The sequence below is a fragment of the Cricetulus griseus genome, chromosome 6 (genome assembly GCF_003668045.3).
Source record: "Cricetulus griseus strain 17A/GY chromosome 6, alternate assembly CriGri-PICRH-1.0, whole genome shotgun sequence".
In the NCBI taxonomy this organism is placed as follows: Eukaryota; Metazoa; Chordata; class Mammalia; order Rodentia; family Cricetidae; genus Cricetulus; species Cricetulus griseus.
In genome coordinates this window covers 100,489,527-100,622,910 of record NC_048599.1, presented here as the reverse complement: position 1 = coordinate 100,622,910, position 133,384 = coordinate 100,489,527, and the positions used below count along the sequence as shown (strand labels likewise).

Here is a 133,384-nt window from a genome sequence, read left to right as displayed (position 1 = left end):
TGATAGACTTTTCCAGATGTTAGGGTGGGAAGAGAAAGCAAAGGAGAGGCATAGGAATGATGGAGAAGAGGAAGAATTTTTTGGGAAGGTTGAACACTTAGACCTTGGGACTAATGAAGGAAGGAAGTGCTAGTACAGGACAGAGTAGAAGTGAAGCTCAGGCAGGGATTGGGAATACAACAGCATGTGTCAGGCCTTGGATGGGAACCAGGATATTCACAGCCAGACATAGGGATCTGCTGTAGATAGCCATCAGATCACTGAGGTAAAGGATGTCAGAAGTACCAAAAAGAAACACAGCATGTCTACGTTTGCAAAAACACAGTTATGTTGGACTTTTGGGGATCTAGCAATAAACATCTAATTAAAAGCCAGTCAACAGAATAATAATAATAAGCCAAAAATAATATCTTAAAGTATGTTCTTTTGAATATTTATTTTATGTGTATGAATGCTTTCCCTGTGTGTATGTAAGTGTGTCCTGTGTGCCTGGTACCTGCAGAGGTCAGAAGAGGTAACCTAATCCTCTGCAACTGAATTACAGATGGTAGTAAGCTGTCATGTGGGTGCTGGGAATTGATCAGGATCCTCTGAAGAGTAGCAGGGCTCTTAACCTCTGCGCCATCTCTCCAGGCCCTTTAAAATATTTTCTTGCTGTTAAGTAAATTAGTATGGAAAACTTCAGCAGTGCTTGGAGAGATTTGCAATCCTTAATTTTTATTTTAATGTTTTTTATTTTCTTAGATTGTTTTATGTGTATGAGTGTTACATCAAGCCATTTCTCTAGCTCCAATTTAAAAGGTTTAATAAAACCACCGAAGTGTTTAAGACACTTAGATAAAGTATCCCAAGAATGAATGCTCACTACTATTTATGGTAGGAAGAAATAAAGGCTTGTCAATAATTAAATAGAAAACTTGTTGTGCAAACCCAGGGCTTGAACATGCTAGATAAGTACTCTGTTGAGCTCCAACTTTGGCCCCCAGTGTGCTGTTCTTGAAAGACACTGCCTCTTGGGCACACACACCCGCATCCTGTGACTCTGGACACTCACCAAGGCAGAGAGTGTCTCCTTTTCATTATAGGCAAGGATCTCTGCAGAGGCAACTGGAACTGAGACAAAGCTTTTTGCATATCTACCAGGTACAATCCCTCCTATTTTTTGGTAGGGATGGAAACCTCACAAACCATCAAAATGCAGATAACCCAGTATGTTGAACTAACTTGATACCACAAATGCTATTTGTACATAGACTCTGCACAGTCAAGTGCAGATAAGATGTCAGATATCCTCCATGATAGTTCATAGTTCTAAAGCTTTGCAGCTGGGCTGTTTCCATAGACTGTTGGCTCCTCTTTAATCTGATCACTGACACCTATGAGGAGATAGCATAAATCACATTCATTTCTTTTCTTGGCAGTTTTCTCTCAACTTCTTAATGTTATTTGGCTTCTCTACGTTTAACAATTTGAAGTAAAGTCTAATAGAATTAGGAATCAGAATTTATAAGTTAAATCTTTCAATGAGCCCAATCTCTTTTTTACCAGGATTATAAAATGTTTTAAAGTATATATATGAATATAAGAAATGAAAATGTTCCTTGTTCACTTTAAGACACAAAGCTATACTGAAAGAATATGAAGCTAATAATTTCAAAGCCAGGATTAATATATGCTCCTCTTGCATATGAGACAAGATATGCATTAATTTGACTAGGAAAGATTTCCTCATGCAAATCTAAGGACAGAGCATCTCCTCTTAGGTAAGCTGACATCTAAAATACATGACAGTGCTTCCTGTCTATGGGAAAGTGAGCTAAGAGGGCTGGTTGGCTAGTCAACAAATAGCTAACTAAAAATATAGTACTTGGGTTGACCTTTGAAGATTGTTAGGGCTTCCATAAAATAAAGGTTAAATGAAGGACTCTCAGTTAGAATGGCAGAGGCAGTATCAAGAGTATCTGGTGTGGGCATGTTGTTAGTTGCCCCATCAGATTGCCTTAATAGAAAGGATTATGATCAAAATTAGATAGACAGACAGATAATAATTAGATTGATAATAGATAGGAAATTGTGAATAAATACATGTATAAAAAGAAAAAGAAAAGGCAAGAGAATGATCTCCTTTCATCTATTGAATATGGAGAAATGAGTGAGGCATGGTCCTCAGGCTCATAGTTATCACAGTGTATGGGGAGAGGCATCAGCAACCTTACAAATGGTAGGCAGGTCAGTATTGTCTGCCTTTAAAACACTTTGAGCAAACACAAGAGCAAAGCCAGACATACAGCACCACAGAAACTTTGCACATCAACCAAGGTTGACAAGGGGTGCCCAAGAAGAAGGATCAGCTTATGCAAAGACCCTTAAACATTTTCCTGCAGAATTTATTCCTTTACCTATGTAATTATGAAAATGATAAGAAGAAAAATGTAAGTTAATCCCTTAGGTTTTTGTCATAGAATAATATTGCTGCGTCATCAAATCCTCAGATTTCCCTGAGGTAGGTATTATCTCCACTTAACAGGTGAAGGAGGAAACTGAGGCACAATAGGTTAGGCACTTGCCCAAGGTCACACAGCTAGAGGGTAGATTTCAGCTCAGGAAGGCTGGATCTATGCCCATGTTGTTAGCTGAAACATCACCATAGATACTTTAGTGGGTGAGGTGAAAGGACCGTGATGGATTGGTTCCACCAACATGACAGTTTGGAGAATATTTCCAACACCTCAAAGTCATTGGGAAGGTAGTCATCCTCAAGCATATGCTGTGTGTCCACGGTGTTGCCTGTGAGACACTACTGACTATTCCAGGGACTTCCCATTTCTATTTGGAAATTATGGTAGATGGCTGTCAGGTTGTTGGCTCAAAGCTTCTATTCTCTTAGAATGTTTTCCCTAAGCTCCTTGTTTCTCAACCATGTGCTCACAATAGGGACAGCTATGTTTATATAAGACCTCCTTGGTATCTGTGATTCACTGTAGTGAATCACTGTATCATTGAAATGGTAGTCGATGAATTTCATTGTTTTGCAATCTGGTAGGGTTGGTTGGCATCATTGGCTGTTTCCTCCACCACATAGGCAACACTGCCTATAGCTGTTGAGGAAAAAGCCAGAAAGCAGAGAGAAATGCAGTTGGAAACTGAGAGCATTTGAATATCTAGATCCTATTGTCCCTGAGTTCTAACATGCCTTTTCTTGAACTAAGGCATGTATGACAACCCTGTGGTCTTCCAAATAGTCTCTCTGTCTTAAACTAATTCAGATTCTTAGAGTAAAAAAAATGTTCTAACACAGACATAAAAGATTCATATGCATATAAAAATACTCAAAATAACCTTTATAAACAAAAATTGCTGTGCCACTGGATGGACAGATACATAGGTAAGCAGACAGACAGAATGATATATAGATAAGCAGATAAATAACTGACCAGGAAAATCTTTCATGAATGTGATTAGCAACTGAAAATTCAATTAATTATTCCAAACTTCATCTGAAGTTCTTAGGGCTGCCCTCTTCTCTGTTGCCAGGACTTTGGGGGTTAGGCGATTCTATCTACTAAAAACCATAGCATTTCCCTAACAGTTTCCTGAGTTTGTAGAAAATCTTGGAAAGATGCATTCTGAGTCCAAATAGTATAAAAGAAACTGATTGGTAACTAAACATAGCAGAGAGTCAAGCCCAGATGTGTGCTTTTTCCCTTCAAAGTCATCAGTGGACAGAAACATTCTTAATCTTCAGAGGCTGACACTTCTCAAAGCAATACCAGAACTCTATTTGCGGGTAGCCTTCCTAGATTACCACCTATTTCCCTGAATATTCCTAACAGGACCGAATTTTCACCATTGGAGATGAGTCTAAACTTTTGGAGTGAGCCAAATGTTGAGAGCCAAAGTTGTTGATTAAGGTGAGTAATTGAGCTTAGAAAACCACTTGGCATTAAAATAATTTTGAATATAAATATGAAGATAGATTTTTCTACTTCATTATTTATAAACTGCCTTTGACAGGTAGTTTTACTCAGTTATATACTGTTTAAATTTTATATATAGTTTAGCTACAAAGCAAAACTTCAGAATATTTGTGGGATTTAACTCATCTGTCTAACAGATTCATAAGTGAAAATAAGGATAGCTATTTTTCCTAAGCCTAAGGTCTAATAACATCAATACATACGCTGCCATATGCTTTTGTATATGTTATGTAAGCTTATTTTTCAAGTCAAAATTTGAGTTTTAACCTCAAAAACAATGAACTGTCATTTAGCCAGACAGTATTTTATTAGGAACAGGAGAGAACAATATACAGAGATTCTTTATTCTAATTGTAATTATTTGCTCTTTGATAAATAGAGCAGTTATAGCATTAATAATGTCCAGGGTTGTCTTTTAAAACATCTTTTTCATTTTCAAGGAATTCTTTCACCCACCCTGAGACCAACACACCTACTGGAGGACTAGTGCAGGCACTCTAGTGCTTCCAGAGAGTGCATGACAGAACACTTCCAAAACCTCTTTCCACGCGTTCTCTGGGAAGTCATTCAATATACAGGTTTCAAAGCAATCTCCCAAGTTCCTCAGAAAATACATATATCTGATTTGAAAAATCTCCTATCAGCAAGATTGGGCCAGCATTATCTTTACTGGTGATTTCTTAAATAAATAAATAAAAACCCCCAAAATCTTCTTAAAACATCGTTTCAGACACTACAGACAGAAATGTCACATGCATGGCACGGATGGCTGTTGCGCTTGCCCTGTTTCACTGTCTCGCATTCTGAGCAAACACAAAGGCTATTTTCCCCAAAGGGTTCAGAGGGCATACGATTTCATTTCTTCAGAAAATTGTTTCTCAGGATTTCAATCTTCTTAGCTGGAGATGACAAAACATAATATCAGAAACACTTATTCCTTTTATCTGCTAGATTTTCAAAGCATAAATAAAAGCTCAGCCTACATTTAAGACAGGTGAACTTAAACTTAGGAATAAACCATATATGTTGCAAAAAGAAATTTGATAATGTGAGAACATTTAATTGTAAAATGTTTAGGAGCATGATCGATGAAAAACACAAAATCCTTTTAAGACATTTTGAATTGTCAGTCTCATTTTACTCAAGCAGCATTTGATTTTTCTAAATCTTGGGGTTAATGAGACAAGTGACAAAAAATTAAATTGAACTTTTAGAAAAGGGGATTCAAATGAACACCATTTGGCTAAAGCTTCTCTTTTCTATTTCTGCATATGGTGGTGAGCACTATTTTGGTTTTCAACCTCATTGCACTCTTATTCATAAAGCATGGTATAAAAACTTTAAACCTCAAATGTTTTTAGAATAAAACAAACCATGCATCTATAAAAAGATGAGCATAATGGCTTTTTGTAACATGCCTGGTGCACTTCACAACTGGCCTTGCACAGCATTGGGTGAGCAATTCCCATTAACATTAATATGCTCTTAAGCTCCTACTGTTGTATCATTTAGGCAATAATTTGAGGATCAATTTAATTTCATGGGAATTTCACTATTCCAGGCTGACTTTGTGGCTTTGTCATACAAAGAATTTCAGTTCAGAGCACCTAAGATTTCACAGTGATTATATTTGCTGGAGTAACTGAACATGTCCACACTCACACATCTATTGCATACCTGTCACTAAACGTTTCATCATAGATGAAACCGGTTATGTAATAGGATTGCTTCTGAGGTATGATATCACCTGTCTCGTCTCAGCTTCCAGATAATTTGCAAAAATCATAACACTCTGTCATCTAGCAAACATAAGAGATACATATACCATGTTCCATTATGGTTGCCATCTTGCATTAGGGCACTGTCTTAGCAGGTCCATAATAATGCATTGATATATAATTTGGGGATGTTAACATAGTGTGTCACATGTAGGGTTTCCTTTAGACACTGGGTGTTTCAGGAAACTGTATCTGTGGTGAGGTGAAATAGCACTCACAGGGTGTATAATCACTCTGTGTTATTAGTTATGAAAAGCATCAGCAGACAGAGTAAGGGTCTTGATGGCCAGAGCAGTGTGCAGGAGAAAGGAATCAAAAACTAAGATTCTATTTCAGAATTCTTTTCAGTAGGTTTGGGCAACTAACCATATTCTTGGCAACAAGAATTACTTCTAATGGTTGCATGAAAGTTCTGAAAAGTTACCTTTCTATTCTTAGGCAGCATTTTACACATTCTCATTCTCCAGGGAAGGGAAGACTGAGGGATATGAGCATTACACTAAGACTCAAAGTTTTTGGAACATCTGGACTTTGAAGAAATGCATGGAAAAGATGTTTAAATATGTTTGTACCAAAAAGACAGCAATGCACATTCAAGGGGTCATGTGTGTTCTGATATAATAACAGTGGGTGGTGCTCTCAACTCTATAGGTCATCTAAAATAAAAACTCAAGGAAACCTCAGAATTAAACCACACCACAGAGAAAATGACTTTATGGGTATGTAAAGGACATTCCATGGAAAATACAGAATACACATTCTTTTTGATAGCATATGCACTGTCTCTAAAATAGACCTCATTCTAAATCACAAATCACTGCAACCATTGCTTATATTTTATCAGCTTATACTTCAATAAAACTAGAATCCATTAGCATTAAAACTACACAAATACATGAAGGCTGAACTATATATTCTCAAATGGTCAGTGGGTTACTGAAGAAATCATGGAGAAACTTAATGAGAATGAAAATGTAAGTTACCAGAACCTTTGAGACCCAGCTGAGAACAGCTAAAGCAGTTCTAAGAAAGGAGTGTATAATTACAAGTGCTTACATTAAGAAATCAGAAGGATCACAAAGAAATAGCCTAACACTGTGCTCAGGTATTCTAGAAAAAAAAAACACTAACAATCCTAATCTCAAAGCAGTAAATGGCTAGAATTAGATTTCAGAGTAGAAACTAATGTAATAAAGACAAAAATTGCATAGAATCAATCAAAGAATTGGTTCTACAATTTAATAAAATTAAAGATTAAAACAGGAGGCTTCATAGATTCCAGTAACATTCAGATAATCATTAGTGACCATTTTGAAAACTTACATTTGCATTTTTGCAACAGCAAGGAAATGAAACTAGCCTAAAGGTCCATCAACAGAGGAGTAGATAATGAAAATATTGTATTTTTGTATAGTCCAGTTTTATTTTTCTGTAAAGAAAAATGAAATAATGACATCTGTAAGACTATGGATAGACTATGTTAAATTAAATAAGCCAGACTCAGAAGATTAAGTCCCTGCATGTTCTCTCATACACAAAACCTAGACGTAGTTATTGTATGTGCATGCATGTATGTATTTATATTTGTGTGTTTTAAAACAGAGGGGGATCGTGTTCATGGAAGAAAAGAAATAGGGGAGAGAAAGAGAAGGTAATGGAATACTTGTGATATAAAAGCAGAACAGGACCTATCTGAGGGAAGGAGAACCAGCCAAAGTTGGGGTGGGGGCAGATGTAACAAGAGTTCTAATAGGTCTTAATAATAAAAGCCTGGAATCAGTAATATGGGAAATGCTGAGCGATCAGAGAGAAGAAGGAACAGTCAAAGCCATCTTTACCTCACTGGCTTCCCAGTAGAAAAGAGACCAAATTCCTGTTTCCTCCTGCCTATATCCCTTTTTCCACCTAGCCATCTCACTTCCTGTCTATCTATACAGACCTCCAGACCTCTATGGTTAGCTAGTGGCAAGCTCCACCCTTTGATCTTCACACAAGTTTTATTTGAACAAACAAGACATCACCACAGGCAGAGGAAAAGAAGTAGGGGCATTCTAGAATGGCATTTATTTATGAAAATTCCATCATAGAACACACACTTCATGTTTTTACCTAAGAAGTTAATTTTTAAAAATTTGAAGCCCACTAAAGTTACGAAAGTTTTAACAAGTTGTGAGGACATCCTATTAATCTCTAAACCTTAGGTTCTTTCTGGATGATTCTGTTTTTAGCTTGGCTTCCTAGGACAAGCCCTGAAGATACCCAGTCATAGCAGCCACAATAACATTCATCAAACAAACAAGATGAAGATTCTCCTGGGAGATATGTATGGCTCAAGAAATGCTTACATATATGGTATCACTTGACTTAACTAGGAAACTGAGTCAAAAATAGACCTCCCAAAGCTTAAGCATTTGTAATAAAAAAATATCAACAAAAAATAAACCCAGTAATATATTATCACAAAAGTCAACATCCTGATTTAAAAGATATTATAAAAATAATATTTATCTTGACAAAAAAAGAATACATTACCATAGTAAGAAGATAGGTAGGGATAGATTGTTTAAAGGGATAAAATGGAGCTGATTTGTAAAAACAAGGGGAAATGCCTGAATGGTACAGAAAAAAGTGCTTCTGAAATTAAGCACATGGCTACTTTTCTCTTAGTAGTAGTTTAGACCTGAATTCTGTGTTGTGAAACTTGCTGCGTTCCCCTATCGTTGATTTTAGATGAAATAATTGCCTGGGAAAATATCACGCATAACCAACAAATGCCTCCTGAATTGTATTAGGCCCTTTCTCCTATTTGCAGTTGTCTAAAAGCTAATTAGTACCATGGAAACATGGGATATACTTTACTAGAAAAGTTGTTGTCCAAATGTAGGTAAAGTATTTCTAGAAGACAGGAGATATTTAAGTGTCCTATGTGCATTCTTTTTTGACAATCTGAAGATATAAGCCTAAACAAAATAACCTCCAATATCCAACTAAAATAGCTTTTCTATTTTCGAAATGTTTCACTTTAGATGCTCTAATTCAACTTAATTTTTTACACTTGTTTCTATGCACACATGCATTCATGTACACACCACAGGCTATACGTGGAAGTCAGAGAACAATTTTAGAGAATTGCTTCTTTCTTTCTATCATGTGGCTCCCAGATATCAAACTCAGGTTTTGGGGGTTGGCAGATACCTTTACACTCAGGGTTTCAGGTTTGGTAGCAAATACCTCTGAGCCAACATGTCAGCTCTAATTTAATTTTGGGATGATGAGTAAATAAGCAATATAAGATATTATAGAAGACAATAAATTTGAATACTAATTGGTGACAGAATACTGCTTGTTACCTCCATTAAAAAGAACCATTCTCCATTTTAAAATTCCAATATAAACCATGGGAACATCCAAACAACTCAGACTATTACCAAAGCTATTAGTTGCTCTCCACAAACTAATGATAAGACCCTATTGTTGAAGATAACACCTATGTCTCAGTGAACACAGAGAAGTCAAGCTGGTGCCTTCACCCCTACCATGGTTTATGAGATAGGTACTTTGCATACTAGCAACCCTGCTATAAACTGTCCAGTCTTCAGTGGTGACCTGCCTGCAAAATACACTGTTGCATTGGTGGCACAAAAGCTGTGTAACCACTATCTAATTGGATTTAAGGTCCACTTCATGAGATGGAACCCAGGCCTGACACGATTTGGTTGGCCAAGAATCTGAGACTAGATAGGCCATAAACCTAGGGGAAAATCAAATATTGTTGTTCCTCTAAAGGAATGCAGCAATACTATGACTCCTAAAATATTCTGCTATACTTTACTCACAGATAGGTGTCTCACTCAGCCATCATTGGAGAAGCTTTCTTCTGCAGTAGATGGTGATTAATGCAGAAATTCACAACTAGAAAATATACACACAGAGAGAAACCCTGAAACACTCAGTCTTACTGGGGATTTTTCATCAAAGCCCTCCTCTCAAGACTCAAGGAACTTTGGAGTAGAGGAAGCAGAAAGATTCTAAGAGCTGTAGGGAATGATGAGACCAAGAAAACAAGTCCTCCAGACACAATGGGACTGATGAACACAGGAACTCAGAAACTGTGGCAGCATGCACATGGCCTGTACAGGTCTAAACCAGACAGGGTTCCAGCACTGAGATGGGGAAGTAGACACAAGCTCCCAGCCCTAACTCAAGCTATCTTCAACTAACAACTCCAAAAGGAAAACTTAGGTTCGCCAACAAAACCACACTAAAGGTAAGCCCCTTGCCAGAAGCAGATGGCCAACACAAAATGAACTCAAAGAATTTGGGGAGATTTTCTGTCTCATATTACTGTGTCTGGACATTTTTTTTAATCTTGCTGGTCTTTTGCTTATATATTATGGTTTTGAGTTGTGTGTGTGTGTGTGTGGTTTTTTCTCATGATCTTCCTTTCTTTATTCCTTTCTTTTATTAGATTGCCCATTGCATTTTATCCTAGTTTGTTTGTCTTTTTTACTTGCCTATTTGTTCTTTTAAGAAAAGGAAAAAGGAGGCATAAAGTTTACAGGATGGAGAGGCAGGGAGGATCTGGAATGAAATGAGGGAGGAAAAACTAACTGGACTATACTGTATGAAAATACTTGATTTTCAATTAAGATTAAAAAGAGAAATTCTGGCATAAGAGAAGGCATGGGAAACATGAAAAATGGCAATCAAGTCATCTATCAGTGATGCCCACATTTTGGGGAAACGTATCCAAGAGGATGTCTTCCTTTATAGTCCTTTAAAGATACACTTGTGAAAATAAACATTTTCTACCTTTTGGAGATTGTTCAGTTAATTCATGGCCAACAGGCTATGTTCTAATCCATTGCTTTGAACAAAAGGATGAATCTGCCCAAGGCTCTTTCTTTGGCTCTTCTTGATTTTAAGTAGTAGCCCAGGTAATCTATTTTATTCAACACAAAATAAAAGCAGTGGTTGACTTTCATAACTGCCTTTGTTCTACCTTGTTGGCCCCCTTTTGCCCTATTTGAATAGTACTGTGTCTCCCTCACATCCCATTCTTAATGAGGTTATTTACCTTGCATACCCAATGAGATTGTACCTTATATAATAAATTCTCTGCTCTGAGCTATGTCTGAGGGGGGCAGCCTAGTCAGCTATTAAAAGGTATAACCTTTTAACTGAGATTGGTCTTAAGGCTGGACACAACTTCTACACTGAATTTCCAATTACTTAAAGATGTCACTATAGCATACAGAGGTGTTTACATTTACATACACTAGTGGATGGGCCTTACAAATACACACTAACTACTAAATGACTTTTAAAAGCTCATTTGCTACCACATGTATAAATGCTCTTGCTTATGTATGTTAATGAAATACATGTGTGCTAATAATGCAAGCTGGGCATTAAAGAATAATCATTTTAATGCATTAGCATTGCTATCAATTATGTGTGCTAATGAAATGCATGCAACTACAATTCATTTGGACTCTAAATTTCCTTCCAGTCAGTAATTGTTTTTCTCCCTCCACCTAGCTGTATACCAGAAGCAGTAACATTGACTACCTTAATTTCAACTTATCACCACAGTGAGAAATAACAAGCTAAGAAATGTCCAAAAGTCTAGAGGCAAACAAAGGTAAGGAAACCTGGATAATCTACCATTTGACAATAAATTTAGCCCACCATCATTGATGGGATGGTAGTAGAGCCTGTTAGTAATTGAAAGGAAGTGGGGGGATGGGCTCAGTTACTTCGTTGAGTCCATACCATTTGAAGTTATTACTATTAAAAAGCACTTTAAATAAATACATTAAATAAAATTGCTTTAATTAAAAATCAATTTAATAAAACTTTTTCTTGAAATTCTTTCTCATCTTTTGTTCAATCTTTTTATTGACACAAAGTCTCACTCTGTAATCCAAGCTGACCTATAACTCACAATGAAGCCCAGGTTGACCTCAAACAAACTCAAGGCAATCTTACTTCATACTCAGATAATGAGACTAGAGGTGTGAGCCACCATGTCCTGGGACTTTTGTACAATTTTCCCCCCAGGGGAGAGTATGAACACAGTCCTCCCACTACCACAAATTATGTACCTGACTTTCCCACATTTGGAGAAATACAGGGGTCAGTATATATGGTGTACAGTGGATAAGCCTAGCCCTGGGAAAGCTACCATGGTGATCATGGCATCTCCCCTGTCATATAAGTATACTTTTGTATGTCTTACTTTCAGATTTTCATTAACTTGGTCAGTGTGCTTGATGATGCTTCACTAACCTAAAAATCACGTTTTCAGTGCTAACCAAGTATGGTGCTAGTCAAATCAAATAACTACATGGAAAAGAATGGAACTTGATCCTTATGTCTTACACTTCACAAAACTGAACTCCAAATGTATCAAGGACCTCAACATAAGACCTGAGGTCCTGAATCTAACAGAGGAAAAAGTAACGAATATGCCTTAGTTTATTGGCGCAGAAAGACTTTCTAGTCAGTACTCCAAAGCACAGGAAGTAACACCAACAGTTTAGAAGCTTGGGAGATGGCTCAGTGGTTAAGAGCACTGATTGCCCTTCCAGAGGACCTGGATTCATTCCCAACACCCACATAATAACTCACAACGATTTATAGCTTCAGTCCTAGAGGATTCAACACCTTCTTCTTGACAATTCTAGCACCAGGTACCAGGCATACAAATGGCACACAGACATGCATGCAGTCGAAACATCCATACACATAAATTTTTAAAAGACCCATCAGTAAATAAGACCTCATAAAACTAAAATGCTTTGTACAGCAAAGGACACAATCATTCAAGTGAAGAGGCAGCTTACAAAATGGGGGAAAAAATCTTTACCAGCTATCTAATAGAGAATATCTAGATTATACAAACTCAGAAAATTAAAACCAAAAAAACAACCCAATTCAAAAAATGGTTGCATGGAACTAATCAGAGAGTTATCAAAAGATGAAATACAAATGACTAAGAAACATTTGTTTAATGTTCAATATCCTAAGCCCTCAAGGAAATGTAAATTAAAACTACTTTGAGATTACCCCACTCAGAATAGATAAGATAAAAACAAAATGATGGCAAAAGCAAGTATGGGCATAAGGCAAGGGGAACATTTATTTATGGCTGGTGGGGGTGCAAACTGGCGCAGCCACTATGGAAATCAGTGTGAAGATTCCCAAAGAAGCTAAAAGTATATCTACCACATGGCCCAGCTATACCACTCTTGTTCATATACCCAAAAGACTCTATATTCTACTATAATGGTACTTTCCTATCTATGTCTACTGTTGCTCTAGTCATAATAGACTGGAAATGGAAACAGCCAAGATGTCCATCAACAAATGAATGAATAATGGAAGTGTTTTATATATGCACAATGGAATATTATTCAGATGTTAAGAAAATTAAATTTGCATATAAATTAATGAAGCTTGAAACAATCATCACAACTTGCTATTGGTGATTACTTTTCTCCTCCTACCAGAATAATGCAAAGTACCTTGAACACCATAAACACTCATCAGTCAGGAGGAGTGAAGCTACTACTTGGCTGCCAGCTGTTTCTCCATGTTTGATGACCTAAGTTTTGTCTTCAACAATAGGACCTTGCCATTAGTTTGGATTTAAACAGAAAAATATTGCATGTTTTCTCTGGTATATGGATGTTAGTTGGACAGCTAGTAAGGGAAGATAAGGGGATCTTCCAAGGAAGGAAAAATAGAATATAGTATTATAGAGAGAAAATAGGGGGAAAGGGATTAAATGGGGAAGAGATGGAAGAGCAAGGTAAAGGAAGAAATATGGGTAGAGACAACTAACACTAAAGGTCTTTTTAAAAGCCATATGGAAACCTACTATTGTAGAAGCTTCCTAAAGGAATTTACATACATGATAGATAGATAGATAGATAGATAGATAGATAGATAGATAGATAGATAGTCAGACAGATAAAGTAGGTTTACCCTGTAACAGTATGAGAATGCTTCTACTAGACATGATAGGCTAATATATTTAAAAAGTGCCAAGAACAGGTTATTTCTTTGAAGTTGTTGGCCACTGAGGTCCCATGGACCCCACCCTATATTACAGACTACTGTGCTATTGACAACTTCTGTAACTTGATGGTAAGACTTTATTGCTGAAGACACCATGTATTGAGTCACAGAGCATGGATATATCAAGCTGGTATTGACTACAAATAATTCATCCCTATTGGCTAACTTTGCACACTACCAAAGGAGAAAAAAATAATCATCAATCTTAGCTGTGAACCCTGGAAGCTACAATAATGTCTGGTCTGACAAGACAAGTGTAATAATAGAATGAACATCATGGAGTGACCACCACTTTCTTTTTTGCATATTTTTTATTTGAATTAGAAACAAGATTGTTTTACATGACAATCCCAGTTCCCTTCTCCCTCCCATCCTCCCATACCACCCCCCCCCCCATCAACTAAAACCCTACCTATCACATATCCTTTCTGCTCTCCCTGGATGGTGAGGCCTTCCATAGGGTGTCACCAGAGTCTATTGTATCCATGACCAACCACTTTCTAATTGGATTTCAGTCCCACTCTACAAGATGAAACCCATACCTGGGTACCATTGTCAGGCCAATAATCTATGGCTAGACAGGTCATAGAGTCTAAGGAAGAACCTACTATTATTATTTTACTAAATGGGCATAGTATTAAACCAAATCCTAAGGACTCATTATTATACCCATAGACTAATGCATATATCAATCCTAATCAGAGATGAACACAGAGACCCATAACTGGTCAAAGTGCAGAGAACAAGAGATTGCAGAATGCTCAATCCTAAATAGGATATTTATATCATACCCTCTCCTCCCAGGGCTCAAGTATCATTGTAAAAGACAGGGTGGAAAGACTATAAGAGCCAAGGTACTGAATAAATGCAAAAAACAGTGTCTTCTGAATACAATGGGGCAGGTATGTATATGAGCTCAGCAATTGTGATGCCATGCACAAGCCTGGTGCAAGCCCAAGCCAGACAAAATCCCTGCATGGAAAGGGAAAGTGGACACAATGTCCCACCTCTGGCAAAGTAGCTATTGGCAACTGATAGCTGTTGGAAAACAAAAGCCAGTTTTCTTTAAGAGTTTTGCCCTTGGTAAATCGATCACACTGCACTGGAAGGCTACACATCCAAGAATATATGGGCAGCACAAATTGGATTTGATGGAGGAAAAAAGGTCACAAAGTTTGGTGGGTTGGAAAGAGGGGAGAGTTGAGAAGAGCTGGAGGAGGGTGAATATAATCAAAAAACATTGTACAAAATTCTCAAAGAATAAAATAAAGAAAACAACAGCCCAAAAAGCAATTCTCTTGAGTCAAAATACTTTGGCTACAATTCGCAGGAAAGGAGTAATTAGAAGGAGAAAATCCTGCACATAAACCATCTTGTTCCTCTCCCCTGCAGAAGACCCAGGGAAATCTAGCCTACTTACTAATGCTTAGGATCTCATAGATTGTACCCGGACAACTCAAATATGTATTGACAACCTACCATCTTACAGGTATTGTAAACATAGCAGAGAACAAAACTTCAGATAATTCTGGCAACAAGTATTTTTTTCTGCTGGTGGAGAGATGATATAGCAAATATATATGTGTATATAATATAGTATATTAGACAAGGATAATATTGCTGCCAAATGCTGGTAATAATAGTGAAATTAGTTTTAATTGAATAAAGAAAGCAAGAAAGGGGAGTGAATGAATATTTTTAAAAGGATATGATCGGGTCAGAGACAGCAAGTTGTTATCTGAGTATCCAAGGTAAGTTTAAGGCAGAAAAAGGGGATACAGGAAGAGGACCACTACACAGGCATAAGGATGAGCTGTATAAGGCCTGGAAGCCATTGTGACGACAGGCTTCCACTATAAATACAAAGAGCAATGATAGGAGAGCAGGTGAGTGCCTATTACAACAGCCTAGATGAGAAATGAGAAGGCCTTGAATCTGAAAGAAAAGCTGAGCCCACAACTGGAGTCAGTAACCTTCTATGTCGCAAAAACATTTATATTATAACTTCTACTTCATAGCATTTAAATATTATAAAATGTAATTCATCAATAAGGATACAAATTAGTGGCTCCTGGGTGTTAAAATTTATCATACATTATATTTGTATGTGCATCATTTAAGGTTGCTGCATATCTACTTTGAAGATTGAGTCCATAGTCATGGCAAGCAAAGCCTCAAAGCTAAAAAAGAAAATGATTACAAGTTAATTTATACATAATGAAATTACACTGACACATCTTATAGTCTTATATTTGTGTATTATGAAGTGTGAATATTGTTACAACAAATAGAATGGTTTCTGAAGACATTTTTATTATTTCATACACACACACACACACACACACACACACACACACACACACACACCTTTACCACATGCATGTCTGGCACCCAAGAAACCAGAAGAGAGCAATGGGGCCCCTGTAACAGGGATTATCAGATGATTGTGAGCTGCAATGTAGATGCTGGGAATGAACCTGGGTTTTCTGTAATGGAGTGCTGTTAACAACTAAGCCATCTCTCTAGCTCTGCAGAATTTTTAGTAAGATGAATAAACACCTTTAAGTAAAGAGGTAATAATTATTTTGAATCAACAAGAACTGAGATCTGAAAGGAGTCATGATCTTATAACAGCTAAAGTACAAATTTTGTTTTTGTTCACTCACTTTTGTGGTGTTAAGGAAGGAATCCAGGACCTCATACACACACAGGCAAGAGCTTTTACATTGAGATACACCTTGTGCTGTATCTTTTTAATAGTATATATCATTGAAACAAAATACAGAAGAAGTCTCAATATAGGTTTATTGGAAGAGGTATTAAGCATTTGCAATTCTAGCTTTCAATCAGGAGTCTCTTTAGCTTCGTTTTACTTTACAAGTCTCATGTAATAGCTATCCTTAAGTGATTAAAGATACAATCCTCTTAGGTAAAAAAAAATTGAATCAAATAATTGATAAATAACTTTGTGGAATCTGCATTCTATGAAGCACAACATAAAACATTAAAATAAAATTTTAAACAAAGAGTTCCCTGGACTTCTGGAAAGGATGCCATTCCATGCAAAGGCTTATTGTCAGGTCCAGGAACTGCTCTTGGGAGTGTCAGCAGAAGCAGTTGAAAGAAGACAAGCCACTTCTCTTCCCAGAGTCTCACATTTGCCCATCTAAAACATCTGACAATAATCTGCTGCAATATGCATTTGGAGAAAGTATGCTTTTTACAACTATCACAGTGTAAGAATTACATATAAATAGGAATTATGAAAAGTGCATGTAAGTTCATAAAGAACTAAGGCAAAGGTTAATCCTTACCAAAAATTCAACAGAACACGCTAAATACTGAAGGTGAAAGTGCTGGGTGAGCACAGTCTAGAACATATGGGGAGAGGAACCAGGCACACAGGGTTTCCAGATCCACACATTAAATGAAGAAGGGCAAAGGTCTGACACCTGTTCCTCTAGGTAAAGCTCTGGGGTTGGAAGCTATGAGTAGCAGCCACCCATACCCTTTCTCCCCTAGCTTCCACTGTACCAAAACAAATACCTAGCAGACAAGAAAATCTAAACCTAAGATTTTTTTACCATTCTGGTGAAAAAATTTAAATCCCAATGAAGGTGAATACTGGGGCACAGTGCCTTGCCCCCCCAAAAAAAATCAGTTAAGCTGTGGAGAACTACTGTTTACTAAACACTGTGAAGACAGTTTGAATCTACCTAAGGAACACTGGATTCCCCCAGGGAATATCCAGTCTGTGCAAAAGTTGCATTATTTGTATAAACCAAACCAACAATGTGAACTCAGAACAAACATATTGATGAGACAATAAATGCGTAATTATTTTAATCCCTTAAGGGAGTATCCTATTGGAAAGGTATTTTGTTGTGTTGCGTGGGTGGCTGGCTGGTTGGCTGATTGGTTTTCTGGACAGTTTTCTACTATTTAGTCCATTTAGCCTTGGAACTTGAAGGGCACACAAGCCAGTTAAAGATGGCGCTGAGAGGAAGTTGGGAGGGCAAGTCCTGAGATGTTTACAAAAAAAGGATGATTGGTTGCCAAGATTGAACCAGATGAGGTCACTTCATGAATGGCTCATGTTCACTAGGTAAAGCATAGGGTGCCTAGGCACATGATACGCTGACCTTTTAAAACCATTGGCTGGCTGCCCCCCACCTGTGGTTTTTTGCTTTAAAAGATGCTTGCTGTGGGGCAACAAATGAGTTCCTGCTTGACTAGACTCCCTGCTGTGTCTGGGGATCCTGGGAAGCTGGGTAACTGGCAAGCAGCGCACTTACCCTTCCTTCGACCCAGCTCAGCCTACTGTGGTTGAACTAAGACCCTGAAGGAACTGTCCTGTAATCCAGACTGACCTGGAACTTGTGATCCACCTACTTTGGCCTCCCAAGTCCTGGGATTACAGGCATACAATATCATGCTTTGAAAGACAATTAATTAAATGACACAGAATCAAAGAGTGTAAATGCTTCAGAAATTCATTCAACATTAATAGAAATATAATTCATGCATTTGTAAATTTATGCACTGTGGTGATATATTGTTTATGATCTAATCAAGCAACTGGAGATCAAAATGCAAAGCTAGCTACAACCATAGAGACAAGTAGTGGTGGCACACACCTTTAATCCCCGGACTTGGGAGACCGAGGCAGACAGATCTCTATTAGTTCAAGGCCACAATGAGTTACATAAAACCTAGTCTGAGAGAGAAACAGCTTACACAAAGATGATCTCAGCACTTGGGATCACAGGCCTTTAATCCCAGAACTAGGGAGGTAGAGACAGGAGTGATATGGCTGGGCAGAGAGATGAATATAAGGCAGGAAGAGACAGGAACAGAGAGCAGTGCAGTATGTATTGTACTCTGAGGATCTATGAAGACAGGATCACCCATTTCAGTCTGAGGTAGAGGTAAGAGCTAGTGGCTGGCTGCCTTGCTTTTCTGATCTTCATCTTGAAGCTTGAACCCCAGTATCAAGAACTGATATTCTATTATTCATGTTACAATGCACAGAACAACTTCAATCATCTTTTGTGTTACTACAAACTAATTCCATTCTTGGTATCCTAGAATAATTATAGTAAACAAAGCAAGCAGAATAAATATTGTACTCCCTACTTGCTAAATAGAGAAGTCAGTAGGCAACAGAATACTCTTTTTCAGTTTCTTAATATCTGCAACAGAGCTTCAGAAAACTTGGTCAATAACTTCTATATATTCTTTACTTCTACAAATACTGAATAACATTGTTATTAATTATTGTTACAGCATATTTTAATCATTTTAAAGTACTTTAGGTAAAGTTTTAAAAATGTTAGTCAAAATCCAACCTTACCAAATGCTTCAGAGTGGATGATACAAGAAGCAGTGAGCAAATATGTGGAGAAATGGGAGGGAAAGAGGCGCAAAGTGGTGAAAGTGCTGTGGAGAGGCAGAATGAAGACACGATGGACATGAAGACCAGGCTGATGGAGTGCCCTCAACTGCCACAAAGGGCCATGTTTGGGTCTGCGGCCCTACGGCAGCCAGAATCTGTGTTGATGTCCCATGGCCCATGTTACCACCAAAGGCCAAGCAGGTATCTGTGGTCTGAGTTGCCACCTGAAGCCATGGTGACATCTGGGCCAGAGTGGCAGCAGAAGCCCATGTCAGGGTTTATGGACCTATCGAAGCTAGGGTCTGTGTTAATGTCTGTGGCCTGTGTTACCACCAAAGGCCATATGGATGCCATAGTCTGGACTGTCACCCAAAGTTACGTTGATGTCTGAGAGCTGTGCTGAACTGGCCGAGGCCTTGCTGGCCCTGGGAGAGCTGGCCCCGCCCCTCAATGGCTGTTGCAGCAGGAAAGCTGTTCCCAGTGGTATGGGTGAGGGAGAGCTGGCCCCAGAGGCCTGGGCACAGGAGAGATGGCAGCATTCCTTGCCAACCCTGGGAGAGCTGGACCCACCCCTTACCAGCCATTGCAGCAGGAGAGCTGGCCCCAGTGGGTGCTGGAGAGATGGTCTCACCCTTTGCCTGAGGGGCGCTTCCTGGAGGAAGTCCTGGCAGGCCAACCTAGCTACCACCAGTTTCACCTCTAGGGCTTTGAGTTAGCCCAACTCAACATCTACACCATCTGTGACCTGCTAAAGCACGTGAAGGGACCTGTCCCCCACGACTGGGACAACAACAGGAGGAGTCTCAGTGAGGGTTCAGTACTAATGGTGTACCAGAAGCTAGAGGCCTTGAACCAGACCAACAACTCATTGCATTGAATATTTGCAAAAAAAAATATTTTGTTGGGGCAAAAGGACTGTGTGACACACTACAGCTTCCAATACCACTATGATGAATGAATATGTGATGGAGAGGAGGGCAAGATGGACGAGCGAAGGTATTTTTTTAAGTCACTTTCATCATTTTTATTTATTTTTCATTTTCTTTTGGGAGGAGGCTACAAGGGTGGAGGGCAAACATGGAAGCCATGGAAAGTGAGTGTGATGGGGGGCGAGGGATGATGTAAAATTCCCAAAGAATCAATTTTTTTTTAATTAGGTTAAAAAAGAGTGGAGAATATATGAAATACTTACACAATGGATACCTAAGTTCAAACCTTGTCTCTTGCCTCTACCACTTACTGAATGACCTTACAAGATGTGGATAAAAACTGTCTATTCCAAAGAATCATTCTATGGCTCAAATAATACTGTGAATATAAAAGGTAGGATAAATATTAAATTATCAATAACAGTTCCACCCCATAGGAAACTAATACATCAAAATGCCTCCAACTACACTGTTATAGTCAGACATTTAAAACATGTAACTCTTAATAGCCCTACAAAACCTCACATATACTATAAATCTATCTGTATTTTAATCTCCTAAATAGTGAAATTAATTTTCAAACCTATTACAAATTGTCATAAATTCTCAATTCGTGAGGCTTGTATCATATTTTGTAGTAACTGTCCTTTGTTGCAGGAAAATTGTAAACCAAACTATACTAGCATGCATTACTACATACTTAGCATAATCACTTTTAAATTTATATACAAAGCCGATTGTAGGAAATTATTTGAACACACTTAAGAAATAGTCTCCTCAGTTGTAATATGTCCAAAGAAATATGTTAAGGGATCATGGCACCATGTTGAATATAATAAAATAAGTACTTATTAGAAGACAAAAGCTTTGATTCATTTCTCTTAATTAGAAGAATTAATGAGCTGTGCATATCTATATATATGCACATAAAAGCAGGCAGAGGAAATATGCAAATACGGGGAGAAGGACCCTAATAGTGCCAAACAAGCTGAGAGTGCTTTAAACTACTGGAAGCCATTTGAGCTCTGGTTCCTTCCTAATCCTTAACCCTGTATCGTTCAGAAAACATTCATTCCTCCTCTCCATTTTCTAGGTAACAGAAGTCTCTGGATTTTATTGCTCACATAAATTCTTTTTCTTTCCAGACTCTGGTTCTCTCCCACTTTTAAAGCTGAATTTAAGTCAACTCTTTCCCAAAAGACTTACACATATAAAAATGTTCTGAATTTGAAACTAAAAGTATTAACTAGGGTCTGGCAATCTTTCTGCAACAGGGATCTGCTATAGGCCATTGTTCTAGATTTTAAGTTTATTTTAAAATGGTAAATGTAGGTAGTCAGAAATAAACTATGAATAAGTAGTAAAAATTGATAGTCAACTTTAGAAAATTAAGGAGAAAAGAAAAAGAGTAATGCATATCTCACAGTTGAAATAGTCAAGTTCTGTTTATGTATACCCAACATCACACACACACACACACACACACACCTGAATTCTCATACATAAGATCAGACCATATATACTGTAACTTTGTATCCACTTTTCTCTTAATACCAAACAAGCATTCCTCACACCATTGTTTTAAAATTTTAAAAGATTTTAAAGGAATTAAAGACCCTCCCCCTTTCATTCTGATCATCTATTTTTTTCACTATACTAAATAATTCAAACTGAAAACAAAAATGCAGAAGAAATTAAGGGAGAGAAATTAAGGTAAGATCTGAGACTATGCATCCATGCTCTCAGCTATCTACATGGGAGGGGGAAACTCATTACCCTTGGCAGCTGCTCCAGGTCTGTAAAAAGCAAGTTAAAGGGCTGCAGTCTTTTCTTGGTGGCAGATGTCCACAAAGCCGCAGATGATAAGAAGTGGACAGTGATTGATTCTGGAGTTTGGTAACAGCAGTTCATGTGAAAATAGCTACAAAAAGCAAATTCTGGTCCTACCCAGAGAGTATCTTGCTTAGACCCAGTTTTGCTTTAAGAATATAGCTAATTATATAGCAGTATTAAATAATTTATAAAGTATACAAACTCAAAGGACTAAATATTAAAAAGAAAGCCCACAGGAGAGAAAACTTTGTGTTAAAAAGATAGAAAGCTAGCCAGGCAGTGGTGGCGCACGCCTTTAATCCCAGCACTTGGGAGTCAGAGGCAGGCCTCTGTGAGTTTGAGACTGCCCTGGTCTACAAGAACTAGTTCCAGGACAGGCTCCAAAGCTACACAGAGGAACCCTGTCTCGAAAACAGAGAGAGAGTGGGGAGGAGGGGGAGAGGGAGAAGGCTGTAAAATAGCTAAAAAAAATTATGGTGCTGGGAATAAAGTTCAGTGGTTGAGTGCTTACACTAGGCCCTTGGTTGATTCTCTAGAACTAAAGGGACAAGAACAAGATAGAGAAAAGTAGACATGAGTGAGGAGAACTTGCTGGGAGGGGAGAACTGGAAACTACTAAAGAATAAAATGGAATGGAATAAGTGGAGTGTACTGATTCCTCACAAAACTCCATCTTATTTTCAAAACTTAAAACTATGCCACATTTCAAGCCATTCTTCCATACAAAAGTGATCATTAATAAAGCTATCATGAGTCCAAAATCACACTGAATACACTTTTCCATTAGTTTTATCACTTAGTGTGGCTTCTGTCCATGAAGACAGTTTGAAGAATTCTCTAATGCCTGAAAAAAGATTCAATTTTTTTTACATCAGTCTAAACACTACTATAATGCTGAGTATTCAATTGGCAGTTAAGTATTCCCCATGGCACAACTGCCGCCCCCTTTGACTCCTGGTCTTCTTAGGAAATTAAATATGTGTTCTCTTTCAGTATCAATGTGTATACACATACAAAACTGTACAAAAGCATTCCCAGAGACCTCTGAACTCCTTCGATCTCTACTAACAATCTCTGTTTCAGAAAAGGAGGGATTTAAAGACAACTAGTAGAGTGGCAAACTGAGTCCCAGAACAATGAAGACTGAATGGAAAGTACAGAAAGAACTTGAACATTCTGGTTCACACTGCCCAATGCACATTTCATTTAGCATTTAGTTAAGTGAAGTCACCGTGTTTTCATCTCAGAATTTCATATGGTTGAACTGGGCTATCAGACAAAACAGAGGCTAGGCTCCCAGGCTCATTTCTATCCCCATGCCTGGGTCATAGATAGCATCATCAGAGAGAAAATGAATGACTAAATGAATACACTAGGACAAAAATCCTACAGATGGCAATATCTATATGCAGCACCGTGTTCTCACAAGAGTCCTCATTATCACTGTTCTCTCAGTTGACTACAAAAGAGTCCTTAGTATCACTGTTCTCTCAGTTGACTACTTGCATATGTACTTTAAAAAAATCATTTGGTAAAATCAGTTAGATTTGTGTCTTAAAACTTATTCCTAAAACACAAAATAGCTTTACATTAATCTGCCTGTTATCAGAGCAATAACTAACAATCTTTATTAATGAATAAGATCTTATGAAAAACCAAGTTTGTGTTGGAAATAAATGTATAAATTACAACTATTTCCAAAAATGCTAACCTTTACAAATTTCATAACTGGAACTTAAATGCATTTTTAATTTTTTTTGCAAAAATTGCATGGAAGATAGAAACCAAAGCACCATTCCAATATACTAAAGGTAATTGCTGCATCTACTGTTCATGTCATGTTGATGTATGACTATGTAGCAAAGGTCAACCTTCTGCACTCATACATTATCAAATTTGAAAGCACAATATTTGATTCTGACCAACCTTTAAACTGCCCACAATATGTGTGAAAAATAGATGGAGTTTTACCTTGGTTTAAAAAAAAAGAACCCATGTTTCGGAAGCAGAAAGGTCAGGAAGGCAGTGGCAGGGTTAGATGTCAGTACTATGAATCTCACAGTGTCTTAGCTTATCAGTGAGGTCTAGTACAATGATTACAAGCAAAAATTGCTATACTAATGAAGACAAAGACCTAAAAAATTAAATAGCGCAGGCCCTCTGACAGAGGGCAGTACCTGGTGGACAATAATGCAAAAATAAGGACATAAATCACTCTAGAGATAATAAAAACCCACAGTACACCCATCATTTGCATGCCTGTGGAAGGCACTGGTGAGAACACAAGTCTCAGCTGACATACCCTTCACTACTCATGCAGAGTGCAGCAGCCTGAAACTCAGTTTCCTGATCAGAAGACATTTCAGCGCTTCTCACACTTTTCTTCCAATTCCACATACACACAAAACCCTGCTGACATACAACTTAGTAGTCATGTGGCATCCTGGATTCAAAACTAGTGTTTTCTGGGTAGAAAAATTGGTCTTCAGAATCTACTGAAACCTGAATAGCTGCTAGTCTCTCCATCAGGACTAGGGGACAGTAGGAGCAGAAATGGAGAATAGCAGAACAAAAATCTCTGCTTTCAGTACACTATGATTAATATACTATGTACTTGGGATGGGAGCGCTGGTTCATGGCACATGTATGTGGAGGTCAGAGGACAACTTCCCGAGTCAGTTCTTTCCTTCCACCATGCCGGTCCTTGAACTCAAGTAGTCAGGCTTGGCAGCAAGTGCCTTTACCAACTGAGCAATTTTTGCCTGGCTATGGTTACTTTGCAATAAACTAGACTATAGGAGGTTGCTGTATTTTAGGGAAGAAAGGTCTTACAATTGGAAAAAAATCAAAAAAGGTCCTTGAAACCCAAAAGAAAAATGTGGTGAAAAATAACAGCAAGAATCCATCAAAACATTCAAGCAAAATAGGTCTCAAGAATATTAAATTTATTTCAATCTATATTCAGTTTTGATTACAAGACCCAATGCATTCTAATCTAAAAACCCATACACTATAGCTATGTGAACACATAGGTGAGAATAGAAGTTTATTCCAAATTTATTTTTTGAAAGACTGTATAAAGCAAACCACTATTAACTTATAAAATGTATCAACTCCTAGGAAGTAGGAAAAGCCTTTGGAATTCTTGCTATACACAGTAAGACATGAGTAGTCAGATTCATTTTTAGCAAACAGCTTATAGTTCATAAAACACACATTGGAATGTCTAAATTATACAAGCACAGAATCCATTTCCTTTTGCTCTGCTTTTCTTTGAGGCAAGTACCCAACTTTAAAATGTATATACTGGCCTATATATTGAAAAAGGAAATATTCTTAAATTATATTGCATACAAGAAGGTCTGTGAATCTAGGCCCCACGAGATCCAGGTATCAAAAAACAGCAACTTAAGAAAAGCCCTAAGCTAACATTAGTCATAGCATCAAATGGGTTAGAAATGGGTAAGTAAAAACCAATACAGAGCCTGATATGATGGTGCACAGGCTTTAATGAAAGCACTGTGGAGGCAGAGGCAGGTGGACCTCTGAGTTTAAGGCCAGTATGTTTGTGTGTGTGCTGGGAGGGGGGGGGAGTGTAAGGGCTGTTGAACCCAAATTAACTTACCTGCAATTTGTAAACCCAGCCCAAGTAGCAGCTCTTTTAAACAAGGGCCTTGCTTTCTCCACTTTCCCACACCACTGCACGTGTGCTTAGCTCAACTCCAGCTTAGCTCATTCATGTTACTGAGGCTCTCCTATGCCAGGCACCAGAACACAAACAATATATCCTAGCCTCTGATTAGTGCCTTGAGCAAGCACTCACTTTCTACTCCTAACTCCATGATTCATAGGAATTTCAGGCAGAAACAGCACATCAACCTCTTGTGTTGGCAAAAGCAAGTTCAGTACTTAGTAATCAGAATCTACCATCTGATTATATGTGTAGAAGATCTTGTGCTAAGTTCTGGTTTACTTTGGTTTGAGATCAAGAGGCGACAATAACGAAGAAACATGGTCTATCTCCAATATTCAATGAGAACTGACAAGCAGAAATAACAAGCAACCAGATGCTTCCTGCATAAATGGCACGTGAGATGCTACACAAGTATGAAAAACTGAAGAGCCTTGGCCTAATTCCTTCAGTTACCAAAGGACTACTCACAGGTGATGAAAAAAAAGCAGTTCCAGTCACCATTTTAAATCCTATTTTCAGTCCCATCAACCAGAGAGTTTTAGGAAATGAATTTAATCTCCATGTGACACTGTTCTCTCCTTGAAGTCACTGGGAGAACCCTAAGAGAATGCATGGGATAGTACCTAGAGCATAAGCCTGGCCAACAGGCGTATTACAAATATGTACACCAAATGTCCTGCCTGAAACACCCTTCAAAGCAAACTAAGAAATATTTATTTCCATGAAAATACATTTTTCCCAATTTTCCTAAATCAAATGCCAGAGATCTGGTAAAAGTCTTGAGTAGCTAAAAATTTGGCCTCTTTCACAGAATTCTGGACTGAGGGAAGCTTTAAGAAAACTTTTAATCTTCTCAGAGTACTTGCAACATTTATGAGTTTTGATGCCAAAGGAAAATGGGGGGAGGTGGCCAGCATACTCCTGAACCCACCTGTCAGTGATGGGACAACAGTCACAAGCAAACATGCCCAGCTTTTTTGCCAGACCAAACTCAGGTCCTCAAGCTTACAAAAAACACTTTCTCAGCTCCGACTTCAGCAATTCTGGTGAAGTCTTTTATTTTTACAATGATTTCATTTGTGTATAGGTGGGCATGCATGTGCCACAGCAGGCATGCAGAGGTCAGAGGACAGTCTGAGGAAGCTGATTCTGTCCTTCCACCATGTGGATACTGGAAATCAAACAGGTCATCAGGCTTGGCAGTAGGTGGCTACCTTTGCCTGCTGAGCCGTCACTCAGGCCCTAAAAAGGTTAAAGGTAACAACAGTAAAAAAATAAAACAAAAGTAGAAAATGCCAACTAGTTAAAATAAGCTGAGACAAACTGCTCACAGGTTGATGCAATTAAATAAGGTTTTAATTCTTCACTCAGTTTTTGTTTTCAAAGACATAAATTTTACATATTTATATAATTGTCTAAATTCAAAATATATTTATCTACTAACCAGTAGTATTAATACACTTAGAAATTTAATAAACTTGAAATACATCAAATTATAAAATTATTATGATCTAACAGGTCTCAATACACAACTGTTTCTACCCTGATTTATTATTACTTGGTATTTTTTGATGGTTCTTTAGTTGGTGAAATGTATCTAATGTCTTCTACATTGTTTATGCTATTGTCCTAGAGCAGAAAACAGCTGTCCTCCTGAATCCACCCTTCAACTGATACATACAAAACTTTAACAGGTTGTATGGTAATTAAGGTAAGTACTGTCAGGTGGAAACAAAAGTTGCTAAAGAAATTCTAAACTTACCAAGATTGAAACATTGAAAATTAATAGTTCAATAGAAATTGTCCTGCATTAAGTTAGATCTGACTTGGCTCAGACGCCCACTGTCCCTGACCTAAAACTGACAATCATTCTGCATTGCGGAACTCAGTGTATAGTATTTAATGGCAATCATTACATAGTAAAAATCACCACCACCACCACCCCCACACACAGCTACAGACTTGATTCTACTGTAAAGGTGAGTATGCACAATAAGTTCACCATGAAAAATGCATAGTTTAATCAACAATAAAATGTCTAACCTTGGGTTCCAAGTGGAGCTACTCCAATTCAGTAACTATATATTGAGTTCCTTGGTTATCTACATAAACAGGAGGTATTTCAGGAACAAGAGCTTACCCCAGGAGGCTAAGAGAACTCTGTATATATTCAGCACTAAAAAATAATAATCTGTGTATACTGAAAGCATGCATGTGGTGAAAGGGAGGTAGTAGGGACAGTAGTTGTAACAGAAAAAAAAAAAAAAAAAGATGTCAGAGGCAAGTAGGAAAACTGCCTCAGGCTTTGTGGGTCAGTACCCTAAGTTCAGATTGCCTCTCTCAAACAAACACAGCAATCATAGAAGACCGAAGCAAAGGTCTGAACTGTGCAGAACAGATAGGAAAGCAGCCACATGAAGACAGATAAACCAGTTTAAAAGGTCGATTTCCTAATGTAGGTGATGCAGGCATGCATTAAAAGGCAATTCCATGATGATGAAATGTAAGGCTTTTAGGAGCTGGAGAATACTTCAGGACCAGAGCTGTGCTTAACATGTATGAGGCTACAGACTAGAAAGAAAAAGTCATTTGTTTACATTCAGCTCTCCGATTTTCCATACACCGATGTAGAACTCAGAGAAAGCTGCTATTCTCTCTACATCTTATTTCTTTCCCATAACTCAAGATACAAAATCTTCACAGGACTGTCCTCCCTCACCAAAAAAAAAAAAAAAAAAAAACTAAAATTATATGTAAACACATATACACACAGCAGGCAGCATGGAACAATGCAAATTTATTATTAATATATCCTAAGTGAGCAGGGTGTTGGTGGCACATGCCTTTAATCCCAGGACTTGGGAGGCAGAAACAGGTGGATCTCTGAGTTTGAGGCCAGCCTGGTCTACAGAGCGAGTGCCAGGACAAGCTCCAAAGCTACACAGGGAAACCCTGATTCGAAAAACCATATATATATATATATGTCCATATATCAAGTGAGACAGAGAAATAAATGTAAAGTGTTTAGAGGACAGTAAGGCATGGTGGCTCACAAAATGATCCCAACACCCAAGAATCTGAGGCCACAAGCCACAAATAGTTGGGATGGACAGCTCGACTGCAGAGGGAAAGGAAGAGGGAATAGACTCTAAATTCTGGCTTGAATACTGGTGCTATTTGGTAAAATTAGAAACAAGTTTTAACACGTGTTCTTTTTAAAATATACTGATTTCACAATAAAATGGCAGTCCATGGTTAAATATGTAGCTTCAAAGAAAGAGAAACAGACCAAGCTAGAGGTATGACATTCATAGACAGACAGTAATTATTAAATCCCTGGGCATTGATGAGAGCTCCCAGAGAATGAATGTGAAGAGTGAAGAACTGACAATAGGTAAAAGCCAGGGAATACCAGCATTCAAAGAACATTGAAAACAGGAACCAAAGAAGATAATGGTAGTGTATGTCCAGAACCAAAAGGAGCAATGTGTCTCAAAGGAAAAAGAACACTCAGCCAAATCAACCTGCCAAGAAGGAGAACAAGTTAAGAACAGAGTATTCATTGGATTTGGCAAGTGAGTCACATGATAAATGAGTGGAGCACTGCTAGACAGACCCTCAACATACAGACAGAAGACTGCTGATGAGAAAACAAAACACCCTGCAGTAAGGACTCTGAGAAAGACAAAGTGACATGATACAGGGCGGACTACAAGGCAGAGGGGCAAGTTCAGACAGGGAGATGAGGGGGGATCTCTTCAGAAAAAATATGTAAGCTGACATGTAATGCAGAAAAGGACAAAGCATAGCCACAGAATTGAGAGGAGACTCATGTGGCTATAGAAGGATGTGGGTAGAAAAGACAGAGATAAGCTAAAGACTGTCTGTAGGTCACACTGGACATGGCCTGTTGGCCATTTGTGGATAGGGGTCACCACTCTGGCTAACAGCTTTCCCTCATTCACACTAGTCTTAATAATCAGAAACAGGGAGTCTGATTCTCTTCAGCCACTATCTTAATATCAGATAAGATTTTCTGTTTCAAAATACACAAATTATTTCTCTGTTGTTTTAGTTTCATTAACCTCATTTTAAGATTTGGATTTTTATTTTTAATTATGTGTACCTCTAGGGAAGAGAATGCACATGAGTTTAGTGTCTTAGGAGGCCAGAGAGAGGGCATCAAATCCACTGGACCAGGAGCAACAAGTGGAAGTGACATAGCCAAGGTAGGAGCTGAGAAGCAAGCCACTGCACTCTGTAAGAACATACTCACTCAATCACTGAGCCATATCTCTAGTATTTCTTTTTGGAGATATGTGTTATAATATCTGTTTGGTTTCATCATTAAACTCCTTTTCTCTGAGGTACTTTTCTTTGAGTACTGTACATCAGATGTTAAGAAGACGCAACAAGGTGTTATTAACACACACTTACAGCTAGTAAAGTTTAAAAACAAAAAATGTTAAATGAAGCTGCAGAGACAGCTTTAGTGGTTAAGGGCACTTCCTGCTCTTCCAGTCAAGTTTGATTCCCTAGCACCCATGTGGACACTCACAACCATCTGTAACTATCATTTCACGGGATCCAGTACCCTCTTCTGGCCTCTGCAGGCACCTGGCACACATGTGGTATACATACATATTCAAGTGAAAAATTCATATTCATAAAAATAAACACCTTTTATAAAAGGATTATATTCCATAGTTTCAGTTCTCCATTTCTTTTATCTATCACTTAAAGACATGTATATGACATTAATACAGAAAACTGTTTCTGTTCAGAGCAACTGAACTGAATGATCATGGTTTTTAAATTTCATTATCTGCCATAGACAGAATCTATGGGCCTTCCATATTTCACAAGGGTTTCAATAATAATAATTAATATAATAATAAATCCTACCATGTAACCTAGTATCTACTAATTATCCAGCAAGAAAGCTAGGCACATCATATAAATTATTTTTAATCATTCAAGTACCTATGGAAAACAGATATTATTCTCCCCATTTTATAGGTATGCAGAGAGGTTAGGTGAAATGCCCAAGATTACAAAGCTGACATTCAAGTCTAGTTCCACATGCTTGAATTTATGGGCACTAAACTAAAATGCCTTAAACTATTAACAAACTGGGTTCTTCAATATATGTCACATGAGATATTAAACCATAAACATAAACTTTCAAATTATAAAAAGAATATTTAATTTAAATGAATATTTACAACCAAAAGATTAGCCAGATACATTATGCTAACATGTCTCCCTTATAGCATAATAACTTCATTTCTAGTTGTTTCAATATTGGAAAAGACACATAAAAGAAAGCTAGAACAAATTATGATATTATATTTAAGAATAACTAGTCTATACCAAAAATCTTCCCACCTGATCCTTGGGATACATACTCAATCCAGTGAGTTTTATTAGCAGTTAACTGCCTACTCCAAAAACGTATTTGTCTCTCAAAGTTAAAAACTACAAGTGGCATAATGTGTTTCAAAATCCAAAAATGCTAACTTCTGATTAAAAACATTAAATTTCTTATTTCTCTGAATTTGAAAGTCTAATAAAAAACAAAAACATCATAATTTACTATGTATTTATCATACAGAGGACTCTCCTAACAAGATTTTTTTTCAGATAGCTAGTCATCCATCAAAACACTATGTGAAGAAAGTCTAGATATTTAACAAAGAAAAAACACTGCCAGGTCATCTTTATTTTCCTTAACAAAACAAGCACACAAAAAATTCATTTATATATCATCATTATTTTACAAATATAAATAATACCAAGAATTCAAGTACAGTCAAATGCAGATGCAGTTCCTATTTGTTAATATGTAAACATAAACTAACTATATACATCACGTGGCTTTGGCCCAGCTGCAAAACAAAAGACATCAAAAGAAACTCTGCACTTGACTGTTCAGTTGCATTCTTCTTGAGAATTCGTACCAATGCCTATGTAAATAAGGTTACAGCTTTCAGTATCACTTAATGTAAACACCTAAATAGATATTTCCTTCCCACTGGCAAATATCTCAGGAGTTAAAATTTAATGATGAAGTATTCAAAATCTTAATTATATTTCAATCCTTAAGCACTATTAAAGAAATTATTCCTAGCCAAAATTGTTCCTATGTCAAAATGGATATTATTTACAAGTTATAGATGTAGAAAACAAAAATGTTTCTTTTCTTTAAACTTTAGAATGCACAAAGTCTCTAACAGCTATGTGGGTCTCTGCACATTCACTGATACCACGTGCTTTTACTTTCAATGCCCAGTTGATGGGACTTGAACACACTGAACTTGCTAGGCAATTTGAATTTGAATAGCATTAAGCATATATCTAAAAAGTAATTTTTTTGAGTACCACACACAAAAAAAAAAGCAATAACTGACATCAACAAGACTACAAATAATCCAGTTGAAGGCACATGGGATTATTTACTATTGTGTCACCAAAGATTCTCCACTTGGTTCAAGATTAGAAACAGAGTCAGCTCTGAGAACTGTTGACTTGGCTTCGTCTGTTGATGCTTCCTCTTTCTCAGTCTCTTCTTGTTTCTCCTCTGGTTCCTCTGAACCAGATGTTTCTTCAATCACTTGGCTTGTCTGCTCTGTCACTGGTATTTTGTCATCTCTCTGCTCTGTACTATTATCAAGAACATCTTGTCCTTCTAAAGATTCTGTAAAGAGAAAGACATCAGACTTCAGGAATATCCATATGTCAAGACTGCTAAATAAGGCAAAATCAAAGATAAACAGACACACGTACTAAGAAACAGTAGAATTGTCTATTACCTTTTAAATCTTCTACAATAAGTTCTTAACTCTCTAGCATATCACTTAGGTATTAGTATAACTGACTAATTGGAGGAAATAAACCCATACTTTTATAATTTCATATACATTAAGCTTCTAAAGATACATCTGCAAGCTCAATGTTCAAAATTGAGCCCTGGCTCCAACAGGATGAGAATTTATAGTGCATTGAATTTTTTTTTTTTTTTTTGACAACTTGACACAAACAAGTCATCTGGAAAGAGGGAACTGAACTGAAGAACCACCTCCATCAGACTGGCCTGTGGGATTGGGGCATTTCTTGATTAATGATTGATATGTGAGGGACCCACCAGCCCACTGTGGACAGTACTACCCTTGGGCAGGTGACCTTGAGTTAAATTTTTAAAAAGCAAGTTGAGCAAGTCATGGGGAACAAGCCAGTAAGCAACACCCCTCTGCAGTACACACTTCAGTTCCTGCCTGGAGACTCTTGAGTTCCTGACCCAACATACCTCAGTGATGGACTGTGACCAGGGAGTTGGGAGTTATAAGGTGAATAAACCATTTCTTCCATGAAATTGTTTTAAGTGTTTTATCACAGCAATAGAAGACAATAAGACTCAAGAAAACAAAACAAAACAAAATGTATACTCTCCCCTGTTACTGAACAGAAAATTGTTTCCTTACACCTAAGCAAAACTGTAAGCAATGTATAAATGTATGCTTTTGTGTATATGCATATATGTACATGTATGTATATGTAGACAGGATTCTCCAGACCTTATATACATCTTTATTATTCAAGGATGAGAGAAGTCAAAATCCACCTTTCCAACTGTATGTCTTGTCTTTCTTTATCCCTATCCAAGCCCTCACTATTTAAATTTAGGAATTAGAATATGCTACATACTTTAGTGTGCTAGAACAAAGAAGAGGTCTTTTGCCTTCTGTCTATACACGAAAGTTTGTCCCTACATGAAAATTTACTCCCTTTGAATTCTAATTATTTTTTAGTTTTAATTTAAATCTCTTAATAACAAAAAGTTTATTAACTTTCTTAAACTCTTTAAATATTAAAGAATAAGGTGGGGAAGGGAGTGACAGAAGCAGCGAAAGCTTTGAGTCATCTAATCTTCAAGTCAAAGGCGAAAATCTAGCTTTAAGCATTTCCCTTTATTTCATAATAAACTTAATATTCTTGCTAGCAGAAAAGTAATTAAACCATATGAGATAAGCAAAAGACAAAATTTCCTATACTCATAAATGTTCTTTATGACAAACTACAAGTGTTATTGAAAAAAAAAATCTGGGGGAAGGCCAGCCTGCTTAAGGAAAGGTTCTAGTTAAATTCCTTGTAACATATAGCCAAATTTTCACAAATTAAATAGTTTGGCAAGAAAATTATGTGTATTATGTACACACTATTGTAGAAGTACCAGAAATCCATGGTTTTAGCATAATAGTTTTAATAAACACAAGCACACCTTTCGTCAGAACTTGGAAAATATTTTTAAAGTATTACCTCCTAAAACAGATATTCTGGACTCCCATCTACAGGATTAGTTTTACAACTACTTTCTCCTTTTATAGAATAAAAGATCCAGATTCCACAGTTGGGGGCATCCACATAATGGTGTCTTACTGTATGACAATCCAAACAGTAGAGATCACAAAAGCAGTGAGGAATGGCCATAAATCGTACTTGTGACACATGATTATGGAAATCCTGGTTTGTTATAATACAGAACTTAAATGGTATTGCCACACCACTTGAAATCTTAACGGAAACCCAGGAAAGAAAAGCACCACTCAGTTTTGTTAACCAAGCAGGGCAGAAAGGAAAAGTGAAACTCTATGTATACATACAAATCATTTCTGGTACAAAAGCAACCACGTTCTGCAGAAAACTTATGAGTTACTAACCATTTGTAATTCAACCCTCACAGAATTTATTCACAGGAGAATTTTAAGAGTCACAGTTTTCCACAACTCTCTGGCCATAAACCAGTATTTATTCAGCAATAACTTTGTCATTTGTCTAGTAAGCATTCTAAAACCAACCCATCAAGCCATATAAAATGAAAAACAAAAAGCTAATAACATAGGGCACAATCCACAAGCACCATGCTTAAGTGAACATAGGCACATACAATTGGCTAAATTCTAACACACTAACAGAGGGGTCAAGGTTCAAAGTTTATTATATTAAACTTTCATACTATAACTTTAAAAACCTTACCAAGTCAAAGACTATTTTAAAATTCTAGGTTTGTGTAAAAAGCTGATACAAAGAATAAAACTGGAAATTTTAAACATCTATAATACATGAATTCAAAGAAATACCATGTGTCTCAATACTTAGAAAATATGACATAGTTTCCAGTCAAAATTTCAGAAAATATATGAAAAACTAAAATCTTAATGAAATGGTAAGTAGGGACTGAAAATAACTGAAGTGCCTATTTATAAATACTTTTCTTGGGTTGATCTGTAGAAGAACAATCTTGATGGGAACAACACTAAAAAAGAAACAGGCATGTTACACACCTATTATGCAAATTAGTTAGCATTTGGTGTTGAGAAGTCAATTCCACCTTTCAGGAAACCCTACAAGATCTATAAGACCAGGCGCACAGTATTAACAAATTATGTAACAATTTGACATTTAAATACTAGAGCATTATAATAAGACCATGTATTATCTCCAAAGTACACATTTCTATGGGAGCATCATTTGCCTATTCTAATAAAAACAATAATTGGCTTTTTTTTTTGGTCTTGTTCAATGAAGCTTCAGTTTAAACTAGTTTGGCAATATAAAATACAGTTTAAAAGATGTTAGTATTTGACCATAAGATACCAAAAGAATAAGACTCAAAATAGTAACCTGAATGACCTAATTATATATGTAAGAAAAAAATCATCCAAATCAGGTTTGGCATATATAATGCAAAACAAACAAAATAGTATATCATAATGTGATAAAACAAAAATGATATATCAATCTGTCTTGTTCCTTATTCATATCCACCACCTTCCATTCCAATATACTAAGAAGGCAATGTTTTTTTACCAAATTATAGCAATTAGTAACTGACTGACTGTTTAGGCTAAGCCTCAGCTCAGCTAGACGACTCAAACTCAAAACAACATAACTGTATAATAAAAATACTATTCTTTAACCTACAAACACACACATGCAAAAAGATATAAGAGCCTTGACTCAGCTTTAGATTTTTATCCTAGCTCTCAAGAAAGAAAACTAAATAATCTAGTAAAACAATTTAATTTGTTTTAGCTTTAGTTTTAGAAGAAAACTTGGTCACTATGTATGTACACTATCCATATTCCTTCCCATCATTAAATTAAAATTGACAATTTCAGTCTTTAAGTCCAGAGGTTGTAAAATAGGCAATTTTGACTTCCTTAAGGTCAGTATATTTAAGGAACAAAAGCATGAATTTCATCCCAATTCATAAGAATGACTCAATAAATAATCCAATTAAATTATAATCAGTTTTTTAAAAAACAGTCAAAATTCAAAACATAGAATATTGTCTAGTTATTTATATTGATGAACAATTCAATTAAACAAATTAGGAGTTTCAATATGAAGCAATGACTTAAAACTAATCCATCAGGTGGAAGTATTTAGAAAAAGCAATCAGAAGATCAAATTATATCTAAATCAAAAGAAATTACAATAATATACTATTCAGAAAGTTCAACATAAAGGCTGAATCTTTGGTGAGCAGTCTGATACACAAGAGCCAATAAAATTTTCATTGTCAAATGGCAAAATTTCCTAGAGCATCATAAGAAAAACACTAAAAACAGAATTCTTTTTCATTCAATGTAACCCAATAAATAGTAACAATATTTTACATATAAGGAAAAAAAGGACAGATATTAGATTACCATATTTTATATTATATAAAGTTTACTTAACTATCATTATTGGATAGGAGCCATGAATTTTCATCATATCAAGTAAACAAAAGACAACTTTCAACTAAAGCAGTTACCTTGGCTTGAGACAAACATAACTAAATAATGGAAACAATATTTTTTCAAGCACAGTAGCAAAAGAAGGAACCACCAAACTCACACAAGAATGTGGAGCCCTCGTTGCTCTAATTAGTACATCTATGAATAGAATGCTAGATATAAAGGATTTTATTTATCATTATTATTAGTGTTGGGGTAGTGTATGTGCCACAGCACACATGTGAAAGCCAAAGGACAACACTGTGGAACAGGTCTCTCTTTCCACCATTATGCAGTCTCAAGAGATCAAACTTGGCTCATCAAACTTTCATGGCAAGTGCTTTGGCTCACTGAGTCATCTTGCTGACCAGAGTTTTGAGGGTAGGGGAAAAAAAAACCAATCAACCACTTTAAATGTCAGTTGGAAGAGTTGATTTTTTATGTATTTATATATTGTATATTTACACATTATCATTTACTCATAAAGGGAAATAAGGAATCTAAAAACAAATCCATTTTGGGCATGCCATATCTAGTTCAGTTTTAGAAATATAGCAATTAATATCCCTAGTTTCTTGTGCTTTTGTTATTGTCTGCTGTCAAAGTTTCTGGATGTATAATTCTTGAATGTAAAAATGTGCAGGGATTAACAGTAATTTCTTCTAGGTCTCTTTGGTGAAAATCTGACAAGATTTCAATGCTATTCTAAAAAGTGATGCAGAAATTTTAAAAACCTCACCCTAAATGCAAATTCTTCTAATATCTAAAATTTGAAATTTGCAGATAAAACTTAACTGCAAAAACCTGTGGCATAAACTGGGAGGAAAAATTCTTGGTTCTAGATTTATATAAATCCTTACTGATATTTGTTGGAAGAAAACTTCAGAAGGAAGTTATCTTTTTCAGTGTATTTGTAAATTCAATGACATACTCTATACAGTTCCTGCTCTCAAGAAGCTATTTCAATGTGCTTTAAAAATATAAAATGAAAACAAAATTCCTGTCCAGTCCTCAATTTTCTACAACACTGATGAATTTAGAAATCAGAACTTTAATCTCCCAGCTACATTGGCTACTGGCACAGAACAGGTGAAATTATACTGTCCAACTTAATTGCTCAATTTAACTAGTGTTTAAAATAAATGCAGCTCTCTTTGTTCATCAGAAACATTTGGCATCATTTGCGACAGGATCCAGCTTTGGACTGATAATTTTATTATTATAGTCTTGGAGAAAAGTTTCCATCTTCTGAAGAAACAAGAAGAAAAAAGGTGGTCGGCCACTCTGATGAATCCAAAGAGAAAGTATGAAAAATTGACTACTCCAAAAATGTCCTTAATAAAATGGAATTACTGCTTCAGCTTTTAGTACTAAGGAGTCATCAGACTCTGCCTCAAGTGTCGTCTTCACCTATTAACATTACCTTACTGGGGTTCACTTTGAGCCAGTTAGACTTCATTCCGGAGATTTCAGATAGAAAATGAGACATCTGAGGTATTGTTCCTCCTAGATTAGATGAGAAGGAAAGGTATAGCTGTGTGTTGTTTGCTAACTATCCATCTTGATCTTAGTAGAAGAAATAAAGAATAGGACCCATTATCAAGATTTATATTTTGTTGGATTTTTTTTTCTTTTCCCCTTTAAAAATAAATCAAATGAAAAATACTATTGGCTTTCAAGCATTCACTTTAGCTTTCATAAGCAAGGTTACTCATGGAAGGGACTTCAGTTTTTCCTCTAGGCATCTTCAGTATAAAATCCTTTATTCTCAGTTCCAAGAGGCCACAATGCCAAGGCAGATGGTTTGCATGTGTCAGCATGCAGCTCAGAGCATGACTTAAGCAAAAGAAAGAGGTTGATACTGTATGGAGTTGATGCTGCAGACTTGGAGACGAAGATGCATTCACTCAGCGTTGGAAGTACACAGGCTCAGTCATAGCTGTCTGTCTGTATTCATGTTCACTTTGATACTTGTTAGTAAGCCAAAAGCCAAGCCCAATTCCACACATATTTCAGGTTCATTCCTCAAGTATAAAAAAAGGAACCTTAAATCTCATACTAACCTTCTGATATCTAGAATATTCACTGCTTCATATAATCCAGCTAAAGCAATTTTAATACTTCTATGAAAAATAAATCAAATGTATATAAATAATTGCTACAAAATTTATGAACTTCTATAATGTTTTTATACACTAGGCAATAGTACCAAAATATTATGGTCTGTTTCATAATTTTGGCCATCTTCATAATTTAGAACTGAGAAAAAAAAAAACATGAGTGAATACTACTAACACAAAATACTTGACAGTTTTCAATTTTACCTTTTCCATTTTTTCATGAAACCTCCTTAAGAATTCCTAAGATAGCCGGGCGTTGGTGGCGCACACCTTTAATCCCAGCACTCGGGAGGCAGAGGCAGGCGGATCTCTGAGTTCGAGACCATCCTGATCTACAAGAGCTAGTTCCAGGACAGCCTCTAAAGCCACAGAGAAACCCTGTCTTGAAAAACCAAAAAAAAAAAAAAAAAAAAAAAAGAATTCCTAAGATATACTAACAAGAAATATTCTAAAACACAAGTTCTGATAAATCTTACTTCTATACAACTTCTATAAAATATGATTTTTTTTAATTAGGCAATGTTAAGCTCACGGACTTCTAATAAACTGTCCAAATGAAACACAGTGCTTTTAATATTAACCAAGTTGTCCAAAACATGCAAAGATGTCTTTCCAATTCATAAGTCTCCTGCTTTCTGGTCATTTCTACCAATCTGAGTGGTAGACACACACTTATTCTATCCACACATACTCTAAATATTTTGTCCTTAGAACAGTTGTTTCATAATTTCAGTGCTTCATTTAGACACATCAAAATGATTCCATGAGCACACCACAAGTCAAGTCCCTTGGACTTCTAAAGAGTTCATTCCATAAACAAAGCTTAGTCAACTGGTGGTAAATGCTATTGACCACAACATGATCTGCATTTGAAAACTAAAACACATCAATCACAGAAGAAGCCATCAGTGCAACAGCTGACATATGCATGCTGAAGAATTTGATAAATTAATCCATTGTCATAATTATAAGTATTATGCTCTTATTATTAGGCTACACACATTACCAAGACAAACATTTCAGTTAACATATTCATACCTTCACTGAACTGGCTCTCTGGTGAGGGTACACTTTCTGATGACATCGGACCGGCTGAACTTGAGCCTTCCACTGACTGCCTCTTTTCAAAACTAAACTCTGGAAGTCTCGGAGCTTGAGGTCTGGTTTTTCTTGCAGGATTTAAGAAAAAGCAGTAGGCACATCGAAAAGCTGCATAGATTTAAAAAAAAATAAAGAAAGAAAAAAAACAGCCAAATTTCAAGAACTAATCAGATAACTCACAAGATTACTTTTATAGTCAGACTTGTTATAAATTTATAACTTCTGAATGCGTAACCTATTATAATAGGTATGCTAATCAATATTAATTTTAGAGCATAATGCAAGATTACTATGAGAATTCAACTATTAATTTTAAAGTAGAAATGGTATAACAAGTTAAATAGTTTAACAGCAAAACTATAAAAATAGTAATTACTTAAATACTTGACTGAATTTGCATTTCTAGTCAATAGAATAATTACATATTTTAAAACCAGAATCTTGTCCAAGAAGATGTAACATGTTATATTTCTAAAGCATACTTTATCATGTGAGCATTTAATAATGGCCACATGTGAAAATAATTGGTGTGATCTTAAAAGTAGATGTGAATGCTTAAATTCCCACCCCCAGTAATTAAATCAGAATTTAATTACAGTAGGTGGGTGTGGGTAGCAGAACATCTGAGAACAGCTAACCTAGAGGCTGTGCATTATAAAAAGGAATTGAGTTAGCTTTTTTCCTTTGTTTTTAGTATTAAGTAAGGAGACAATGTTCCTGGTCAATATGTATAGACAGTACCTAAAATAAAATGATATTACATGGGAGTGGATGAGAATGATATATTTACAAGTAAAATATTCAAACATAATCATCCAAAAATCCTTACCAATATATTCAAATTCTTCCTTCAAAGCCATTCCATTGTGAGAAAAACACTGCTGACATATGAGAGCATACCTACACAGCAAAATAACACACTGGTTACAACTACAAATAAAGATCACCAGAGAGGCCACTCAGCCATTGTGACTTTTATCAAACACAGATGACTATGCCATAATAAACAAATGTTAGCAAATAATTAGAAACACTCCTTAAGCAAAAGCTGAAGTTTTAGCCAAAACCAAAATTTCAACCAGTTTGAAATATAATTTAAGAGTTGGGAGTGTAGCTCAGTGATATGATGCTTACTTAGCATGTGCAAGATCCTGAGTTCTTTCCCCAGCATCTAATAAATAAATATTTAAAAATAAACACAGGACATAAAGCATTTAAATGTGTACATGTATATAAATAAATGTGTATATAAGGGCATCTATACATATAGTTTATACATAATATTAAAAATAAACTAGGGTACAGCTGAATATATCCTAAGTTAACAAAAGCAAGTTTAGTAATCTAGGACTTGAGAAATGGCTCAGCAGTTAAGAGCATAACATATACTACTCTTCAAAGGACCTGATTTTGATTCCCAGCACCTACATCAGGCAGCCAGGGATTCATGCCTCTAGCTTCTGCATGTACCTACATTAACATACATAGACACACATACATATATACAACTTAAAAATAATAAAATATTTTTTTTAAGTTTAGCAACAAAACACCTAAGTTTCTCAATAATTTATTCCTGGGGATGGTAGCTTCCAAATTTGTGATTTGATAAGATTGAAAATGATGGAACCTTCTTAGAGATTCACAATAAATATTATAAAAAATAAAATTAAGAGAAATCCTGAGAAATCTTGCAGAAAATAAATATATTTAATTCTACATAATTAGGGCCAATAGTAAAAATTTATATGATGTTGTTCTTATAACTTTCTCATTATCAGTTACACTTAAACATTGTTCTCATTTTTCTGTTCTCTAATAAGAAGATATTCTTGGCTTAATCAAAGCATTCTGTTTTGAATAACATACAACTTACGTTAGCATTAAATTATGTTCCCTTTATGAAACTGATACCAACTAGTAGAGCTGTCAAACATGTTCTCTACTATTCCATGAGGTTTTTGAAAGCCCACACAATGACAAATGCTTTGAACATTATAGTTAGGACCAAGTAATATAATAATCTGAAAAACAGTAAGAGCTAAATAATGCAAATTGTTTTCATTACTATTGGAAGTATTTCCATCACCACCACCAACAGTGATAAACATTAAAAAATCCATTTCTCATTAACCTACCAGGTTTTTGCTATTTTTGCTTACTTCATGTTTAATAGTTTGAACAAAATAATTCAATTTCTCTAATATGATAGCAGAGCTAAAAAGTACAAATACAATCCACAAAGCATCACAAATATTCACTGGTGAATAATGTTTTTTCATGTCCCTTTATCTACAAGCCTTGCAAACATTACCTGTTCTGTGGACCATCACCAACTAAATATTCAACAATTCTATCCACAGCACCTCGTTCTCGGGGGAGAACGGGTCTTGCTAAAGGTGGACCTGGAGGATGAAGGCCTAGCAAATAAACAGAAACACATGAAATTTGTATGTATAAAATACTTACACAAGATTTAATTCAACTACCAAAGCGATTTAAGTGTGTTAGAACATTTAAAAGATTTTAACAAAATACTAACTCATAAATCTCTATACAGCATTAAATGTTTAATGAACCATACTATAAAAATCTACTACATATGTACAGAACCACCAACATAATTTGGTAGGATATGAAACTATATGGAGTTCTGTACACACTAATTTTTAAAATATCCTACTCCTAAAAGCCTATGGTAATAATTTAGAGACTTCCACTTTGGACTCAGTAACAGATCAAGGTTACCTTCCCCAAAGACTGTGAGAAATATATGAAGTGTATTAAGAATTAACAACATATTACTAAGCAATTACAGATTAAATTTCCCTTAGAAAACTGAAAACCAAGACAAACCCTGCAACTGCCCCAGCCTTTTGCTTACAGTTTCTAAGCAGAGGTAGGCGGCTAAACCTAGAGGAACTACAGCTGTCTCCCAGAGTTGAGAAGATAGCACTGGAACTCTGGGGAAACCAAAGAAGCTCAAAATCATATGATAGTGCCAAAGAAGAGAGATGATATGACGAAAAAAAATCACTTATGTGTTGTGAAATATTACTTTATGTAAAAATGGTTACATTTGTTTATGTTGTAGAATATTAATTTATTTAAAGGTGTGTTGCATTTGTTCATGCTGCATTTGTTTAACTAGGCAAAGACACATTACATTTGTTTATGCTGCATTTATTTAATTATGTAAAGATGTGTTGTTGCTTCACCTTGCCTGCCTAAGGTATCTGATTGGTCTAATAAAAAGCTGAATGGCCAATAGATAGGTAGTACAGGAATAGGAGGGCTCGTGGGCAGAAACAATAAGAGGAGGAATCTAGCCTGGGGGGGGGTGGGTGGGAGGAGAGAATGAGGGAAATGACCAGGGCCAACCAGGCAGTGCCAGACAGACAGACACAGAAGAAACAGGAAAGTAGGGCATACAGAATGAAAGAAAAGTAAAAAGCCGCGAGTCAAAACATAGATGAAGAGAAACAGGTTAATTTCAGTTTTAAAAGCTAACCAGAAACAAGCCTAAACTAAGGCAGAGCATTCATAACTAGTAAGTCTCCATGTCATGATTTGGGAGCTGGTTGGTGGCCCAAAAGAAAGCCTGCTACACTTGTGCATCTACAGAGGTCTCCCAAAATACTCAGCAGATTACTGACCAGCTGATGTTTCTAAAAAAAAACTACCTTGAAAGTAGAAAAGTCTCCTCCAAAAGATTAAAGGAAACAGTCTTCATACACAGTCAGAATGACTGCTTGTTTTTAAGAGCTAGAGTAGAAAATCTCAAACAAAAAGATTTAAAAAAGGAAGAGGAGGAGGAGGCTGAAAAAACATACCCAGTAATGTAAAATTTGCAATGTCTGGCATTCAAAACCTACTAGCCATGCAAACAAACAAAAATACAATGTGTAATGAAGAAAATATATTTCACATATGACTAAATTGATAGGTAAAAATACTAAAACATTTCCACATGTTTGAGAATCTAGTAAAGACATGAGAAAAAACAAGTACCAAAACTAAACTTCACAGATGAAGTCTACAAGTCGTCTTCTGACCTCCATACCCATGCACACAACCATGTGTACACACGCATAAATGAAGAAATGTTATAGTTCTTCCTTAAAGAACAGCCATGCCAGCCGGGGGTTGATGGCGCTCGCCTTTAATCCCAGCACTCGGGAGGCAGAGGCAGGCAGATCTCTGTGAGTTCGAGGCCAGTGTGGTCTCCAGAGTAAGTGCCAGGATAGGCTCCAAAGCTACACAGAGAAACCCTGTCTCAAAAAACAAAAAAACAACAAAAAAAAACAGCCATGCCAAGCATTTAAGTGCATCATAACAGAACTTCAAACACATAAAACAAAAGCTAATAGAAATTCAAGAAAAGCTAGACTTATTAAAATTAAAGTTGAAGGTCTTAACATTTTCCTACTAATAATTGTTTTTAAAAAATAAATCTACATATAATCAGAAAAACAAAGATGTGAACCACTACTACCAGCTTTACCCAACAGAAACAGTTACAAAGACATGGCATAATGGGTCATTAAACAAGTCTTAATACATTTAATCAGATCCAAACAGCACACAGTATTATCTGACTACAATAGAATGTGAATCAGCAACAGAAAACATCTTAAAACTCACCAAACGCTTAGGACTAATTAATATATCTCACTAATTCAGGATAAAAACCAAAATCAAGCAGACATTAGAAAATATTTAACTAAATTTAAAAAAAAGCAAACATGAAAATATATGTGTAGCAAATTAGTACTTAGGCAAACATTCTACCACTGAGCAACATCCCCAGTTTCCAAATTAGATTTTGAAAGCATTTATATCAACTTAACTTGCTGGAGTACTTTACTTTTATATATTTTAAAGTGAATGTATCCATAAAGCAATCTGGATACATAAAAGCTTCCTGCAACTTGGTAATAACTTGGTTAAATAACTTGGCAACTTTTAAAATAATACATCTTAATACTCATGTTGTCATGAGGAAGAGTAAATAATAAACATCTAAACCAATTATTATAGGAATACTGGGCATTTTTCAGTTTGGCAAATTATCAAGTACCTGCTGGTTATTAATTTTCAAACATATGGGAGCACTGTGGTAATACACATTAAATTGCTTCTCTCACAAATATGTTGGTATAAAAAATGAATTATTAATTTTCTCTATAATAGATTATTTAACTCATTCATTTTTTGGCAATGTACAATATAAACAGTATTTCCAAAGAAACTAACTAGAAAATTAGGCAAAACATGCTTTATTTACATGCACGTGAAATTTAAACTACAGTTGCTTATATAGCCCTATTCTATACAGTGTAATCCCTACAACTATGTAAGTGGCTAAATTCATGTGAGTCAAATACTCTCACTGGAAGTTCTTACATTAACAACCAAATCTTGTATTTACAAACTATGGGTATCTCAAATCACCTAGATAACAACTGAAAGATGGATTGTTTTCAATCCATTAAACTTTCTCAAATTCACAAGATAGATGACTTTTTATAATTTTACATACAATTGAGGTATTACTAAAATTATTTTACATACTAAGGTTTTAATTCATTCGATTTGTAGTCAGTTGCTTTAATTTGTAAATCAATAGTTTCTTAGTCTTCTAAAATCTTAGCTGCATTTTTATAGTAACACAAGCGAGAATCTACCATAAATAACATTGGGGCCTTTTTATTTACATAAATGCTCCAATTACCCACGTGATTAAAGTAGTATCTACTTTCAAAATCATTTCTCTCTTTATATAGTAGCAATTAGTCATGAAGTACTAAAGTACCCGAACTAGAATTAAATACCATAAATAAAATATAGTTTACTCTGATTTAATAATCTGACATGGAAATCTACATGAAAAATGTTATCTGCTAAAGCAGTGAATAGATTTCCATGCTATAGTCACACTTCCAAAAAAATACAAAGTAGCTGGCCATATGTTACACCCCTGAGTAAAATCTGCAGATCTATCACACACTTAATAGAACTTAAAAGGAAACTATCAGAAAATACTATAGTTCCATGATTTAGGAGAAAAAAAAAAATCTACTGCTCATATTTACAAAAGTAATATCAGGCACTACAATGCTTGAATGTTTTTCCTGAAATATGGTAATTGTATTGTCTTAGTGTCTATATGAGGAATTAGCAAAGAATATGAGTACTTGCTAAAGTGTTCTCCTCTTTCCCTACCATATATAAATCTGGAGCCATTCTAAGAATTGAATATAAAAAGATAATGCTACACTGTAGACTACAGAATGCTACAAAGTTTTATTGCCATTTAAACAAAGAAGCCATAACAGTTAAATGAGCTCAAGAAATAGGTTTTGGTATCACAAGGTGCCAGCTGTAAAGAGTTATAGCTAATTGAATATGGAACTCCTGCTTAATCAGATAACTGCTCTGCTATTTCCAAATGAAATGCCATTTCCATACTGTCTGAAAATGGCCCATTTTATTGGTAACCAGAGAAAACAATATAAACTGTAAATAACATTAAGTGCTCTGTTTACCCATTCCAGGCACTGAAGTAGCAGGGGATCCAAGACGCCTGGGTAAGGCTGGAGCAATAGTCCTCTCTGGAGGTCCCCCAGGAGCTGAGGCATCCTTTGATGGCCCAGGAGACACTGGAACTTTTGGAGGAGGGCCCTGATTAGAGCTTGCTGGTGCTGGGGAAAGGTTTCTTTGAGCTGCAGTTCGCTGACGAATCTCTGAGAATAATAAATATAATCTAGACTTAATGTCAACTATATCATATTAGCTACAACCATAAATGACGTTTACTAAAATTTTGTAGACCCAAAAGACACTATCTAACCACTTAATAATGAGAATTCTACATAACATCAAAACTAGAGAACTCTTTTTATGAATCCATAATTCAACTGTACATATTTATACAACAAAATTAGCCAGGTGGTGGTAGCACACACCTTTAATCCCAGCAGAGGCAGAAAGACATGTGGATCTCTATGAGTTCAAGGCCAGCCTGATCTACAAAGTGAGTTCCAGGACAGAAAGGACTGTTATGCAGAGAAACCTTGCTTGAAAAAACAAAAGCAAAACAAAACAACAACCAAAAAAGGAAAAAAAAAAAAGCCAACTTGATTTGTTTATTTACTGACATTTTAAAAGTTAATTCAATATAATAAAATCACTACCCAGGTATGGGTCACATCTTTTTATAATAACTCTCCCTATTATATAAAAAAAAAGGAAACAACAGAATTAGTGAAAATTTCAAACAGTAGATTTGCTTTTCAAGAATAAAAAAAATAATTTTAATATGGTAACAAATACATGTATATTCTGGAATAATAAAATAATTTAAGCAGTCATAAAAATGTTATTTAAAAACCATGCTTTGCTATTTAGGTACCTATTCCTTCATACTTTCTACATTTTCAAACCTATATTCTCTCTTACCTAAAGAATTATTTCATATCTGTTCTTCAAACCTCAACTATACCTCCCCCAGATATAAAAAAATAAGATAAGGCCAAGCATGGTGGTGTATGCCTATATTCCCAAAGGATGAATCAAGAGGATTACCCAGAGTTCAAAACCAGCCTAGGCTACAGTGTGAGACCTTATCTTAAAACAATCAAAAGACAATTCCAACTCCCCATCTGTATCTACCTTTGTCTCTAGAGCAGAACTGTCATCAACTCTTATCAAAAGCCAACCTTTCTACTTACAAACTAGATCACATCTCCTCTTGCCTATTCGTGGACAATATTCAACTGTCTTCTTTCTCTGTATTGTCATCACTCATTTCAATGTCTCCTCAGCAATTTCTCTTAGCACACAAACATGTTACTGTTTATTTGATGCAGTATGCTGGATTGTTTACTCAAAATGCTTCCCTCTCTCCAGCCACACATTTCTATACCATTTTACTCAAAGGAGTTGTTTCTTTCCATTGTCTATAACTTTCCCACTCCCACCCTTTATGATTATGCTTTTGCCCTATTCCTCTATCAAAATGTCCTTTTCAAAGTTACCAAGAACCTCAACATTGACATCTAAAATAAATGGCTAGTTTCCAACCCTAAACTTGACAGCAGTATTTATCACAAATGATCACTGCCTAGAAACATCCTCCTCACTTATGGTCTAGGCTCCAAACTCTCCTGGATTTTCTGCTTCAACACTAGATTAGGACTTAAAGAAAATCTTTTTCTTTTTCTTTTTCTTTTTTTTTTTTGGGGGGGGGGTCGAGACAGGGTTTCTCTGTGTAGCTTTGGAGCCTATCCTGGTACTCGGCTCTGGAGACCAGGCTGGCCTTGAACTCACAGAGATCCTCCTGCCTCTGCCTCCCAAGTCCTGGGATTAAAGGTGTGCCACCAACACCCAGCTAGGACTTCCTAGCAACTCTGCTTAGTAAAACTACAATCTGCCCTCCCTGTAGGCACTTCCTATTCATCATCTTTTATTTTACTCTACCTAATTCTAATTTATTGTCTTCTTTACAACTTGGAAAACAAAAAGACTTTGTTATTTTTGTTCATTATTGTATACCTAAAATCTCTTGTAGCAAACAGACACTCAGTAAACACTTGTTGAAAGAAAAGTGGGCATTAGTACATATGCTGGATCGTTTATATCAACTTAACACAAGTTTAGAGGAAGAAACCTTAATTGAGAAAATGCCTCCATACAATCAGGTTATGAGCAAACCTATATGGCATTTTCTTAATTGGTGATCAATGGAGGACCCAGACCCTTGTGGATGGTGTTACCCCTGGGATGGTGGTCCTGAGTTCTATAAAAAAGCAGTCTGAACAAGCCATGAGGGGCAAGCCAGAAATAGCACCCCTTCATGGCCTCTGCAACAACTCCTGCCTCCAGGTTCTGGCCCTGTTTGAGTTCCTCTCCTGAATTCCTTTGATGATAAATAGAGATGTGGAAGTGTAAGCCAAATAAAAATAAACCCTTTCCTCTCCAATGTACTTTTGGTCATGGTATTTCATCTTAACAATAGTAACCCTAAGACAGTACATTAGAATTAAGTATAGTCCTGAATTTCAAGATCTTGAAAATGAAAAAGTTTAGTCCTTGAAAAATTTAGTTCTGTATAACCAAAATCTTCAGAGAAATTTAATTTTTCAGTATTCCCAAATACTTACATTTCTATATAATATAGAGGGTACTCAGAAGTTTATACTGTGGCAAATTTCATTTTTTATTTCTGTACAAGTTTTATTGCTTTTTAATATAATGAGACAAAAATCTTTCCATCTTCTAGTCCATGATAATACAAGTATATAAGCAGCAAATGGTTCTATTCAATGTATATGTACACAGATCCCTACTTTATATGCTTATTCCTCCATATCAAATGATAGCCAATTATTTTTAAGATTAAGTACTCTAAAAATTCCTTATCAAAAATGTTAGGGAAACATGTTTCAAAGTCATCAAAAATAAAGAAAAATCCAAAAATCCATAAAGCAGTCTAAGAAAAAAAGACAACTAAACATAACATAGAACTCAAATGGTATCATAGAACATAAAAGGGAAAAGAACAGCCTTCAGTTAACAATATGTATATATCACATGGCTATAAACATGCCTTCTTGTTATGGCTAATAGGAGAAACTTGGTAAAAAAAAACAAACAGGAACTCTATACTGTCTGACTTTTGTCTACAAACCAAAGCTGTTCTTTAACAAAACAAAACAAAACAAAACAAAAAAACAAAAACAAAAAAAAACCTGAAATCTACTTGGAACTGAAAGAGAATGTCAGGGAAGATCGATTAATCATTCAGTAAGCATGATATTTCCCTTAACATAAACCCAAGGCAAATCAAACAATATTATCCTCAAAATGTGTAATCAGCCTAAGCACAGTAAATATTATTAACAACTCAAGTTACACAAAATAAAGGTATTTATTATACATGCATGGGGTTTTGCAGTTCAACAATTTGTAAGAGAGCTAGCAAAATAGACGCTCCAAATTAAAGTCCTGTTGGGCAGTAGATCTTTTCAGGGGCCATATATAAATGCAATATATGTATTTAGCACTTTACCTCTTTTTGTTAACCAAAAATAAGACTAGAAAGTAAGAGAAGTCAAGAGAGAAGAAAAGAGGAAAGGAAAAAAGAGGAGCAAGGGAGGAAAAAGCTAGTACGCAAATGCAGCAAAAACTAAACATTTCAAACTAACAGACCTCAGAACTACCACAAACATAAAATCAACAGCTATGTGACCTCACCTATAAAAACAACAGGAAGCTAGAAAGGCGGCACACACCTGCAATCCCAGCACTCAGGAGTCTGTGGCAGGAGGACTGCCACAGTTCCAGATTAATCTGGGCTACAGAGTGAAACCCTGTCTCCAGTAAACACACAAATATAGGAAACTAAAAGATACTGAAGAAGATTAAACATAATTAAAATGTAATTCTGAAAAGGTAGACTAAAATTGTAACATAATTTAGAATTCTTAATGTTAAGAAAAAAATCAAAACAGCAATTACATGCCAAATGAGTAAGATATCCTAGAAAGAAATATTTTTTTATTTAAAGTTTTGAGTTTATGAGGGAGATGGGACTGGGGAAATGGCTCAATCATAAAATGTTTGTCGTGCAAGTAGCAAGACCTGAGTTCAGTTCCCACAATCCAGAAAATGAAAGCCCAGACATGAATTTCCCCTAGTAATCCTAGTGCTGGGGAAACAGAGACAGGTAGTCTCTAGGTTGCTAGCCCAACAACTTAGCCTACTTGGAGAGCTACAGGGAAGTGAGAGACCTGCCTCAAAAGAAAAAAAAAAAAAAAGGGTAAACAACACCTGTAGTGACAGCATGAGGGTGTGTGTCGTCCCCCCCCCCATCCACATGCATTTGCATACACATGAACAAATAGCTGTGCATACAAGAGGACACACACATACACATACACACAGTTATAAATTTTTTTAGTTATAAATTTTTTAAAGTTAAAAAATGTTACCCTCATCTCTTTATTCTCCAAGGTATCTGCCTGTAAGTATTCATAGACTTTAAGTAAATGCCTTTATTAACTTCAGGGATAGGAATGTGCTCCTGTATGCCATGCTGCACATGTGGAGGTCAGAGGACATTTGCAGGAGTCAGTTCTCTCTTTCCAACATGTGTATCCTGGGGGTAGAACTCAGGCCATCACTCTTGGCAAGCAAATGCCTGTACCCACTGAGTCACCTTGCCTGCTCCTTAAATGCATTTTCTAAATGACTGATTACAATATAGCTAAATATTAATTCTCTCTAAGACTATCCAAAAGCAGTACAAGTATCCAAAGCAAATGAAATTAGTAGCAGCTTTTCTAGAATTATGATATGGTGTCAGAAGAAAAAACTATTTGGGTCTCAAAAGTTTCTAAGAAACGTTTAAATTCTTAAAATAAGTTACCAAATACTAAATACTAAAATACCTAGGAAAGTAACAGCCACAGCTTTCTGTAAAATACCACACTGAAAAACATATTTACTAGTGTTATTACTTATCCAAAGAATTTCTTACACATTGTTAAATGATTTCTACAGTCAAGCTATTAGCCATATCCATCATACCAGTTTTCCTATATGTGGAGAGAACACATAAAATCCATTCTTTGCAAATTTCAAGTAACCAACACTGCATTACCAACTAGTAAGTATATTGTACTTAGCTGTCTAGGTGTTATACTCATATATAACTAAAACTCTCTATTCTTTAACCAATATTTCCCTATTGCTCTCATCACCACTCTGTATCTGGAAACAATTTTACTCTCTGCTTCTATGAATTTAGTATATCTTAAGTAGTACCTCTTAAATGTATATACACAAAAATGTTTTACATATAACAAAACATTTTCTATGATTGCTAAACAAATGTTTAAACTATAGAAAAACTTAACACTGATTATATGAGAATTTCACTAGAAACATATATTTGTAATTTATTTCAATCATATGTGAACTTTTATTTTTACCAAAAAAGCAGTAAAAAAGAAACAAAGAAAAGAACAAGTTACTATTTCTCTAACCCAAAATCCTAGTTATAAAGATAGAGTGAATTCTTCCCACAAGGCAATACCAATTAGAAAACCTAAAAAAGTGACTCATTTAATCTTCACGGTCCTTGTAAATATTTATAAGATTTATAGGATTCTCTTCTCAAAGTTATAAATGGTATTTTAACTTTAAAACAAGCTTCAATCCTGCAAGGATGAGAGTTACAGTTTTCTATATTCTATATTCTTCAACATCACAAATCCTAAAAATTTATCAGATTCTAGTGAAAAATACAAAAATTAAAAACTAATGCAAACTCAAAATATCTTCACATTCCACTTCAGAAGATATTTTATATAATCATTTAAAATAACTTTTGGGGGCTGGTGAAGTGGCTCAATAGGTAAAGGCACTTACCCCATAAGCCTGAAAACCTGAGTTGAATCCCTGTAACCCACATAAAAGTGGAAGGACCAAGTCAACTCCACAGTTACCCTCTGACCTCTACATGTAATCCCTGACATACGCATCCCACCCCACACACACATCATACACACAATAACAAACTAAATTTAAATAATTCACAATAAAAATATAATTAATTGAGATTTTATAAAATAATGTAATGGTGATGATGGTATGGTAGGTAACACAACTCCAAAAATTTGTTGTTATAAAAAATTTTTCTTTCTATATATTTCTATATAAACTATGCAAAAAAATCATACATATATATTCAACTTTTTAAATTATTTTACTTTTTTATTAAGTAAATGTGTTATTTTAAAACAAACTTTAACCCTAACAAAAATCTTCATTCTCCAGAAGGAAATCATAAAAATGAAAAGATATTAACAACAGATATTCAAAAGATTATTATTTGCAAGGGAAAAAAGCTCTTAACATATAGGCAAAATTAATTAAATTTCAAGCTTCAACCCAATTATATATTTTAATCTCAATAAATATTCAATATTCAAACTTATCAACATATTCCCATAAAATAAAAACAAAATAAAATTATTGTTATTTACCCTATGTCATGTGTCAGATTACCAAGTACAAATTAACATAAAAGCATTGAACTTTTTTACACGCCACCAACACACACTTGTGAACTCACTTGTATAAATATGGATCTTTCCAACAGCAGCAGCAGTTTCTACAAAGTTATTTACCTTGTCCTGATTTTGCAGTTACAGCTGCTCCAGCAGATGGTGGTTCAAACTCCTGTCAATTACAATAAAGTTTAAATTATACAGTCCCTAATACAATGTATAAGTTGTAATGAAAAAACAGTAGTGTCACAGTTTTACCTTTGCTTTCTTTGAGTCTGGATCAAACCTTTCAAGAATTAACTTAGCTGTCTTGTAAGTTTCTTTTTCCATAACTTCTTCAAGCTACAAATAGAAATTTCCATAAATTGTTATATTTTGAAACATATACTACTTATTTTTATACATCTTATTCAAAAAGTATTAAACTATCAATCTTGGAATTAAGGAAAATAAAGTCATCCCTCTCCTATTTGTACTTATATTCAGCAAATGAAACTAAATAGAAAGATTACCTACAATCAAATAATTAAAATCCAAGCTTTTAAAATAGTTTCTACCCTCTAATACATTACTTGTATTTTAGCAGCTTTACTGCAAGGAAATACCAAATATCGCTAATTGTTTACATATAATGAGGAGAATAATTACATGCACCAACTTCAATAATGGAATGTGCAAAAATCTATCAGCCATCATTATTGGAAGTTATTAGACATGACAAGCAAATGACAGGCAATTCCTCAGATTTATTTCCTCATAGCACTTAATGCTATTAATTTAAGAAGGTCGTTAGCCAAGAGCTTTACAAAATAAAATCTCTGTGCCAATTAACTGCTGTCAACATCGATTTTAGATTATTTATTAGCAGAAGCAATTAGCTTGCTGCAAATGCAGTGAAAACTCACTAACTGGGAAAACAGCCATGGAATTTGCTCAAGTGACTCAAAAAGCTAATGTCCTCCCCCACCCCTCCTCTTTTCTTACTTAGATTCAAACAGCTTTAGAAGAAAAAAACCAAACACAGAATTTAAGCAAAATTTTTACTGAGATTTATGCTCACACTAGGGACTGTAATTAAAAAACTTCATTGCTATAGCACTTTATTTACAATGCTCTCAAGTCACTTTATAACCTAATACAGGGGTTCAATTTTAAAAGTAATCACTAGTAAAATATTACAGCAGAAAAAGTTGAAATGTAGTATAAGACAGTCGGTTATGACAAATAACTAATGTTCAACATAAAATGCTTTTGGAAAATATGAAACAGGGCCTTTTCCTTCTCAGTGACCAGTGACCACTTATATTCATTATATGTCATGTTGATTCCAGGGACACTTATTTTAAAAAGCAAAACAGACCACATTTACTTAAAGTATAGTTTTAAAAGAAATACACCAATAGATTCCCCATTAAATATTCAACATTTAGCAAGCTAAGTCCTTAGATGATTTATAATTCTCAATTTAGTAAAACTAAAATATTTTACTAATTATTTCAAAATTATAATAAATTCTCAAGCAAGTTCAATTTTATGATGTAAAATTCATTTTGTACTGAGGAAAAATTAGGAATGGAGGTAGAGAAAGAGTATCATGGAATACATCCCCAAATCAATGTCATCATGGAATAAATAATAACTTTTAGACCTGTTACACAATAGAACTCTTGGTGATGACAGAAATGCTCTATATTGGCACAATGGAAGTCACTAAGATGAATATGGTAAGTGAGAACACTTAAAATGTTGCTTTATGAACTACAAATTAAATTTACAGTTTTACTTCAGCATAAAAATGAAAATATAAATGGTCAATTTGGCAAGAAACTACTAATTTGGTCAGTATAACTACAGATGAAACCTACTTCTAGGTTTACAAAGATTGGTATATTAAGAAAATTAAACTAGTCTCAGAAAAACAGGTATCATATGTTTTCTCCTGTATGTGGTATTTAGATTTTATATACACACAAAACCATGTATACACACACAACATTCAGAAAAAGTGAAACTGTCTAAGGGAACAAAGGGGACTAATGGAATTGGGGAGAGCAGGGAGATATGAGAGGAGAATTTGTTCAATATCCAATACATGCTTGTATGATTGCCCTTATGTAAGATAATAAATGAATATATGCAGTGAAAGTTTTAAAAGATAAAAATGTTGAGCAAAAGGGTCAAGACCAGGCTAGAGAAACCTACAGAAACAGCTGACCTGAACAAGGGGTTGCTCATAAACCCCAGACTGATAGTTGGAAAACAGCATAGGACTGTTCCAGACCCCCTGAATGAGGATGTCAGTTTGGAGGCCTGGTTAATTAATGGGGCCTCTGGCAGTAGATCAGTATTTATCCCTAGTACAGGAATGGACTTTGGGAATCCATTCTACATAGAGGGATGCTCTCTCAGCCTAGACACACAGGGAAGGGTCTAGGCCCTGCTCCAAATGATATGACAGACTTTTAAGATCTCCCATGGAAGGCCTCACCCTCCCTAGGGACCAGAAAGAGGATGGGATGGGGGTTGGTGGGAGCAGGGGAGGAGAGGAGGGTGAGGGAACTGGGATTGACATGTAAATGAAGCTTGTTTCTAATTTAAATAAAAAAGGAAAAAAATTTCAAAAAGATTAGATACAACCATAATCTAGAGTCAAAGTGCTATTTCAACAAGTACAATTCGTAGTAGATCAGTCAGCCTTAAGTATTCATTTATATATCTATGTTTCATTTATCTTAAATAATTTGTAAAGCACTAATAGGTACAAACCCATTCACCTTTAAGTTTTGTTTTTGTTTTTGTCCCCCCCCTCCCAAGACAGGGTTTTTCTGTGTAGCTTTAGAGCCTGTCCTGGCACTCGCTCTGTAGACCAGGCTGGCCTTGAACTCAGAGATCCGCCTGCCTCTGCCTCCTGAGTGCTGGGATTAAAGGCATGTGCCACCAATGCCCAGCAAGTTTTTTAATTTTTACTTAAAATCATTTTCATATGATATGCACCCATCATAAAGTACTGTGCTACCACAGGCAAGTGATCAAGGGCCCAAACCTTTAAAGCCAGGAACCAAAGTAAACTGTCATCAGATTAAGTTGAATACCTCAGTTGTCACAGCAACAGAAAACTAATACAACTTATTAGACTCTAGACAAAGGTACATTAAACAGACCATATATACTTTAACACTTGATTAAATTTCATTTTATTAGTTTCTACATAACATCATACTGTCAGCAATCACCACCATTTCTACACTTTAATACTAAGAAAATGTGTGAAATCAGTAAGACAAACCTCAAGATCCACTCACACAGACTTCCACATGCCGACCTCTGAGCACCTCGGCCCTTTTTCTTACTCTCGTATTCTTCCCAAAACACCCAAAGCACCTAACTGGCCTCACAACAGGGATCCATGTGCTCACCATTGCTGGGGTAAACTAAAAGACACTGAAAGGTCGTATTCCCTCTTGTTTCAGTCTTTTCATGTTAAATTTGCCTCTTACAACTAATATTAATATTCTCCCTCTAACCCCCTACCCCCATCTGTCTCATGCTACTAAGGAAACATAAGAATTAACACAAGTATACATTTCCTCCATTTGGGGCTCTAATAAACAATCTGGGTACTCACCTTCATACCCTCTCTGCCTCATTTAGTTCTTCAACATGAATTATCTGCTTATTTCTCAGCTTCCAGTTAATGTAAGTTCTCAGAATCTCAAAACTCCACATACCTAACCAATTGTTTCCAGTGTACTATCATTAACTAAAAAAAATTCATAGTAATTTCAACATTAAAATACTGTCAAAAGTATTCCTTGGAGAGTCACTAAGGTATAATATATAAACACTAATTATCCAGTTCTTAACTTATTTATATAAATTAACTTTAAATAAAATTTAACTTACTATCTTTTTCTTCTGGGATTTTAAATCATCCAATGCTTCATCTAGAAAACAAGATTTAAATCAAAGCCAAATCAAGTATTAAGATGCTTAGATAGGAGACTCAATCATCATATATAATATACATGAAGCAAACACAAGATAATGTTCAGAATTTCTCTAAATTTATCACATATTGTAAAGATAAAAATTATCTTAATGTTAACCCATACATTTCATGTTCTGCCTATATTATACATTTCAAGATTCAGGAAAAATTTAAATGGACTTTACACAAACAAAATTTTTTAACAATTTATTTTTATTTTATGTGCATTGGTGTTTTGCCTGCATGTATATCTGTGTGAGGGTGTCAGATCCCCTGTAACTGGAATTATAGACAATTGTGAGCTGTCATGTGAGAATTGAATCTGGGTCCTCTGTAGAGCAGCCAGTGCTCCTAATTGCTAAGCCATCTCTCCAGCCCCTAGACAAAATTCTTACTGTTTGCAGAAACAACACTTTTACTTTGTTTTTAACATTCCACCCACATTAATTTATAAATACCAAATCTCCTTTTATATTTGTTTATAAGTATGTTACTTATGTTAAAAATAATTAACTTTTGAAAATCTTTATTATACCTGAGAAGAAATTTACAAAGGGACATCAGTAGCTTATCAAAATTAAAGTTTTCTAAAATTTGCATGCTTATTTAAGTTGACATAATGGAACATGAAGAATCATTTCAAAAGATATCCCTTAAGCCAGGCATGGTGGTGCACACTTTTAATCCCAGGGAGAGGCAGAGGCAGAAGCAGAAAGATTTCTGTGAGTTCAAGGCCAGCCTGGTCTACATAAGATTTCTAGGTGCCAGAGCTACACATTGAAACTCTGTCCCCAAAATAATCATTCTTAAAATAAAAATAAATAATTTTGGAAAAATAAAAGAGGGTTTGGAGAGCTGGCTCAGAGATTAAGGGTACTTAATTGCTCTTGCAGAGGACCCAGGTTCACTTCCCAGCACCCACATGATAGCTCACCACCATCCTTAATTCCAGTTCCAGGGGATCTGACACCCTCCTCCTAACCTCCACATGCATCAGGCACTCGTGATGCCCATACATACATGCAGGCAAAACACACATACACGCTAAATAAAACCTTAGCAAAACAGGAATCCCTTTACAAACATATTGTTCGCAGTTTTTCGGTAGAAATAATTAGTAAAAATAGGTAACTTCTACAAGTTGTTCCCTGACCTCCACATGACAGTGTGGCACAAATACACATACCATATGTCTGCACACAAACACAACAAATAAATAATGTAATTTTTTTAAGAAAAGACTAAATTTACGAGGGAATAATAATAGTACTATTTAACAATTATCAATACACATTTGATTTGTTAATCACAGGTTTAGTGTATTTAAGGACCTGGAGAGATGGCTCAGCAGTTGAACACTTGCTGCTCTTGCACAGGACTAGAGAGTTGGGTTCCAAACACCCATATCAGGCAACTCACAACCACTGTAACTCCAGTTCCAATGATCCAATGCCCTCTTCTAGTCTCCAGTACACCTGTACTACATACATGCAGCATATAAGCACACGCAGGCAGATACGTGTGTGTGTGTGTGTGTGTGTGTGTGTGTGTGTGTGTGTGTGTGTGTGTGTGTGTAAACTTTTTAAGTAAAAAAAGTATATTCAAATAGTGTTTGTCAAATATTAAGCATGTAATTATATTTAAACAGGATAGGATATGCCAAATAAATAGGATAAGGAAAAGTATGGGGGAAAAAAAAATCACAGGTGACTGAAAATAAGTGGTTATTTGGGCTAGACCACATATCCTAAACCAGACAGAAGTCAGGTCATACGCAAGGAGGCTACTTTAAAAGCCATCTATCTGTACAACCTTGTTTACATACTGAATCAAGCAAAATATTTTTAAAGCAAGTAGCACTTCTTAAACTACTGGAAATTTAATATTTTTATATTTTATATTACTATTTCTAAGTATGATAAATGCATTACATTCTTATTACTCTATTAAAAGATATACTTCAAAATAATATAAGCAGGCCGGGCGTTGGTGGCACACGCCTTTAATCCCAGCACTTGGGAGGCAGAGGCAGGCGGATCTCTGAGTTCCAGACCAGCCTGGTCTACAAGAGCTAGTTCCAGGACAGCATCCAAAGCCACAGAGAAACCCTGCCTCGGAAAAAAATAATAAAATAATATAAGCAGTGAAGGTGAAGGCAAAAATGAAATTAAGATAAACCATGAGTTGATTATAGGTTTACAAGAGATCAATATACTAAACTTTGTACAGTGGGGGAAAAAAAAAAAACAAGAAAAGGAAGTATACCATATGGAAAGTTAGTTTAAAATGAATATATTGAACACAGAGAAGTCAAACTGGTGCTTAGCTACAACCTTCACCGCTAGTGAAGACTAGTATTCATAGTACTAGAAGATACTCTACACACTACAGAGGAAAAAAGCAAACACCAACCCAGCTACAAACCCTGTGATCTACATGGTGACCTGTTTACATGACATGCTGGTGCAAGAATGGCACAAAAGTTATGGGAGTAACCGATTGCTCTATGCTTGGATTTAAGGCCCACTACACGGGAGAACTCATGCCTGACACTGCTTAGGTGGCCAAACACCTGAGACTAGACCTGCCCAGGACCTAGGAGAAAACCTGTGGGTCCCAACTCCTTTTGAGGTTAAGTAACCCTTTCACCAGGGTCACATATCAGATATCCTGCATATCAGATATTTACATTACAACTCATAACAGAAGCAAAATTACAGTTGTGAAGTAACAATAAAAATGATTTTATGGTTAGGGTTCACCACAAAGTAAGGAACAGTATTATGGGGTTGCAGCATGAGGAAGGTTGAGAACCACTGTGCTAAAGGAACATAACAATAAAATGGCTCTTAATGACATTCTGTCGTACCCATACATAGATCAATACCTCACTCAACCATCATGAGAGAAGCTTTCTCTTGTAGTAGATGGGAACTAACACAGAGATTCACAACTAGACAATAATTGGAGTGAGAGGCTTTGGAACACACAGTCCCAAAAGGGATGTCTTCATCAAACTCCTTCCCTCAGGGATCAGAGAGCTAAGAGGAAGAGGCAGTCGAAGACTGTAAGAGCCAACACCAAGGAAACTGTCTTCCAGACAGAACAGGATGGATGCATGTGTGAACTCAGAGAGACTTGCAGCAGCATGCACAAGGCTTGCACAGATTCAAGCCAGACATGGTTCCAGAGCTCCAAGGTAGAAGTGGATACAATCTCCCATTCCTAACCAAAAAGTTATCTCCAAATGACATCATCCTCTTGCAAAGGAAAAATTAGTTTTTTCCAATGGTGTTTCATTGGGCATGTTAACCACACTTAAGGGTTGGCCCCATGCCTTGTTGTATATTGCCAACACAAAATGAACTTAAAGGTATTTTTATAGGCTTTTTGTCTCATATTTGCTTTGTTTGGACATATTTTTTGGTCTTACTGTGTTTTTTGCTTATATATTATGATTTTTGATTTTGTGATTTTATGGGTTTTGTTTTTTCATGTATCTGAGTGTATATATGTGTGTGTTTCTTGTAATTTTTCTTTGTTTTTGCTTTTCCTACTCTGGCTGTTCTTTAATTGCCTATTTGTTTTCTAAAGAGAGAGAGAAAAGGGGTGTGGTGTTGGCTTAGTGTGGAAGTGGGAAGGATCTAGGAGAAGTTGAGGGAGGGAAAACAGTGATCAAAATATATTGTATGAAAAAAAGCTTTTCAATAAAGAAACGTATAACTGATTAAGATATTTTGTAAGACCTGAAAAATCTTTAAAACTTGCATATATATAAAACATACACAGAAGCTGATTTTTGGATTTTTATATTTCATTTGAAACACAGCTAAATGGCTGTGAGGTTGATGAGAATAATATAGTTAAAAGAAAAGTCAGAATGCTAGAGAAATGGCTCCATTAAAAGTACTGGCTACTCTTACAGAGGATCCAGATTCAATTCCTAGCACACACTCATAACCATCTTTAGCCAGGGGACCAATGACCTCTCCTGAACTCCACAGGTACCAGGTGGCACATACATGGTACAGACAAGCATGCAGGTAAAATACCCGTACACATTAAAACAATAAAATGAATAAAAAGAACAAGAATATATATGCTACATTTTACTCTGCACCAATGTTCCCCACAAAGGTTAATTTAATAAATACAATTTGCCTTTGTTTAAAAAAAAGTTGTGTAAAACAATTCTAAATAAGAAATGACACCTTAAAAATAGAAATTTCTTACATATATAAACTTTGTTATATTATACAGCAAACAATTCTGATACTTACCACACTATGATCTCATACACACTATGATCTCATAAACCATTTCATAACTAGCCTATAAAATATACAATAAGATGAGTTTGCTTATTTAATATATATTTATAAAAAATATTTGGAAAGTAAACTTACTATTTCTCTCTGTTCTCTTGGAAAAGAAGAAAATAAGCACAGTTCTTATGGCCCAGATTCTAGAGAGGAAGCAAAATTCAAAACAAAATCATCATTACAAGAGGTAAATCAGAATCCATAGAATCTAACTAAGGTTAGGAATGTCTCTCTACATATTGAAAATAAAAAAATATTATATTCTGTCAAGGAATACCAGAAGCTTGCCTGAGCTTTCAATAGAGTTCTCAACCAAAACTGCATGGGCCTTCTGAGGGTTCCCCTAGAATTATAAAACTGCCTTTATGAGTACATTTCTCTAGAGAGACCATTATTTTTGTCAACTTCTAAAGGGTCTATGAATCCCCCAAGACATTAAAAACAATATTATAGAATGCTTTTTTATTAATATTTATTTTATTTTTATTTATGTGTATATGTCTGTGTGTTTTTATGTGCATATGTGTGGTAATGCCCCATGGAGGCCAGAAAAAGGTCACCTGCAGCTGATTACAGTTGTACACATACTGACATAGATGCTGGGAACCAAACTCAAGAACAGCAAGGACAACACAAGCTTTAACCATTTGAGCCATCTCTCCAACCTCAAGATGCTTTCTAATAAGTATCAAGTCCGCAAACCTTTCTTATAAGTTACCTTGTGTTAACAAACAGCATCCAAACATGAGAATTATTATATAATCCATTGGAGAGATCTCTTTATTCTGTAGAAATGAGGGTAGGGGATTTACTTTCAAATAAATACTTCATTAAAAAAATTAAGATAAATAACTCCTTTTAAGATTTTATGGTAGCCAGGTGGCGGTGAGGCATATGCTTAATCCCAACACTCGGGAGGCAGAGGCAGGTGAATCTCAGAGAATTCAAGGCCAACCTGATCTACAGGGATAATTCCAAGACAGCCAAGGCTAGACAGAGAAACCCTGTCTCAAAAAGAACCAAATAAATAAATAAATAGATTCTATGTTAATAATTCTTTAGGCTTTGTATTACTATTATATCCAAAAATATTAAAAGAATTAAGAGAAACCCAAAAATAATCCTATCACAAGCTTGTCAAGGTCATCTCTTCAATTCAATATAAATATAGAAAACAAGAGGCCAGCCAGCTGGCTCTGTGGGTAAAAGTGCTGTGAAAACCTGACAACTCTAGTTCAATCCCCTGAACCCACATAACCAACTGTACTCCATAAATGTGCCATGACATGCATGAACACCCTCCCAAACACACACACACACAAACACACACACACACACACACAAAGAGTAAAAATTAGATGGATTATAATAAGCAATGAAATTGAATTACTAGTAATAAATATATTTCTCAAATTAAACAGGCCCAGACGGATTTACTAGTGAACTCTCCTTGACTTTTGAGAACCAACACCAATGCTTCTTAAACTACTCCATAAAATAGAAAGCCAGATAACACTACTTTTTATGAAGCCAGTATTATCTTGATACCAAAATCAGAAAAAAAAAAAATTATTGGTCAGTTTCCCTAAAGAACACAAAAATATAAAAATTCTCAACAAAATATTTGCAAATCAAGAAAACATCAAAAGGATCATCTACCATGTCAAGCTGGTTTTGTTCCAGAAATGTAGGGATGCTGCAACATACACAATAAAAAAAAAAAAGCATGATATTAATGGACTTCAAGACAGAAATCAATGATCATTTCAATAAATTCAAGAAAAGCTTTGGGTAAAATCTAAAACTCCTTCATGGAAAGCAGGGAGGGCTCTGAGGAAAGTAGGAATAGAAGGAATAATAACGCTCTATAAAACAAAGCTAGAGCCAACACCTAAATGGGGAAACAACATCCTAAATGGGGAAAACTCAAAGCATTACCTAAAATCAAGAGCAGGAAAGGGTGTCTAATATCTCTACTCTGATACAATAGAGTGCTGCTTAAGGTCAGCTACAGCACTAAGACAAGATAAGGAAATAAAAGGTTACAAATAGGGAAGGAAAAAGCCAAAGTATCCTTATTTGCAGGTGATAGAACTCTACACATAAAAGATCCTGAAGACACCACAAAAAAAGCTGGCAAACATTTTCAACAAAGAAGGATACAAAAACTAACATTTAATAATCAGTAGCCTCCCTGGGTACAAATAGTAACCATGCAGACAAAGAAATCAGGGAAACACCCCCATTCACAATTGCCTCAAGAAAAAATTAAAATGCTTTGGAATAACCTTAGCCAAGGATGTGCAAGAAGATCTCTACAACAAAAACTTTGTAAAACTGAAGAAATTCAAGAAGACAGAAGTTGGGAAGATATCCCCCAGATACATACTCATGAACTGGAAGAATAAAGATTGTAAAAATGACTTGTACTACTAAAAGCAATCTACAGATTCATTCAATGCAACCCTATTAAGAGAGATTGGTAATCTGTGAGGTTAAGATATCTTTTATTAGATAAACGCCAGCCAAACGCAAGCCAGAGCATGCCAGGGGCAGCAAGGCAGGGAGGCCAGAGAGAGGGGCTTCCCATGTGCCTTGTCTGTCCCTTTAAACCCTATCTCGCATCACTCTGACCTCACCTTGACCATGCCTTAATGGGCGTGGTCAGGCACACCTGTAGCCAGCTTCCAGCAGGCGTGGCTTACACTGTCCCCTACACAACCCCCAACAACATTACTCACAGGAGAGAGTGAGTTCACACCCGCTCACTAGAGGTATCATCATACCTAATTATAAGTTATACTCAGAGCTATAGTAATAAACATACTATGTTGCAGGATATTTGGTCATACTGTGAACCCTGAGATTGCATTATTTACAGAAAAATTCTGTTTGTAGATGTGGTGTGGCTCATCCCTAGCACACAGTTTTAATCCAAGAGTGCCTGTACCATGGTATTATTTCTACCTACATCTAAATTGTTCCACTCAATTCTGACTTGGGAGCCAGATGCTGAGGTAAAAGCCTGCTGTCTCAGAAAAACAGAGAAAGCACCCAGATGATCTTCTCCTCAGCCAGCATTCCAGAAAAAGATCTTTATCCTATGTGTTTTCAAACAAGACTCCTTAAACTGAACATCCCTCCCTTCTACTTTCTGCCTATCTATCCTTCCAGGACCATGTCTACCTACAGTCATGCTCTCCATCACAATAATGGACTGAACCTCTGAAACTGTAAGCAAGCCACCTCAACTAAATGTTTTCTTTATAAGAGTTGCCATGGCCACAGTGTCTATTCACAACAATAGAAGCCCTAACTAAGACAACGGGCTAGAATTAAATAAATAATTCTGAAGCGATGAAGTATATAATGACCAGTAAATATATGAAAAGTATTCAGCCTCACTATCTAAGAAAGAAAGGCAAATTAAAACTACACTGAGATTCCACTTCTCATCAGTCAGACTGAGTCATTCAGAAAACAACAAATGATAGGACCAGCATACAGATAACAGGGAACCCTTATATATGCTGCAGGTGGGAATGTGAGCTAATCCAGCCATGTAAATTACCGTGGAAGGTCTTGAAAGAAAATTAAAAATATATCTACCCTAAGACACAGATCTATCAAACAGAAGAACTGGGTAAACGGCTCAGGAACTACAGATGTAAGTATAACAAAAGAACACAAGAGATGGAAGAGAAAATCTCAGCTGTTGAAGACTCACTGGAGGAAATACAATCATCAGCCAAAGAAAATCTCAAGTCCAACAAATACCAAACACAAAATATCCAGGAAATATGGGACACCATGAAAAGTCCAAACCTAAGAACAATAGGTATAGAAGAAGGTGAAGAAATACAGCTCAAGGGTACAGAAAACATATTCAACAAAATCATACAAAAAAACTTCCCCAACCAAAAGAAGGATATGCCTATGAAAGTACAAGAAGCTTACAGAACACCAAATAGACTGGACCACAAAAAAAAGTCCCCTCGCCACATAATAATCAAAACAACAAACTTACAGAATACAGAAAAAATTATTAAGAACAGCAAAGGAAAAAGGCCAAGTAACATATAAAGGCAGACCTATCAGAATTACACCCAAATTCTCAATGGAAACTCTGAAAGCCAGAAGGTCCTGGATAGATGTTCTGAAAACGCTAAAGGAACATGGATGCCAGCCCAGACTACTATACTCAGCAAAGCTTTCAATTGTTATAGATGGTGAAAACAAGATATTCCATTGACAAAACCAGATTTAAACAATAATACATATCCACAAATCCAGCCCTACAGAAATTACTGGAAGGAAAACTCCAACCCAAGGAAGACAACTACACTCACAAAAACATAGGCAATAGATAATCCCACATTACCAAACACCAAAAGAAAAAAAGGGAGTAGACCCACACACAATACCAACAACAACAAATCCAAAACAAACAAGAATTAACAATCAATGGTCATTAATATCCCTCAATGTGAATGGTCTTAATTTGCCTATAAAAAGACACAGGCTAACAGAATGGACAGAAAGACAGAATCCATCCTTCTGCTGCTTATAAGAAACACACCTCAACTTCAAACACAGACATTACCTCAGAGTAAAGGGCTGGGAAAAGACTTTCCAATCAAATGGACCCAATAAACAAGCTGGTATAGCAATCCTAATATCTAACAAATTAGATTTCAAAATAAAACCAATCAAAAGAGATGAAGGTCATTTCATATTCATAACAGGAAAAGGCCATCAAGATGATGTCTCAATTCTGAACATCTATGCAACAAATATGAAAGCATCCACATTTGTAAAAAAAACATCACTAAAGCTCAAATCACACATAAAACCTAATACACTTATAGTGGGAGACTTCAACACTCCACTCTCATCACTAGAAAGGACCACCAGACAGAAACTTAACGAAAGAAACAAAGGAACTAACAGAAGTTATGACCCAATTGGGATAACAGACATCTACAGAACATTCCATCCAAACACAAAAGAATATACCTTCTTCTCTGCACCACATGGCAACCTTCTCTAAAATCGACCACATAGTTGGCAACATAGCAAACCTCCACAGATTAAAAACAAACATTGGAATAACCCCCTGTATCCTATCAGATCACCACGGTTTAAAGTTAGAATTCAACTACACCACAAACTGCAGAAACCCTACAAACTCGTGGAAATTGAACAATGTGTAATTACACCATTCCTAGGTCAAGGAAGAAATAAAAAAAGAAACTAAAGACTTCCTAGAATTCAACCATAATGAAGACACAACATACCCAAACTTACAGAACACTTTGAAAGCAGTACTAAGAGGAAAGTTCATAGCACTAGGTGCCCACATGAAGAAACTGGAGAATTAACAGCACAATTGAAAGATCTAGAACAAAAAAGAAGCAAACTCATCCAGGAGGAATAGATGCCAGGAAATAATCAAATTGACAGCTGAAATCAATAAAGTAGAAACAAAGAAAACAATACAAAGAATCAATGAAACAAAGAGTTGGTTCTTTGAGAAAATTAACATGATAGACAAAACTTTATCCAAACTAACCAAAAGACAGAGAGAGAACATGCTAATTAACAAAATCAGAAATGAAAAGGAGGGCATAAAAACGGACCATGAGGAAATCCAGAAAATCATCAGGTCATACTTTGAAATTCTGTACTCCACAAAATTGGAAAATTTAAAGGAAATAAAAATTTTTCTGGCTAGATATCATTTACCAAAAATTAAATCAAGAACAGATAAGCAATTGAAATAGTCCTATAACCCCCAATGAAATAGAAGCAGTCATAAAAAGTCTTCTAACGAAAAAAAAAAAAAAAAAAAAAAAAAAAAAAACCAAAGCCCAGGGCCAGATGGTTTCAGTGCAGAATTATACTAGAAATTCAAAGAAGAGCGAATACCAGTACTCCTCAAACTGCTCCACACAATAGAAGCAAAAGGGTCATTGCCAAACTGTTTTTACAAGGCTACAATTACCTTGGTAGCCAAGCCATACACAGATACAACTAAGAAAGAGAACTACAGACAAATATCCCTCATGAACATTGATGCAAAAATATTCAATAAAATACTGGCAAATCAAATCCAAGAACACATCATGCCAGGGATGCAGGGATGGTTCAACATATGAAAATCCACCAATGTAATCCACCATATAAACAAACTGAAAAAGAAAAAACACATGATCATTTCACTAGATGCTGAAAAGGCCTTTGACAAAATCCAACACCCCTTCATGATAAAGGTCTTGGAGAGATCAGGAATAACAGGAGCATACCTAAACATAATAAAAGCAATATACAATAAATCAACAGCCAACATCAAACTAAGAGAAACTCAACATGATTCCTCTAAAATCTGGAACAAGACAAGGCTGTCCACTCTCTCCATATCTCTTCAATATTACACTAGAAGCTCTAGCTAGAGCAATAAGACAACAAAAAAAGATCAAGGGGCTACAAATTGGAAAGGAAGAAGTCAAACTTTCACTATTTGCTGATGATATGATAGTTTACATCAGTGACACAGAAAAACTCTACCAGGGAACTACTACAGCTGATAAACACCTTCAGCAAAGTGGCAGGATACAAGATTAACGCAAAAAAAAAAATCAGTAGTCCTACCATATATAGACAACAAATGGGCTGAGAAAGAAAACAGAGAAACATCACCCTTTACAATACCCATAGACAACATAAAATATCTTGGGGTAACGCTAACCAAACAAATGAAAGACATGTATAGCAAGAACTTTGAGTCTTTAAAGAAAGAAATTTAAAACATACCAGAAAATGCTCTTGAATAGGTAGGATCAACATAGTAAAAAATGGCAATCTTGCCAAAAGCTATCTACAGATTTAATGCAATCCCCATCAAAATTCCAACACAATTCTTCACAGACCTTGAAAGAACAATACTCAACTTTATATTGAAAAACAAAAAAACCTAGGAGAGCCAAAACAACCCTGAACAATAAAGGAACTTCCAGAGGCATCTGCATCCCTGACTTAAAGCTCTCTTATAGAGCCATAGTTCTGAAAACAGCTTGGTATTGGGACAAAAATAGATAGATAGACCAATGGAATCTAACTGAAAACCCTGATATGGACCCACACACCTACAACTGATTTTTAACAAAGAAGCTAAAGTTATAAAATGGAAAAATGAAAGCATCTTCAACAAATGGTGCTGGCATAACTGGATGCTGACATGTAAAAGACTGCAGATAGATCCATATCTATAGCCATGCACAAAACAAGTCCAAATGGATCAAAGACCTCAACATAAATCCAGCCACACTGAACCTCTTAGAAGAGAAAGTGGGAAGTACCCTTGAATGAATTGGTACAAGAGACGGCTTCCTGATCATAACACCAGTAGCATAGACACTGAGATGGACAATGAATAAGTGGGACTACCTGAAACTGATAAGTGTCAGTATGGCAAAGGACACAGTCAATGAGACAAAACAGCAGACCACAGAATGGGAAAAGATCTTCACCAACCCCACATCCAACAGAGGGGTGATTTCAAAAACATACAATGAACTAAAGAAGCTAGCCACCAAAATACCAAACAATCCAATTAAACAGTGGGGTACAGAACTAAATAGACAATTCTCAATAGAGGAATCTAAAATGGCTGAAAGACACTTAAGAAAGTGCTCAACATCCTTAGCCATCAGGGAAATGCAAATCAAAACAACTTTGAGATTCCATCTTACACCGACCACAATGTCTAAAATCAAAAATACCAATGACAGTCCTTTGCCGGAGAGAATGTGAACAAAGAGGAACTCTCCTCCTTTGCTAGTGGGAGTGCAAATTTATGTATGACCACTTTGGAAATCAGTTTGGTGGTTTCTCAGGAAAATGGGAATCAATCTATCTCAAGATCCAGCAATTCCACTCTTGGAATGCACATATAAGGGACATATGTTCAACTATGTTCATAGCAGCGTTGTTTGTAATAGCCAAAACCCAGAAGCAACCTAGATGCCCCTCAACCAAAGAATGGATGGAGAAAATGTGGTACATTTACACAATGGAGTATTAGTGGGGGGGAGGGGAGTATACAATGAAATCTTGAAATTTGCAGGCAAATAGATGAAACTGGAAGAAAACATCCTGAGTGAGGTAACCCAGTCACAGAAACACAAGCTGAGTATGTACTCACTCGTACATGGATATTAGACATAGAGCAAAGAACTAACAGCCTGCAACCCACACCACCAGAGAAACTAGGGAACAAGGAGGACTCCAATAGAAGAACATGTGGTCCCCCAAAGAAGGGGACGGGACAAGAACCCCTGAGCAAATTGGGATCATGATGGGGAGAGAGGAGAGAGGTGGGAAGGGGAGAGAAGGAGAAGCGGAGGGGAGTAGAGAACAGGAGGGATCAGGAAGACTGAGACAGGGGAGGAATAGAGGAGGGCAAGAAAGGAGATGCCTTGATAGTGGAAGCCAGTATAGGTTTGGAGAGAGGTCTGGCACTGGAGAAATGTTCAGGGATCCACAGAGATGACCCCAACTAAGAATTCAGGCAGTGGTGAAGAAGCTGCCTTTGATGCCCTTCCCCTATAATGAGATTGATGACTATCTTGGTTGCCATTCCTAGAGCCTTCTTCCAGTAGCTGATAGAAGCAGAAAAAGACACCCACAGTAAAACACTGAGCCATACTCCTGGAATCCAGTTGTGGAGAAGGAGGAGGGATAAGCAAAGAAGCCAAGACCCTGCTGGAGAAACCTGCACAAACAGTTGACTTGACCTAGTGAGAGCACAGAGACCCTAGTCGTAAAGATGGGAAACCAGCATTGGACCCAACCAAGCCCTCTGAATGTGGGTGCCAGCTGGAAGGCCTGGGCAGCCTATGGGACCTCTAACAGTGGAGCCAGTGTTTATCCCTAGTGGACTTTAGGAGCCCATTCCCTATAGAGGGATACTATTGCAACCCAAATACACGAAAGAGGGCCTAGGCCCTCCCCCAAATGATGTGGTGGACTTTGATGCCCCTCACCCCTGTGGAAGACCTCACTATCCTTGGAGAGTTGGTGGAGGTGGGTTGGGGGGTTGGCGGGGAGCATGGGAGGATGGGAGGGCGAGGGAATGGGAGGATTGATATGTAAAATAAGATATCAATGTTTATTGTTACACTATTCACAACAACTAAATTGTAGAATCAATACCTAAATGGCCATCAATAGAGAAATTAATAAAATCTGGCATAGGTACACAATGGAATTTTTTCAGTCATAAAGAAGAACAAAGTATATGTAGTTTACAGGAAAATGAATGAAGGAGGAGATAATCATATTAATCAAATTAAGTCAGTCTCAAAAAGGCTAACGCCCTATTTCACTTACTTTATAGACATACATAAAACACCAGAACCCTATACAAATGTACACTCATGAAAATTAAAGCACAAAAAAAAAATACATTGTATCTGGATATAAATTTAGAATATAAGAAAGATACAGCACTGCTATTTGGGGAATTCATCTGCAAGGCAGTTTTCAGCAGCCCTGCCTCCTCATACTCACACCTTAAAACAGTCCTTTCATAGCCATGTGACAGAAGTGATAGCAAAGATAAAGTTAGACAGAGCTCAGAGCTGTTTTTTCTTTCTTGGATTACTTGCTCTGAAAGTCAATGAGCCTGTGGTAAACACTTAACAAAGGACTGAAGCTTGCTAACAATGTATAAGCTTGGAAGTAGATGAGAAAATTACCAAAAATTCATAAAACCATATCAGGTGTCATCATTGTATTTAGATTCAGAACCTACTTTGAAAGTGGAAAAACAACTAGCTCTGACATGATTTATGACTGTGGCAAGGAAAATGAATCCACATATAATCATAGGTTTATAAAATATGGCCTAAAAAAAAAAGAGAAAGATCCCAGCCAGGCAGTAGTAGAGCACACCTTTAATCCCACCACTCAGGAGGCAGAGGGAGAGAGATCTCTGTAAGTTCCAGGCCAGGCAGAGATACACAGAGTCTCAAAAAAAAAAAAAAAAAAAAAACAGAAAAGGCTGATATTAAAAATAAATTATCCAGAAATGTTGTATTTACAAGAGCATTGTTTCTATGAAAGGAGGGAGAAAAAAGATTCAGCCCTGTGAGAAAATGCAGTTGCCTAACTTCACTGGCTAGGAAAAAATACAAACACTTCACATAAAAGCCTAGTTATTAAGGAAAATTCCAGTCACAGTTGAACACAGTTAAAGACATTCCATTCATCCCAAACAAATCTCCCACAAATAATTGGCTAAAAATAAAGTAAACATAATATAAAGAAAGTCTTTTTTACTAAACTAAAAAATACATTATATTTCAAAACTAAAATTAACTTCTTTCTTATCAGCAAAGTGCACTAAACTTTAAACCAGAAATTCAAAAAGGGATTGACATACTGGATCATAAGATAAAATCTAATTCTTAACATAAACTAATCTTCAAACTGTTTTCTCATACTGAAAATTATGAACAGAGACATACCAGGGACAAATAAAATAAAAAGTATATACGTTGATAACACAAAAAGAAACACTAAAGTCACTTATCTTTTTAATCCACAAAAAGAAACACTAGAGAAATTCACTTATCTTTTTAATTTTATTACCACAAACTAGTTGTATAAGATAATGTGTTTCATTATAATGTTTCCTTACATATGTACATATTGTACATCTTTTAAAAGATCTATTAAAATAGTTTTTAAAGGTATGGCTCCTTTCTAAAAATTCACCCACCAGGCAGTATCCAAAAAAGATGGCTAATAAAGAAATGACTCTAGTTCCACAACATGGAACCGAGAGCTCTCTAAAGATGCCAAGATGCCTGTGTTTGATCTTTATCGCCGTTGGGTTGCTGGGAGCTTCCAGGTCCACACACCACCATTCAGGCAGAACCTCATGGGTTAAAGCTGAGACAAGCAGGGTCACGACAGTTTGCCAGACTTCTAACTAAACACAGGAAATATCCAGCAGCTAGGAAGCATGAAAAGTGTGTGGTGGTTTGAATAAGAATGGTCCCCATAGCTCAGATATTTGAATAGTTGGTCCCTAGTTGGTGGAACTGTCTGGAAGGGATTAGGAGGTGTCAGTATAGGTGGGTGAGCTGTGGGTTGTTTACTTTAAAATGAACCACCTAAGCAGGGCATTGGTGGCACCCTTTAATCCCAGCCCTCGGGAGGCCGAGGCAAGCGGATCTCTGTGAGTTTGAGGCCAGCCTGGTCTCCAGAGCATGTGCCAGAATAGGCTCCAAAGCTACACAGAGAAACCCTGTCTCGAAAAATCAAATAGATAGATAGATAGATAGATAAATAGATAGATAGATAGATAGATAGATAATAAAAATAAAATCAACCAACTAGAGCTCGATACAGTTCAGTTATAGACTATCTAGCATGCATGAGGTATTGGGTTTGATCTTAAGCACCACATAAAATTAAAGGAGCAGAGGACACGCATATACAACACACACACATACACACCAGCAGTCTTGATAGTCCAAGTCTTTAACGCAGTCACTCAGGAGACTAAAGTAGGAAAATCAAAAGTTCCAGGCCTTGTCCAGTCTACAGAGTAGCTTCAAGGCCAGCCTGAACAACTGAGCAAAATCCTGTCTCAAAATCAAAGCTCTAAAGGGTTTGAGCATGTAGCTCAGATACAATGATTGCCTATCACACAATCCCTAACACCACTAAAAACAACGAAAGTGTTAAATATGCCTGTTTGTCTATGTGTCTGTGTGTACAGCCAACTCACACAGACATGTAGAACACACCTGTATTTCCAGCACTCAGGAGGATTACCAGTTGGGAGGCTACCCTGGACTATATAATGAGATGACATTTCAAAGAAAACAGAAAAATCAATTCCAAAAGTAATGCATATCTGCAGAAATAAAAATTTCTAAGTATGACCAAACCTTCCCTCCCTGTGGTAAAGCCTAATGATGTCCATGAAACAAATGTTGTATTTTGATTGTAATTTAGTGGGACTAGTGGTTCAGTGATAAAATACTTGCCTAGTATGTGTGAAGCCCTGGGGGTTTGAGCCTTAGCACTGGGTGGAGGAAGGAAAGAGGGTTTAAACCTTATGCTGGGAATATACCCTGTCATAGAGCATTTGTTTAGTACTTATAAAGCCTTGGATTTGATCCTCAACACTAAAAAAGCAGTGTTTAAATTTCAAAAAGAATTGGAAAAAATATGAATACCGACTTAACATCTAAGTTCTAGAAAACATTATGGAATCTAAAGTTCATCTGTATTACATAACAATGTGAAGATGAAGTAAATTCTCAAAGCATCTTAAACGGAGCATCAATATTCTACCATCAAGGGCAATTTTGGAACAGCTAAGACTAGATTGTGAATGCCCTGTATTGATCCTTGACCTCTACAGTATAAGCTTCACCAAATATGTGAATAGAGATAACTATCACATTTTGGACATATAAGACAAATTTCTAAGTGGTCTAATTGATATAAAATGTGAAGAATAAAGCAATACATTTTATTGCTCTTTCTGCTTCCAATACTTGAAGTAAATCCTAGTCCAGCCCTCAGAACTGTTCCCCAAGAAAAAAAAGTCCAACTAAACTTAAGAAATGACTCACACTACAAAATAAAATACCTATGGTGATAAGTCTTTATTTACCACAACAACCACTTTCACACCTGCATTTTGCTTCATGCTGATCATCACTGACTGGAAAGAAATCTATTCTTTGTTAGATAACTTGGTCTGTGCTTCCCAAAGTAAAGAGTTCACTGAAATAGAAGCCACAACAGTAGAGAATGGGGTAACAAATGTGAATGAAACAAAGTGAGAAATGTTTCTGCAACTTATCAAATCAAAAAGTTGTCAAATCAAAAAGCACTAACTACACACAACAGTCAGAGGACACAATAACATGTAATATGTCATAGGCAGTCAAGATAGCTTAGTGGGCAAAGGCTCTTACAGCAGACCATTCAATCTCCAGGACTCACATGGAGAAGAGAACTACCACCCAATAAGTAGTCATTTGACCTAAACTCACATGCACAAACACACATGCACACATACAAATAAATAAATAAATAAATAAATAAATAAATAAATAAATAAATAAATAAATGGGACAATATGTAGACAGGTAGGTAGGTAGGTAGGTAGACAGACAGATATATAGATGTAGCTGTTCTAGTTTCCTTTCTGTGGCTGATAAAACACTAACCAAAAGCAACTGAAAACAGGAACTGCTTTATTTGGTTTATACATAACATGTCGCAATCCATCATTGAGGAAAGTCAGGGCAGGAACTCAAACAAGAACTTGAAGGTAGAAACCGTGGAGGAAAACTGTTTACTGGTTTGCTCCCAGGCTCACGATTAGCAGCTTTCTTACATAACACAGAACCATTGGCCTAAGGATGACATCCACACCCCACCACAGTAGGCTGGGCCTTCCTAATCAACTAGCGATCAGGATAATCCCCCACAGATATGTGCACAGGCCAATCTGATCTAGATAACCCTTCAAGTGAGACTTCCTTCTCCAATGACTCTAGGTTACATTAATTTGACACTTAGGTACACTTGAACATTTAATAAAGTTGTCTACCTTTAAAAATGATTCAGACTTAGAATATAGCTCAGTGGAAATTCACTGATGCACTGGGTTCCATCCCCAGTATCACCAAAATAATATTACTATAATTATTATTATAATAAAGTGATTTATTTGTCTTAAAAGTAATTGGTTATGATTTAGTAACAGATCCAGCAAAGCACAATTTGGGGCAGCAATTAGAATTAACAGAGTTCTCTATCAGGCATTTATAAATTACCTTATATAAACAGAAAATCAACTACTCTATAGAATTAAATGTCAAGTAAAAGTATTTTCCTAGTTTTACAAAAATATACTTTTAATCTTATTTTCTCCCTGCTTTTTTTATGAAAAATATAAAGAAACAATATAAAAGAGCTCACCATTATAAACTCATCTATTTTGGAATTTTTAAAAATCCAAAAGATTTCTAAAAGGGAAATAAATAAGCTAAGAGCAAGGCTGTCAGCACAGCTCAGAGGCAGGGCTCTAGCCTAGAACATGAGGAGGCCTCACAGCCAATGCCCAAAAAAATTAACAGCAGTGTTACATGTGAACTCAATTTCAGTTCTCGGATCTGAACACAGAAGTAAATGTGTTCACCTCTGCACATGCAAAGTTGATTATTTGATAAGTTTGCGAGTTCAAATTTAGAAACATGTCCCACACTAAAGACTAAACCAAAACCTTAAATACCTTTTTTTTCCTATATCCCATTTTCTCCTATCATATTAGATCAGCTTTAACTTCCAAAATATTCCTAAGTTATTTATTAACTTCTGGTATTACTGGGCAGACGAATCCATCTTTATCTTTATATTAAATTTACTAAACCAAGCATGGTGGTGTAAACTTTTAATCCTGGTACTCAGGAGGCAAAAACAAGATCTCTGTGGGTTTGTGGCTAGCCTGATTACACAGTAAGTTCCAGGACAGCCACTGCCACACAGTGAGACCCAGTCTCAAAACTAAAACAAAGTAAAAGAACTTGTATAACAGCTTCCTAGGTATTTTACTTTTGTCCTCTCTTCTTACATTATCTTCATATGACAACATATATATGTGATCCTCTATATGTAATTTCTATCATGCTATTCTTCCACTACAGAAGCTTCCCATTTCACCTACTATGAAACACTTACCCCCAGCTTTGATCTTTCATGATCTGGATCTTGTCTGATTCTTCAAACTCACTTCATAACATTTTTCTCTCCATCACACATTCCAAATATGCCCATCATCTTTGATCCTCACATAAGATATAAACTCATGTTCACAGTCTATATATTTTTCTGTTTTCTTGTTTAGAAACATGCCTCAACTACTGGATTTTGTTTGTTTTTACAACGTAAAGTATACATTGATTTAAAAAATTCAACACTACCAGAAAACATAGAATAAAGGAACTACTTAAAATTTGACCATTAGAAAGAATTAGCACTAATATTTTGGGAATAATCCTTTATATGTAACTTTGTAGGTATATTACCACTATATACTGCATATAGACTTCACAAATTTCAACTTTTTCCATACTTGTTCTTCAATTCAAACACTACTTCCTACAAGACGGCCTCCCAGGGGCTTCTTCAAGAAACCTATTTTTAATCACATCATTTGACTTCCTTCATTGCACATATTTCTCTTCAAACTATGTCTTTGTTAACTTGTCTCTAATTTTACATCTGCAGAACTCAAGATGAATTCAAGTTCCATGAAAGCAGAATCTTACCACTAATTTTCCCATCACTACAGCCTAGACTACAACCTAACACACTGTAGATGCCTAATACTTATAAAGAGATGGTGGTTTTGGTAAATTTGTGTGTATGTGTGGTACTAGGAACTGAACCCAGAGCTTCACATATGCTAGCAAATGTTCTACCAATAAGCTACAGCTCCCCACCACCTTTTGTATATTCTATTTCTGAGACAGGGTCTCAGTAGGTTGCACAACTTGAATCAACTCCCCCTCCAGTCTAGGCAGGCCTTGACCTTGTGATCCTCCTGCCTCAGTCCCCCAAGTAGCTGGGATTACAGGTCTGACTTCAATTAACATTTATAAGCTACAAAATCCTAAATTTTTATCTTCTGCTGAATTTTTCTATAAGTTTGATACTCATACTTAACCATCCATTTGACAGCTCCAATTGGAAAATACAATGGTTCACCAAACCTGCTTCTACTCATGTTGTTCACTATTTTGATGAATGAAACCATCAACCAAATATCTCAACCAAATATCCCAAATTATAAACCTGAATTTTACCCTTGAAATGATTCCTCCTCTTCATTCCATAACCAACCAATCACCAAAATTCTCTCAATTCTACTTCCTAAAGCTCTAATCCATCAATTTTGTTCAATCCATCTGCTCTTCTTCCACCCACCCAATACAAATCATTCATCATTTCTCTTTATCAACTGCAATATCCTCCTAGCTTCCTACTCTAGATCCACTCTTACTTCCTTCTAATTTATTAGAGCCACACTCTCAGTGGCTATAATAATGTGGTGGTTAATCTTGTCAATTTGGATGGATTCAGAATTACTTAGGAGAAAGACATCTGGACATGTCTGAGAGGCTTACCTAAAATGGGAAAACCTACACTGCATGTTGACAGACCCATGCTCTGGGCTGGGTCCCAGACTTAATAAAAAGGTAAATGCAAGTGTAGCAATGGCATTCACCTCACTCAGCCTCTCAACTGAAGATGCTATGTGACCATGTTCCTACAGCCACAACTACAACTCCTCTTGCAGCCATGTCACATCACCTTACACATTTCCACTCTGCAAGTCTCAAATTCAAACATCAATTCCACAGATATCCTTCCTCCAATGTAGCCTTTGGTTATATAATTACAGTAATCTAGACAAGTGCTATGAAAGGACTGTGCATATATAATCAAAGTTATTGATTTTAAATTGGAGATTATCATGGATTACCCAGGTAAATCAGAAATTCGGAAGTTGACCAACAACCTAAATCTGGAGTTTCTCCTACCAGAGACTCCAAATAGACTGCTGTATGACCCCTGGAGATTCAAGCCTATGAGATTCTAAGCAAGGGCCAGTTAATCTGCCTGAGTTTCTGAACTTCAGAGCTCTGATATAATGAATGAGTATTGTTTTAAGCTGTTTAACTTGAGAACAATGAAAAATATAATCAAGACACTCTTAACTTGAGAACAATGAAAAATACAACCACGACTCTTTCTAGAACCCTAACCCCACATAAAACCTCAGTTAAGGCCCCTGTTAAATGCTCCCATAGCATTTTGTATTTCTCTGTTATAACATGCATCATATTAATTACTTAATATATATAACCTATAATGCAATGATTTTTCAATTTTGTTCACCATATACTATTATAAACCAATATCTACAATTGTTATTCATAAATGTTTGCTAATTAAATGAAAAAACTTCTTATTGTTTCCCAAAATTCTCAGTTAAGATGCACCTCCTATAAAGTGCTAGATTATGAAATACTTAAGAAGAAATGATTGGCTTATAGCAATAATTAAAAAGAGGGGAGTTAGAATGAAAGATACATACTTGGAAGCATTTAGACACATTACTTTGGGTTGACAAATCCTCCCACTCATCACTATACTCCATACACCATACATTATGCCCAATAGCTATAGCACTGAGCCTCAACCTTCCTAATGCTGTGACCCTTTAACACCATTTCTCATGTTGTGGTGACCCCCAAACCTTAAAATTATTTTCACTGCTACTTCATTTAACTGTAATTTTGCTGTTAGTGATGTAAACAATCTCATATGCAGGATATGTGATATGTGATCCCTATGAAAGAGTCATTTGATGCTACCCAAGGTTGAGAACCACTGGCCTACAGGAGCTACAGCCACCTGTCAGAAAACTACTAAATATTATCAGTAACAATGGTGATCTCCCTTTGGGTTATAGAATAAAAATTATACTACAATTTAAAAAATAATTAAACTGCAAAAATAATCCAAACTTATTCAATCTGAGACATTAATATTTTATAATAAAAAAGAATAAATATATTAAAATTATCTGGTCAGAAAAGGAAAGGATCAACAAAAAGAATACTTACATAAAAGGAAAAGCAAAAAATGGAAGTGTCATGGCAAGTCTTGCTGTAAATTCATCAGGAAGATACCATAAGTACACAATTAAGCATGTAAACAGATAAAGAACTGAAGAATAGATAATTAGTCTTCCAACCCATAATTTTTGCAATCTCTGATTTTTTTCTCTAAATTCTTCCAATGCTTCAATTTCCTGTTAAGAAAGAGGTATTCTATATTAAATCTCATAAATCATTTAAAAATTAAAATGAAAGAACATGACAGAAAGATCATATAAGATTCCTAAAATTCAATGAAATTCAACACAAACATATTCCAAAGCAAGCATAAGGAAAACTAAAAATGAAACTAAAAACTAAGAAGTCTTTTCCAACAAATTACTTTTTAAACTGAAATATTACATATTATTTTTAAATCTATCAATTTAACAAAGACAGGAGAAATAAAACTGGTATCAGCAAATACTTAGTCAAAAATAATAATTCTCCATATATGGCCTTTAAAAATCTGGCAAGAAAAAATGAGAATAAAAATTATAACACTGAAGGCCCAGGTACAGCGGCACACATCTTTAATCCTGGCACACAGCAGGCAGAGGCAGGCAGATTTCTCCAAGTTTGAGGCCAGCCTGCTCTAAATAGACAGTTCTAGGCCAGACAGAATAATATATAGTGAGACTGTCTCCAAAAACAAAAACAAAAAAAAGTGACTGAAACTACATCATTTCAGTTTATTCATTATTCCCAATATTACTAGGAAAAATCACTAAATAAGAGAAAAACATAAAAGGTACAGAATTGTTGCAGACTGATAAAAGTTGCACAGTAGCCTGCAATCTTTATTATGCTATCTGTTGTATCGATTTACACCATGCTAGCTCTTAATTGCATTCTATCGGATTCTATTATTTGATATTCTACTACTTCATACAAGCTTCTTAAGTCACTAAGAGACCAGATTCTTTTTTTTATTATTTTTGAGATCATGTAACACTAAAGTTTTCAGGATTCCTCTATATTATCTTTAAGTTCTCATATCTCTTCTCCAATATAAAATTACTAAAATAAATTAAAATACTTTAGAGTCAATAAACATACCTTATCTATATTTTCTAGAACTTCTACTGTTGAAGGTTTTGCCTGTTTTAGAAACAGAAATAAGATATGAATTAAAATTAGTTACTGTGCTGGGCGGTGGTGGCACACGCCTTTAATCCCAGCACTCAGGAGGCAGAGGCAGGAGGATCTCTGTGAGTTCGAGACCAGCCTGGTCTACAGAGCGAGTGCCAGGATAGACTCCAAAGCTACACAGAGTAACCCTATCTTTAAAAACTTGTTACTGCAAATTTAGAAACTAGGTTTTTCAATGTTATCCAAGCTGTATGTCTGTTTTAACTATAATTGAAAAATTATAATTACCAAAACTATATATGATTTTTTTTTGGGGGGGGGGGTTCAAGACAGGGTTCCTTTGTATAGGCCCTGGTGCCACTGCCAGCCGCCCCCACTCCCAACAGACCAAGTCACATAACTGTTACCCACATTCACAGGTCACAGGCCTGGCTGTCCTGGAACTAGCTCTGTAGACCAGACTAGCCTTGAACTCAGAGAGTTCTGCCTGCCTCTGCTGAGATTAAGTGTTCACCACCACTGCCTAACTAGGATTCTTAAAATAACACTTTTTCAAAAACTTTCAACTATGGTAGCTCTACTTTTACCATTCTTAACCTCAAAAGAACAGACTTTTATATAGAGCAATAAATTTTTGTACCAAAATATTTACTGACTAAAGATAGTCTAATTCAATAATGCTAAAAGTTCACCTTGGGCTCTGTGTAAGTACCACACTAACTGACTGCAACACTGAAGCACAAGGCTCTGGAGGTCAAAATCCATTCGTTCATTGCGATTCCTAAAGTACACAGTTTTGGGAGGGTTGTTTGCTTGTCTTGTTTTAAATGTGTATAGGTGTGTGCCTGAATGTCTGCATCTCTGGTGCTCACAGAGGTCATAAAAGGGCCCTGGATCTCCTGGAATTGAAGTTATAGACAGTTGTGAATCACCATAAGGGTGCTGGAAATTGAGCCAGAGTCCTCTGGAAGAGCAACTAGTGCTCTTAACCTCTGAGCCATCTCTTCATCCTCAAGTACATAGCTTTGTAAAGATTTTTAAAGAGTGTCTAAGAATACCCTATAATAGCTGAGATTATTTGCCAAAGGTATTTTTATATAAGCCAGAGTGTTTCAAATGACAATTGAGAAAATATTTATCAAGACAGTAACAAATGTCAATGCTATAGTTGTTATGTTAACAATAAGAGTTGTTAACATAAGGTTGAACCATACAAAATTGCCATTTTTGTATGTCAAAGCAGAATGCTGGCAACTTCATATAAGTCAACCAAATAAGAAAAACAAAGGAATAAGATTTTCAGTCTGTCATAGATTTTTAAAGAAAGGTCATTTCATTCATCTACAGAATGAAAACAAAGTTGATTCCACAGAAGTAGAAAATAAAAGGCTACCTGTCTAGGGAAATTGGAGGGAGACAAAGAGTTGAAAGATTAGGAATCAAAGGATATAAAACTAAATACAGAATAAATTCTACAGATCCATACAGCATGGTGATTACATCTTATAGTGATATGCTATATCTTTTACTGAGCTGTTTCAGAAAAGTTTATTGCAGTTTTAAGTATGCACATACACATGTGTGCCTACATGTATGCTCCTGAGTACAGGTGTCATGGGAAACCAAAGGTGCCACATCCCTGAAACTGGAGTTCCAGGCAGTTTGTGAATGACCTGACTGGGGTACTAGGAACTGAACTCAGTCTCTTTAAAAGAGCAACAGGTGCTCTTAGCCCCTTAACCATCTCTCTAGTCCTGATATACTATATTCTTGAAAAATGCTAACAGAGGGAATGTTAAGTTGTTCACCACAAAAAGTATAATTATGTGATGTGGTGATATCTTGCTTGTACAAATAAAGCCTGTCTGAAGGTCAGAGAATGGAGCTTGCCACTAGCTAAATATAGAGGTCTGGAGGTCTGTACAGACAGGAAAGTGAGCTAGTTGGGAGGAAACAGTATATAAGCAGGGGAAAACAGGAACATGTGCTTTTGTCTGCTGAACCACGAAGGAAGTGAGGTGTGGCAGTGGTTTGCTCCTTCTCTCTAATCTCTCAGCATTTTCCTCTGACTCCGGGTTTTTATTACTTAGACCAGTTATGAACTCCATTTACGCCGGGGGCGTTGGTGGCATATGCCTTTAGTCCCACCACTCAGGAGACAGAGGCAGGCGGATCCCTATGAGTTCGAGAGCAGCCTGGTCTACAAGAGCTAGTTCCAAAACAGGCTCCAAAGCCACAGAGAAACCCTGTCTCCAAAAACAAAAAACAAAACAAAAAAAGAACTCCATTTACAATGTGAGTTAATGTATATGTTAATTAGCTAGATCTAAATAATGCAAAGTACACACTTTAAAACATGTTGCTTACAATAAATGCATTCGATTTTACCTGTGAATTTTTTAAAAAGAGGAAGTCAATATAACACAAATCTAAAACAAGTCAAATCTAGCAAGTCAAAAGCTCATTTATCACGAGTCTCTATTATTATGAAAAGGAATAAGGAACTAAGTTTGCCCTAGCCTATATTATTTCTTCTTACATTAAAAAGTATTTATCAATATAGTTTATGTTTTATATCTCTAAATTTGGGATACTTTCTATAAGGACTTAACTAATAAAAGCTTCATTTTTAATTTTGTTCAACCTATAACTCTTAAAAGTGTATTTATTGTGACATCAGTAAAATTTATGTGACATGCTAAAAAAATTTCAATTCCTTGTGTCTGCACTAGGGAAGCAGAAGCAGGGCAAATTCCTGTGAGTTCTAGGCTGCACAGTGAAAAGTCTGTCTCCAAAATAAATAGGCAGATAAATAAATAAATTTAAATAGATTATGTAGTCTATAAAAACCATAAATATGGTATAAAACTTTTAAATTCAACTACTTTTAGAATACACATGGAATTTGGGCAATATGAACTACTAGAGACATTAGATAGCCATAAAATAAACAGAACTACCAAAATAATGTCCAAAGAAGTAACTCTAAATGGAGTTAAATGAAATTAAATATATAATATAAAACTCACTGAAAAGTAAACCCAAAGGAGACCTTTACAAAAAACTTTATGTAACATTTTTATGTTAGACTTGAAAACTTACAATACAGAAATATGTTTTCTTACCCTCCATCGAGAAAATAATCCACCCATCTTTTATTTGTAGAAACTTGGCACAATAATAAATATCATGGGTTGTCCAAAAGAAACAGCTAGAAACAAAGCAAATATTTTAAATTTTTCAGTTAAATAAACAGCACATTCTCTCAAAAATTTTTATGTTGCAATACTACATTAAAATACTATAAAACATTTGTTGGTCTCCACTTAAATGAGACTTTAATCCAGATAGCCACTGGTGTATTCAAAGAGAGGAACCTCCTAGAAGAGAAGAGCTTTCATCCAGTAGCTGTTTGAAGCAGAAACATGCACCCACAGCTAAGCACTGAACCATACCCCTGGAATCTAATTGTGGAGAGGGAGGAGGGATGAACAAAGAAGCCAAGACAATGATGCAGAAACCCGAAGAAACAGTTGACCTGACCTAGTGAGAGCATGGAGACCCTAGTCATAAAGCTGTGGAAACAGCATCGGACTGAACCAAGCCCTCTGAATGTGGGTGCCAGCTAGGAGGCCAAGACAGCCTGTGGGGCCTCTAACAGTGGAGCCAGTCTTTAACCCTAGAGCAAAAATGGACTTTGGGAGCCAATTCCCTATGGGGGGATACTACTGCAGCCCAGATACAGCAAGGAGGGCCTAGGCCCTCCCCCAAATGATATGATAGATTTTGAAGGTCCCTGGTGGAGAGCTTCACTATCCCTGGGGAGGAGTTGGGGGAGGTTGGTGGGGAACATGGGAGGATGGGAGGGTGAGGGAATGGGGGGAATAGATATGTAAATATGAGTAGTAATTAAAGAATTTAAATTTAAAAAATTTCAAGTCAAACCAAAAAAAAATTAAAAATAGTGTTGGAAATTTTTAATGACAAATCACTATAGAAGTATACACATATATACAGGCTTTCTATTTTTAAAGAAGTTACCCTATGTTATTCTTGTTATAAAAGAATGAATCCTTCGATAGACTGAACCTTAATTACTTTGTTAATTAAAGTGAGTAATGTCAATAGTTTGTCACAGAACAGCCTATAGTGTAATCACCTTGGAGATAAGAAAACTCAATGACAATAGTTAGTGATTTGTCCGATTAGCACACAAGAAACATACCCTAAAGTTCCTCTGTCTTTGGACTTCTGGCTCCTGTTTCTAAAATCACTGCTGTTCAATACCCAATTAAACATGTGCTACTAAAAGCCTAAGACCCTCAAGCTAGAGGACCTTCATTTCAGCTAGCTGTGTGTTCCCTTTGTTTATCTATGATTCTCAAATGTTGAATAAAGACTCAGAAATTATAATATCATAAATCAATTTAACAGATAATCACTACAGAATTTCTTACTCTTTTAAGTTGAAATGGTTAAATTATAACTTCAAATTCACATGTTTTTATCAGGTTACAAGTTATATGCTTATCAGAATGTGAAACTACTTCATTTATACACATGTGCACACACACTTTTTTTATAGGTATATTCGTGACATCTTAACCATAAAAAATAATTATCAGCACCCAGTAAGAACTACAATACTATTTATATATGAGAATTGGCTCAAGGCATACCTATTTTAAGAGTTTCTTTTCTTAGAAAAGTAATGGATGCCTAATTATAAAGTACTTTCATTTACAAAGTGACTCTTCAGAACAAAAATATTAACTGTTCTACGATATTCTAAAGTATACAAACATAATTTTATAAACTACAATTAAGTTGAAAATGAAATAATATTAATCCTGCAATATTAACTCAGTATTCAAAATTATAAAATGTTATTGTGAGGTATTCTGGAGCTCTAGTGAATAAAAAAGAATACATTTCTGAAACAAGATATTAAACAAACCTTAAAACCTTCTTAATCTAAAAATAGTCAAGGCAGAAGGAAACATTCAGATCAACTACTTAATTTGATATTCTCAAATTACACATCACCCCACTGTTTCAAAATTATATCTAAAGAACTATATCCTTCCAAGTCAAGTTTGTAGCCATAACACTTTGAGACCAAATTTTCTGTTTTGGTTGGATATTTTAAGACAGGGTCTCCCTATATAGTCTACACTACCCTCAACTCCCACCTCCCTGCCTCAGCCTCCTGAGTACTGGCATTACAAACTTGCACTATCATGCCCTGCCTGGCTTAGATGGCATTTTACTGCTTGCAATTAATAACAATAACAACACCAATTACACACTTAGCGCTAGATCTCTAAGGGGCCCTAAAACAGATGGCTTGCAAGAATTTTATTTAGATACTATTCCTCCACTTCTCATATTAAGACCCTGAGGCTAGAAAAGTAGTATGTTAAGCTCCAAAGATATTAAGCAACAAAACAAAACATTGCATTTTAGTTTTGATTTTTTAATGCAACCATTTATTCCCAACAGCATAAAATCAGAAATGGAGAATACTTATCCAGTGTAGGCTGGAATATATCCATATTGACTGGAATATCTATGTATAAGCTACAGATAGCTGAAGATACAGCTCAGAAGTAGAGTACTTGCCTAGTACATGTGGACTCCTGGGTTCAATTCTCAGCACCATAAAAAAAAATAAAAATAAAGTGAAATAAAATATACGAAGGTACCTTTGACCTTCTTAAATAGTTGATAAGCAGAGCTGCTAAAACTGAAAATGAGTTATAAACACAAGAGGCAGTGTTTATGGCAATGTATCAGATAGCCCAATTCCTTTATCTGATTAAATTTGATAGCTAAAATCTGCATTAGAAAGAAGTTAAATGGCTTGTTAAATTCTAGGACTCCAGTGAGAACTTTTAGAGCAACTGGCCTAAAATAGTTGTTACTGTATATTACCTTTTGAATGAGTATACCCACTATACTCATGATTCATAAGAAATACCTTTTATTATATCAATTATTTGTTTGGAGAATGTTTTGTGTTAAAGAAACAAACTATGGGTTAGTCTCCAGTCTTCCTGAAGCAAGAAGTTGTGCTTTTAAATTTATCCTCTGGAATATTAGTGATAGTCATTAAATCCATGCTTTCATATTCATTAAGCAAAGAATCAATTCTTATTGATTCAGAAATTTTTCTATCAAATTCATTTTATTAAACTGGTTTACTATAAATGATATGCACATATGATAGTAGTTTTTAACAGATATGAAACACAAAATGATTAATATTTTCTACAGTATTATGTTCATTTTTCTATCTCATCCACTGCTTCTGTCCTTTCCATCTAGACATTTTAACTCCAATTCTGATTGCCCATTGTTTACTGTGAAACAATGAGCAATAATTTACTTAAACATCCCTACTTCTCAACTTTCTCATCTGCAAGAGGGATACTTAGAGGGATACTTTCACCTCTTAAATGGTGAAAGGCGTAAATAACATGAACTAGACTGTTTACTCCAGTGCCTGATAACATGGTAATTACTCAGAAGAAATTGTTTCTCATGCTGTAGTCATTGCTGTTTTCTAATCCATCTCTACTTTCTTGCCAAGTAACTCTAGCCTTTCTTTGTAAAGCATAAATCACTCACTTGCTATTAACTGGACCTCAAGTGGCTTGTCCCCAACCTGTATGTCTCTTTCCAACTCTGATATCATAGTAAGACTTAGCATGTACAACCTTAAGGACTGAGGCATCTAAATGTGTTTTATTTTTTGAAGATTTACTTAATTTTACTTGTATGAGTGTTTTTCTTGCATGTATATGTGCACCATATGTGTACCTTTTGCCCAGAGAAGTCAGAAGTCAGAGAAGATGTTAGACACCCCAGAACTAGACTTACAGATGGTTGTGAACTACCATGTGGGTGCTCTGAGTGCTCCCACCCTCTAAGCCATCTCTCCAAGTTCCTAAGTGTGTTTTCCAATAAGCAACAATGCCTACCAAATTACGTGATATTTTCTATTGTTATCCACACTCAAGTTTAAGTGACAGAACTTAAAATCTTAAATGTCTTTCTTGAGTTCGAAACTCATTTCAAATCACATGAAAACCATAGGATAATGCCTCAAAACATGGCTCAACCATATACTAGCTATATGATCTTGGGTAAATTACTTAAATTCTCTAAGCCTTGGTTTATTAAGCAATGAAAATATTTACAGTCCATGAAATAATATATTAATCGAAATTATTTATCACTTAGTGTTCAACATAGTGTTTAATAAATGGTAGCCATTACTACTGCTATTACCAAAAAAAAACCCACAAGTAATATTTAAATGAAGCACATGCCTAACTTTTCATAAAATGAGCACTTATTTCATAACTTAAAATGTTTAAAAATAAGTTTGTATTTAGTGAAAATATTTTTCTCATTTACCGTAGTATGGAAATAAAGAATATTCCTCATTATAATAAACTTGTAGGCCTTCGCTGCAAACGGCAAGAGAGTTTCGTGGTTAACTAAGTTCCAAACTTAAATATAAACTACTCATCTTCAACAGAACTTCCATGTTATACTACACAATTTAGGATTAAACGTAATTTGTTCAAAATCACTTCCAAATATCCAAATAAGCAATTCTGAAATGTCTTATAACAGGTTTATTACCCAAAAATAAATGAAAAGAAACACACCTCTAAAATAGTACTTTAGATGTGTGAGATGACTGCCACAAGAGAGAGAGAGAGAGGGAGGGAGGGAGAGAGATTTCTATATGATAGTCACCTGTCCTTCCTTGCATTCTTCCATAGGCACTATATGTGTTATTAACAGCACTACTTTGCTGACCATCTATGTCAAGGAACTTTTTTTAAAACTCTACGTTTAAATGAGCCACTCTTGTTTAAGAAAATGTATTCAAATTCAACTCCGTTTCCCTAAGAAGACACTATGGAGACCTTTGGGGCCTAGGGTAATAGTCCTGCCTGTCAGCTTCAACATATGCCTGAAACTAAATTTGCTCACAATCCATTACACCTCTAGACAACTTTGTCAACGCTGACACCGAGGCCACTGAGACAGAAACAATAGACTCTAAGCACAACAAACCAGAAGCCAACAAGGAAGAGCAGAACATGGAAAACTCAGTGAGTCACAGGTGTTGCTCACAACTGCAGACAAAACTTAAATTCACCAATCCAAACTCTCCGTCCAAAAAACACATCATCAAAGGATTAAACCTACTGATGTCGTTTGGAGTCGCTGTGCCCCGGCCGCCCCTAACACCACTTCTTCATCCTTCCCCTCCACCCCTCAGGCCAGCCGCTGTCCCTCAAACAAATAAGGACAATGGTCGTGGAGCTGCTCCTCTAAGTCGCTCACAGTCCACGCCCACGCCAGCATGACACTGACAGTTTTCAGTCCTTCCCATCTTGCCAGCTAGAGTTGACGCGGGGGTGATCAGAGCACTCAGGGTGGCTCTTTCAGCTAGGGATGTGCTTTCTGGGACCTTTAGGCACTTCTCAACCCAGGTGGGGCCAAGGGTGTGGGCTCCAAACAACCACGGCACGGAATTCCTGAGAACATAGCTGGGAGAACACCGGCCTGGGGGAGGCAGAGCCGGGTCTCGTGCACTCCGGAGCCGCTCGGGCATCTGTGCGGGGCAATCCACCCGAGAAGGTGGCAACCGTGTACCGGGGCTCAGCCCCGCCGCGTGTCCCCAGCCGCCGCCGCCGCCGCCGCCGCCGAACCCTAGGCCACTTGGCATAGGCGAAGGCACTCGGGCCGGCGCGCAGAGGAACCCCGAGACTGGCTCCCGCGGCCCAGAGCGCCTCCGTCTACGCGGCCCTCCCCCTCACCGTCCTACCTGAGGAAAGCGGGAGCCGCCCGACACTGGCGTCAGCTCTGGTAAGCCTGGGTCGCCACAGCGTAGCCCGCCCCTGGAGCAGACAGCAGCAGCTAAAGACAGAACGCTGGGCCCGGCCAATGCCTTCCCATCAAACCCCGCGCTCCCGCCACCAGCCAATGGACGCCGCGGCCGGCGCGCGCCGCTCCCCCGTCACGTGATCCGGCCCGCCCAGCCGTTGGTGCCTCAGAGAGACGCTTTTTTCGGCCTGAGGGATTCAGGCTGCCTGTCTTCCACGGCCAGTGTAGGATGCGGGTCCTTAGGTCACAGCAGGTTATGGCTGTTCCGTTGACTAGTATTTGATTCTTATTCTTCCTTTGCGTCCTTTTGAACAAGTCCTTTCCCCTCCTCCCCCTTCCTCTCCCCCTCCCCCAGGTGTCGCCGGGGAAAGAAACTGATCCTGATTGTCCCAGACTCTCTGAGCAAGAGGGAAGAAGAGTGGAGAGGACAAAGAGGAGGGCCATTGACGGTCTAGACTAGGGTGTCTGGAAAACGAGCGAGCTGGTACCTGAAATCCCAGATCAGCTGTCATCCAGGAGGCAGTAAAAAAAGGTTTAACCCTACATAGCTCAGAAGCGGCCAATCCCAGCCAGGCTAGTGGAGACATAGACCCCATGAGGGCTTGAGACTTTCGTTGCTCATGGACGTCAAAAATGGTCCTTTGATGACTGGGCGTTTACCTCACCAGAGTGAGACGAGCTTCAGACGCAAAGGATGTCCTTTTCAAATCTGTGGGTAGCAACAAAGTCTGAGCTTTCCGTCTTTATACACTCTTAACCTCAAGAACACTCTATAAAAACTCTGAATAACTGGGCCTGCATGAAACCATCCTGCTGTACTTCCCTAAGATTTGAAAACTGCCTAAAGAATGTTAAGTTTCCTAGTCAAATGCAATTATCAATAATAAATGACACTTGGATGAGGAAGGAAAAAAACTAGAGCTGTGAATGCATAACAAGAAGGGAAACTTCAACAAATTTTATGTTTTATCCTGTGTGCAACCATTTTTATGGGTTCTGCTTTACTAAAGAAAATGTTTCTGCTTTTCAAAGCATAATAAAAATAATATGCTATGTTTACAATGATGACATGGGCGAAGAAGGAGAAGACAACATAGATGTATATCGTTTGTAAAATGATTCTCTAAATGCTAGATTCTTCAATTACAGCTCTGTAAAAAGAATTGGAGAAGAGAGCTAAACTTTAATGTGCAGTGTGAATCACCTCACAAAAGTGGGAGAAAGTGAACATCCATGTCACTAGTTTTGATTTGAAAATTTCACCATTTTATTTCCTAGCCTTTGTAGTTCTAAGCACTTAAATCTTGTGCTGCTGTGCAGCTGCATCTTGTCTCAGACAGATCCTTCCTCAAGTGAACAGGAAAGAACATGTTTGACTCTTGGTAATATTTTGTCCTCTGGTTTTTCATTGAGCCATCAAAGTCTGTCGTAAAGGGAGTTTGAAAACAGGACATCGAGACAGAGACGAGACAGCTGGATACAAGAGAGTCTAAAAATCTGATCCTGAGAGAAAATGTCCTGGGGGAATTATGTTAGAAAAAGATTTAACCTAGCCACGTTTAAAAGGAAAACATAAACTCTACAATTATCCCCCAAATCTTTCAGGGTAAGCATTTTTCAAATAAGGAAACAAAGTGGGAAGGTATGTACATTGTTGAAGATAGCACTATACCATTTTGTTTTATATGGAAGGTAAGATCTGCACTGAGGCTATAGCTCAGTGATAGTACACATATCTAGTGTGTACAAGGCCTTCAGTCCTCAGTACCATGAGAGAAACGGAAGGGGGAGTAAAACATGTTTGTCCAGGGACAGTGAGGGAAGGCGAGCAAAGAACTCAACATGGAATATATTGCTAAACTACAGACTACAAAACAAGGCCCTGTGTGAAGCATAAGGAAACATAAAATAGCTGTACTAAAGCATCCGACAGGAATGGGAGAGAAACTTCAAGTTAAGTGTTGTTGTATAAACCTGTGTTCAAGGTGCTAGCACATAGTACAGCAGCCAGGGATGATGTCAGCAAGCCAGTAAAATGACTGCTTTAGGAAATCCAGATCTCAAGAATGGCTTCCTGCTAAACCTAAACTTTACAGGATTGCATGTAAGGAAGTGAAATCCAGAGAATACTTTGAGAGAGGAAAACAAACCGTTTAAGCTGATGGAATCATAAAGTGGTTTAATTCAGCCAAAAAGTTCAGTTTCCCTATGATGGCTCAGTGGTTAAGTGCTAGCTGCTCTTCTAGGGGACCTGGGTTCAATTTCCTATAGGGGTTCTCCCTATGAACACAGGAGGCACATTCACCAATCTGCTCAGGAGTGTTAGTGAAAGCTTCCTTAAAGAAGTCACACTCAAATTAGATCCGAAGAATAAGAAGCATAATTGTGGGAAAACACAAGGAATGTCATATGTAAAGGCCTTTTGTTAGAAGCAGGCATTGCAAGCCTAAGAGACTAAAAAGAGGCCATTGTGCCTGGATCACAGACTACAGGGAGACAGTGATACAGTGTGAAACTGGGCACCACATGAAAAGATCTTTTTTCTGGCCTTGTCTTTTAAAAAGTAAAAGTTAATCCTTTTCTTGAGAAAACAGAAGATTTGATAGGATCAGAATAAAATCATTCCAGCTACAGTGTGGGAACACAAGCTTGGTCAACACTGGACCATTTAGGGTATACAAGAGATGGGTGAAGTTGCACATAGTTCAAGTGAAATGAGATGAGAACAAGGAAATGGAAATGAGTAGGGCAAATGGAACAAATTAGAAAGTAAATGAAAGGTCTTGGTGACAGATGCAGATCAATATTTAAGGAAAGAGAAATTAAACATAACGAGATTTCTGGTGGTCCCATTAGATCACTACTAATACCACCATTGAGATATGGAAAACACTGGGAAAGAGCCAAGGTTAGAGGAAAATGGTGATTTTTGACTTGAACAAAGAGTTTAGGATGTTTTTATGACATCCAAGGGAAGTGTAAACAGTTGGATTTATAGGTCTGAAAGTCCAAAAAGTCTGCAGGGTAGCCAGTTTCTTTCCAATGACGCTGTCCTTACTCTAAGTAAGCTATTTTGTCTTCACATTTAGAACCAGAAAGTACAAAGTAGAAGTCAATCATAGCCATGTGACAGGTTTCCCTGAGAATCACCAGAGGCCCTTGTTAAGCATCCAAGTTCTCAGGCTCCCCCTTAGAGCCTGAAATTTGTATTTTTAATTAAGTGCCACTGTTGATCCTTTTTATTACTAAGTTTATTCAGGCCATGGGTACTATGGTGCCAGAGACTAACTGCATGAGAATCACCAAGATACTTCTTAAAGACTTTTCTCACCTGGTGGGGAAATGAACTACTCTTCAGGGTAGGCCACATGCCCAGCAGTAGATGGCCAACAAAAACCAGCTCAGTGGCATCATTCAAGGTTCCTTGCTTCATAAAGTCCTGTATGGGCTTTTTCTTTTCTTCTTTTTCCTCTTTTTACCCTTCCGGTCCTTTGTATCTATTACAGCTTCAAGGTTTGTGTTTTTATGGGATTCCTGAGTGTTAAAACAAGTAGGCTTCTGCATCTATATATTTCTTGTGCCTTTTTTGGACTTTTCCCCTACTGTTTGTTTTGTCCTGCTCCAAAGTGTGTGGTTTTCTTTTGTATTTTTTACCCTTTATATACCTATTTGTTTTCTCTTTTGAGCAAAGAGAAAATCACTATTTTAAATATACTTTGATGTTTTGTCTGAATGTGTGAAGGTGTCAGATCCCTTGGAACTGGAATTACAAGACAGTTGTAAGCTGCCATGTGGATGCTGGAAATTGAACCCAGGTCCCCTAGAAGAGCAGCTAGCACTTAACCACTGAGCCATCATAACCACTGACCCATCACTCTAGCCCCCACCTGTTTGTTTTCTAATGAGAGGCAAAAGGGGGTGAATCTAGATGGGAAGAGAAGAGGGGAGGGAGGCGCAGGGAGACATGGAAGAAGGGAAAATTTAATAAAGCTATATTGAATGGAAAATCTATTTTTCAATTAAAACAGCTATTGAGATACTGGAAATGTAGTTCATTGGTCCATCACTTGCCTAGCATGCACTAGGACCTAGCTTCCATTAATTATATATTAAAATAAGTAAATAGACAAATAAAATGGAATTAAGAAGTTACAACCATTTCTCTCTTTTTACACTCTTGCTTTTGTTTCCTGGCATGTTTTATATTGTTGAAGATACAAGGCCTCAAACATGACAGCATGCAATCTATCTCTGTGTATTTTCTCTATGAAGTTTAGAAAAAAACTTTTGTTGCAAATGGCTTTTCTGTTCTATCAATATTATCCTATGTGTATTTACCTGATTACATGGTTTTTCTCGTTACTGTGTTACTGTGATAGATTACTTCGTTGATTTTTGGAGAATGAAACAGACTTGCACAATGAGAAGAGATCTCATTGGCTTATCTATGTATTTCTTTGTACATAATTGGTACTATTTGGTAATAATTTACAACTTTAAATTCATAAAGAATTTGATGAATTATCCTTCCCTTTGTAGTAATGCCTTCCTCTGGCATGAGAACTAGATGGTTAAATATTTGTAACAGAAAAATAAATGACCTAGAGACTGATTTGGGGTTCAAGCTTCAAGCTGAGTATCATAAAAGCAAAGCAGCTGGCCCCTAGCTTCTTACATCTACCTCAGGCTGAATGGACCCGTCCTGTCTCCACAAGCTCTCACCAAGCTTCAGACTGTAACCTTTCCTCAGAGAGGCTGGAGAATGAATGCCTTTTTGAGACCTTGCTTCTGTCTTATATACTTCCCTAATGTCGGGATTAAAGGTGTGAGGTATAATTCTCTTTTAGATTGATTCACTCTTGTGTAGCTCTGGGTGGTCTTGACCTCTTAATCCTGGGTCCTAGGATTAAAGGTGTATACCACACATAGTCTTCTAGCTTCTGGCTGCTGGGATTAAAGGAGTGTGCCTAGCTTCTATGGCTTGTGGCTGACTTTGCTTTCTGAATGCTCAGGCAAGCAAATAAATCATAAACAATGTATCACCACAAATATTCTTTATCTCATAGAAATACTAAACATTATCTCTGCTTATATATTTCATAACATACTATAAACAACTAGTATATTTACCTCAAGGGTGGTGTTTGCGCCATTAAAAAATCTACCCTTCAGAATAAATAATTTTTAAAAATACAGATTCTTGAGCCCTGCAAACTAAAACCATTATAAATTAGAAGAACAAGAAAAAATAGAGAAAGGAACCAGGCATTGGTGGTGCACACCTTTAATCCCAGCACTCAGGAGGCAGAGGAAGGCGGAGCTCTGTGAATTCGAGGCCAGCCTGGTCTCCAGAGCGAGTGCCAGGATAGGCTCCAAAGCTACACAGAGAAACCCTGTCTCGAAAAACAAAAACAAAAACAAAATAGAGAAAGGAACACAGTATATCAGTTGCATAAGGCTTTACCCTTCCTCTTTGATGGAGGTGGCCTAGGTCCTCCATAGTGGGTGGTTCTGAGGAAAGTAGGCCTTGCAAGCTACACTGATAACTTTCCTGGCTCTTAGCCTGAGACTCCTGCCCTGTTCAAAGAGATGGCTCTCAGCCCACTTAGATAACTTTTTTTATACACTTCCATCAAAGCCCACCCTTCCTTCCCTAACCATAGAATTTCCTTAGATATTGTGCTCCAAAACCTTGTCTTTCACTCCCCTCAGAGTATTTTTCAGTCTTTTTCACTGGCCAGGGCTAGAAGGGAACTATAAAACAATGTTTTACTCTTAGCATTATTTTTTACTTATTCTTAAGAACCTGTTATAGTAGGAAATTACCAATACGGAGTCAGGTAGAAATATAAGGGTATTTAATAGGGAAAAGCCTTACTTACAGAGCGAACCAGCCAGCTGGTGGTAGTCAAGAAGCAAAGAGAAACCGAAACGGAAACGCAGTCCCCCTACTCACTCTGACCACACCCTCACAAGCCCTCAGGTACTCCTGTAGCCAGCCCCTAAGAAGGCGTGGCTACAGCTTCCCCTACAACCTACTTTGGAAATCTAAATTGAGCTACACACACACAAAAAAAAAAAACCTTATTCATCTGCCTCCTTTTTTTTATATTCCTGGAAATTAAACTGAAGGATGCATATTGATAAAATTTTAAAAACTTTACGTGTGAATATAAAAAAAAGATGGGGAAATTCATAAAGAAGTATGACTCAAAAAGGTGGTTAAAATTTAGGGTTTATATGTCATCTTAAGTGGGGTATATGTGGAAGAATGGATATATCTTCAGAGAAGGGGAGGTGTGGAAAGATGAATTAGGAGAGGAAAATAACCTTTAGAAAGATGATGTGCACTTAAGGTAGATGAGAAATAAGCTATCTAGTAGCAAAGTCTCACTGTGATACCAATATCTCTTGAAAGGGAATGAACAACTATCTGAGAGGAATGTCAACTTTTAGGAGGTTTTTATGCAGATAAGGGATTTCTGGAGCTGAACTTCTTGAACTCAAAATAAGTTGTAGACCATAGGGACCTATTCTGTACTGCCATGTCAGGCTCCTGACGTCTTGTAACAGCTCTAACGTCTTTGGGAAGGACCGTAGATGTGTCTGACTAATAATAGAACAAGCAAGTATTAAAGACTAAGAAAGATTAGAGTTATTTTTTGTGATGGCCTACATACAGAAAATGGCATAAAATGATGTACTGTTGACCTAATAATACAGATGCTCAAACAACAAAAGTCTAGAAATGAATTATCACTACCCCAGAAAGCCTCAGTGTGCCCCTTCCCTTGGAACCCTCGGATGCCTAGTTTCACTGCCTAATAACTCAGCCTTAAATGATATAGCTTAATCTCTGGTTTTTAGGTAAGTGGCATCAAAATAAGATTGCTGAACTTGTGTTGATATGGCTACAGTTTATTGATTTCCATTGCTGATTGCTATAGTCCATGTACTATAACGTCTTTTACTACTAATGAGCATATAAGCTATTTCTTGCTTTAGGCTAATACCAGAAATTCTGTCATAAAGGATCATATTCACACATTTAAATATACTCTATTTTTCTACTTGCGATCTCTTTGTACCTCAGGATTTAGGTATGTCAAATAGGTGTACAAATCACTGATAGTAAGCTATAAAGAATTTTATTTTAAAATAATTTCTTAACATACATGTAACTTACCATTCATTAAATACAAAAATGAAGCCAGGCAGTGATGGTGCATGCCTTTAATCCCAGCATTTGGGAGGCAGTCAAGTGGATCTCTGAGTTTGAGGCCAGCCTGGTCTACAGAGTGAATTCCAGGACAGCCAGAGCTGTTACACAGAAAAACACTGTCTCAAAAAAACAAAACAAAACAAAGAAGACAAACTATATACACTAAATGAGATAAATGTGCTTTGTTTATTTTTAAATCTTGGCTAAGTATTTTATACTATAGAACAGTAGTTCTCAACCTTCTTTAATTCTGTGACCCTTTACAAAGTTTCTCATGTTGTGGTAGCCCCAACTGTAGCATGAATTCTAATTGGCCTAACAAAAACTCAGAGTCAGCTATTGGGGGTGAAAGTTGAGCCACTAGAGTTCTTACCTCTACCAATGCTTAGACCAAAGGGGTGATCCGGTCCTCAGACTGCATCCCTCTTGTCTCCTCCCGCCTTATATTCCTCTCTCTGCCCAGCCCTATCACTCCTGTCTCCACCTCCCTAGTGCTGGGATTAAAGGCCTGTGATCCCAAGTGCTGAGATCACTTTTGTTTGAGCTCTGTTTCTCTTTTAGACAAATTCAATCTCTCGTAGCCCAGGGTGGCCTTGAACTCTGAGAGATCCATCTGCCTCTGTCTCCAGAGGGCTGGGATTAAAGCATGGGCCACCACTGCGTGGCCTCTGTGGCTAACTCTTCACTCTGATCCCCAGGCAAGCTTTGTTAGATCCATAAGCAAAAATCACCACATTCAACCACAAGAAATATTTTTACTGCTATATCATATGTAATTTTGCTACTGTTATGAGTCATAATGTAAATATCTATTTTCCAATGGTCTTAGGTGACCCCTGTGAAACGGTCATTCAACAACTGGTAGTCTTGACGTACAGGTTGAGAATAGCTTTTATATAGGCTATAGAATAGCTTCAACATTTTTCAGAGCTGATCAGGATTTTTGTTTTTATTATCAGTGCTATGATAAATATGTAGTGCAAAATGACAGAAGTATATTTAGGACTATTTCCAATATTGTTTGAAATTTTGTCCTAATTTCAAGGCAAAACTTAATAGTTTTTATGAGGCTTAAGCCAGCAATTCAAGCAGCAATTTTGAAAATCAAGCAGTCTAACATAATGCTATCTAAAGGCATGTAATTTGATACATGTTGAGCAATGATGGTAAGGAAATATTATTATAAAAGCCCTTGCTTTGTGTAGTTAATACATTATGTTTCCAAAAGACTAGAAAATGTTGTGTGTACTGTAAAGGCACCTCAACTCACAATGCAGCCTGCCTTCACCAACACTTGATGTTTTCAGATTTTCAATTTCAATTTTCATCCTTCTAGTGAGATATAGACACCAACCAAAGAAATGTTCTATCTCACATTTCTTTTAATGAAAAGCCAATCACCTTCACATGGAATTTTTCTCATTATTCAATGTTTTCCTGTTTGTATAGTGTGTTGGTGTTTTCCTTATTGATTTGTACTAGAGCATTACATACTAGGGAAATAATGTTGGTTACATGTTATGAGTGGTTTTTCCCACTTTAAGGCTCATATCTTCACTCTCATAATATCTTGATAGGGAAAAGTTCCTAATGAAGTCAATCTATTGGTCTTTTTATTAGTAATTTCTGTTTCCTATTTCAGAGATCTCTTCTTGCCCTTCTACATTAAGACTTTCAAGTTTTTCTAAAATTTTATTATTTTGCTTTCCTTCACTCTAGAACTTTATTTTTTAATTAGAGAAAAGGTGAGAACTGTAGTTGTACACTACTCTCCATGGGGAAAATTAACAGCAGTATGAGATGAAGTGCTTGCTCTTCGGTACTATCTTGGCATTTCATTTTGAGCCTATGACAAGAGGGAACATCATAGTAAGAATGTTCAGTAGAAGAATTTGCTTACCTTGCCTCATGGTACCAAGCAAACAGAAAATAGAGGAAATGACAGTGCTGGGCTCCCAGTATAATCTTCATGTGCAAAGCCTAACAGACCTAACTTCCTTCCACTAGGATCTCTTCAGAAAGGCTCCACTGCCTGCCAACAGCAACTCAGTCTGGTAAACAAGCTTAAAGACGTGGGCCTTTGGGAGACATGTATAACCATAGCATTTGTTTATAAATCAACAAAGTCATATATGTGTGAAATAACTTCTGACTTTGGTTTTCTTTCCTGATGATCTATGATCCTTTTTATATATTGATGAGTTTGATATGCTATTTTGCTTCAGACATAGAGAGCGTTCACAAATGGTGTGGATTTGAAATATTTTTGTTAAGGTTTTTCTCTGCTTTTAGTATCAAGGGCAGCCTAGCTAGCCTCATAAAAAGTTAATATACTTGCCTTTCCATGGTCAATTGTCATTATCATTGCCTTCTATTTGTCTTGTCTTTTGAATCAGGTTTTTAAGAACCTCACCCCACCCCAAAAAATATCCAATTGGACTTTCATTCAACTTTCTTTGTGTACATTCATTTCCTTCATGTAAGCCTTTCTTTCTGGAACTTGTTTGGTCTATATTGCTCCCTTATAAGCCTCTTATTCTCCAAATTGGCTCTCATTTTCATTATATTCCATACCTTGTAATAGGCAGGATTCTAAAAGCATTCCTGAAAGAATCTCAACTCTGGTTAGTCAATAAATAATCCAAGTATTGCTATCAAGAAAATCTGCAGAAGAAATTGAAGCTATAGACCTTTTAAAGGGGGAAATTCTCCTGGACAATCTGAGTGTAGCCAATTGAACTACTTCCCTGGAAGTGGGGTGGGGGGGCGTTAGCTGGAGTCAGAAGAAGATGGCAGAAGAGGGGAAAATAGCAAAAAAGATGAGATAGGAAGTAATCAGAACTAGTCAAATAAGGATTTGGTGCTTCATCTATGACTTTTGATAACAGGGGAAAGGCCAGGAGCCAAGGAATGCAGTTATCCTTTAGAAGCTCAGCCCTGCTGATGTGTAGGATTAAACTCAAACTCCCTGAGTAAACCTGGAAACACTCTTCTCAACAAACAGAAACCAACATATTTAAATCTTGTGAAACCTAAAACAGAACCAGCAAAGCTACACTTTCTGGATTTTTGACCTACAGAACAATGTGATAAATGTTACTTCAAGGAATTAAATGTATGTTTGGAGCTAGCTAAATGCCTCAGTGAGTGAAGTCACTTGATATCAAGCCTGACTTCCTGAGTTTGAACCAATAACCCACCTGGTTGAGTGAGAGAACCAATCCATACAAATTATCTTCTGACAACCACACATGTGCTATGGCATACAGCGCTTTCTGTCTGTGTGTGTGTGTGTGTGTGTGTGTGTGTGTGTGTGTGTGTGTGTGTGTGTCACTGTATTTTACAAAATCTAAAACATCGAAACTCCCTTAACTGCAGAAAAAAGAAAAACCTTTCTTATAAGCAAAAATATCTTTGATAGTTCACCAGAGAGGCTTTTATGTAGAGTGTTATCTGCAAGGTCACACTGTGGTACACATTGTTTGCCAGTTTGGATTCATGCATCACCCTCTACTAAACAGTCATTCTAGGTTACTGTTCCATGTACTTTTAGAATACCTAGACACTAAAGTTGAATGAAATCTATAATGTCTGAGTGGACTGTGGAGATGTGATCAGGAGCCGGGTACACTGTAGGCAGAGAGACAGAAGTGTGTCAGGAGCCTGAAACTGAGGTGCTCCAAGAGCATCCCAAAGAAGCCACTCACTGCTGCCAGGGAAGCAACAAGACAGGAACATAAGTGGGCTGAACTTCTATGGGGGTGGAGGGAGCCAAGATCTAGTAAGAAGTAAACACCCAGTAACCAAGATAAACAAGTGTGGACAAGCCTGCCACACCCCCCATAGCCTCATCCACAGAAAGCCAAGAATGGAAAATATGATTCCCAGCACACCAGCATGCTGGAGACAAAGCTGTAAAGGACAGGCAAGAGTCTCACACTGGGGAATTGCTGTAGAAAGAGGAGCTCTGTGTAGTAAGCAGGAGAAACCATTCTAACAGCCCTCTTCTTCCTGCAGATCCTGCTATAAACAAGATGGGAGAAACCACATTCACTCCAGCTACAAGAAACATTGATACTAGAATAGCTTCAATTTTGTTTTATTTTTTAATTTTATTCTAGTTAGCTTACAAAGTAAGTTTATGGTATTCTATGATTTTTGGTTGTTTCACAGACACCTCACCCCATACACATCCTCCTACCCATTGCACCATCTCTGCTCTAACCTTCCCTCCCACCAAGATAGACAAGTATCCCTCTCTATCTTGTTCTGTTACCTTCCCACCTATTGCCTTAAAGCCCATTCAATGACCCCTTCTAGTGTCCTGGCCACTATGCCTGCTAATCCTATGGTGGTAGGTGGTGGTCGTGGTTGTGGTTGGTGGTGATGGTGGGTGGTGATAGTGGTTGTGGTGATTGGTGGTGATGGTAGTTGTGGTTGGTGGAGGTTGGTGTTGTGATTGTTAGTAGTGGTGGTTGTGGCTGGCAGTGGTGGTGAGTGGTGGTGGTTGGTGATGGGTGGAGGTGGTAGTTGTGGTTGTGGTTAGTGGTGGTAGTGAGTGGTGGTGGTTGGTGATGGTGGTGTCACAGAATACTGAGTGTTAAACAGCTCAGTTGGAAAGATATCCTGGAGCTTGGGAGTCAAGGAATACCACAGGTCACAGTAAGTGCAGCAGCTTACAGCCCTGTTTCAAGGGGGAGGCTTCCCAGTGTATCAGCTCTGCTCCAGCAGAAAAGGGCTTCCCCTGCAACATTGTTACAGTTTGGCTCCAGTCTGCCAGAGAGCCAGGGCAGAGTGTAACAACTCTGCTCTGTCAAAGGAATGCTCCCCCCTGATAGAAGTGTTACAACATTGCTCGCTTTGTTCTTCAGCTCTTCTGGGCCGCCCTGCCACAAAAGGTCTTCACCCAAAGCTAGTTCAGGGATTTTTATAAGAATTCTGTGTGTACACAGGGTTTACATAGGGACTCTTAGGGGGCGGGGTTTTTCTAGGGGGCGGGGATTGATCGAATTTGAATCCCTGAACTCTGATTGGCTAGCTCTCCTGTTTTCCGAATAGGTTTAGGGTCAGACTGGGCTCTAGTTTCAGGGCCAAAGTGTGTTTCTTTTACTGGTCTTTTTGACTTTTTAGCTCTAGTTTTAGGGCCAGGGTGTATTTCTTTCATTGGCTCTGATTCTAGGGACAAAGTGTGTTTCTTTGGCACTGGTTTCAGGGTCAGGGTACATTTCTTTGGTTCTGGTTGCTGGGTCAAAGTGTGTTTCTTTGGCTCTGTTCAGGGTATGTTTCTTTGGCTAGATCCTTTTCCCTACAGTTGGTGGTGTTGTGGTTGTTGTAAGCAGTGGTGGTTGTGGTTGTTGATGGTGGTCGTGAGTGGTGATTGTTGGTGATGGTAGGGTGATGGTTGTTGTTGTGTTGGTGGTGGTAGTGGTGTGTGTGGTGTTGTGGTTGTTGTTGGTGGTGGTTGGCGATGGTGGGTGGTGGTGGTGGTGGTTGTGATGGGTAATGGTGGTGGTTGGTGGTGGTAGGTGTGATGGTGATGGTAGTTGGTGGTTGGTGGTAGTTGGTGTAGTGGTGGTGGTGGTGGTGGGTAGCATGGCAGTTGTGGTTGATGGTTGTGGTTGGTATAGTAGCTGTGGTTGGTGGATGAGGTGGTTGATGGAGTAGTTGTGGCTGGTGGTGGTGGTGGTAGATGTAGAAGTTGTGGTTGGTGGTGGTATTTGTGGTTAGTGATGGTGGTGGTGGTGGTGTTTGGTGGTGTAGTGATGCAGCAGCTAGATGTAGAAATTGGCACCTATAATCCTAATACTAGAAAGTCTAACAGGCAAACTGCAACAAATTAAAGACCAACATAGACTACAGAGTTAGAGTTTCAAGGCAGACTGGACTACTGAGACCCTGTCTTCAAAAAAAAAAAAATGATAATAGGAGCTATAGAGGAGGCTCAGAAGTTAAAAACACTTGTCCTTCACAAGAACCAGAGTTAAATTTTCAGCACCCAAATGGCAACTCACAACTGCAACCCCAGATCCAGGTGATTCTATGCCCTCTCCTGACTTACAAAGGGACCAGGCACACATATGGCACACAGACGTATACATCCAGGCAAAACACCCATACCCATAAAATTTTTAAACTAAAAAGTTGGTTATCAGAAAAGGACCTATTGCTCTTACAGTGTAGAATCTGTCAGATGTAAGCAATGCTATTAGTTGGCTGTTATTGTGCTTTACTGCTGTTATTAAAGTTTTTGTTTTGTTTTGTTTTGTTTTTTTTAGCCAGGTGTTGGTGGCCACGCCTTTAATCCCAGCACTCAAAAAAAAAAGGTGTTTTTAATTTTGTCACCAATGGAAAACTGTCCTACAGCCTTAATCAAGAATGTAGAGCACAGGCCAGGTCTGGTGGCACATGTATCTAATCCCAGCACTTGCAAGGCAGAGACAGGTGGCTCTGTGAGTTCAAGTTCTAGAACAGCCAGGGCTACACACAGAGAAACCCTATTTCAAAAAAAATAAAAATAAAAACAACTTTCCAGTGAGTTATAAACAAAACATGGTCTGAGGGAGACCCCTGACTTTAATAAAGCTTCAGAAGTCTGGATGGGGCTGACTCATTGGCATGTATCAGAAAACAGATTTCATCTCTCCCATAAGAAATTATCCACTGGGGCATGGGGGAGGGGAGGATTCTGCTTTGCTCTGCTCTGTTTTGTATTGTTTTGTCTAGCTACACTGTTATGTTTGTCTCATGTACCACCTCTTGTTTAGTCTGACTTTGGAGATTTATAGTCAGCCGTCAAAGCTGTTGCTGTGTAGCTTTGGGTCTGTTCCACACATGTGCAGCTCAAAAATGAGACCAACTCTTATTCGGGTTTACCAACAGAATTGGAGGGTCAGTCTTTTTCTCCCGGAGTTTCTCCCCCACCTTGCAGTCCAGAGGGCCCCTTTTCCTAATCTTCTGGCTAGAAAGATAGGGTTCCTCTCCAGCTCTTAGCTGCCACAGTTCTCACAACTAGGGCCACCCACAAAGGAAACAGCAAGAGAAAAAAAGATTTTTAGAATTATGAACTCTCTGAGAACCAATATGCCCTGTTCCTGGATGATTCTGAACAGAAAGTAATAACACAGACTCATGTCCACTATTCGTTTGCCTTTGATTAGCCAAGGGAACTTTATATTACCCTGTGCACTCTGGCCTGTAAGCAGTCCTTTTCCCTCCCTTCTGGACAGAGATTAGAATCTCAAAATTGTAACTGTCTGAAATTCAGATGTGTGGTGTTATCAGGAGCCCTTGGCTTGAGACCTTGATAAAAAGGAGGGAAATGAGACACTCACCCTTGAGTAGCTCACCTCTCCAATGTTTCCCACATACCCACTATGGGCTTTGTTTAGAGATTTTAGTTGTTAATTATCAAACAGGTATCAAATACCAGACATCAGGAGTTCTGCCTGCCCCCTTTGCTGTGGTAGGGGCAGGGCATGGAGACTGGAGTACAGGACTCATGTTCTCTGAGCATGTGCTCTACTGCTGAGCTATGCTGCAGCTCCAAGCTCTGTAGTGTTCCATGTCTGGGAGACCACAACAGCTGGGTCCTGCCCAGTTTGTACATCTCATCCTTTTTTGGAGGGAAGCATGTAGATTGAGAAATGGCAGGTAGAAAATTTATAGATGCTGAAGAAAAGACAGAGACACAGAATAGAATCGAGAGGGCACTCCAGTGAATACAGGGGGGAAAAAATGCAAGTTTATTACCACAGTCTTTACATACATCAATCAAAAGTTGGGGAAGGCAAAGAGACTTCTTTGCCAAGATACAAAGAACAAGCAAGCATAATTACCTTCTCAATACCCAAAACATCAAGTAACCACACCTTAAACCAAGTATCCTGTTGTCAAGGCAAAATACACAATAGCCACACCTTAAGCTAAATACCCTGTTGTCAAAGTAAGACATCCATTAGTTACTTCTTAGGCCAAATACTCTGTCGTTTAACCTTGAGAGAGCAATAATGGGTTTCAACTCTCTGACCTTAAGTCAGGATGAAGCAGAGCCATCTCTATGGGACCGGACAAAGCTTCAATACTTTGTTAATATCTTTTTTTCAATATAGGGTTTCTCTGTGTAGCCCTGGATGTCCTGGAACTCATTCTGTAGACCAGGCTACACTAGAACTCACAGAGATCTACCTGCCTCTGCCTTCCTTGTGCTTGGATTAAAGGCGTGCACCACCTCCACTCTGCCAATAATAAAATTCCCCAGCCTATACACTTTTTGATAAGCTCTTGATTTGACAATGATTTTTAATGTCTCTTATACAGAAGAGAAACATAATTGAGTAATTTGGTTAATTGCAACTGATAGTAATGTTTCAACTTTGCATTAATAATGGATAAATGTTTAGGAGAGATATCAAATATGGAGAGTGCTTTTGGGGTTTTGTATCAATACTATAAAAATTCAGGGCTTGGGCTGGCAAGGTGGATTAGTGGGTAAAGGTGCTTTTGGTGCAATCCTAATGTCCTAAGTTTGATCCCTAGAACATATGCAAAGGTAGAAGGAGAGAAGCTAATTCTTCTGACCTACAGACATGTACACACACACACACACACACACACACACACACACACACACACACACAGACAGAAACACACATTCATGCACACATACACTAGGGTTTTTTTATTCAAAACTTTCAAATTTTGTACAATAATCAGAAACTATTTTTTAAAGATTTATTTATGTATATGAGTATTCTGTCTTCCTGTACATCTACATGATAGAAGAGGGGATCATATCCCATTATAGATGGTTGTGAGCACCCATGTGGGTGCTGGGAATTAAACTCAGGACCTCTAGAAGAACAGCCAATGCTCTTAACCACTGAGCCATCTCTCCAGCCCCAGAAACTATTTTTCAATCAGTGACAATTACTATCCATCCTTGATGTTCTTGTTACAGTAACATTCTTTTTTTGTTCTGCTTTATTATGTCAAAGAAAGTAGAATTTTCAATCTTTTTCCAATGTGATTGTGTGTGTGTGTATGTGTGTGTGTGACACACACTCACTTGCAAGAAAGAGGGAGAGAGAGATCCCCTCTTCTCATTAATTGGATTAGCATACAACCAAAGAGCCTCTTAATCAGTTTTCTGTGAAATATGTTCCTTCTAGTACAGTCCTGCTTTGATTCTGAGTTGATATTCTTGGTTTTTCCTGTTTATGTTCAATATTAGAGTGATTTCTGCCAATGTTGTTTGTCTTTATTTTTGTTCCATATTCCTCTTTTTATAATTTTTTTTAGTTCTTTATAAATACTTTTAAAGACATAAAGGAAGGTTCCCTTCATGCAAATAATCAAATTTTGTTTTCCTAAGTAACTAGCTAGAATGATCCAAAGTGTCTTTCTTAGTTGCAATCTAAGTGACACATCTCTGGTCTTTGTCAGCTTTTAGAATAAGTTTTTGTTGTTTGGCTTTTGGATTTTTGTTGTTGTTGTTGATGATGATGTTTGGTGTGGTTTGGTTTGGGGGGTTGTTTTGGTTTTTGTTTTTGGTTTTTGGTTTGTTTTGATTATTTCATTTGTACTGGCGTTTTTCTTTCCAAGCCTTCAAAAATAAAATTTTAAATCCTAAAATGTACAAATGTACTTGACCTTTGTGCTGCAAGACTTGAATGACTTTATAATAGGTAGTTCCTGGATTATACTTCAACTTAAAAACAAAAAATCTTGGCATGTGTATTTAACATACCCCAATTATGAGGGGAACCTGAAAAGAAAAGGAAGCCATTAAAAGCCAAAGTGGTTAACAACCATGGAGGTAACTCCCCGACCCACACCCCCAGCTCAGCTGACTGAAGTACTAAGCCACAGTAGTGTGCATCCTGAAGGCTTATTAACATCTTTAAAGAGTTCTGGGAGTACTTCCCCCCAACATTTCATGGCTGCTGTGTTGTCAGGTGACTCTCCATGAATGTTTTCAGTAACAGATTACAGTTGTCCAAACTTTACTCCACATTCTTTTTCATTGTTGTTTTGTTTGAGAGGCTTCTGTTTTTGTTTGGGGGTTTGTTTGTTTGTTTGTTTGTTTGTTTGTTTTGAGACAGGGTCTCTATATGTAGCCCTGGCTATCCAGATAGCTATGTAGACCAGGATGGACTTTCATAGAGACTGTTTGCCCCACCCCACTCCAAGTGCTGGGACTAAAGGCATGCATCACCAGGCCTGGACCATGCTCCACATTCTTGAATAAAGCTGTAGGCCAGTTTTCCATTGGTGAAAAAAATAGAAAACAACTCAAGCATTTTATTCATAGCAGTAAAAAACAATAATGGAGAGGAAGGCTGAGCTTCAGTCCTGGAGCAGCAGCTTTGGAGGGAGGCTGGAGCATCAGGCCTGAACAGCATTAAGTGAGCAATGAGCCTGAGACCTGGGAGCAGTGTCAGAGGGAGAGGCCCCAGCCTCAGGCAGAGGAGCCAAGGAGTAATCACCCGGTAAAACTACAACAGCAGTGGTTCCCAGCAGTAGCTTCCAGAAACTATCTCAAAAAGTTCCTCTGGGAAAGAGCACCTGTGTTCCAGCCAGCATCTCTGCCATTTCTTGGTTGGAGATACACTGTTACATCGACCACTGGACTCTCGGCCCCACCTACACCTCCAATGGAAGGAGCATCCACCAGAGCTGTAGCACCACCTACACCTCAAGGAGTGACCACCTGAGCAGGGGGCCCACTTCCACCAGGAGGAGCATTCACCTGAAGCTCTGATCTACTTGTACCTGAAGGAGTGGTCAATGGAGCCACAGCCCCCAACTATACCAACTGGAGAAAGAGAGATTCCCTGAAGCACAAGATCCACCTATACTGATTAGAGGAAGAGGTGCATAGACAATAAGGTAAGAACACACTCAACAATATAAAGAGCAATAGGTGGTGCTACTAGAAACAAGTGGTGTTACAACAACAAGACTTGAACATCCCAACATAGGTGAAATAGAAGAAAATGACCTAAAAAATAACTTTATGAGGACGATTGAGGCCCATAAAGAGAAAATGAAAAATTCTCTTAAAGAAATTGAGGAAAAGACAAACATAAAATTGAAAGATATTGACAAATCCCTTAAAGAAAACCATGAAAAAGCAATCAAATGAAGGAAATGATTCAAAATATGAAATCTGAAATAGAGACAATAAAGAAAACACAAAACAAGGGCATTCTGGAAATGGAAAATCTGGGTAAACAATCAGGAACTGCAAATGCAAGCATAAACAACAGAATAAAAGAGATGGAAGAGATTTTCAGGCATTGAAGATATGATAGAGGAAATAGATGCATCTCGGTCAAAGAAAATTTTAAATCCAACAAATCCTTAACACAAAACTTGCAGGAAATCTGGGACACCATGAAAAGACCAAACCTAAGACTAATAGGGATAGAAGGAGAAGAAATTCAGCTTAAAGGCATATTCAACAAAATCTTAGAAGAAAACTTTCCCAACCTAAAGAAGGATGTGCTTATAAAATCACAAGAGGCTTACAGAACGCCAAATAGACTGGACCAATAAATAAATAAATAAATAAATAAATAAATAAATAAATAAATATGACCCCTCACCACATAATAAAATAATAAACATAAGAGCTGCAAAGGAGGAAGGTCAGGTAACATATAAAGGCAGACCTATCAGAATTATAATTGACTTCCCGACAAACAATGAAACCAGAAGGTCCTGGTCAGATGGTATGCAGACACTAAGGGACCACAGTTACCAGCCCAGACTACTTTACCCAGCAACTCTTTCAATAACCATAGATTGAGAAAACAAGATATTCCATGATAAAACCAAATTTAAACAATACCTACTCACAAACCCAGCCCTACAGAAAATACTAGAAGGAAAATATCAACCCAAAGAAATCCCCTACATAACAAGAAAATAGGAAATAGATGAGCTTACAGAAGCAAATCCCAAAGAAAGGAATTGAACACACAATGCCATCAACAACAACAAAAACAAAAATAACAGCAACTAGTAACCACTGGTCATTAATATCCATTAATATAAATTGTCTCAATTCACCTATAAAAAAAAAAAACACAGGCTAACATATTGGACACGAAAATAGAATCCATCTTTCTGCTGCATACAAGAAACACACCTCAACCTCACAGATATTACCTCAGAGTAAAGGGTTGGGAAAAAATTTCCAATCAAATAGACCTAGTAAACAAATGGTGTAGCTATTCTAATACCTAACAAAATAAACTTTAAACTAAAATCAATCAAAAAAACATAAAGAAGGGCATTTCATATTCATTACAGGAAAAATCCATCAAGAGGAAATCTATGTCCCAAACACAAGGTCTCCTGCATTTGTAAAAGAAACATTGCTAAAGCTTAAATCACAAATCAAGCCCCACACTCTAATAGTGGGAGACTCCAAAACCCCAATCTCACCACAGGACAGTCTGCCAGACAGAAACTTAACAGAGAAATAAGGAAACTAACAGATGTTGTGACTCAAATGGACTTAACAGAAGACATCTATAGAATATTCCACCCAAACACAGAAGAGTATACTTCCTTTTAAGCATCTCTTGGAACCTTCTCAAAAATAGACCATATACTTGATAACAAAGCAAACCTCAACAGATTAAAAAAAATTGGAATAAACCCCTGTACCCTATCAGACCACCACAGCTTAAAGTTAGAATTCAACAGCAACATTAATTTCAGAAAGCCCACAAACACATGTAAATTGAACAATGATCAACTGAACCACCACTGGGTAAAGGAAGAAATAAAGAAAGAAATAAAAAAAAACTTCCTAAAATTTAATGAAAATGACCGTACAACATACCCAAATTTATGGGACACAGTGAAAGCAGTGCTGAGAGGAAAGTTCATAGCACTAAATGCCTACATAAAGAAGCTAGAAAAAACTCAACACTAGTGAATTAACAGAACAACTGAAAGCACTAGAAAAAAAAAAAAGCAAACTCACCTAGAAGGAGTAGATGGCAAGAAATAGTCAAATCGAGGGCTGAAATCAATAAAGTAGAAACAAAACAATCCAAAGAATCAGTGAGACAAAGAGTTGGTTCTTTGAGAAATTCAACAAAATAGACAAACCTTTATCCAAGCTAACCAAAAGACAGAGAATATCCAAATTAACAAAATCAGAAATGAAAAGGGGGACATAACAACAGACACTGAGGAAATCCAGAGAATCATTAGTTCATGCTTCAAAAATCTGTACTCCACAAAATTATAAAAATTTAAGGAGATGGACAATTTTCTAGATAAGTACAACATGCCAAAGTCAAATCAAGAACAAATAAAAAAACTTAAAACACACCTATAGCCCTTAAGGAAATATAAACAGTTATCAATAGTCTCCCATCCAAAAAAAGTCCGGGTCCAGATGGATTCAGTTCAGAATTCTACCAGATGTTCAAAGAAGATCTAATACCAATACTCCTCAAATTATTCTACACAATAAAAACAGAAGGAACATTGCCAAACTCTTTTTATGAGGCTACAGCTGCCCTAATACCTAAACCACACAAAGACACAACTAAGAAAGAGAATTACAGACCAATTTCCCTCATAAACATAGACACAAAAATACTCAATAAAATACTGGCAAACTGAATTCAAGAACGTATTAGAAAAATCATCCACCATGACCAAGCAAGCTTCATCCCAGAGATGCAGGGATGGTTCAACATACAAAAATCCATCAGTGTAATCCACCATATAAACAAACTGAAAGAAAAAAACCCACATCATTATCTCACTAAATACTGAAAAAAATAACAAAATTCAACACCCCTTCATGACAAAGGTCTTGGAGAGCAAAGGGATACATGGAACATACCTAAACATAATAAAGGCAATATACAGTAACCCAACACCCAACATCAAACTAAATGGAGAGAAACTCAAAGCAATCCCACTGAAATCAAGAACAAGACGAGGCTGTCTACTCTCTCCATTTCTATTCAACATAGTACTCAAAGTTCTAACTATAGCAAAAATAGATCAAAGGGATACAAATTGGAAAAAAAAAGAAGTCAAACTCTTGTTATTTGCTGATAACATGATAGTTTACATAAGTGACCCCAAAAATTCTACCAGAAAACTCCTACAACTGATAAACACCTTCAGTAAAGTGGCAGGATACATGATTAACTAAAAAAAAAAAATCAGTAATCCTCCTGTATACAGATGACAAATGGGTTGAGAAGGAAATCAGAGAAACACCAACCTTTACAATAGCCACAATTAACATAAAATATATCAGGTTAACTCTAACCAAACAAGGGAAAGACCTAACAAGAACTTCAAATCTTTAAAGAAGATATCAGAAAATGGAAAGATCTCCCATGCTCTTGGATAGGTAGGATCAACATAGTAAAAATGGCAATCCTACCAAAAGTAATCTACAGATTCAATGCAATCCCCATCAAAATCCCAGCACCATTCTTCACAGACCTTAAAAGAACAACACTTAACTTCAAATGGAAAAACAAAAAACCCAAGGTAGCCAAAACAATCCTGAACAATAAAGGATCATCAGGGGGCATCACCATCCCTGAATTCAAGCTCTACTATAGAGCTATAGTAATGAAAACACCTTGGTATTGGCATAAAAAGACAGGGGGACCAATGGAATCGAATCAAAGACCCCGGTATCAACCCACACACCTATGAACACCTAATTTTTGATAAGCTAAAAATATAAAATGGAAAAAAGAAAACATCTTCAACAAATGGTTCTGGCATAACTGGATGCTGCAGATGGATCCATATCTATCGCCATGCACAAAACTTAAGTCCAAATGAATGAAAGACTTCAATATAAATCCATTAACACTGAACCTCATAGAAGAGAAAGTGGGAAAAACATTTGAATGCATAGACACAGGAAACCACTTACTAAATAAAACACCAATAGCACAGACACTGAAAACAACAAATAATTAATGAGGCCTCCTGAAACTGAGAAGCTTCTGTAAAGCAAAGAACACAGTCAACAAGATAAAATGGCTCCCTACAGAGTAGGAAAAGATCTTCACCAACCCCACATCTGACAGAGGGCTGATCTCCAAAATATACAAAGAACTCAAGAAACTAGACATAAAACAACCGAATAACCCAACTAAAAAATGGGGTACAGATCTAAACAGAAAATTCTCAAACAGAACAATCTCAAATGGCAGAAAGACACTTTAGGAAATGCTCCTTGGTCATCAGGGAAATGCAAATCAAAATCACCCTGAGATTCCATCTTACACTGTTCAGAACGGCTAAGCTCAAAAACCCCAATGACAACTTATGCTGGAGAGGATGTGGAGAAAGGGAAACACTCCTCCATTGCTGGTGGGAGTGTAAACTTGTACAGCCACTGTGGAAATCAGTATGGCAATTTCTCAGAAAATTAGGATCAACCTACCTCAAGACTCTGCAATACCACTTTTGGGCCTATACCCAAAGGAGGCACATTCACACCACAAGGACATTTGCTCAACTATGTTCATAGCAACATTATTTGTAATAGCCAGATCTTGGAAACAACCTAGATGCACCTCAATTGAAGAATGGACTGTAGGGAGACACTGTAGCCAGCACTGAGGATGTGGTATATTTACACAATGGAGTACCACTCAGCAGTAAGAAACAATGATACCCTAAAATTTGCAGGCAAATGGACAGAACTAGAAAAAACCATCCTGAGTGAGGCAACCCAAAACCAAAAAGACAAATATAGTTTTACTCAGCCGTAAGTGGATACCAGACATAAAGCAAAAGATACCCAGCCTACAATTCACAACCCCACAGAAACTAGAATCCTCTTCCAGAAAGAGATGGAATCAGATGCAGAAATCCACAACTAACCAATGAGCCAAACTCCTGGAATACAGTCAAAGTGAGAGAGGAGCAAAATTATGAGCAAAGGAGTCAAGACTATGATGGGGAAACCCACAGAAGCAGCTGACCCAAGCTAATGAGAGATCACTGACTCAGGTCTGACAAATGGGGAACCTGCATAGGACCAAACTAGACTACCTTAATACAGGTGACAATGGTGTAACTGGGACAATTATCTGAGACCACTGGCAGTGGGTCCAAGATCTAACACTAATACACAAACTGACTTAGTGGAGCCCATTCTATATGGAGAGATACCGTGCCCAGCCTAGACAAGGGGTGTGAGGGTGGAGAGGTGCCTTGGTCCTGCCTCAACTAGATAATGGGACAGACTTAGTAGACTTCCTAGGGGAGACCTTACCCTCTCCAAGGAGCAGATGGGAGGTGGGGAGGAGTGGGGGACAGGGAGGAGAGGAAGGAGGGGGAACTGTGATTGGAATGTAAAAAATAAATTAATAAAAATGCCCCCAAAAAAGAACAATAATGGCCAACTAATGACATTGCTTGCATCTGACAGAATCTACACTGTAAGAGCAATTGTTGGTGTCTCTTTATTTGCTCAGTCTTTCATTGTGCAAATATATTTTCCATAGCTCAATTAATTCTTCTCTATTGCTTTCATTTGGAACATCTTTCAAGTTTCATGAAAAAATTAGCTGAAATCAATAACTAGCTCTAGGATTTGCATTGAATTTTGATTATTTGAATCATGTCCATTACTGTCATCAATAACTTCTGACAGTTCCCTATAAGACATAATAACTTCAATTGTTCTTTTAGCACTTCAAAATAAAAGGGAAAGTTATCACCTGTGCTTTGATTTATATATAAGAAAATATGGTCTTCTGGTGCTACCTGCAGTAGTCAAAGACTTTGAGGGTTTTCAGTGTACTCTTTCAGTCTGAAAACCCATCAAAATAATGTATAATAGTAAATATGTATTTATAATAAATAAATGCATAAATATAATGTATAAATATAAATAATGTGTATCATGAAAACAATGTATAAATAAAACAGGTAAAGCATATAATAAATATATATTTATAATAAATACATAAATATAATGTATAAATATAAATAATGTCTATCATGAAAACAATATATCAATAAAACAGGATTAGGCTAGGAGTCATGGATCATACCTATAATGTCAAAACTTGAGTCTGAGTCAGGAGGATTGCCTTGAGTACAAAGACAGCCTGGATATAGAATTATCCTTTGTCATAAAAACAAACCCAAAAAGATTTTCTAAAGTACTTTTGAATGTGTAATAGGAATGTTGGTGTTGGGGAAACGATTCAGTGGGTAAAGCACTTGCCTCACAAGCATGATAACCGGAATTTGTATCCCCAGCACCCACAGGAATGTCAGGTGCCTGGAGCCCATCTATAATCTCAGTGCAGGAGGCAGGTACAGGAAATCCTGGGGATGCACTGGCTTGCTAGACTAGCCAAAGAAGCAAGCTCTGGGCTCAAGCAAGAGACCCTATCTCAGTACAGAGAAAGGAGAATAATTAAGGAAGTCACCAGTGTCAGCCTCTAGCCTCCAAACCCATGCACACACATATACACACACCACACATATGTACACACACAAAGTAAAGATAAAACTAAAATAAGCATAAGAAACTCTACTTTGCAGAGTTCCTATCAAAACCAAAACCATGTGAGATGCATATCATTGTGGATCCTGTATGAGCCAGTGTTCTTTTTAATAATAAACTTAATTCCACTACATGCTGGTGAAAATTTAATCTATAATTTACAGCTCTGCTTGTCTGATGATTGAAAGAATTTTCCACAGACTACTTTCTGTCTCCATGCACTGCAAAGTTTATCTCTACCCCACTATCAATCCATCCCTGCTATTCAAGTGCCAATCATAACACCATAACAAAGCCAGGCATGGTAGCATATACCCTTAGTGCCAGCACTCTGGAGGCAGAGGCAGGCAACCCTCTAAATTCAAGGCCAGCCAAGTACACTGAGTTTCCTCCAGGACAGCGAGGGATACACATAGAAACACTTGCCTCAATAAATAAATAAATTAAAATAAATAAATAAATACCACAACAACAAACAAGCTGACCCAGTGTGCAGCTAGTGTATGACTAGAAATTATTCTTACCCTGAAGAGGAAATAACTACCAGATAATTTTTAACTTTTTATTGGACATGATTTTATTCTAGACAAATGTACCTTTATATTGAAGCAATTTAAATGTCACTCTCAACCTTTTGCATACAGCATGGCTTACTGATCACACTCAGTACTGAAAGACTTTTTATTCCTATAGGTGGTCCATTGCATACCAATAAGTCAACCTTGCTTTCCATGAAAATTATTTAGCCAAACTTTATTTATGACGGTGGTGGTTTGAATAAGAATGGCCCCCATAGGCTCCTATACTTGGGTGCTTAGTTACCTTTGGTAATATTTTGCTTATGATCTAATCAAGCTTGCCTGAAGATCAGAATACAAAGCCAGCCACAGCCATAGAGGCCAGGCAGTGGTGGTACACACCTTTAATTCCAGTAGCCACACTAGTTAGCCATAGAAGCTGGGCAGTGGTGGTGTGCACCTTTAATCCCAGCACTAGAGAAGAATAAAAAAAAAAAAAAAAAGGAGCTCCGGGTCTCAGTTGGTATTTAGTCTGCGGTCAAACTGAGGATAGGATCACCCCAGCCTTGGTAGAGGTAAGAACTCTCTAGTGGTTGGCTGCTTTGCTTTTCTGATCTTCAGCTTGAACCCCAATATCTGTCTCTGGGTTTTTATTATTCATACAGGTACCAGACAGTGACACTATTTGAAAGCTTTCTAAGGTGTGGCCTTGTTGGAGGGAGGACTTCGGGGGTTTCAAAAGCCCATGCCAGGCCAGTCTCTCTCTCTCTCTCTCTCTCTCTCTCTCTCTCTCTCTCTCTCTCTCTCTCTCTCCCTTCATCCCTCCCTCCCTCCCCTTGCTCCCTCCCCTCCTCTTACTTACTCCCTTTCTCAACCAGCAGATAGGATATAGAATTCTCAGCTACCACTCTAGCACCTGGTCTGCCTGCATGCCACCATGTTTCCCGCCATGATGATAATAGACTAAACCTCTGAAACCGTAAGCTAGCCCCAATTAAATGCTTTCCTTTATAAGAGTTGCTGTAGATGGACTTTCTTTGGAACACCAGCTCCCAAATAATGACACAGAGACTTCTTATTAAGTATGAAACCTTAGCCTTAGCTTAGGCTTGTCCCCGGGTGTCTCCTGTAATGTAAATTAACCCACTTATATTAATCTACATTCTGCAACATGGCTCATCACCTCTCCTCCATACTATATATCTTACTTCCTCCAGGTCTCACTGGAGAAATTCTGTGTCTCTGATTCTTCCCCTGAGTTCCTCTCTCTCCCTGGAAGTCCTGGCTATCATCTCCTACCTAGATATTGGCCATTTGGCTCTTTGTTAAACCAATGAGAAGGTGCAGTTGAGGTAAAACAGACATCTTCACACAGTGTGATCAAATATCCCACAACAAGTTGCCTTAGCCATAGTATCTCTTCACAGGAATAGACTAGACATTGACTTTATGAGATGGTGGGATAAAACATGTAATATATTTAACTTTAATTTTCTCTATAAGAGTATTCTCAGGCTAGATAGATGACTCATCAGTTAAGAGCACTTGCTGCTCTTGAGGAGGGCCACAGCTCAGTTCCCAGCACCCACATCAGGTAGTTCAGAACCACCTTTAATTTCGTCTCCAAAAGATTCTATGACATCCTCTGGCCTCTGGGACAGTAAACACACTGTGCACATATCAACACACACACACACACACACACACACACACACACACACACACACACACACACACACTTAAAAATAAAGTAACTCTTATTTTAAATATGTGTTTAGGGATTAGAGATATAGCTTATCAGTTAAGAGCATTTGTTGTTCCTGCAGAGTATCCAAGTTCAGTTCCTGCCTCACAACCATCAGTGTAAGTTCAGTTCCAGGAGACAGAATATCTTCTTCTGACTTGTGTCGGTATCAGGCATGCATATGGTGCACAAAAATACACGCAGACAAACTTACATATACATAAAAGATTAAGTCTAAAAAATTAAAGGTATGTTTATGTATTTTAAAAATCAATTATAAACCTTATAGAAAGTGTAACCAGGGTCCATGTTAGACTTGTCTTAATTCTGTGCTTTGAAATTGAAAGTAATTTTATGTTTTGAGTTAATAAATCTTCAAAGGATAAATGAGTTTCTAAACTACCTACCATATTTTGTATAATTATTCTGTATATAGGCAACAAATGCATTTGATACTGTCTTAGGGTTTCCATTGCTGTACCATGACCACAGTAACTCTTCTAAAGGAAAAACTTATAATTGGGGTACTTATATTTTCAGAGGTTCAGTCCATTGTCATCATGGTGTGACATGTTGGTGAGCAAGCAGACACGGTGCTTGAGTAGGAACAGAGAGTCCTTACATCTTGGTCTGAAGGCAACAGAAAGTAAACTGTCTCACTGGGCATGGCTTGATCATATATGAGACCTCAAAGCCTGCCTCCACAGTGACACACTTCCTCCAACAAGACCATACCTAATCCAACAAAGCCACACATCCTAATAGTGTCACTCCCTTTGGAGGCCATTTTCGTTCAAACCACCACATTTTACTCCCTGGCCCCCAAAAGCTCGAAGCCATATCATAATGCAAAAATTCATTCAGTCCAACTTCAAAACTCCCCATAGTCTTTAACAGTCTCAAACTTATTTAAAAGTCTAAAGTTCAAAGTCTTTTGTGAGACCCATGCAATCTATTAACTGTAATCCCTGTAAAATCAAAACCAAAAGCAGATCACATACTTCCAACGTAAAATGGCACAGGATACACATTACCAATTCAAAATGTAAAGAAGGAAGCATACTTAGGAAATACTGGACAAAAGCAAGACTGAAAACCAGCTGGGAAAACTCCAAACTCTGTATCTCCCTATCTGATGTCAAAGTGCTCTTCAGATCTTCAACTCCTTTCATCTTTGTTGACTGTAACACACTTTTTCTCTTGGGCTGGTTCTACTCCCTTGTAACAGCTCTCCTCGGCAGGTATCCCACTACTCTGTCATCTCTAACATCTTAGGTCTCCAAGGCAATCCAAGCTTCTCCTTCACAGCTTCACACAATGGCTTCTCTGGGCCCCCTTTCAGGGACATCCCTGGCACATGCCTGGCCTCATCAATTTTCCTTAGTCATAGACGAAGCTTCTATAACACCTGTAGCTGGAAGCTTTTGTGTGTCCCACCCAGTCCTGCAGTTGCTTATAAAATAATCACTCAGAATCCTAATATTAATTATAATTGCTTGGCTGATGGCTCAGGCTTATTACTAATTAGCTATTACATTTAAATTAACCCATATTTCTTATCAGTGCTCTGTCATGTGTTTCATGGCTTGTTACCTCATTTTCTACATGTCTTGCTTCCTCAGCAGTTGGCTGGCATCTCCCCAACTCTGCCTTCTTTCTCCCTGTATCTCTACTTGGATTTCCCACCTAGCTATAATCTGCCCTACCATAGGTCAAAGTAACTTTATTCATCAACCAATAAGAGCAACACATATTTACAACTTACAGAAGGACATCCCACTTCAAACACCTTTCTCTCATCTACCCTTGACTCTAAGTCAGAACCATGTGGCTGAAGCTGCCAAGTTTTGCTTCTTGCTGGGGCCTAGAACATGACCACCTTGTTCAATTAAATATTCACCAGTTTTCTGTTTGCCATGATTTCCTTCACTGCCTAAGCTTGGCTGTCCTGAAACTTTCTCTATAGACAGGTAAGCCTCAAACTTAGAGATCCACCAGCCTCTGTCTTGTGAGTGCTGGGGTTAAAGATACGTACCGTCACACTGGGCTCTAAGTTTTTCTTTAATTCCTTTTTCACAAGTTGGAAACTTAGCTGGGAGGGATCTTGCCCTGAGGTTACCACTCCCTTTATTCCATTTCTTAATCCATTTATCTCTTTGAACACAGGATTTAGCTCTATTCCACTTACTGGTGTCCCTTTTCTCAATCTGTACATTTTGTATTTTTATTTTCTCACCTTGCTCCTTTTCATATAAATCTTCTTCAGAGTTAACACTAATATCCACACAACAGATTCTATAGTGTGCTATTTTGAGAGAAGGAGAGCAAGAAGAGATACCTTAATAGAGGGAACCATTATAGTTTAAAGAGAAATCTGGCACTAGGGAAATGTCCAGGGATCCACAGGATGACCCCAACTAAGAATCTAAGCAGTAGTGGAGAGGCTACCTTAAATGCCCTTCATCTATAATGAGATTGATGACTACCTTAAATGCTATCATAGAGCCTTCATCTAGTAGCTGATGGAAGCAGAAACAGAGATTCACAGCTAAGCACTGAGCCAAACTCCTGGAATCCAGTTGTAGAGAGGAAGGAGTGATGAGTAAAGGGGTCAAGACCATGCTGAGGAAATCCACAGAAATAGCTGACCTGAGCAAGTGGAAGTTCACGGACCCCAATATGACAGCTGGGGAACCAGCATAGGACCAAACCAGGCCCCATGAATGTGGGTGTCAGTTGGGAGGCCTGAGCAATTTATGGGGCCTCTAGCAGTGGAACCAGTATTTATCCTTAGTGCATGAATGGGCTTTGGGAGCCCATTCCCTATGGAGGGATACTCTCTCAGCCTATACACACAAGGGAGGGCCTAGGTCCTGCCCCAAATAATGTGTCAGACTTTGATGATCCCTCATGGGAGGCTTCTCCCTCCCTGGGAATTGGATGGGGGGTGGGATGGTGGGTCAGTTGTGGGGCATGGGAGGACAAGAGGGAGAGGGAACTGGGACTGATATGCAAAATAAGACTTTTCAATTTAAATTAAAAAATTAAAAAGAAATTCTCTTTGCAAATGGAATTATTCCAAAACTCTTCACTTTAACCTCAGGCAGACTTTTCAGAAAGTCTGCCACATTCCTCACCAAAATATCACAAGACCAGTCTCTATGTCACATACTAACATTCTTCTCCTCCATGCATCCACAGTCCAAATAACACCCAGCACCACTGTCTTCTATGCTCCTATTAGGATGGTCCATTAAGCAGCACTTAAACCTTTCAACTGCTTTTCTAATCCACAATCCCAAGGTCCATATTCCTTCAGACAAAAGCATGGCCCAGCCTATTACATCAATACCCCACTCCTGGTACTAACTTCTGCTTAGTTAGGGTTTCTATTGCTGTGAAGAGACACCATGACCATTGTAACTCTTATAAAGGAAAACTTTCAATTGGAGTGGCTTACATTTTCAGGGATTCAGTCCATTATCATCATGGTGTGACATGTTGGCATACAAACAGACATGGTGATGGAGCCAGAGCTGAGAGTCCTTATATCTTGATCCGAAGGCAACAGGAAGTAAACTGTCTCACTGGGCATGGCTTGAGCATATATGAGACCTCAAAGCCCACCTCCACAGTGACACACTTCCTCCAACAACACATCTATTCCAACATGGCCACACCTCCTAATGGTGCCACTCCCTTTGGGGGACATTTTCTTTCAAACCATCATACATACAAAAATTTTTAAATTGTAAACAGAGTTATGTACAGTGAAATTTAAGTCTTTCTCCTAGCCCTTCTGTCTAAATACATGTAACAGTCCCCTCTGGAGGCAATGAGTATATCACTTTTGGGGTAGACTTTTAGATGTAATCTCTCCTCCTCCTCTTTTCTCTTTCCCTCCCTGCTCCCTCCCATTCCTGCCTCCCTCTGTAATGTTTTAGGAACTAAGAGGCTTCTCTCATGTTAGGCAAGTACTTACCACTAAGGTACATCCTGGCTTTTATTAATTTTTAACACAAGGTTCATCTAATGCAAACACACACACACACACACACACACACACACACACACACACACACACAACATTTTAAGAATTATTTTCAAAAAACTTTTCATTCATTTTAGTGCCTGTATTGTATTCAACTGAAAAGATGTAGCATTTTTAGCTAGTCTTCACTTAATAGACATTTACCTTATTCTGAGGCTTCACTGTTACAATGAACACTTCAGTATGTAACCTAGCATATGTGTCATTTCTTTATGTGTCAACAAAAAAATCTGGAAGTATAATTGTTGAGTTAAAGGATATGTGTAAATATAATTTTGACATATATCGACAAATACACCCCTCATGAAAGTTGTACTAAGTCACATATCTTTCATGAATGTACCCTTTTTTCTCTGTCCTAGACAAGATTATGACCTTTTTTAGCTTTGTAGAAAATGAGAAGTTAAAATGTTATAGTTTTAATTTATATTCTTAAAAATTAAGGATGAGTTTAAATACAATTTTGTGTGTTTAAAGGGGAACTTTTCATTCTCAAACTTCATTGCTTAAAGAGTAGTCAATAATTTCCTATTATACCTAACTAGATTCCTTTCACCCTCAGTGAAATAAAGACCTACCAAGTTGGAACTTTCTAGCATCTGGTATTTAAATAAATAAAGAACTATACTATACTTTCTTAGGATATAAAAACACATTTCCAACTATTTCTGGAAGAATTCAAAATTCCATCTTTGGAACTAAAATAGATATGTAAAATTATGTAATAATAAAATTGGAATTCTGCCAAAATAAATTCTAGTGCTTGTTTCCCACAACATTGTGCCAAAGTATAAAATACAGTTTTATATAAAAGCATAAAATTACTCTTATATTTCTTTTGAGTCCTACAAAATAAAAATTCAAAGCAGAATTTTGAAATAACAAAAGTTTAAATGTTCACTTTCAAAGCAATTGTTATGGTACTACTCAGTAATAGATCAAACTTTAAAAACAAAACTCTCACAGAGGTGACACACTCTTCTAATGAAATATTTGTCTTTAGAGAGCTTCTCCCAGAATAATTATGGTTTGGGTATGAAGTATGAGTTAAAAGACTACTGAGCTAGAGGACTGTTTCTCAGAGCAGCATATTCAGAGCTGGCTCTTCGGAGAAGTGACTGGAGCACGAACGTTCTGAGACCATCAACTGATGAACCCTGTGATGTACTCACAACAGGATGGCATTGTTGGGAGGTGGCAAAAAGAAGGATGGGGTGTGCTGGCTGGTCTTATGTCAACTTGACACACAAACTAGAAGTATCTGAAACCAAGGAAACTTAATCAAGAAAATGTCTCCATAAGATCCAGCTGCAAGGCATTTTCTTAATTAGTGATTGATGGAGGAGGGCCCAACCCATTGTGGGTAGTTCAAACCCTAGGTTGTGGTCCTAAGTTCTATAAGAAAAGCAGGCTGAGAGACTGGAGAGATGGCTCAGCAGTTAAGAGCACTGACTGTTCTTCCAGAAAATCAGGTTCAATTCCTACCACCCACATGGCAGCTTATAACTGTCTATAACTACAGTTCCAGGGGACCTGACACCTTCATACCAATACATAAAATAAAGTTAAACAAATTATTTTAAAAAGAAAAAAGAAAAAGAAAGAAGGCTGAGTAAGCCAGTAAGCAACATCCCTCTACTTCCTCTACGGCTTCTGCATCAGCTCCTAACTCCAGGTTCCTGCCCTGTTTGAGTTCCTGTCCTGACTTGGTTCAGTGATGAACAGCAATGTTGAAGTGTAAGCCTAATAAACCCTTTCCTCCACAACTTGCTTTTTGGTCATGGTGTTTCATCACAGCAACAGAAACACTAATAAGACAGGGGGCTACAGTAGAGGACATGCCCTAGAAAGAGATGCCTTGTCCAAATTCATCAATCTCTGTCTGCTTCCTGGCCTCCATGAGATGAACCACTTTGTCACAGTACATGTTCTTGCAGTCATGGTTTTCTGCCTTAACACAGGTCCACAGAAATTAAGCAAACTGATCAAGAATCTCAGGCACTGTGAGCTAAAATCTTCCCTCCTTCAAGTTGTTCTCTCTAGTGTTTGTCACAGTGATGGAAAAATCTACTATGATGATTATTAATGAGGAACATTAAAACAGTATAATTATTTTAAGACAGAGTCTCAGTATGTACCCCTGGTTGGTCTGGAACTCACTATATAGATCAGGCTGGCCTTAAATTCACAGAGATCCGCCTGCCTCTGCCTCTTGAGTGCTGGGATTAAAGGCCTGCACTATCATGCCCAGCATAGTATTAAAGTACTATAATTTTAATAAATACTACATCTTTTACAGTACCATCACCGATGTAAATAAATATCATAAATAAACATAAACAGTTTTGTTTTCTCCTGTGGTATTTCTCTGTCAACAGGAAAGCATTATGCTTATATCATTGCTATTAAATTTAATCTTACTAAACAAAGCATAGCACTTAAAATGTATCAAAAAGATTTAGGATTTCTCTGGTTCATTTTTATTGTGTGGAAATCACTTAATATCTTAGAAGGGCTAGACTCGAGATACATTTTTTTAAATATAGTTATTTGGACAGCTAATCTTTCATTTCTGTGTACTCCAACTCAAACCTCAGACCTAACTCTCTCTGGTTATAGACAGGAAATGCCAGTTGATCCAACTGGTCACTGCAGTGAACAATGTGCTTACCAGACCCCCCCCCCTCCTTGCCTACACAGTGGCATAGGCATCTAAAATAGAAAACAAGCTAGCTCACGGCATCATTTAATCTGGACCCCTCTCTTCTTGCAAGGCTCTGCCTAAAATGTCTAAGACGGATGGTTTCTCCTTAAAATTCACCAGAGACAGAGATTCTACAGCATGACCCTGGAGGCTTTTCTAATGTTTAATCACTATTACTGTCGGGTTAGTTTAAGCTTTTTCCTGCTGAGCTTTCCTCTGAAGACATGGGAAACAATTGGCCAGCAACCGCTTTATAATCACCTTTCCAATACACCAAGGCACTTACCAAGGTGCCCTGGCACCTTTTTTTTTTCTCTACAGTATGCAATTTATCTTCTTTCCATTTTTAATATATTACTATTTCACCTTATTATCTAGGTTATTTTTCACTAAAGTTTTTTTATTTGTTACACATCACTTGTAACTGGCTTTGCGGTAAGTCCTTCCACTGATAGAATTTATGCCCACTACTGCAGAGCAGGGAAGAACCAGACATTTTATGGTCTGGGCTTTCTGTGATGTTTGGGAGCAGAACCCAGGGCTGTGAGTATGTGCCCCATCACTGACCTACAACTTCAGCCCTACACTTTCAGTTATTCACTAAGTAAATACCTGGTACCAAAGAAAACAATGCAAATCTGCTCTCATATAACATACGTTCTAGTAGAGGAAAACAACAATACACACAATTTTTGGTTTAAATAAATAAATAAATAAATAAATATGTTGTATTGACTGGAAAAGTGCATGCTTGTTGTGTTAAAAATGCAGCGCCTTTAAAGTGGTGTATTTCCTTTACCTTCTTTTCCTAGGTGAATATCCGACATCAAACAACTCCACTCCATGACATCATCAAGGGAACCCACTGTCACTATCACTTTGTATCAGCTTTCATTTTTATCTTTTATTTACTCTTCTCTTATATATTACATCCCGACCACAGTGTTAGACCCCCGGAAAACTCAGGTATCCTGGGTCCCAGGCCATGACCTCGGTCACCCCAATCACCAGGAGGATTTGAGAGCTTGCTGCAAACTGCACGAGGCTTTATTGTAATTTAACGAGCTAACCCCATGTTAGCTTGGGTCTTTCACCCACCTGCCATGGTGGATGGCTCGCAAAAGACAGCTCCTAGGGCCTCCCAAGAGATCTTATAGGGCAGCGTAAGGGGAGTGTCTAGGGGTATGCACAGGCTCAGGATTGGTGTGCCTCCAGGCTTGGAGGGTTTACCCTGTGCTGATTGGCCAACTGGTTGTTATGGCCCATAGGCCCTCCCAGGGTGGTTGCTATGCCTTGTATGTCATTGTTGTGTGCTTGTCCGTAAAGCACACCCAGGGTCGAAAAGCATAGCGCCACCAGCTAACTTCTGATTGGTTCCTTGTCACGAGATAGGCATCTGACTTTCTAGTGACTAAGACAAGGTCGTAGAGCACGTGTTCGGCCGTTATGGCTGCCAAAAGGGAAGCTGGTCCCTTCAACAGTTTGCCCTCCTTCCTCTCCTCCCAGTCCCTTCCCCAGTTTACCCTCTCCCCCCAGATCTGATTCTCTGTTTCCGTCCAGAAAAGGGCAGGCTTCCCAGGACTACCAACCAAACATGGCATATCAAGTTAAAATAAGACTAGGCACATCTCCTCATATTAAGGCTGGATGAAACAACCCAGTAGGAGGGAAAGGGTCCCAAAAGCAGATGAAATGCATGAGCATTCTTAAGGTCATGGTTACTGTCTCTGAGTTGAGTCACCCTGAATTCCAGCCATGAGGGTGGAAAAACACAATTTATATGAGGCTGCCTCAGGAGTGGCACTTACTAACTTTTCTTTGCAGTAGCTTTGGATCCTCCTTTACCCCTTTGCCTGCTTCTGCTTCCAACAGCAAACACCCAACTGTTTCTCATAAAATATCATTGGGACACTGCATCCCATTTTGTCAACCCTGGAAAGTGACTGGCATTTGCTTTCCCCCCATTTCACGATGCCTCTGGGGGGAGTGCTGGGTGTAGGCACATGAAGGACCAGTCCCTTCTCGCTAACCAGGACAATTATAGGCCTAACTTACATTCCAGAAATGGGCCCCATGGAGGGCGGCCGAAGCCACCTTCTGTGATGGAATCAACCTGGTATTTGTCCTACTTTTCTGTCTTCTCTTCCTGTCTTGTTTTCCCGCATTCCCTGATTGGTCATCTCCCCCACCCCCACCCCCACGCCCACCCCAGGAAAATGTTCTTGTTCTTTGCAATGTTAGAATTGAATCTGAAGCCTTGGACATGAGGAGCAAATACTTTACCACTGAAGTACCTCTAATCCCAGAAGGATTTTTTTAATATGTATTTTATTTTATGTATATCAGTGTTTTGCCTACAAATATACATACATACATACATACATACATACATACATACATACATACATACATACATGCATACATACATACATATTTGCACTGTGTTTGCCTGGTACATGATGACTGTTTAGGTCAGAAGTAGGTGTAAAAGCCTCCAGAATGGAGTTACAAGCAGTAGTGATGGAGTTACAGGCAGTTGTGAGCTGCCACGTGGGTGCTGGGAAACAAACAAACTCGGGTCCTCAGCAAACTCAGCAAGTGCTCTTAACTGCTGAGCCATATCTCAAGCTCCCCTTTCTAAAACTGTTATTTTACTTTTAATTATGTGTATTGTGTAAATCTGGGGGTGGGGAGTGGGTATGTACATGTGAGTTTGGGTGCCAGAAGAGGGTGTCAGATATCCTGGCATCACAGACAGATTCAGTTGCCAGCACTTACATGACAAGGTGTCTCAACAACCATCCTTAATTCCAGTTATAGGAACAGTGCTTTCTTCTGACCTGCTCGTGTACCAAGCACACACATGATGTATTTATGTGCATGCAGGCAAAATATTCATGCACATAAAATAATCTAAAAATAATTTGTAAAGAACTTTTTAGCTTAAGAATACCTTTAAAACAGCTTAAATAATGCTAATAGGTTTCTATATTTATGTACACAAAAGTATAATAAGAATGAACCATAAGAAGAACATGATACTATATTTGAATGTAATGAACAGCCATGTGAAGGAGGGTAAGATACAAACCTAAGCACAGGATCATGTCTTCATAATGCTTCAACAAAGCAATCATGCTGCAAGGTGGTTAAGAAAAGGATTGTTCATGAATGTTTTGCTTTTATTACCATTATCAGTTCATGTAACCACCAAATACCAGCACTACCAGGTACCAGTGTCTGCCCCAGCTTTCTGGGACTTACATATAAGGAAATTTTATTTAGTCTGTCATATGACTTTTTCAGATTATTCCAGTGTGCAGTTAAATCTATACTTTTATTTTCTGAAGTGGTTTTGTTTGTTATTGTTTTTATTTTTGTTCCTTTTCCCCTACCTTATAAGTTAAAAAAAAATAACTCAAGCATCGATTTTCAGCTTCATATTTGTTTCAAGGAATGCAAAAGCCTATATAGTTCAGGGACATACTAAAATTACTTAAGACATTTTCACACAAATGCCAAGAACTGTATCTGTTAATAAGCTTTGCCCAGCTTGGAGAACAAACCCAACCACATAGTATGAGAACACCAGATATACGACAATAAATATTTTTGGCACAGTTTCAAAGCTACATAATGCCAGACATAGACATGTAAAAGTAATGGCAAGAACTACAAAGATTATAAAAGAAATAAAGTCACAGTTCGTAATTTATACAATTACATATGCAAGCTTAGACGGCTATTCATATAATAAGAGCCACATGTAACAGTATCAGAGATCTTACCCCAAGAAAGATAACAAATACTGAAATAGTTTTTGAAACTAAAATTTTGTTTAAAGCTTATAAATGTGTTTTTGCTAGCTGGAGAAAAGTAACCTAAACTGCTTTTATTGTTTTTTTCTGTTGAGGTACTCAAATTCTGTTTCCTCTTTTGTCACAGACAAATGTAATAAATAAATACCAATCTTAAAGACTAGAACATCTTTTAAACATTGTCACTGTAACCTTTCTGTTGAAACTGAGTTTAGGGGAAATACTATTTGTATAAAATGAAATGGTTCATTGTTCTTAGGGAAAGGAGGAAGGCAACACACGTATCAAATGCTGAAGCCTCTATTGGACTACCTGGTATAGATTCTGGGTCTCAAAGCCAAAGTGAACAAAATATTCCATGGCAATTTTACTATAGTCTTGACTAGGTGATTATATAGGGCTGGTTTTTAAGGAGAAAGATTTTAGCATTGATCTGTACTATTCAGAATATTTCATTTTAAATCCAGGAAAATCAAATTAAATCACATCTGCAATAGGTTTGATTTTGAAGAGATAAAAAGACACACACTTTTTGTGTTTAACCTGTGCTTGGTTTATGGATTAGAAGTGGTCAGCCATCAGGGTGGGCTAATGAGAAACAAGACTAAGGGGGAAAGCTAGTGAAAGAGGGATAAATGAAACTGTAGGAGCTGAGATAAACTGTCAGTCCCTTAGGCAAGATAAGCCAGAACACCACAGCAGCAAGATCGGTGAGCTTGAGTTCAGTTCTCAGTCATGGGCAGGACTGAGATTCCTTCACTTTTTTGGAAGGAATTTTTGTAGAATAGAAAAATAATAGTTCAATAGATGGAGTGGAAATAGTCATGTTTTAAAATTCTCTATTCAATACTCTACAGGACTAAGTATACAGAATTTTTATTTTGTTATGGAATGTGTAGCAAATCTTTCCATTCTTCTTAAGGGCAGTGTAAATCGATGAGGTGCGTAGCAGCTCCTATTTCCTTACTTCCAACTCTTGCTGGAAATTTTAAGATAACTCTCCAACAACGCATTGTGTTGAGCACATGGGCAACTCACTGGTAGTAATATACACTTTTTCTTTAATGTAGCTACAAATGTTTGATAGCAAAAGACACTTTCCCATTGAATTCAGTTCCCTTTTACACATGGATCCTTTTAATGGATGTTGAGAGTCTTGATTTAGAACTTTTAATAGGCCGGTTTACATTTTGCAAATCTCTACCTTTGAAATAAAATGCAGCGATCCACCCATCTGCAGACAATTAAGACCAGCAGCCAAGTATAAAAGGGTGGACAACTTTTAATGGGTGTTTATAGATTGGAAGCACCAACCCCCTTTTAAATGAAAGAGGCCTAAGAAGAAATAGTAAGTGTTAAGAATAACCATGAAATTCATTTAACCCCTCAAGCCGAGATCTGTTATCAAAGAATTGGCTGGATTTGATACTTTCTAATCTGAAATCCTCAACTTCGAAGAAGGTCTTAGAAAGAAAGTCCTCATTTTGAAGTGTTTTGATTATAATTCCACAGCTACTTTAAGGTCAAAACACAAGCCAGCAGGAAGACCAACAGTGAGGTATGTGATATAAAAACAAATATTTTCATAAAATCTTTGCCCTAGCAGAAAGACAAAGTCTTAGTAGGTTCAAGGTGGGAATTTGGGGAATAGTATGTTTTTTTTTTCCAGGAAATACTAGTTAGGCTTTTTATATAGGGGGTTCTGCATTTGTGAAAGGATAATTTGCTCTAAAATATGTGGGCAAGCAGCCTAAATTCTCTAATTGAGTAGTTTGCTCATAACCCCAGGCCATTAGGTGAATGTAAACTGTTACAGGCTTAGTAAGAAAATAGTCCCATTAGGATTTTTGTATTTGTATGCAGTTGTGAGCTAAGAGTAACTGTTTCCAAAATCTTGGATTAATGAAAAGCCCCTCTCCCCTTTTTTTCTGAGTTTGCAAATACCAGCTTTGAAATGCTCAAACTAAAATTAAGCTAAGGGTCTCCTTTTTTTTTCTATTTTTCTCACTAGTAACTTTTTCAAGAGTGAGTCTCCACTGTAAGTTCCATGTCAGTTATCCAAGGGAAAGTAGAAGCATTTAATTGACTAGCTGTTGGTAATAGATATGGGCATATTTTCTTTGATCCTGACATTCAAATACATGGCTCCTGTTTAAAAGTCCCTGTGTTGGCATCAGCCGATGACTTTAATGTATAGACAATGAATACTGGGTTTAGGAAGATTCATGGGGAAACTCAAGAAATATGTATGTGCATTTTCCATTTGGCAGAGCTCTCAGAGGGCACACATGGTGCATTTATCCTGGGCCTTCGTAAAGCAGAGAACTTTTTGTGTGGCTGTTTTCAGTCAGCCTTGAATGCCTCTCACAGTGTGTGACTCTGTGGTTCAACCATCTCCTTCCAAGCCCCTGACTCTTGCTAACTTACCCCTCTGGACTTTGTACTAAAAGTGGTATTCTTGCATGTTCCAGAGCAGGAAAAGATGTCATGTGAAATAGACAGCATAATATCCCCAAATGCTATAAATGGAGAAGAAATGCAGTCAAGGGAGGGAGATATCTGACCAAGTTTAGCAGGTACATTTAACAGACAGACTCACCCTCAAAATAATCCACGTCTTTTTTGTGTCTCTGGTTCCTCTATGAAGATGGGTCTAGAAAGGTTTTGAGTGTTAGTATTATATCAAGTCTTCTAAAAATTGAAGTACATAGAATTTTTCTTAGCCATTAAATTCTAAAAATAAAAGTCAAAATTTGAACTCAATATCAGTCTGTTCACCACGGGACAGTGCTGGGCCTGGCTGGCATCCTATGTTTAACTATTTGCTCTGCCACACTTTCTTATTTCGTTCGTGCGTTTTGTTTTTAAAAGGTCTTGTTTTAATGGGCATGGTGGCACATGCCTTTAATCCGAGCACTTGGGAGGCAGAGGCAGAAGGATCTCTGTGAGTTTGAGGCCAGCCTGGTCTACAAAGTGAGATCCAGTGCAGCAAGGACTACACAGAGAAACCCTGTCTGAAAAACAACAACAACAAAAGCTTTATTTTAATACATTGCAGCAGACCTGAAATACTGTGAATAACACATTGGTCTAGTAGTGTGGGGCATTTTCTTGTTAATGACCGATGCAGGAGAACTAGCACATTGCCTGTGGTTCCATTCCAGGACAGGTGTTCCTGGGTGTGTAATAAGGCAGGCTGAGGGGCTGAAGAGATGGCTCTGCACTTAAGAAATTTGACTGCTCTTCCAGAGGACCTGGGTTCAATTCCAGCACCCACATGGCAGCTAACAACTGTCTGTAACTCCAAGATCTGTCACTCTTACACAGACATACACGCAGGCAAAACACCAATGGACATAAAATAAAAATAAATAAATAAATTTAAAAAAAAAAAAAGGAAAAAAGAAAGGTCGAGCAAGCCATGAGGAGCAAGCCAGTAAGCAGCATTCCCTCATGGCCTCTGCTTCAGCTCCTGCCTTCAGTTCCTGGCCTGACTCCCAGTCATGAGGTATTGTGATCAGACATGTCTGAAAGAAACCCTTTCCTCTCAAAGTTGCTTTTGGTCATGGTGTTTTATCACAGCGATAGAAACGCTAAGACATCTTTCTTTTGTGATCTGAAGAGAATTCATTCCTCACACCACAATCTCTTCCATTCTACCACATTGGCCAACCCACTGCATTTCCTTTCATCCATGGCAGAATTTACTGTATGATGATCTTATTCAACATTTTCTAGGGGTGATGGTGATGATGGTGATTGATAAATAAGAAAATAAACACATGTAGAGAGGAAAGGCGGTCATTCCTTAGATTCCTACCATGAACATAACTATGAATGATATCAAGAGAAAAATTAAACAAATTGTTTTCAATCAGGTGCTGGTGGCACACTCCTTTAGTCCCAGCTCCCGGGAGACAGAGGTAAGTGGATCTCTGTGAGTTCAAGGCCAGCCTGGTATACAAAGCAAGTTCCAAGACAGCCAGGGTTTCTACACAGAGGAAACCCTATTTCAAAGAAGAAGAAGAAGAAGAAGAAGAAGAAGAAGAAGAAGAAGAAGAAGAAGAAGAAGAAGAAGAAGAAGAAGAAGAAGAAGAAGGAAAGAAAGAAAGAAAGAAAGAAAGAAAGAAAGAAAGAAAGAAAGAAAGAAAGAAAAAACATAGTATTCATAGAGAACAATCACAATCAAAGCAAATAAAATCAATGAAATTTTGATGAGGAAAACTTTAAATCCATACACACAAAAGAAAATTAGAAACTTGCAGACACAAAAAAGGCTTCATAGGGTGCATTAGATAAACTCTTAGAAGAAATGTAAGTGAACTTTTGTAGGAGGAGGCTAACAGCATGCTCCAGGTCAACCATTCATGGGCATTCACAACTTCCTCTTAAGGGAACCTGAAAGTCTGCCTAAAGGCCTGGATGACCCAGGCAAATGAGAGAGAGAGACAACACTGCATTCCAGCTTTGCTTCTCTCCTGGTCTCTGGGAGGGGGTTTAAGAGGCCTACCCATATGCTTTTTGCTTCTCATCGGACTCTCAGAGCCCATGTCCTTGATCCGCACCTTCTGGTCCCCTTCCCCAACAGGCTACCTGCAACAAACAAGGTAGGGCTACCTCGTCCCCTGCAACAAACTTTGAAGAAATAAGTGCCCATCACTCTCACAGTCACACCTGCACACCTTTAACACTTTTTGTTTCCTGGTGGGAGGGCTCAAAACTAAGGCCTTGTGCATGAGAGGCATATGCCCTACAAACTTAGCTACATCCCAAGCTCAGTAAATATTTTTAAGTAAAAAAAAAAAAAAAAAAAAAAGACAAAAAGGAAAAAGTCAATGTGTTTCTGATACAATACAATATAAAAACAAAAGTCTCAGAAATCTGAATATTTATCTATGAACATTTACTGAAATACATCTTAAAATATGTCTCTGGTAAATTACAGCTAGAATTAGGGGAGAGAATTTCATTACACGATTCTCTCTTATGTAAGTTTGAATTTTCTGTAAGAACACACTTAAAATACATTTTAGAAAAGATTCTTAAGGGTTTGTAAAGTGGATAGATTGGCACTTGCAGAAATCATACTTAATACTCAAAAAACGGGAGAATTGCAGTGGAAGTTTTTCTGTGGGAAGGATGACTGGGTGAAGGGATAATGGTGTGGCATCTGCTCTGTCAGGTCAGATAAAATAAAAAGGTGGGATGAAGCAGGAAGGGAAGGCAGAAGGAAGGGGCAGGGCAGCGTCTTAAGCACGGTGGCTATTTTAATGTTACAAGCCTTTGTTTTTCTGACGCTCCGCCACCTCATTAACCTATGTGTCATTCTGAAGTATTTTGCCATGCTCTGATGATTACAGCCTCACTTGCTAACAACACAATGTTTTAAATGCATGCTCTTCCCTGGAGTCATGGTGAATTAATTTTCAATTAGTTTTCATTAATGAACTTCATTTTTGTGGGCTTAATTGCTGGCCCAACTTCAGGAAATGGAGCAAGTCCTTTGGTCAGGTGTGGGATAGAGGACTGTTAGAAGACTGGAGAATATCCTGGACTTTCTAAAAAGACTACTTCACTTATTGTCTAGAAGCTCATAGTCAGAGTCATGTCAGTGGTAAACCAAGCACCTGCCGATGGAGCCCCTGAATCTTCTCTATGTTCTTCCGAGGCACTTTTTATTGTTAGTTGTATCTCTTGGTTATCTTTTTTCTTAATTATTTATTTGTTTTTATTTTATATACATTGGTGCTTTGCCTGCATGTATGTCTGTAGGAAGGTGTCGGATCCCCTGGAACAGGAGTTATAGACAGTTGTGAGCTGCCATATGGGTGCTGGGAATTGAACCAGGGTCCTCTGGAAGAGTAGTCCATGCTCTTAACTGCTGAGCCATCTCTCCAGCCCACGCATAATTATCTTAAGAGAGAATTATATTTCAGCAGAGAAAGGGAACTACTGAAGGTCCCAGAGAAGTTGACAATGAAAAATGAATTATTTTATTTCTTTTTCTGGGAAAAAAGCAAAAAGAAACTTGCCTATGATGTCTTACTGTAAGGCTTATATCTACATTTCCAGCAAGCAAATGAGATTCCAGAAACGAGGTCATTTCAGTGTCTTTCCTCAGTGAGAGGGACGGATACCACTGTCCTCAGAAACTCCTTGTTTCTACAGAGAAGCTATCTCCTCCTCCCCCGTAAGAATCACTGGTAGTTTGGGGTAGACAATCTCCATGCCTTCAGAAGTATTGAGTAATAATTACACCTTGTTTAAAACAGCTTCCTCCACTTGTTAACACATGTTATCTGTCTGCCACATGTCATTCTGTCTTGAATAGCTTTTATGTGAAAATAATACTGCATTCCTTCTTACTTAGATAGTTGTAAATCACTATTAATTAATATCAGACAAAACTTTACTTCACTGCTTTGCAAGCACTGTACATATAAATACTACCAAGAGTAAGAAGTGTGGTTTGAAGCAGTATCTCCATGTTTCTACAGCTCAGGAGTGTCACTTGCTCTTCCTACTCCTTAAGTTTTTTCTCATGTAGAAAGGTTTAGTCTAGATTTTTCTAGATTCAAATATTACTAGTCTAATATCATTTTCAAATAATCACAAATAAATATACACATAAAGACAAAGTACACAATAAAACCATTGTTCTTGAGCTGCCAGTGAACAACTCATAGCCTGCATAACACACCCACAAACCAGTACTGTAACAGCTTCCCAGAAAGCCAGAGCAATGCTCTGGGCCACAAGACATGGCAATAAGGTCTCTGTGTTCTTTCTATTTCCACTTAAAAATTCTTTACCTAAGAACTACCATACAGCCTGAGAACTTCAACTTTCAAAAACAGAAAACCTTCATTTTTTATTTTTTTATTTTATTTATTTTTAGCTGATACATAAAAATCATACAAACTATAAACATCTATGGAGTATCATATGATG

General features: G+C 37.3%; 1 protein-coding gene and 1 non-coding gene across 3 annotated transcripts; both read right to left on the bottom strand.

The window, feature by feature from the left end:
- Positions 1-11,817: 11,817 nt before the first annotated feature.
- On the bottom strand, positions 11,818-11,979 carry LOC113835279. Its single transcript, XR_003486366.1, has one exon. It is a non-coding gene; the product is annotated as a U1 spliceosomal RNA (small nuclear RNA).
- An 18,894-nt stretch (positions 11,980-30,873) lies between these two features.
- Positions 30,874-88,933, bottom strand: Lnpk (lunapark, ER junction formation factor). 2 transcript variants are annotated; one of them, XM_027420157.2, is made up of 14 exons: positions 88,785-88,933; positions 83,059-83,144; positions 79,901-79,942; positions 78,809-78,996; positions 61,164-61,222; positions 56,673-56,713; positions 53,028-53,111; positions 52,890-52,941; positions 46,242-46,439; positions 42,008-42,113; positions 40,523-40,593; positions 39,631-39,801; positions 37,896-37,978; positions 32,246-32,388 (listed from the first exon to the last, which is right to left on the bottom strand). In XM_027420157.2, exons 2-14 carry the CDS (start codon positions 83,083-83,085, stop codon positions 32,380-32,382), a joined length of 1,131 nt encoding a protein of 376 aa, XP_027275958.1. In that variant the 5' UTR covers positions 83,086-83,144; positions 88,785-88,933; the 3' UTR covers positions 32,246-32,379. The 2 variants fall into 2 exon arrangements, with proteins under 2 accessions (XP_027275956.1, XP_027275958.1); XM_027420155.2 differs by lacking the exon at positions 37,896-37,978 and having other exon boundaries at positions 30,874-32,388.
- Positions 88,934-133,384: the final 44,451 nt, after the last annotated feature.

Bases quoted from the DNA above. Each gene is read 5' to 3' on its own strand.
- Lnpk (XM_027420155.2), bottom strand. From the start codon at position 83,085: ATGGGTGGATTATTTTCTCGATGGAGG. The intron at 78,997-79,900 runs GTATGTTTATTG...CTTTCTTAACAG, and splicing joins TTCTAGAAAATATAGATAAG to GAAATTGAAGCATTGGAAGA. The intron at 32,389-39,630 runs GTATGAATATGT...TTCTCTTTACAG, and splicing joins AGAGAGCCAGTTCAGTGAAG to AATCTTTAGAAGGACAAGAT.